The following is a 136,140-nucleotide window of genomic DNA, read 5'->3' as shown; positions in this document are numbered from 1 at the left end:
GGATGTGTTGCTGTTGGATACGGAAGTGCTTGCTTGTTCCTTTCCTTCACCACCGTATGCTCTCCATGCGATGATTATTGCCCTCGGGCACTGGATCCATCTTGGGCATCGGTGTGGTGTGAGTCAAAGAGCATCTTTTAGCTTGAATATATGCCAACCATTGTGCTTGTGCTTTTCACCACGTATGCCAGCCTTGTTCACGTGCAGATGTCGGCTGCATTATTGTTTCATTTCTCTCTCCCTCTTCCTCAGTTGTGGTTTCCCATAACAACAGTCACTGACTGACAATGACGCGTTACCAACTGCTAAAGTGGGCTCAGCCCATGCATTGGGTATAACCGGCATCTGCATGAGCCTATCTCCAGCGATATCCTTCAAATCCCATCCCTTTTTTTTCCTTCATATCAACTTCATTCTCTATACCAAACTTAACTCCAACAACATCCTCTATTTCCATCTTCTATACCCCACAATATTACTTTTCTATCCTTTCATCGGACCACCGTTTCCTCGCAACGCCGCCTGCCGCGCCCCGCCGCCCCGCAGCGCCGCGTGCCGCCTGCCGCGCCCCGCCGCCCCGCAGCGCCGCCAGCATGGGGGAGGTCCAGGCGTGCGAGGCGCACCTCGTGCGCACGTCGTTGAGGCGAGTGCGGGCCGACAGCGAGCTGACGCCATGCGGCGGCGCGAGCGCGTCCCGGCGGCGAACGCTCGCAGCTGACGCGAGCACGGGCATCACCGGGCTACGGGGACTCATTTCCCCCAGTTAATTGAAAGAAACGAGGATCAGGAGTGGGAGTTCCACGCCGGGCGGACCTTGGTGCCCATGGAGGGCCGGCGGCCGGGGAATCTTCGATTCCCGGCCGGCCGGTGGCCGGAGCTCGACATGGAGGCGTGGGGCGTGCGCGTGGGGCCGAGAGGGTGCGGTTTGGGGGCTTGGCTCGGGCGGAGGGTGGCCGGAGGAAAGGGCGCGACGTGCAGGGCTGGGCGGCGGCCATGGCGGGCGGTGGTGGCGCCTCTGCTCGTTACCGCGGGCGAGCGCGAGGAGGCGCGGAGCAGTTGGGGCGGTGGTGATCAAGCTCAGGCCGGCGACGGCCATGGCGGCGCCCGCATGCGTCGGAAGCCGCGTCGCTCGTCGTGCGCTGCTCGGGATGGAGGACGCCGCTCCTGCCTTCCTCTGTGCGGGACGCAGAGCTCCTTCTCCATTTTACCGCACGCGATAGCGGGTCGCGCTGGAGCGTTACGGGTGCTACAGTATCCCGTGTTTTAGAGAACAGATGCTTTTACCGCACACCGCTGGAGATAGCCTAAGGCAATGTTTGGTTATTCCCCTCTCCAAATGGATTGGAGGAGATTGAGGGATTGTTCATTTAATCCCATCATAGGGGGGTTTGGAGGGGACTGAGGGGGATTAAATCATCTACAAGTACCTTAGGGATTCTATTCCCTCCAAACTTCACCATTCCCTGCCAATTTTAAAAGAACCGAACATGCCCTGATGGGGATTAAATACCTATCATGTCACTACAGGATAATCCCCTCCAATCCTCTTCAATCTCCAGATTTAGGGGACTAACCGAACGCACCCTAAACAGGAACAACCAAAACAGAGATCGAGAGAATCACAAAACCAGAATGGATTTCAGCTTGCAACCCATGATAGGTGTAGATTTACTATTTTGTTATTTTTAGAGATAAACGAGGATAGTGTCGTGTGAAGTGCTGTCAAGACGCATGTACACAAACAAGCTAAAGTGAACTGAAACAATATCGTTTATACTGACATTGATTGTGTTTGCATTTGATATACTCACATTTATGGTCTGGACTTATGAAGGTTAAGGACAGATTCCTATGCTTTGGGACATAGGACATAGGAATTAAATTATCCAGTTAAAAGAGGGAAAGGGCGACGCGTGGAGTCTGCCCGAGCAGGAGGTGGCGCCGGGGAGGAGTTAGAGTGGCGGTGGGCGGCGCTAATAGTCGGCGGCAGAGGGGCAGAGCAGGGGCGCCAGAGGAAGAAGAAGAGAGGGGGGTCCGAGGGACTCGTTTGCAAGAATAGAAAGTCCAGGGACCTCATTGTAAAGTAAGATTTCCCACAGATCCAAAACCCTAATGAGAAAATGATCAAAATAGAAGTTGTAGAATTTTTCAAACCCTACAACATTGCTTTGAGGTTCAAATTCAAAAACCCAAAGTACAAAGGTTTAATTTTAAATTTTGAACTAAATTCAAACTTAATAAAGTTTTGTCCTTTTGAAGGCAAATTTTATGCAGTTTTGGATATAGTTGCAAGTTTTCATGCAATTTTATGCACCAATATCATTACCTTTGCTGTAAGTTCTTTCTTCTCCAATGGGTTGTCTCTCGCATCCTCGCTCTCAACATCCTGTATATAATCTGCGGAAGAAGTTGTAGGCTGCGGTAGACGAGTCGCCATCGTGTCTATCCATTCAATAAGTCATAAAACGCTCTTCAATTTTTCAGTGCCCATATTGAATGTGTGACAGTTCGTGTGTTTGTAATGCTAGGCATGTATTTTGTTAGAGTGAAATATGTGTTTGTTTGTATAAAGCTTATGTGTGTTTATGTGAAGCTTTTGAAAATTTAAAGTGCAAATAAAAAGGGTATTTTTGTAATTACAGAAAAACCTAGGGTTGTTTTTGTAAAATGTATTTGGATTAAGGTAATTTTAAAATAAGTAAAGGGTGGTTTTGCAAATATGTTTTTCTTACCTTATGTTTTGCAAAAATATATATATTTACTCAAAAAGTTGCATTGGAAATGCGTGTGTTGAAATATGTAAAATTTTGGGTAAAACGGTAAAAATTAAGGGTGTTTATGTAATTTTATAAAAGTACAAGTCCTTTTAAGCAAATATTTGATTTACAAAAGTAATTTCCAAGGTTACTCAGGACTAAAGTGTAAAAAGTGCAAGTCATCATGACATGTCTATCCAACCATTATGACGAGTCTATCCCGTCATTATGACGTGTCATAAATGCTTGCATTTAGGTCCTAGATTTTATAAAGTTTCATTCTTTTGGACAAAAGCAATTCAAATCCGATTTTTGTTCAAAAATTCCGTGTAAAAATATAAGTCTCAAGTTTTTGAACTTGAGCCCTAAAGCAATGTTGTAGAGTTTCAAAAACTCTCCAACTTTTGTTTTGGGCATTTCTTCATTTGGGTTTTAAATCAACGGGAAATTTTGTTTTACAAACAAATCCCTGTAGTTTTCTGTATTTACGCATAGGTCCTTGGGGAAAACTGTTCATCCTTCTCCTCCTCTGTTTCCTTATCCTGGCGTCTCCCTTCTTCTGTTTTTCTTCTCCATCGGCAGACCTATCCCCTTCTCTCTCTCATCCACCCTCTCCTCCACTAGCTCGGGCAACCACAGCAGCAGGCGACGGCGGCGGCCCCAGGCAGCGCGCGGCGCGTGGGCGCGGCCAGGCGCGAGCGCACGCGCGGGCAGGCAGGCGCCGGGCGGAGCGGGCCAGCGCGCGCGGAGGCTGGCAGGCGCTCAGGGCCGGCGCGGCGGCTTGCGGGCAGGAGCGGCGCGTGGCTAGGCGCGCGGGCTGGTGGGTCAGGCGGAGCAGCAGGCGCTCGGCGGCAGCAGCCCAGGCGCGCGGGGCCGGGCGGCTTGGGAGCGGAGGCCGCGCGCGTGGGAGCGGGCGAGCGGGCCCAGGCGCGGCAAGCGGCGGCTCGGCCCGAGCGCAGGAGAGAGGAGGCGCGTGCGCGGGGCCGGATCAGGCGCGTGGCAACGGGCGGCTGGCGGTGCCCAGTGGCTCAGGCGCGCGAACGCACAGGGGAGCACGCGAGCGGAAGCTGGAGCGCGACACAGGTGACGGCAGGAGCTGGGCGAGCGCGAGCGTGCGCAGGATGGCGGCAGGCCGGCGTTGGTGCGCGGCTCGGGAGCAGACGAGGCGTGAGCGGGAGCAGGTGATGTGGCTAGGGCGTGCACGACAGCAGGAGGCGTGGAGGTGCACGGGAGCGAGTGCATGCGCGCGGGCGAGTGAAGGCGCATGTCGCGCAGGAAGTGGACGCGAATTCGTGAGCGGCACGGCTGGCAGTGCAGGAGCGAATGTAAGCGACGCCGAGCGGGTGGCGCGAACATACGCGCGGTAACGCAGCGGAAGCCGGTGGCGTGTGCAGGTGTTGAGCGGAGCGCGCGCGGAGGGCGCTGGAGGCGCGGTGGGCGCGCGCGAGTGGCTCGGCCGGGGCAGGAGTAGGCCCAGGTGGCGCGAATACGCGTGTGTGAGCGCGGAAGTGACGCGGCAAGGCCGGGCGAACACGGGTTTGGCAGCTGGAAGCGGAGGAGCAACTGCACAGCGTGCAGGGCGACGATGTGCTGGGAGGTCGCGCGCGATGTGAGAGGAGTTGTAATGCGGCGGCTATAGGCGAACCCGCCCAGGGAGCAGTAGAGTCGCGCGTGGAGGACGTCGGAGACCGTTAAAGGGAAAGCAGCAAATGAGATCAAGCGGCACTGCGGACTACTCGCGGAAGATATGGAGATAGCCCCGGTGTGAACGGGCTTCGGTTCTCACGGAGGCAGAAGGGGCGAGTGTGGCACGGCTAAACAAGGCGGACGTCCGGACTGAATTGGACTAGCGCATCCGCGAGTATGGAGCAGAAGCATTCTACTGGTGGCCGACTCAGCTCGTGAGCAGGAAAACCCTAGGGTTCGCGGAAAAGTCGGTATAGCGAACCCGTTCGGCTCCATCGTCTCGTCCCATGATCCACGACATCCAGCAACTCCTTTCCCTCGTCGATCGTCCGAACAAGACCTCGACACCTCAAGATAGCTCATGAACCCCCTCATCGAGCACTTTTCATCGCCAATCTTGTTCACCACGGGGAATTACTTTCCGCCCATTCTTCTCCACAACCAAGGTTTGCCCTGACCTACTGAATCTTCTTAATGCCGACGATTCCTTTGCCGGAATATCGTCGTTATCTTCCTGTTATCTGTTTTCCCGGACCAGGGACTTAATTGCTATGTTTTAGAAGTTCTAGGGTGTTCTCTGTAAAGTTTCCAAAATCTTCTTTGTTTCAAATCAATGAACTTCTACATTTTATAGATTCTTGTAGGAAGTTCATAAAAATGTAAAATCAGTTTTGTTTGAAACCCTAAGTTAAACCCTACAAGTTTTATGTTGTAAACTTGAGTGAAAATCTTTGATGTGTGGTCTAGGTCAAATGTTAAAGAATGAATGTTTCATTGTGCTTTATATTGTATGCTTGTGTTATAGCTAGAAGATAAATTATAGGGTGTATGTTTTAAGTGGAGCAGTGTGACAGTTAGTTAATCCTATCACCCTAGAGCTCATATCCCTACCATCAAGACATTGTCCTCGTCTTGATTGCCGTTTCTTTAAGTTCTTTGTCGTAAAAGGATCCCTGTTAGTTTGTGTAGGTCTGCTGCTTAGCCAAAACATCTCTACGGTTATGCCTCAGCATCAGCTTTTGGTTCAGCCGCTAAGCATCAGTTTTCTTGAGTCTATGGTGTTTCTGTGTAACAGCTGTCAATCGATGCTTCTACCATCGGCTAGTTAGCTGATACGATTGTTACCTTTCTAGTATCGGCTACTGCCGATACAGTTCTTTTGTTCTGTTCTACATCGGCTGCACATAGTCGATGTATCGGAGAGACACCCACGATCTTAGGGTTCTTACCATCGGCCGACCCAAGCCGATTTTGGTTGCTTTTCCATATCGGTCAAACACGGCCGATCGATCCTTAGTTTCCCCATCCTTATCCACACACTTCTATCAGTCGATTTATCGACTGAGAGATCGGCTATATGTTTATCGGTCATATACCCTTAACCACACTCCATTCAGCTATACGTCACTCAATTGCTGTGCTGACGTAATCGGGTCGATACAACCACACTAGTTACCTAGAATAACACTTAAGCACATCTCAGTTAAGACAACTGCTTTAGGAATCATCCTTCTGCCAAGATAATCGATGCTTTCATCGATCATCTAGAAACCTAATGCATCTTTCCATCAGCTAAACCTCCGTTGTTTCCAAACGGCTCTGTTGTAACCATCAACAAGTAGCCAGTTCTAATTAGTTATCCTCCTAAAGCTCCACCAAAGTTAGTTTCCGATCTTTGTGTTTGTTATATGAATAGTGTGTTAAATGAGTGCTGGATTGCAGCTTTGCTGTGAAATAAAATAGTTTTGTGTGCACGCTTGAATGTAATGTTGCATTGCATGTAGACACGACTACTTCGGCAACGGTACCTACGAGATCTCCCCGGAGTCTGCGGAGGATGCCTCTAAAGACCAAATGAACGTCACCAAAGGATTATCTGAAGCCCCGAACCAAAGTTCGGAAGATGTTGACTTACTGACTTCAGACCCACCAGTAAAGGCAAGCCCCGGTGCATAACCCAGTATTTCAACTTACTACAATACGCAATCTTATACATTATATATCTTGCATTACGTCTAGGAGTTGCAATGACACTCTAGTTGCATGATATCTCAGGAACCCAGTGTACTGTACCCGAGTCCTTTTCGCATAGATGCTCTGCTAAATAGGACCGGTAAAAGTCAGGTGATTCCCTGTCACTCGCGCGATATAGGAGTTGCTTGTTTACAATTCTGCAACCACTATAAGGATGATGGACAGGGTCATGTGTTGTATCATGACCTAAAGTTTACCCTATCTGTTTTGATAAAAGCTTTAAGGTCGAAATGTGTGGTAGTGGTGGCTGAGCGTTTGAAAGTACTAGCCACATACCGCGAAATATGGTAAGCGGTAAGCCTAGTAACCAATCGGCCCGGCAAGTGGACATACTGACCACCACATGTATTTGTTCTTCTGGTTACTTGATTCGACGTGTGGGAATACGTGTTGCAAGGGCAACCAGGAGTACGGGTTTTGTAGTCGCGCTACAGACGTACGCCCTGCACATATAGGGTGTGCGTATGGTCCTGCAGTCGCTTGTGGTGGCCCTGTCCACGACCCGGAATGAAAGGCAAACGGTTGCTTCGGAACGATCTTTGGATGTTCCAGGCGTGTGTGTTAGGTTTACCTTGCAAGGTTGAATTTCGATTCAGGAATCGTCCGCCTCTCACGATGAATGAGACTGCTTATCCCTTCTACCACATCGAGTAAAAAAGTGTAAATGTTGAGGGAATAATCTTGATGGATGATAATCTATATCTTGCTTGTTTAGTATAGGTGCTTACCTAGATTGGCTAATCAAACTAGAATCTGAAAGCTAAACTTGAAAGTAAGTTATACTCTTTGTTGCTTTTCAGCTAAAAATAAACCCAGAACCCTTGAAATGCCTTCATGAGTCTAGTTATGGGCTAAAGTATACCCAATCCCGGGTAAGCCTTGCTGAGTATTAGTATACTCAGCCTTGCTAGTTATATGTTTTGCAGGAAATGTCTTGAAGACCCTACTCTTCCCTTGCCTTGACCCTGTGCTCTTTCAGAAGGTTGGTCCGTGAAATGGGATCCGTCCCCGACCAACATTGGTGGTACCGAGTGATGTCGTGCCTGGGCTTAGCATGACATCCGTCTTGACGACGTGCTGTAAATCATCGCGTATGATTTCCGCTGCCAAAAACCATGACTTTAGCAGTTTGTAATGTACTGCTTTTGAAAACTCTTATAATGTAATTCCTTGTGATGTAAAATATGATGGTGATTATATCTCTGGACTCACCTTCGTGTGAGGTAACCTTATTTAATCCTGTGTATCGGTGGTTTATCGGGACGTTACCCGACAGGCCAAGGGATTATACCGTTTGAAGGACGTTGGAGCCCTCGGGATTGGACTCACGTACTTGAGCCGGTATAATTCAGGTTGGTTCTGCCACAAAATGCATGACACAGAGCTCTCATCATGTCACGGAGCTCCAAACGGGATGTTCCTATCATTTTAGTGAAAATAAAAGAAGACAACAATGATATGACCCCTATGACTACTCAAGCGAGTGGATGTGAAATCACACAGTATGAAGCGTCTTATCCCGCTCTTACAAGGTTCTTACCAGCACTGCAAGTGGCAAACGGTGGCAGGAGTGATAACACGTAGAGCGTGGGTATGATTGCAAAGGAGTACCTGTTCTAGTCAAGAGAAGATTATATATGTGGATCTTTTCGAGGCCAAATATAGTGGTGAGGTGGAACACAATTTGATAACAGATAGCAAAGATGAATAAGTGCCCCAAATACTTGTCAAAGTTGCTGGCCTAAACGTATTTCTAAAATAGTTCAAGCTAGCAGATCATACACTGAATCACAAGGGACACAAAGGATGCAAGCACTTTTGATTTTAAGGTTAAAATTCAACAGACTATTTGACCTTCTTAACGGCCTCAAATGTCAAAAATCATAATACCAAAGTTGTAGATCTACTTTTTCTCTTCAAGTTCAGTATATGGAGCACCTATTTTGAAATAAGAAAGCTAGATATATGAGCCCCGAAATACATACTGCTCAACAATTTTTGGGTCACAAACAGATTCTGTTCCTATGCATATTACTCCCTGATATCGATTTTTCTGGACAATCTCACTATTTACAAAGTTATAGATAATTTCACAAGATTTCCATAGAGTATAAGAACACTCAAATCCGAGTTCGTATGATAGAGTTATGATCAAAATACCGAACTAGACAGAAACAAATCTAATCTGGACGCGACGACAAGATTGAAACGGACAAGATACGACCATGCAAAACGTAAACTAAACCAAAAACACAACTCAAACCAGCAAAAAAAACTATGACTAGGGCACAAATTCAACCATGCAGACTCTGGAAATGAAAGTGCAAAGGCTAATCGATGGTTGTAGGATCGGAAAACAAATCTTTTTAGGGTTTTTTTTGGACTTTAGCACGAGGAACAAAAATCAATCTAAAGGGCACACGATAATACCTCACGGGCAACCTGATAACTGATACCACTTGATACCACTTGATAGGAGGTTGAATCCCTATCTTCCAAGAGGTACGGTAAACTTGATTGGTAGAGAACTCGATGTGGATGCAAATTTTGACATGTTCTATTACTGTTTGAGTGCTACATCTGAAATGAACCTCCTGGAGACAAGTAGGAGTAGAAGATAAGGAATCGCAGCATACGACATCGGTGACCTTGGGAGCAAATAGGACGCGGGCCTGTAATAGAGGCCTAGCATGCGAAAATGGGCCAAACTCGGAGATATTTATTTGCTTCGGGTGGTGGGTTGGCGACTTTTTTAAAAATAAAAGGATAAAAAAATAAAATTGGGAAAAGGGGTGCCAGTTGAGAACATTTTGAAAAATGGGTACCTCCCGCCCGCTGATCGGGCGGGAGGCGGGGGGCCGGGGACCTCCCGCCCATCCAGCGGGCGGGAGGTTCCCCGAGGGCTTCTTCGCAAATAATAAAGTTATCTTATTCGCGAAGAGGTCCCTGCGGGGACCTCCCGCCCACTGGCCGGGCTGGAGGCCTCCCGCCCACTGGTCGGGCGGGATGCCTGCCTCAGGGACCTCTTCGCGAATAAGAAACTTTTCTTATTCACGAAGAGGCCCTCGAGAGGGGCCTGGAAATTTTTTTGGAAACCTCCCGCCCGTTGGATGGGCGGGAGGTCCCCGGCCCCACGCCTCCCACCCAATCAACGGGCGGGAGGTACCCATTTTCCGAATTTTTCCCATCCGGCTCCCCTTTTTCGAATTTTAATTTTTTTATCCTCTTTTTTAAAAAAAGTCGTGGGTTGGCCGCTGGACGGGCACGAGTTGACCCAGGCCCGTGCGGGAGCGCGGTTGGCCCACGCAAGCAAAGTTGGGTGGAAGAAATTGACAGAGGCCACGCGCCCCTCCTCTCGTGGAACCGCTTCGGCCGGCCGCTCTAGGACGAAAACTGTCGGAAAAACAATCGACCAAAAGCTTCATCGCTTTTACTTTCATATGTTTCCACTAAAAACAAAAATGATACAATATTATTAAAAAAGAAAACAGCATGGATATTACGTTCATTTCAAAAATGAAAACATACGATCGACAACATATCGATAAAATCAAAATCTATTAAAATAATATTTTAAAAAATAATAAATATGCTAAACTTTAGAGCACAACACTAACTATATAACTTGACATATTTCATACACAAATACTAATGGTTAAGATATTAATATAAGTATCCATCCATCCATTACATGTATCTTATTTTATAGTGCTAAAAAATTTAGACATCGTGTGGCAGAACCGCCTGAATTATTCTGGCTCAAGTGCGCTAAACATCGATATACAGCCGATATTAACTCAACGCACTTCAGACGGAACAACCCATTGGTCTGTCGGGTCTCCGCCCGATGCAACCACGGTTCAACAGGATCGAAGCAGGTTTATCTCGCACGAAGGCGAGTTTACAATCACAGCACAGCTCATCAACTTTTAATTTACAGAAACGCAAACATTATTACATACCTTTCTCAAACTTAATGTAAACTTATACGATCAGTGTTTAACACGACAAGCTACACAGCTTGTCCAAATTCACAGTGGAAGGATAAATAAACACGCGACTACGCAGGTCGCGAAGGATGACACCGTACTCAGCCCAAAGCTCGGTGTCACTCAGGAGGGTCATTGCCAGCCGGGGACGGATCCCATTCCACGGACCAGCCATACGGAACAGAAGTTGGCCAAGCAGGGCTATCCGTGGGGTTCTCGAAGGTCATACCTGAAAGACAGACTAGCAAGACTTACCCGCTTCGTGGTATATTTAGCCAGGTAACTAGACTCCTGAAGGCATTGAAAAGGTTTTGAGTTTAATTTCAGCTGAAAAGCAACAAAGAGTATGATCTACTTTCAAGTTTTAGCTTTCAAATTCTACTTGATTAGCCATTCTAGGTAAGCACCTACACTAGACAAGCAAGGTAGAGATTAACATTCATCAAGATTATTCCATCAATAGTTACACTTCTTACTCTATGTGGCAGAAGGAATAAGCAGTCTCGATCTTCCCGAGAAACGGATGATTCTGAATCGAATTTCCAAACCTTGCAAGGCAAACCTAACTCACACGCTTGGAACATCCAACGATAGTTCCGAAGCAACCGTTTGTCTTTCATTCCGACTCATGGAACAGGACCACCACAAGCGACTGTATGATCGTACGCACATCAATTGTGCAGGACATACGTCTGTAGCGCGACTACATGACCGTACTCCTGTCCGCTGCGCGGAACGTACTCCCGTACGTCGGTGCGTGAGAAAAACCAAATTACGAGTGGTGGGATGTATGTCCACTCCTTGAGCCGATTGGTTACTAGGCTTACCGTTTTACCATATTTCGCGGCATGTGGCTAGTACTTTCAAACGCTTAGCCACCACTACCACACATTGCGACCTTATCAACTTTTATCGACACAGACGGGGCAAACTTCCAGGCTATGTTATTGCACATGACCCCGTCCATGATCCTTATAGTGATTGTGAAGTGGTAAACATTCAACTCCTATATCGCGCGAGTGACAGGAAATCACTCGACTTCTGCCGGTCCTATTAGCAGAGCATCTATGCGATAAGGACTCGGGTACAATACATTGGGTTCCTAGGATTTATGCATCTAGGGTTCCATTTCAACTCCTAGACTTAAAGCAAGATATATTATATAAGTATAAGATTGTATAATGTAGTAATTTGAAATACTGGGTTATGCACCGGGGCTTGCCTTTTTGAGTGGGGTTGGGGGCAGGAGTGTCAAAGATTTCCGAACTTTGGTTCGGAGCTTCAGTTAGAGTCTCGATGATGTTCACCGGGTCTTTAGAAAACCCTTGGTCTTGTTCCAGGACTAGCTCGTAGTCTCCGTCGTCGAGCGTTGCTGATTCTACATGATATGCAATAATTTAAGTGAGATGGTTCTTAAGTTAAGAATTTCATTTCACGATAAATTTGCAATACAACAAATTAACCAATGTAAACTCATGAAGCAAAAGGGGTTTGATCCTAAGCTACCATTTAAACTTAAGTCATGAAATTATGTTGAAGTAATTGAAAAGTTTGATTTTTTATTTTAAAACCCATAAAGATTCTAACCTTGAATTTTTGTGGTTAAATTTATTTTCAATAAATAAGCTTATTGTGAATTTTTCATAATTTTCTGGAAACAAGAACTAAATCATTTGAATTTGAATTCAAATTTCAAGTTTAAATTCAAATCTTGGGTAAATAGAACAATAAAGTCCTGAAAATTTAATTATGAACTAATTATCAACATATTAGGTTATGGTAAAAAGATCTAAACATAGAAGTCTTAGGAACATGCTTAATTAAATTCAAACTATTTCAAATTTGATTTGCAAAAGTTTAGTAGAACTTAAACTACAAAATAGTGCTGAGCATGACATTTTTACACTAGCTCACACATGACCTAAAGAAGCCACATACCAAAATTCACAAGAAAATAAGCTAGTATGCAAAAGTTATGTATGAGATACCCCTTTACCTTAAGTTTAAATATATTCAAAAGTATTTAGTTTCAAACCAAATTTTATTAACAAAAGTTGTAGATTTACATTTCTAGATCCCAACAAAACTGGTTTGGTAATTTTTGGATTTTTCTACACATTCTTATGGATTTTACAAGTCAGCTGTTTTGCGCACATGAAATAATAAAGGAGTTTCGCAGAGAGGCCCCTAGTTTCTTGCATATGGGACCCTAACACATAGACTTAGATTACAATTGGGTCCTTGCCGAGGGAAGACGACGGCCGTGGCGTCTGGCCGGCGTGTTCTTGCCGGCGGCAAGGATTTGGCCGGGGAAGAACAGGTGCTACATGGCCTACAGGAGCTACTGGTCACGGTGGTGGGTGATGTGCTCGACAAGCCACGGCGGAGCAAGGCTGGCGATGAGAGATGGCGGTGGCCATGGAGGGGCGTCATCGTTCCCGGCGAGGGGCCGGCGAACATGGGCAGATAGGGCGCGCATGAGCACCGTGAGAGTGTAGTGATGCTATTGCAATGCTTAATTGGGCTGAGGATGGGGCAGAAGGAGGGGATCGACGGCGGGGCGGTTCGGGTTCTTACCGGCGGCGATGGCGGCACGGCGTTCTGCAGGCTGGGGTGCCGGAGGACGGCGGGAAAGTAGTCGAGGAGCTTCTACAGGTCGGTGTGGTGCTGTTGGTGCCTTTGGCGGAGGTGGGACGGCTCTGTGTTGGTGGGTCGATAGGAGGCCGAGCGGCGGCGGAGCGAGTAGCTCACCGGCGCTGTGGGGAACAACACTCGGTGCGAGAAAACGGAATTGGGTGGGTCAATGAGCTGCAGGGAGTCACGGTGGTGCTCTAGGAGCACTGGATCGGGGTCCGGGGGTGGTGTAGGCAGCTGACGACGGTGGCCAGGAGGCGCGGCGGAGGTCCGGTGAAGTGTGGCGGGCGGAGCAGTGAAAAGTGAGCAAAATGTGGGTGTGCCAAAGCAAGAGCAGGTGCTTAAGGAGCTCCAGGAGGTGTTCGGGGTCTAGAATAAGATGTGGTCGTGCGGGAGCGAGAGCTGACCGTCGGCGGCGTACATGGCGGCCACGGGCGAGGTTCGGGTAGAGGTGGAGGTGGCGTGGTGCGCGGAGAAGAAGGCAGCGAAGAGAGCTATGGCGGCGGCCGGCCGGAGTGCGGCACGTGGGGTTGCCGGGAAGCAGGAGGTAGTGCTGATCGGGTTGCAACGACGGCGAGCGGCGGTGAAAGGCGGCTCGGGCAGATGACACCGGTGTGGCACGACGGGGAGAGGCCAGCGCGGGGTCGGGGAAGGCGGAGCGAGGCAGGAGAGGACGCGTGGAAGGGCTCAGAGCGGCGCGGGGGTGGCGGGAGCGCTGCACATGGCCGGGACAGCGGCGGCGGGGCGGCGCAGAGAAGAAACAGAGGAGGTCGGGCTGGAGGAGGAAGAAGGGGACTAAACTGTAATATCCCAAAAACACAGGGACTCCACTGTAATGCTCAAGTAACTTTCAAAACAGAGCTCAAATGAAGATGGACCCAAAAGCAAAAATGTAGAGTTTTTCAAAATCGACAACTTTGCTTTAAGGTTCATTTACAGAAGAGTAAAGATTTGAAGTTAATATAAAACTTAGCAAAGTTTATAAACTTTATATAAATCATATTTAAAAACTACACTACATGTACATCCTAGGTGTAGTTTCACCTATATTTAGGATTTAAATGCAAATTTTTGACTTTTGCCAAAAACAACCTTTATGTATTTGGATTCCACTTCCCATTCTCATCTATTTAACACTAAAGGACCTTTATTAATTTATAATTATATAAAACCACCCCTTTTTCTTAGCATTTAAATTTTTAAACACACTTTCACCACATTTTGCACACAACATCATACTAAAATTTAGGGTGTGACGAAACTAAGTATCTGAGTGTCACACATCGATCCCACCATCCATAAAACTATTCATATTCCTATAAATTCATATCGCTAGGTTGTGATTTAGAATTAGGATAAATAAAACATGACTCTTTAAAATATTTAAAATATAGATATGATATTCTAAAAATTTAGATAGTTACAATATTTTTACATGACTAGTTTTATACCCGTGTGTTGCTACGGGTGAAACCAATTTCATATATGAGCATTAATATTTGTCATATAAAATATTTGCAACGGCATGTAACGATGAAGTATACATATTAACTTAAATAATATTATCATATATGCAACCAATTCAAACAATTTAGAATTTTGCAAACATTTTTAATGAACAAATGTGACCCTTCATAAATACTCCCTAGAATACGAACTACACCCTAACTTGTCTAATTCGTCTTGTGATGTATCCATCCCATTGTCCATTCTCCAACCTACTGGCAATATAATAGAAGCCTAAGTTTGCAACCCCAATATCAATTGGCACTGCATTCCTAATAAATTTCTAAACCTTAAAAACAAACTTTATATTTCAATGAACAAAACTTTTTTGCAGAATAAGAGATAGGGGTCCTCATGCACTCTGGAAGATAGAAGAAAAAGGCAAAATTTAACTCATGCTCTAGCTGTCGCCTTTCCTCAAGGGGCGCACTAAGGATATGTCCAGCAATGTCGCTTGAAGCTTGCTCGCCATATTTGCACAATCTGTTTCAAGAACCACGGGGATATCATGCCAGCGTTAGTCCAAACAAATACCCTTCCATCATGCAGTAGACTCAGGCTCCTTTGGTCCCTGCAGTGAAATAGAATCCTCTCCAAGCTATTAGTTTAAGTTTCCCCTCATGGTCCCTAATGATGATTCCCACAGCCGGCAATATTATTTCTGAAAGTATCCGTAGCTTGTGGAATCCATCTCTGAACATGGCTTTTCTGCTTTATCACAGTTGGCACTTCAGTCCTAATCAGATTGCACTACTTTTATGCTTAATCACACTTGGCTGATTTGATATAGTGATTCCATATAGCATGTTAGAAAGACAACAAAACCATCTATTGAAATTTTTGCACCCAACGGAGCAAGATATTATTTTTAACAATCCAAATTCTCCATATAAGCATGAGGAAATTAGCAGTTAGCTCAGCCTGATACTAATCAGTAAGACGCATCACTCACTCAAGACCAATATGAACCATATCCTTCTACTTGGTAATAACCAGTGTTCCTTGTAGCATAACAAAGGGCTGTGGCATGCAGGCAGCTAATGCAGGCATGAAAACAATCCTCTACTGGATAACCGCATAACCCGCACAAGCTGTGCTGCTAAATGTGACAGTAGCATTTGTTAGTATTTGTTGGTAAACTATTGTTCAACTTTCCAAGCAAAAATCTTGACCTGACCAATCATCCATTTGATTATCATCCTGAAAAAAATAGGATCTTGTAACTTGTAGAAAAAGTAATCTACTACATCTATCCTAAAGAATCATTTTATATAATCAATTTTGAAGTTAAAACATATTCATATAAGTTCATGTAGGCTAGTGTTGCCATGTAGTTTATTCATACCATGGTCCCATATTTCTCTGAAAAGCTAGTGCTCCGAAAGTTGAAGAATCAGGCTATAATCATTCCAATTTTGTTGACTTGTAGCAATTAGATCAAATTCGTTTCATGCACTTCTTTCTGACAAATAACTATATCATGTACACACAAGGGTAAAAAAGAATACATTGAAATGGAAGTGCTCCGAAGACGCATTGTACAGCTTTCCAGATGGTAGGAATATGAGACCATAAAATAATACTTTTAGTGAAATAATGGAGCATCGCTCTGCATATAAGCTCATATAGGACCAAATTACCTATGTGCACTTCATAGTACATTCTCAGTTAATTACCTATTATGAAAGCATGACTCTGCAGCTGGAAAACAGAAATAGCTAACAACAGTTATGGAATTTAAAGGAAAATCCTCAGCACTACATGTTAGAGAATTATGAGTACCAAATGCAACAGATTTCTCTTTACTTGCACGCGGCTGATCAATCTTGCAACCATTGATATAATTTAGGCACTGCTAAGTAATTGAGAAAGAAAGAATATATAAAAAATTAACCCTATATATTGTGTTTCGCAATATGTTGCGCCTTAATTGCAGTATAAATTATAGAATTTCAATTATCATGATAATCTGATAGAAATTCACAATTTGTACCTATAATTATTAAATGATTCATTAGCAAAATGGTTAATCAGATTAAAAGAGGAGACAAGAGAACTCCGAACCTGCTATCCTTTAGGCACAAGTCTGATGTGCTATTGGTATCTGCTTCACCTTCATCTCCTTATCCACCTGCAGAAGAATACATTCTAGCATGAGCTGGCCAGAAGCCATTTGCTTTGACAAATTACCAAAAAAAATTGATGAGTAATGAGTACTTCAGTTTTGCAGTTAAGAAAATATCAGCCCCAATTTGCCCTACTTCGTATCCAAACTAAATCCTTCTAAAAAAATAAAAACACATTCAAACATTTTATCGAACACAGAGGATGCACGGGCATAAGACAAAGAAATATTATCAATTTACAAATTCAAAAAGATGACCACGACTCACTTAAATTGAGCAAAAAATTTTTGAATGTCACTGGTCTTGCATGAAATCCATATCACAAAGCAGTACAACTGTGAGCAGGAAGCCAGGAACAAACATCAGTTAGTGAAGAACCTTAATGCTGCGTCTGTGTACGACGTTATTGCAATAGCTCTGCTTATGCTTGCAGGTTGCAGCTTGCTGCTGGACAGCTGCTTGTGCTTGCTATTGGGCGATGGCTCAGAGCCGCTGCTGCAGCTCCCCAGTGCAGCCTTGATGACAGCCCGGATCCACAGCGGTGACTGCTAAGCGCCGCCTTGATGATGGCCCCGCTCCAACGCTGCTATGTGCTGCCATGAGGATGGTCCTGCGCTGCTGAAACTGCTTCATGCCACTTTGACATCCTCATCTGTGTTAACTGATTGTTATATATTGCCACTACTATATATGGGCAGTACCAACGGCCATGCCTGCATCTACTTGTGATTGGGCGGAAGCGGAACATACCCTGCTTGCAATCTCGCCCACGGGAGCAAGCTCACAATTTGACCGAGCTCGAGGACCATGAAATCGAGTTCCGCTGTGCAGAGTACGCATAATTGAGCTCGGCGGTGGCCAAACTCTGCTCCTCCGATCTACTCATGAGGTCAGCGCTGCTCAAATCGAGTTCCCCCGCCTCACCTGCAATCCTAGTGTGTGCAACCTAGCGAGGTGAGCTAAGCACAGCAAGGCTAGCTCAGCTGCTTAGCCAAGGCTGCAAGCTTTGGAGCACAACAACTGTAGCTCTGAGGAGGAGGAGGAGGTGCAGCTCTTGAGGAGGAGGAGGAGGCAGAGCCGCACTTGTGAAGGCGATGAGGTCGGACCTCTCCGCCTCGATGACCTGGCGTAGAAACTAAGTGGTGTTGAGGTCCGAGCAGTGCGCACCGCCGCCGTCCGGCGCCACGTTGGCAGCATGTTGCGGCGCCGTTCCCCAAGAGCATTTCCGCCACCTAGCAGCAGCAACAGCCAGCAGCGAGTGAGATCGATCAGCATCGACATCGAGACGAGGGAGCGGAGAGTAAGGGCCTGAGTTGAGCTGAGCGATCGACTGACCTGGAGGATCTTGAATTTGCCGTCATGCCGGAAATAGAGGGGGAGCAGAGCGGCCGCCTCAGTCCGGGTCAAGCACGGTGCGGAGGAGCAGCAGGGCGAGCAGGCAGGGGAACAGGAGGGATTCACAGAACCAGGGCAGGGCGGCGGATTCACGGCGGGGTGGCGGGAGTCGGGATTCGCGGCGGGGGAGGCCGGAGGCGCCGCGCTGCCGCCTCTGCGCGCGGAGATTCTGCGGCCACAGCATCGCGCGTCGACGACGACGGGTGGGGGAGGCCGTGATCGGGAGAGGAAACGTCGGTCGGCGTGGGTCGGTGGGACAATGGTGTAGCGGTAGCGCGACAGGGTGGGGACGACTGGACATCACGACAGCGGCGGTGCGGGGGGACGGGCGTGCTAAGGCGACGGCGCGGCTGCGCGCAGTGGCGGCGTGATGGGGAGGGCGGCGTCGCGATGTCGGTGTTGCGGGGGCGAGCGGCTCGAGCGAACGGGGAGTTCGGTGCGACGACGGCGAGTAGGAGGACCGCCGCTGCCACGCGCCCGCCCTGCTCTGCTCCCCACTTGGCCAGGCGAGCCTAGAGGTTGGTGGCGGCGGTGGAGGGAGGCTTCGGATTGGGAGCTAAGGCGGTGGGGTGTTCTTCTGTGGGACCGCGGGCCGTCTCAGGAAGGCCGGCGCGAGGGGGAGGGCGGAGTGAGTTGTGTTAGGTTGATCTCCAAAATCCCCTCGGAGTCCCAACGGATCCGAGAGGGCCTTGCCCTCACGCGTCCTGATCGGGGGCGTACCAGCACGACCTAGCTGGTGGGCTCCCGTCGCAATACGCCATATAAAAGGAGGTGGGGGCCAGCGGCACACGGTACGAGATTCACCGGCGCCGCAACCACCCCACCGACACAACCCTAACCCTAGCCGATCTAGAGGAGAGGCGCAGCAGCGGCGGGATTGCTTCACCGAGCCGTTCACGCCGCCCCAACATTCGACATGGCAACCTCTACTTCCTCGGCCACGACGACACACGAAGGTGCCAATGCTAAACCTCTCTCTGTTTCTTGTCATCTATTTACCAAGATCCATCGTTGATCATGACTAGAAATAGAGACCCAATCTAATTAGCGCGGTAGCCGATCCTTTAGTTCTATCAATGGTATCAGTCGCCTCTACTCGCGTTTTTTTAGAAATCGGGATGAAATCAAACCCAAAGAAACCGAACAGAAATTGAAAATGCAAACCCTAGCAAAAGAAAACCGAACAAACAGAGGCCGACCGGGGGGAGGAGGTGCTTTACCTCGCCTTCTGCCGCGTTGTCCACCGCCGGTGAGCCCGCTGCGTGCGGCCCTCGGCCAGATCCGGCGCCACCACGCCGGAACCGAGCCCGACCCGAGCCTTGGCGCCATCGCCTCGTACGCGTCGCCCTCGGGCACCACAGAGAGACACCTCGACGGCGGCCCGTTCACCTTTCGGTGGACGCGCGCGCCGGCGAGGCGCCTCACGGTGGCGCCGCCACCGCAGCTGCCGCCGCAGCCGCCGCCCGCTCGTCTCGGGAGAGGAAGAAACGGAGGCGGGGGGAAGAAAGAATGAGCTAGGGTTACAACGGGGTGCAGCCCGAGCTGGTTTTGATCGGCCGAAACGCGCGGTGGACCGTCCGATCGTGTGCGGTGGATCTGCACCGTTCGATCGGGGGGCGGGCCGCCGCGCAGGCGCGCGCGCAGGCCGTGTGGCCGCCGCGTGCGGGCCGCGTGGGCCGCGGCGTGCGGGGCCGCCGCGCGCTGCGCGGGCCGCGTGGCCACAGAGTGCGGGGCTGTGATGGCGCCGCTATAGAATGGGCCGGGCCGGCGCACGCACACATGCGCTTAAACAGGCCAGCCCGAAGGTTTTTTTTTTTAGGCCGGTCTCAGGCTGCCACATAATTTGGCCCAAAACACAGATCTTGTTCATTTTACTTCCAGAAAAGATTCAAACCAAAGATTGATAGAAAACTTAATAGATTATAGTTCCCTGCAAAATTTTGCACCAACGTCAATTATTTGCATGGAATTTTTACCGACAGACTATTTAAGTAATCTTTTATTTATTTTCCGCTGCAAAGATTCATAAGTTTTATATGTTTTATTGCTTGTCTTGATTGTTTAAATTCGAACCAACGGGAGAATTTTAAATTTTCAAGACGAATCGTGAACTTATTACAGAATTGTTTTTAGTGGTTCTCCTATATATATTTTCTGCTGCATAGATTTATAGATAATTTTTCTTTTTGGGCATGTCTTGAATTTTAATTTGAACCAACGGGATAATTTAAATTTCAAGACAAATAGATTTATTTCTATGATGTTGCAATTTTGTTATTTTCTGATCAACGTTGATAATAACAATATTGTAATATTTTCAGCAGAATTTATAGATATCCTTTTATGTATTAATTCTATTTTCTGCCCAACGGTATTTTAGAATTAATACACAAATTACTGCATGTTTTAATTTTCAGCCAACGTTGTTTATTAAGGTATGCAGTGATATATTCTTGATTCATATTATTATTGTTCTCACTTGGCATGGCTAATTACAGGAGGGCATTCCATGATGTTTTCCATCAAGGATATCCCTATTCTAAAAGGAGAAAATTACCATGAATGGTATAAGAAGCTTGACCTGTTCTTCACACTGGCTAAGATAGATTGGGTCCTCACTGCACCGGTTCCAAAAGAGCCGGAGAAGCCAGTAAGGGAAACCGAAGATACAAATGCTAAATGGGCGGCAAAAGAGCTCTCCTACAAGGTGAGCAAACAGAAGTATGACAATGATCATGCTAAATGGGCCCCTGCCAACAAGAAATGTTTGGCAGTGGTAAAGAATAAAGAATACAATTGAGCCTGCCATCATGGGTTCAATTACAGATTGTACAACCGTCACAGAGTACCTTGAGAAAATCAGGAGTCAGTATACTGGCTCTTCAAAGACATATGCTACCCAGTTGATCAAACAACTGGTTTCAGAAAGGTACTCTGGAGGTGGTGTACGAGAGCATATTCATCGCATGGTGAACCAGAATAACAAGCTTAAGCCATTGGACCTTGCCTTCAAAGAGGATCACATCGTTCACTTGGTTTTTGCTTCACTGCCCAAAGAGTTTGACAGTTTTGTTGTTAACTACAACATGCAGCCAGATTCTTGGGATATAGAAAAGACCATTGCGATGTGTGTGCAAGAGGAGGAAAGGATAAAGTCCGCCAATGGTGGCTCTATCAATTATGTGCATAAGAAAAAGATTGCCAATAACAAAGGCAATAATTACTCCTCTAAGGGAAAAGCCCCTCAGCAGATTCAGCACAAGCCTGGGGAAGGACAGTATGTAGTGGAGAAGGATCAATGTCTCCACTGCAAAGAAAGGGGACATTACAAGAAAGATTGTTCCAAATACTTAAAGATGCTCATGAAAAGAAGAGGTGAGAACATTATATCTTTTGTGAATGAATCTCTGTATATAGATTATTCCAAGTCTACTTGGTGGATTGATTCAGGAGCAACTATTCATGTTCCGAATTCGTTACAGGGATTCCATTCGACGAGAACCACTCAAAGAAATGAAAGGCAAGTTAAAGTTGCAAATGGAGTCCAGGAAGATGTTGAAGCAGTTGGCGATGTTCATTTGGAGCTCGACACTGGCTTCACTTTAATTCTTAGAAATGTCTTTTATGTACCGACATTACAGAGAAACTTAATAAGTGTTTCATGCCTGGATAATGATGGTTACACTTGCTCTTTCGGTGATGGCAAATGTTTGATAGAATGTGATAATAATTTCGTTACTATTGCATTCCAAAGAAATGATCTTTACTTGTTATCTTTGCGTGAAAGTGTGAATTCCGTATATGATAACAACGCAAAGGCATCCTCGTCTACAGTCCCGAATAAGAAAAGAAAAAGAACTCATGATGCGTCATCGAAATTATGGCACTGTCGTTTGGGCCATATTTCGAGGGGGAGAATAGAGAGATTAGTCACACATGAGATTCTTCCTCCATTAGAGTTCTCAGACTTCGATCAGTGCATTGACTATATTAAAGGAAAATTTGTAAAGAAAATAAAGAAAAATGCTAAGAGAAGCACAGGTGTATTAGAAATAATTCACACAGATATCTGTGGTCCTTTCTCTGTAAAGAGTGTGGATGGTTACGATTCGTTCATAACATTCACAGACGATTATTCCCGTTATGGATACATTTATCCGATTAAAGAAAGGTCAGAGGCTTCGAATAAATTTAAAATATTCAAGGCTGAAGTAGAAAATCAACACAATTTAAAGATAAAAGTCGTAAGATCCGACCGTGGAGGGGAATACTACGGTCGACATACCCCATACGGTCAAGTTCCAGGTTCTTTTGCAAAGTACCTAATGGAACAAGGAATAGTCGCCCAATATTCAATGCCGGGCGAAACTCAGCAGAATGGGGTAGCTGAAAGACGTAACCGTACCCTTATGGATATGGTGCGAAGTATGATTAGCTACTCCACATTACCAGTAAGCTTGTGGATGGAGGCCTTAAAAACCGCCATTCACATTCTAAACAGAGTTCCTAGTAAATCAGTGCCGAAAACACCGTACGAGATGTGGACAAGAAGAGTACCCTCATTGAACCACCTACGGGTCTGGGGGAGCCCTGCTGAGGCAAAAGTGTTTAACCCGACAATTGGAAAACTCGATCCCAAAACAGTGACTTGCCATTTTATTGGCTACCCAGAAAGGTCAAAAGGTTTTCATTTCTACTGTCCAGATAAGTTCACAAAGTTTGTAGAAACGAGACACGCTGTCTTCCTTGAAGAAGAAATGATCCGGGGGAGCGTGACAGCTCGGAAAATTGATCTTGAGGAGAAGCGGGTGTACGCACCCAACCCTGTGATTCAAGAACCTTTTTTCGAGCTGCCCGCTTTTGCTATGCCGCCTGTGCAAGTCTTGGCAATGCCAGCATCTGTAGTAACTCCTCCTATGGTAACGCAGAATGAGAATGTGGAACCTGTCCCTCAGGAACCCGTAGAACCTGTTACCACAGATGAAGGGGAGCAACAACAACAGCCCCAAGCAGATGAAGGGGAACAAGAACAACCCCAAATAGATGAGGCAGCGCAGGCACAACCATCTGGAAGGCCTCAAAGAGCAAGAAAGTCCGCTATTCCAGACTATTATGAAGTCTATAATAGCGAAGAGGTTCAAATGGAGGATGATCCCACCTCATTTGAGGAAGCCATGAGAAGTGAACATTCATCCAAATGGCTTGAAGCTGTGGAAGACGAATTAAGATCGATGAGAACCAACCAGGTTTGGGACTTGGAAGAAATTCCTAAAGGAGCCAAAACAGTAGGCTGTAAATGGGTCTACAAAATAAAATATGACTCCCAAGGGAATATAGATAAATTTAAAGCACGACTCGTGGCGAAAGGATATACACAGAGAGAAGGAATTGATTACAATGAGACATTTTCTCCAGTCTCATGTAAATATTCTTTCAGAATTGTAATGGCCCTCGTGGCTTATTACGATTTAGAGTTACATCAGATGGACGTAAAGACTGCATTCCTAAATGGGGATCTGGAGGAAACAGTATACATGGCACAGCCGAAAGGTTTTGTCGTGGAAGGAAAAGAGAGGATGGGATGCCGTCTAAAGAAATCTATTTATGGATTAAAACAAGCTTCAAGATAATGGTACTTGAAGTTTGATAAAACGATTAAAGGTTTTGGGTTTAAAGAAAATGTAGAGGATAATTGCGTTTACGCAAAATTCAAGAATGGGAAGTATATCTTCCTAATCCTATACGTGGATGATATCTTACTTGCAAGCAATGACGTAAGTCTGCTGCAGGAAACGAAAAGATTCTTATCCTCGCATTTTGAAATGAAAGACCTCGGTGAAGCGAGATTCGTGTTGGGAATCGAAATTCATCGAGACAGAACAAAAGGGGTATTAGGACTATCGCAAAAGATATACATAGAGAAGGTCCTGAAGAAATACGGTATGCACAAATGCAGTGCTTCACCTGCTCCTATAGTTAAGGGCGATAGATATGGGGAATTTTAATGCCCCAAGAATCAATACGAAAAGGAACAGATGAAAACGGTACCATATGCTTCAGCTGTGGGAAGCTTACAATATGCAAAAGTGTGCACTCGCCCTGATCTAGCTTTTGTTACCGGGTTGCTTGGCAGATTCCAGAGTAATCCAGGACCAGAACATTGGAAATTGATAAAGAAAGTTCTGCGTTATTTGCAAGGAACAAAAAGCCTCATGCTAACATACAGAAAAACAGAATCTCTGGAAGTCGTGGGATACTCAGACTCCGACTATGCTGGAGATGACAGAAAATCCACGTCTGGGTATATGTTCACCCTCGCGGGGGGAGCAATATCGTGGAAAAGTTGCAAACAAACCGTCACTATATCGTCCACAATGTATGCCGAGTTTGTTGCATGTTATGAGGCTACAGGGCAGGTGAACTGGTTAAAGAAGTTCATACCCGGATTAAAAGTGGTTGACGACATCTCAAAACCACTAAAGTTATACTGCGACAATGAGCCCGCAGTGATGTATGCACACAACAACAAGTCAAGTGGTGCTGCCAAACATATTGACATAAAGTATTACGTTGTGAAAGACAAAGTCCGAGATCAAACCATAAGTCTCGAGCATATAAGCACAGTAAAGATGCTTGCGGATCCACTGACGAAAGGCTTACCACCCAACGTGTTCAAGGAACACGTAGCCGGCATGGGGTTAAGGGATAGCCTATGATCTCTGGACTAATAAGGCCCAAAGGATTATTGAATTGCTTTCTGAATAGAGGAGTATATTGTAGCTGTTGAATCTATCGGCGATTGACCGTGACGATGAAGCATGCTCTATGTACAAATCCATGAAGAAGCGAGAAAAGTAAAGGAAAGAAAAACACAGAGTGAGATCAAGGGGGAGACTGTTAGGTTGATCTCCAAAACCCCCTCGGAGTCCCAACGGATCCGAGAGGGCCTTGCCCTCACGCGCCCTGATCAGGGGCGTACCAGCACGACCTAGCTGGTGGGCCCCCGTCGCACTGCGCCATATAAAAGGAGGTGGGGGCAAGCGGCACACGGTACGAGATTCACCGGCGTCACAGCCACCCCACCGACACAACCCTAACCCTAGCCGATCTAGAGGAGAGGCGCAGCGGCGGCGGGATTGCTTCACCGAGCCGTTCACGCCGCCCCAACATTCGACATGGCAACCTCTACTTCCTCGGCCACGACGACACACGAAGGTGCCAATGCTAAATCTCTCTCTGTTTCTTGTCATCTATTTACCTAGATCCATCGTTGATCATGACTAGAAATAGAGATCCGATCTAATTAGCGCAGTAGCCGATCCTTTAGTTCTATCAAGTTGGAGTCCAGCGCGAGGGGAGGGCGGCGTGGCGGAGCAAGGGCGAGGTCGTCGGGGTGGGGAGAGAGGAACCATCGGGAGATGCGTGGGTGGGAAGCGCAGGGCGGGGCTGAGAGGCGGGCCGTGGTTCCGCCGGCAGAGGAAGGGATGAGACGTGGACAGTAAGTGTTTTTTTAGTAGTAGAGAATACGGTATTTTTATCGGTAAAATATAATAAAATACAGTAAAATTATGATATTTCTATAAAACGATGCTTAAATTATTTCTGTTTTCACTTCCATATTATTTAATATTTTTATTTTTATTTTTTTATAATTATTTTTATTTTTATTTAGCTTTAAAAATCAATATAATTTTAAAAACGATCCTCAAAAATCGAAAATTACCAATTTCGTTTTATCCCTGGCCGCCATGCCAAAACTCGCCGAACAAACTGCGGTTTTACGGGAGGCTTCAGGAAACGGTCAGGCCCAGTACGACACGACACGCCTCGCCTGGCAAAAGGATCTTTCGGCCTGCAACATCAGCAGTGATCAGCACACCTCGCCGATCCAGTGGGCAGTGGCATCATCGTCCTTATCCGGCGCGGCGGACCAGCTGCCTGCCACGCAGACCCTGAAACCGAAACCCACAGGCGAGCCCAGCAAAACCACCGGCAAAACGGCTCCGACGGCGAGCCAGCCGCAACTCCGCCTCCGGTTTCGCCCGCGCGCCGCGCCCTTCTCGTGCTCTCCTGTCTCCTCACCCCCTCGTCCTCTCCTTAAGTAGCCTGCTCTGCTTCTGTTCTGTTCACCTGGCGCAGCTCATCGTAGACCGACCTAGCTCACAATCACAAGTGTCCAGTGCAACCCATCTCGTTTCTTCTCGTTCTTTGGTGTACACATGGCGGAGGCCAAGACTGAGCCTGCTCCGGCGGCGGCGGCGGAGGGCGGTTCGGGGGAGAACCACCAGCAGCAGAAGACGGTGGTGGTGGTCGGGGTGGACGACAGCGACCACAGCTACCACGCGCTCGAGTGGACGGTGCGCCACGTCGCGGCCGGCATGGCGGGCGCCGCCGACCTCGTCATCGTCCACGCCAAGCCGTCGCCGTCCTCCGTCGTCAGCTTCGGCGGGCCCGGTATGTATGCATCGCCCACGAAGCCCCCCCCCCTCGGCCCCTCTTCTTGTTTGGTTCCGCCTTCAGAATCGCGTGCCCGAGCTAGCTGCAAGTCTGACTAGGGGGCCCCGTTGCCGTGTTCAGGAGCCGGCGAGGCCATGAGGTACGTGGAGGCCGACCTGCGCAAGATGGCCGAGGCCGTCGTCGACAGGGCGCGCCGCGTCTGCATCGCCAACTCGGTAAGGTTCTTCGACCTGAAATTGAGATCGCAGCAACGGACGACCACGGATTGCATCGCGTCGATTGATGAACAGGGGGCTGTTTAGATTGCAAATTTTTTGCAACATGATATTGTAGAGGTTTCGTTTGTATTTGATAAATTTTATCTAATTATGGACTAACTAGGGTTAAAAGATTCGTCTCGTGATGTACAATTAAACTGTGCAATTAGTTATTTTTTTTACATACATTTACTGCTCCATGCATATATTCTAAAATTGATGCGATGGAAAGAGAGTGTAAAAAGTTGGAATTTTGATGGGATAGTTTAATTTCTTGCCCAAATTCAATTGCATGCAATGCAGGTGCACGCTCTGATCGAGGTGGTCGAGGGGGAGCCCAGGTACGTGCTCTGCAACGCGGCCGAGAAGCACCACGCGGACCTGCTCGTCGTCGGCAGCCATGGCTACGGCGCCATCAAGAGGTCCGTACTTACGTTCTTGGCATGGGCGCCGCGCCCCTCCTGGTTTCAGTAAGGTTTCCTTCGCCTGCATTCCTGCTGTTCTGAACATTCGTGTGCGTCGCAGGGCTTTCCTGGGGAGCGTGAGCGACTACTGCGCGCACCACACGCACTGCTCCGTCATGATAGTGAAGAGCCCCAGGCCCAAGTGCTGAGCGTGTACTGCCGTGCTCTGCTCATCAGGTGCATACTGCTCTGCTCCGGTGCTGAACTGCTGACAGTGAACTAATGAAGCGACCTAGGTCCAAATCCTGAGAGGATGTACTTGCAACAGCCTCTTCAGCTGTGTTTCTGTCAACAGATGATACTTATTTGTGCAGTGACAGCTTTTTCTAAGTGGATGCAAGTGAAACAATGTTTGCGTTTTTTGTGGTGTTCGTGCATCATACCGTGTCGTGTTCTCTGCTGATCAACTAAGCTGATCAGCCGATCCGGTCACTCAATGTACTTATTGTCGCCTAACATGTGAAGAAATTACCCCTAAAAACAAGCATGTGTATTAATTAGAACAGAGAATGATTCCTATAGGAGATACTTTTATCATATCCTGCATGTTCCTATACCCCTAATCTTCCAATAAGAACTTCCAAAGTAAAACATCAGTACAAACACCTTTTTAAAACCTCACAGCATGCACGCATCAAAGCATCAAAATCGCATAAACAAAAAGCAACGGTGGTTTAACTCGAACTCCGTATCATAAATAAGTTCGAACATTCTCCAAAATAACACACAAGGATTTACCACTCGGTACATGATGGTACAGGGGGGAGACGTGCCTCCTAACGAACGAATGACCGATGATCAGGCCCGCTTGACGGGGTCGAAGTTGGAGACGGCGACGACGGCGCCGACGATGGCCACGAGCACGACCCCGCCGGACACGATGCTGAGCAGGAAGTTCTTGAGCGACGGCGTCAGCCCGGACTGCGCGGCCTCCGCGACGTCAGGCAGCACCAGCGCCGCCGCCGCGGCCGCGGCGGTCAGCCCGGCCGCGGCCTTCTCCTTCATGGACGCCGACGCCCGCACGGCCATCCTGGCTGCCGGCCTCGCCCTCGGCTGCAGGGGCTGGAACGATGCCGCCGCGGCTCCGAGCGGCTTCCTCAGCCCGGCGACGGGCAGCGGCGACGCGACGGCGGACAGAGACGCGGTGGCCATGGCGCAGGAGGGTCGACGCGATTAATTCGTGGCGCGGGGAAGGCGGCGTGGTGTGGGGATGGACATGGTTGGCACGGAGAAGGTTAAAGTAGCTTGGGTGGACAGGGAGGAGCCGGTGCGACGTGCCAGGTCAGCGCTGGAGTCCGACGTGGGATGCTGTGGTCGCGCCATTGCAGGATAAGCTTATCTCCAGAGGCCGCTCGTGGTTGTGCTGTGCTGGTGTATGAGGTTTAGATTTTGTTTCTGATTCTCATGCATGGTTAAGGTCTCAGCTCAGCTCAGGTCCCTCAGTTACTTAGTCTTTTAGATCAGGTAGTTTTAGTGAAAAATGTGAAGCGAAGGATTAGGGAAGACGCAGTTTGATGGTTTCATTCATACTAGAAACCTTTTTTTATGCGAGTGCAAAGACTTCACTTGGCTTAAAAAATGCGTACCAAGTACCAATGTACCATGTGCTCTAAAAAACGTTTTCAAGTGTATTTGTTGCGTAAAGTAGTATTGTATTGGTCAAAGCAAATCTCGCTAGGTTCCAAGAGTTCGCATGATAAAAGGATGCTAGTACAGGATCAACTCTGTTTCCTCTTAACAAAAATCATGTTCAGGTAAATTCTAAAAAAATATAAATATGAAGGGCTCAAAATTGGCTTACAGGCCCACCTGCATACTGGGCCAAAAATAATAGCCCACCTCGTCTAGTCAGTGCTCCGTCGACGTGACGACATCCCCCACTCACTCGGCAATCAGGCGCGCGCACATCCACACGCCTTCCTCCTCCACCACCGCCGCGTCGCCGCCGACGGCGAGCCATGTCCACCGAACTCACCTCCCCACCACAACCGCCGGAATTGATCCGCGGGAACCTCATCCCTGTGCTCCCCGACGACTTGGCCGTATACTGCATAGCCCTCCTGCCGCGCGCTGCGCACCCATCCCTCGCCCTCGTCTCCCGAGCTTTCCACGCCCTCCTGTGCCGCCACCCAGAGCCCCTCCTCGCCGCGCGCCGCGCCCTCCGTCTCTCCGACTCCCACATCCTCCTCTCCCTCCGGGCGCCCTCCTCCGCGTCCCTCCTCTTCTTCCTCTTGCTCCCGCATCCCGGGTGGCCCCCTCTTCCCCTTCCCTCCCCACCCGTCCCCGTCTCGTCCTCCTCGTCGGTCGCCACCGACGGGAGCCGGCTCTTCCTAGTCGGCGGATCCGTCGCCGGGGTCCCTGCTTCGTCTGTGCAAATATTGGACCCCCGGGCCAGATCCTGGTCCATCGGCCCGCGTCTGTCCTCTACGCGGGAGTTCGCCGCGGCCGTCGCGCACTCCGGTGTACTGTTCGTCGCCGGCGGGTGCGTTCCCTCGTCCCCCTTCTGGGCCGAGGCTCTCGACCTCTCCGCACCGAACGCGAAATGGAAAACTGTCGCCAGCCCGGTCCACCTCCGTGAGAAGTGGATGCACGGCTGCGCGTCTCTAGCCGGGAAGGTCCTTGCGGTGGGGGACCGCGGCGGCTTAGCCTACGATCCGGCGGCGCCACCTGCGGAGGCGTGGGCGCCGGTCTCGCCGGTGCTTGACATGGGGTGGAAGGGCCGTGCTGCCGTGGTTGGCGCAATCCTGTATTCTTACGATTACTTGGGGCAGGTCAAAGGCTATGATCCGGACACTGATTCGTGGAGCACAGTGGAGGGGTTGGAGAGGGAGCTGCCAAGGTTCTTGTGCGGCGCCACACTTGCCAATGTTGGAGGATTGCTATACTTGGTTTGGGAAGGGAAATGGAAAGAAAAAGGAAAAGGAAAAGGTAAGGAGGAAGTGAGTAGCATGGTGGTTTGGGAAGGGAAATCGAAAGAAAAAGGAAAAGGAAAAGTTAAGGAGGAAGTGAGTAGCATGGTGGTGATTGAATGGGCCGGCATTGAGGTTACAAGGGTGGAAGAGGGGCGGCTAAGAGGAAAAGTGGTCTCTAGGGACACTGCTCTATTCCCGGACATGCCAAGAGGGTCAACGATCACGCATTGTATTGCGTTGGAGTTGTGATACAGTAGCTGCAGGTGTAAAGCAGGTAATAGGCATACTTTGAGAAGTCTTAGCAATGGTTTTTCTTCGTGTTGTAAGCTCCTTGCTTGCGTAATTCAACAAATTAAGTAACTGGCAATTGTTATGTTCCACTAGTTTGTACTCCGAGGCATAGTAGGTGGTGTCACCTGTGATTAATGTTTCTAGTAGTGGTATGATATGAACTGTTCCTTTTTTACAAGGATTAGATTAGAGTTCAGTAGATTGCTAAGCGATAAGTTGTATAATATTTATATACTGGACTTATGATGTTTATGTTTGCAACTATGCTGTCATTGTTTATTCAGCATCATTGAGCAAGAAAAAACAATCAAACTATATTTCTGCTTGATTTCTTGGATGACTGGATCACAGAGCCATAGATGAACCTATTTATCTTCCCTTGCACTAAATTTGCAGAGTCTCCTGCAAAATTAGCATAGACCAGTACTTTTAAAGTTCTAATTTCTTCACTCAGCTGCACTGCAGCCTGCATGCTAGAAGTTAGCTAGTTCTTTGGCCACTGGCACGTCCTTCATGCATTTCTGAACCAGCTGATTCAGCCACTTGTATCTTGACTGACCCCCAGGACTCCACCCCAGCATCAGGAAGTAGCGCCCAAATCCAGTTTACTGCATTAGGTTCCACCAGTGATTCAGATGGTTTGGGCCATACTTCTATTGGCTTTTCAGACTTGCTGGGTAGCTCTACTTCAAAGCTACTTCTCCCCCAGGAACATAATCTTAAGTGATTGTTTTATTTGAACAAGTTTACTGCAATGCTCCTACAGTGTTTACATCCAAGTTGCTTTATGCTAATGAGTTTATATTGTTGGACCATTGCAACATTGTAAATGTTTCAGTTAGTTGGATTAGATAGATCTTCAGTTAATCAGTTGATGCTGGTTATGTTGGTACACTTGTGGCATGGTTATATTTGACCGATATCACCCCATAGAAGGTGGAATTCTAGCATGATTGTGAGACTAATTATAGTTGTATAGCATCAACTCTGTTACTGTTAGCGGCCACACTTCTTGTTAGTGGCTGTAGACAAAAGTAGTGTAGTGTATGAGGCCTTTTGGTCAGCACAGATAATGTTCCAAGGCCTGCCTATTTTGTGCCCCAATGTCAGTACTAGCTATGTCAGATTATTCTCTTCTCATGATTCATCCTTGCGCAGAAAATGACAGAATTATGAAAATATCACCAAATGACACATATTCCTGTAGCATTGAATTAGCTTATCTTAGCAACTCCTGGGGACCTGAATGATCATACTGAAGATGTAGGTATTGTATGTAAGTAGTTCAAAAGTGATCTCTGTATCAATTTTCTGCACATGTAAGACTTTCCGTTTTGATATTGCCATACTGGTGAATGGCGAAAACTTTTCGCTTGCAGGGAGTAAATAATGCCTGAACCTTGCTGAGAGAATGATGGCAGGTGGCAGCTGTTCATGACACACTCGAGATCGTGGACCTTGAGGGGGCTCTGCACACTGGGAGTCTCGGAGCGTTCTCTCTCTCTCAGGTCCTCGAAGTTTGATGGTGAAGAAACTGGCGGAAGATCACAAAACAAATGCTTCACCGCTGCTGTTTCCATGGTGCACTGTGAGCCTTCGACTGATGCCCATTGCCCTCCAATTGTTCATTGTTTTGCTTCATGTTTTTTCGCAATGCACATAAACTAAGGAAATTGTAACTTGAGATGAATCGAAATAAAGCGCACATTGTCAGGATGTGACTTTTGGTTTAAAAGGAGTGGCTAGGCTAGGTTTAAACTTTAAACTCACCGAGTTACTGAAGCTAGCCGTGGCGCGTGGCTGTTTCTCCTCCTTTTTGTTGGGACTGTCAATTCTGCAGGCAAACTGTGTTCTCGTGGGCCATTGATTCTGCACATGGGCCGCCAGCGCTAAATGCTAAACCCCTGCTCCGATCTCTGATCCGAAGCACAGAGCAGCTTCGCACGCATGTGCTGCGCTGCGCTGTGCTCTGCTCTGGGTAGCAGTTTAAAAAAAATGAGAACAAAACACGGCCAACTACTCAACTGGCAGTCTGGCACAGCAGAAGCTTCGCGTTTCCAAATCCGAACTCATCATTACATACAGATCCCAACGAAGCAGCACTTTATAGAATTAACATATGGGAGGAGTACTCTCATGATCACAGGCGTTGATCAAGAGGGCATGATGAACGAGAACGATTGATCGGTGCTGCCGCTACTCGTCGTCGCCACCGTCGCCGCCGAAGAGCGACGTCCTGTAGTAGAGCAGGACGACGATGAGCATGAGCGCGAGCGCGACCCCGACGGGCGACCCCCCGAGGCGGTGGACGGAGTCCGGCGAGCCCCCGAGGGCGAAGACATCGGCGAGCGCGGCGGCGCCTCGGTCGGAGGAGAGGACGCGGATGACGATGATGAGGCCGACGGGGAGCAGCAGGAGCCCCATGGGGCCGAGGAGCTCCGCGACGGCGCCCGTGATGGCCTCCCCGCCGTCGCCCATGAAGAGCGGCCCCGCCACCAGGAGCCCCAGAACCACCGCCATGAGCAGCCCGTGCGGCGCCCCGCGCGGGCCGTAGTACTGCTGCTGGTGGTACTCGTCGCCGCCGCCGCCCCTCATCATCTCTGGGAGGTGGGAGCGGATTGGCTGCGACTGAGAGGAGGGATGGACTGAGTGTGTCGAGGAGGCTAGGACTCGATCGGAGGAGGAGAAGAAGGCATGTTTTGGGTGGGGTGGGGGGGTGGGGGGGTGGCGGGGCGCGGTCACATGAGGGGAGGGCTGCGCGGGCTGGCGCCCGGGCGAGACCTTGGACTTTGTCGGCATCGCACGGCGAGGCAATGACTGCGCCGGGCGCGTGGTGGGGACGCACGCCACGAGCTGTGCGTGCATCACCTCCCTGCTTGTTTACCAGATGTCTCGTGCTCGCCGCCGTCACCGCGCGCGGCGTGGCTGTTCCCGGCACTGAGCGACCCGACCCCTACGGGTGGCAGTGGCACGCGCGCGAGGCCCCCGCCTGGATCTGCCCGTTGCCGGGTTCGGCGGGGAGCGTACGCGCTTGGTGGTTGCGTTGCGAGTCTCGTGAGCACGCCGCGCGATGTGATCGTCGAACCGCCTCGAGTGGCGGATTGGCACACAAGTTTCCCTTGGGCCGGTGTACAAGTTCGCTGGAGTGTCAAATCATTCGACACCACTGGGACTAGGTTTCTCACCCAACCTTCAACTTGCGAGTCAATTTCTGGGCGGGGCCTGCAAGGCCGAAAGCTCCGTCGCCATAGACAATTTCGTTCTGCTGACAAGGCAGGCATGGCCGCCCTTAAGATATGGTTACATGTACGCAGCAGTAAACATTTTACACAGCCGCATAGCTAGGTGACGTATGGCCAAGCTTACATCACAGAGAGCTTGGCAGTTTGCTGCTTACTAACGGCTCGAAATGTGTGGAACCTTACCGGCGACAACCTACATCAGCGAGCAGGATCGATGCTCTCCGTTTTGCAGTAACCGCGTGCACGGTTGCAAACTAGGACGAACAGATACTGTACCATTACCCTGGAGGATCGACCAGACGATGATGGCTAGTTGTTGTCGTGGAGGGGCTTGGTGATGGCCGGCTTGATCATGGTGGAGACGGGCGGCCTGGCCGCGAAGGAGAAGGCCACCTGGAAGGCGTCGCGGGAGGCCGACCGGAGCACCTCCAGGACCGCGCGCCTCGCCGCCGCCATTCTAATTTCCTTTCGTCGAGCTTTGGAAGCCGGAAGATGTGCAGCGCCGAGGGGGCATCCATGGCTTATAAAAGGGACTGGGCCCTAATTGGGGGAGGAAGAGCGGTGGTTATTCATGGAAGGCTGCTGCTGGCTCCAGGCGAAGGCCGGCCTAATTCTGGCTGGTGCTGAATGGCAGAGCGAGGCGTGGGCAAACGTAGAGCGCAGGCCATTGCCGCCGCACGTGGTTTGAGTTTTGTTGCGACGAGAATATAGCCGGCCTGCTTGCTATTCCCGACACACAGCGAAGTGGTTGGGCTTGCTTTTGACGGGTTGGGAGCCTGGCCTCTTGAGAATGTGGAAGCCCGTTTAGCTGTCCTGTCCGTTCAGAAGATTTGGGCAAGAAGAGGCCCGCCCGCCACGCCACCTCTTGCATAGCATAGTTGCATTTAATTTAGGGGACACCGGAGACTACTCCCTGCGATATTCTCCAAATCCTATCCCTTTAATTTTTCCTCCATATCAACTTCATTCTCTATACCAAACTTAACTCCAACAACATCCTCTATTTCCATCTTCTATACCCCACAATCTTACTTTTCTATCCTTTCTTCCAACAGCCACCCCGCGCGCCCCGCCGCCCCGCGCGCGGGAGCCTCCTCGCTCGTCGTGCGCTGCTCGGATGGAGGACACCGGTCGTGCCCGCCTTTGTGCGGGACGCAGAGCTCCTCCCCCATTTTACCGCACGCTACAGAGATCACCGCTGGAGTGTTACAGGAGCTACAGTATCCTCCATAATAGAGAACATACCGGTAGTATCCTCCATAATAGAGAACATACCGGTTTAGAGTATATCCAGTGTTTAAAATGTAAAGAAAAAATAGAGAAGATGAGAGAGAATCTCTATATATAGAGGAAACTTGTAGCATTCCCTATTTTAGAGGACCATTTAGAGAACGCTGCTGGAGCACATAGAGAACGGAATCTTCTCTATATATGGGGTAGAGAACGGTTTAGAGTCTCCCGTTGGAGACAGCCTTAGCCGCCGCAGTTTTTTATTTTTGACCACAGTTTCGCACGTGCAACGTACCTACTACCCTTTCCGATTGTTTACTCCCAGCCGGCAACCACCGTTCCGACCCACAGATCGCACTCCCCCTGTTTTCTGCCGCACCTGTGGTGGCCCGCGGGCTCGAGCTCGACGACGGCTCGTGGCTGGCTGGCTCCCTGGCTGGCCCCACCGGCCACCCGGGCAGCCTCCGTTGGGTGGGCGGGCGCGCGCGTGGCGAGCCGTGGCCATTGGCTAGCGTGAGCCAGCTCCGTACGGCTCTTCCCGTCTTCCGATTCCATTCCCCTCCGCGCCACCGCGCTTACTAAGATCCCAACCCCACCACCCCACCCCCCCCCCCATTCCCCTCCTCTTCCACCGTCGCAGTCTAGCAGAGATCGCCCACGCAAGCGCAAGCAGTTGGATTCGGGACCTCGGCTCGGTCCGTGAGGAAGCTTTCCGGCGAGATGGCGGAGGAGAAGAACGCGCTGCAGTCGGCGAGGGAGTGGGTCGTCGACCACAAGCTCCGGGCCGTCGGTAAGCTCCAAAGTCCCCTCCCCCGCGCTGCCTTCGTCTTCCTCGCTTCGTCTGAAACCAGGATTTTGCTCACCTCTGTTTCGTTCCCCTTCTCTCTCTTTCTTCTGCGCTGCGCCGCTCTGGGCGTGGAATCGCTTCGTTAATTGCTTGGCTTGTCTGTGCTTCAAGGGACGCTGTGGCTGAGCGGCATCGTGGGTTCCATCGCCTACAACTGGTCCAGGCCGGGCATGAAGACCAGCGTCAAGATCATCCATGCCAGGTCCCTTGCTTTCTCGACCTACATACACTGCTTGCTGCCTTCATTTTGTCTGCTACGGAGTAAAAAATCAACAAATTGGCAAAGGTTGTATGAGCAATGCTTGTCGAGGTAGCTGTATCGTGCTGCAGTTTTTTTTTACATGAAGCGTAGAATATGCTCGAGCCTTTCTGGGTCACAAGGCTGGTGGTTGTTTAGGTGCTAGCTAGATGGAGATAGCTTCTGGGGGGAAAACATTGATTGGTTCACCATTTTCAAGTGTTAATGGATAGCCGATTTCTTAATTAAAAGAATATTGGATATTCCCTTTATTGTTTAGGTTCTGTCCAGCTAAAATATAGCTGCAAAAATATCGATTGGTTTCAAATTGCTAGTTGAACAGCATATCTCCAAAGTGTTCAAGAAAAAAAAAAGGCATATCTTCTAAATCCAAAATGAGAAAATCACTGGATATGCAATTTGCCTCACCCTAGTATCTCTTATTTGTTCAACTTAATCACTGGATACATTAACTTATTTGGATCTGAGAAAACCGACTATTCTTTAGGTTGAATGCAAGTACAACAGCAGATACTACTACTTACTTTACAGATTTTGTATATTTTAACCACTTCAAATTTCTACTCGATACTCACACCAAGTATCCCATGAAGTGAGTAGGGTGTTTAAAGAAAATTAGGCCGAACATCTTGCCTCAGTTAAGTTGCTTCGGATGCAACCTCCATACCAAGCATATTGCATACCCATTAAGTTTTTCTTTCAGGAAACTGCAGATCCATTAAGTTGATAGTGCCGCATTTTATTAAATTCTACTTGCAAAAATAATGGTGTGGGGTTGGGCTTCAGTTAAAGGGAGAGAGAAACACACTTCTGCTTATCTGGTATGTTTTTGAGGGCATAATGCAAAGGAGCTAGTTCAGAAGGCCAAAAGGGTGTCAAAATGACCTTACTGGTTATGTTGCTGCCAATGTACAAGTTATCCATTATAATTCAGAATATAAAGCCAATGGAATCTTTTAAAACAAATAGTCTTTCTACATCTTAAGTAGATTGGTAGAACACGTGTTAAAATGAATTTAGTCAAGTCAACCTGTGCATACGCAAATTCATAACTTCCGAGGGATAGCAAATTCTGTTGCACAGAAAGCTTACTCTTTTCCATCACAGAGGATTAACTGGTCTCTTCATCATGGTTTGTATTGTTTTTTTTTTTTTACTTAATGCATATTGGACACCGATGTAGAATACACAAGAAGGCTGGTTGTAAAGATTAGTTAGTTCTATGCATAATGCCATGGATATGTACATTACAAATTCACAACACGACAAATTGCTTTACGATTTAAGAGATTCTGCGATAGTGAATCTTGATTATGATCCTTTTTGGATAATTTTTTCATTCACTACCTCTTGCCTATGGATTTGTGATTGCATTTTCTGAATTAATATACCAACTTCTCATCTTAGCAGCATCAACCATGTCCTCCTGTGCGTCAAGGTGTTCTGTCATCCAATTGCCTGGTGGTTATTATTTTAATTCTCTTATGATGTATATGCAGGTTCAGTTCCATTTAAATAAACTGCACTTAAATTAACTGCAGTGGATGCTAATTTAGATTCTTTTGGATATATTATATCTATACCATCTTGGCATTTTAGTGTCATCAACTAATGTCCTGTGCATCAGTAATTTGGTTTACTGCCTGTATCATATCATCTAAATAACGATGACATCTCCACTCGTTATGTGCGCTGATGACATTTACCTTACATGTCTTCACTCTTTAAGTCTTTAGTGCGCTAATAACACATCCTTTTTGTGCATTTATGTGTAATATATTAGTAGTCAAGCCAAGCTGGATCTTAATTCTCTTAATGTTTTAACTTTGGCAGGTTGCATGCTCAGGCTCTGACACTGGCTGCCTTGGCTGGGTCTGCACTGGTGGAGTACTATGATCATCAGCAAGGATCGGGATCAAAGGTTCACCAATATGCAAAGCAGTACCTATCATCTGACGGCAGCTCACAAAAAGAGTAGGCAGTGTGGGTGAGTTAGGCGTTGGTGACAAATTAGCAGCAGCAGCGAGACATGAAATGGATCGGATGTTATTTTCCGATCAAATAATTTGTCTGTGAAATTCTGTGGGAACTTCTGAAAGCTTTGCCTGCTGATGGCTGCCCACTTTTATGTGTAAGCTACTGAACCAGCATTTCGGATGTTGCAATATGCTGATAGCAGATGTTCCCCTGAATGTCTTGAATGGAATGCCCTTCATTTCATCTGCCGCTTGGTATGCATACAAGTCATCAGCCGTCAGACTAATTTGCTTCAAACTCGTGTTCTCTGTTTTTTAATGACCCTAATCGACAGTTTCCCGAGCCCTGACGCGAGGACGCCTCAGGTTTATTATTTCGATCGAAAGATTTGGTCTTTGGTCAACTGAAGGTGTAAGAAGCATTTTTTTTAAGTTGTAAGTAGAGCAAGTTGGAAAGAAATCAGTGCTCGTAGCCTAAGAGGGGGAGGAGGTGAATCGTCGGTACTTGTAGCCTAAAGCCTAAAAGTGGAAGAGGATGAATTAGGCAAACTTGAAAACCTTAACCTGAAGCTAAGCTAATTCGTATAGTTTTTTTTTTCTGTTTTCGAGTCCGGATCTGCTTAGCGAGCTACGGTTAGGTATTTGGAAGGGGGAATCTAGCCTTTCGAGGCAATATTTGCTTGCGGCAACAAAATTCTTGTGTCGATTCGACAAGGTATTCGGAGAGGTCAATCGGCTCGCTCTCAGCGGTAAGAATGTTCCGCTGAAACAAGAAGCGTTCGAATAGGCGCACGTTTTAGCTCATTTTCTAGTAAAGTTTGCCGCTAAGGTAATGTGTCTTGTGACGGCAAATCAGTATCGATCAGCTGTAGGAGCTCTCTAGATGCTGGGGTCAGCGGCGTACCAGGATTATCACCTCTACGCAGGATGGGAGACAATTCCGTCCGTCCCGGCTGGCATACAAGCTGCGCAACGATCATATCCAGAGGAGGAGTGGGAAGGGGTGCCAGTCGTCTCCATTGCTGGAAAATGAGTTGAGCATTTCTTTTGGAGATTATGTTGGCTCTGCGGATGAACCTGGAACGAAGGGGAATGCTGGAGATGGTCGCCCTGTTCATGGGCCACCAACCAAATGGAAATGTGTTGGCTCCACACGGCCTGTTGGCGGGTTGAATATTATGTTGGGTTGGGCTGGTTTAACCGGTTTTATGGGCTGACGGTTCAATATGCTGGTTCAATATTCGTTGCTTCAGAACTTGATTTGGCAATAAGAAAAGCTATGAATAAATACATGTTTGGCTGCTATGCTATAATCATCCACCACCAGATGCACCAAATTAAATAAATAAACTTATTACCTGGTAAAAAATTGATCAGGACAAAATATCTCTGCATTCCGTCATATGCAAGTTTAGCCAAATTAAAGAAATTCCATCATATGCATGAACATCTCTGCGCATAGTAACAAACCTGGTCAAAACCGGATTTAAAACATTAGCGAGTACTAGGCAAAACACACTGATTTAGTCAGAGATACCAATAGTTTAACTTAACAGATTTTGTCCTTGTGTGGAAAGAGAACTTCATGGCTAGGGAACGGTTCATGTTGCTACATCAGATGTCTGCCCTTGAATACATGATTTCTGGTAGCAAGGGCCCAACAAAGATTTAACTTGACCAAAACATAAACAAAATTGTTGTTGCCTTTGGACTAGCATAACTAGTACTACTCTCACACTTGCATCAAAAGGCTTTGTGTCCAGCTCAACGAAATCTGCATCATCACAAAGAAAAGAAGTTTTGTCAGTGATCAACATAACAAAGAATTCTGCAGCTCAATGAAATCTACATTATAACAAATAAATAATCTCTAATGCAACAGCCGTTACATAATGGTAATGGATATGCAAGCTGTGTTATTGCTCACTGAATAATTACTACTATCTAGCCCTGTAGCGAGTTGTGAGGAGTAGCAACAACTAACATGGCCATGTAGATATTTCATCACGATATCCTGTGATATATGATTGAGCTTGTAATGAGTGATAAGTTAATTCAACTCACTGGTCCATTTTTTTAATTTCAGATAACATAGTTTATCTTTCGCTAAATTATGCCACTGAATTTACTGAGAAAGAGAGATACCAATGTGGTGCTGCATACAATCTCTTTCTACTGTGATTCTAGAAGGGATTTCAAATCTTGGTTGCAGTACTTTGGAATATCTTTTGAATCCTTCACCCACAACAGATCTGAAAGGCATCTCATCAATTATTACCATCTCTGCAAGTGCTTTGCGACAATCTTCGATGCTGAAAGAATGTTTTGTTGTTCCTTGGTTCTTCCTTTGCAAGTCCTGACCCTTGAGTGGCTCTTGCGGGCACAAGAACCTTAGATGGTGCCATAGGATGCTGATGGCACTGGTTCCATGAGTTGATCTATCGCAAGCATATACTTGCCTGCAATATTTGCATGTTGAAATAGGATCTTGCCCCCCTCAATCCTGTATCAAAATGCTTCCAAACAAGTGATTTCTTTGCCCCAATTCTTTTGCTTCTCTTATGAACTGGAGAGGTCGGAGTGGGAGAGCTAGTGAACTGCTGAAGTTGATCTGTTTCACTTATATGTACAGTATTTGAAGCATTAACTGCTGAAGTTGACCTCTTTCGCTTCTGGACTTGAGATGGCAGTGATGCCTTATGTGCTTCTGATCACCTTTTTTGCATGGCAATTAACCTGTTGATTCTATCATTGCTATCTTATAAAGAGGCAGCAGGTACTTGTAAAGATTGTTCTCGACCATCTAGGGTATCCTAAAATAGAGAATGCCGCCATCATTTGCAAATGTTAAACAATGATAACTGCTTGGTATGCAATTACGACAAGCAAAAGGTTTAACCAACACAATAGGCAACTGCTAAATTAAATCAGATGCTGCAACTCCAGATAGAACAGTGATGTAAAGGAAATAAACTGTTGCTAGAAGTATTGAAAAATGAGAAAACTAGGACAACCAGGACAGAACGTCAACTTTCAACTATTTCAATTTCAGCAGAAGTAATGATGCTTCTGAGCCTTTTAGCATGTGCTACAGGGAGAGAGCACACTTCACCAATTTGACTAGGTAGTAAACGATCAAGATGAGCAATTCAATTTTTTTCCCAAGCAATGGCAATGTATATTCCAGTGTTGAAGCAACAGAACTGTATAATTATAGGAAAAGGAGCAACATCTACATCCCTAACATACCCATATTGCATGTATCTGACAGTGCTCTCTACTAATCCTTCTAATGAAGGTACTAGTACATCGTCCTAATCTGCTCGGAAACGGCAGTGCCTATAGTTTTAGTGCCTCTTCTTACCCTCCAAGAAACGAGACTGAAAATTAGTTGTACTAGTGTCTGTACTCTTCCACAGTGGATTAGGAAGCACTGCCGTTTCTAATCCCAATCCACATGTACACTGGAAACATCCCCTTCTTAGCAATCTAATCCTAATCCACAAGAACGAAATATTCATATCGATCTAAGCTAGGGTTTAAAGCTGCAACAATTCACAAAACTAAAGGAGCAGACGAATGGGAAACAAACGACAAAAGAAGGGATAGAAGGCAACCTTGTTCAGTGCGGACGAATCAGGAGTGGAGGTCGACCTATCGGCTCCTTGCTCCGAGAGAAGCTGTGGCGAGTCCAGGACCATGTCGAGGGATCCAGCCATCGAGGCAGCAGCGTCCCACTGCTCCCACGCTGCCTCGGCCGCCGGCACGGCCTCGACCTCGAGGCCTTGAGCGACACCATCGCACGGTATCCGCGCCGCCGCCGCCCGCCAGCACAGCATCTTTGTTTAGATGGAAGTCCAATTAGATGGAAGCATTGCGCACAAATCGTCACCATAAACGGGCCTAATTACAGCCCAAAACGCTATCCGCATATGCTCCTGCGGAGCATTATTCCGATGCTGGTTAGGCAACTATCACCTCAAGCAATAGGCAACCACTAAAGATGGCAACGGGTATAAAATATCCGCGTATCCGCGGATAGCAAATCCGACGGGCGTGAATATGGATTTGCATTTATGCCCATAGGCGCGGGCGCGGATACAACCTTAAATCCGATGGATATCCGCTAACGGGCTTGAAAATATAATATCCGCAAACCCCCAAACCCGATTTAGCGGCTGACATGTGGGTCCAAAACTAACTTCATTTAGGGTTTATGTTAATGGTTTATGTTAATGCGTGATATATCATGTATTCATGTATAAGAATAGTTCATTTATATGCTCATATTTATTTATTTTCTTAAATAAATATTATTTATTTGCTGTTGAAATGTAATGTGTGCTTAATTTTCTAAAGTTTGCGGGTACACGGGTGTGCCCGTGGGTATGCGGGTATCTGCAGATAGCGGTTACGGGCGTCGTTTCGTGCCCGTAGCGGGTTGCGAGCGCGGGTGCGGCACGGATTTTAATACGCGGGTACGGATTTACAAAGTTAGTATCCGCATGGATTTAAGGATTGCCGTCTATAAACCGCACCCACCGCTCCCTCTCCTCCTCCTCAAGTTCGCGGAGGTGGTTGGCTAACTCAGCGTCTTCTGAACACCGAAGAGAGATGCGATGTGCCTGCTCGGAGCTCCGTCACCTCCCGCCGACGTCGAGCTGTTCTCCGCCGTCGATATTACCGGCCACCGGATGCAGACGGTCTAATTAGAAATTAGGGGTCTTTCGGGGGAAAAAAAGCAGATCACGATCCCGTATTTGACAAATACCCCCCTAAATCGGATTACGGTTAATAATCGCGATCCGATTTAGAAGGTATTTAAAAACTTCTGGATCTAGATTAATATTTGTGATCCATTTAAGGGGAGTCAATACAAATATCCAGGGGTGCATATATATAATGTTTATCCCTGACTTCGCCGTCCGCCGCGATTGCCATGGCTGCCCCTTCCAGCCTCCAGCTCCGGCGGCTTCGACACCCCAATCTTTTACGCGGACAAGATCCTGGTATCTGAATGCCACACTCTCCATGCCCTCAGGCACTGCAGCCGCGGAGCTCGGCTCGGTTCGGGAGGAAAATTTCCGCCGAGATGGCGGAAGAGAAGAGCTCGTTGCAGTCGGCGAGGGAGTGGGCCACCGACCACAAGTTCCAGGACATCAGTACGCTGATAAATCCTTTCCCCCTGCTGCTTACCCGGGCTTTCTTCACCTCTGTTCCGTTCCCCTTCTCTGAGACTGTCTGCCTTGGCTGGGTTTGCACTGACAGAAAGAGATGGCAATGTGGGTGGTTAGGCGTGGGTGACGAACTAGCTGCAGTGAGACATGGAATGGATCGCGGCACGCTGTGGGAACTTCAGAAAACTGTGCCTGCAATAGCCGATATCAGATGTTGCCTGAATGTATTGAATGGAATGGCCTTCATCTGCCATCATCTGATGACTTGTTCCTTTTTTGTTGCTTTCCCAGCTCACCTCACACACAACTGTTGCTCTGTTGAACCGTCTTAAGCACTGAAAGAGTGTGTGTTATTTTGTAATAGGCATGTTACTGTGTGCACTGCTGACAGTTACTGTGATCTATTTAATATCCAATTTCACTTTTCACCCATGAAAATCTGATTTCCTTTTTCCCCTGACACCCCATTTTGTGGAAGACTGGAAGTAGTTTAGCGTGGAGGGCTCTCGCTCCTGTGACGAATCAAAAAATTCCTCGCTCCTCTCAGGTTCCCCAGATTGTCATGCACCTGCTCCGCTCTGCTGTGATGAACCGGCCAGTTCGTATCTGTCTGATCTGCGTCGATGATCATGGAGCATCGGTTAGTATGTTGCTTTAGCTCGTCTTACGTGCGCCTGTGCGGTGGCGGATTGCAGTTGTGTCTCCTGGTTGGAAAATCGAATTGGATCTTACACAACCGATGCAAGCCTGAAGAAACAAGAGGACAGTATGGCCTGCGTCGTCAGTTGCATCCTGTTGAGCTGAAAGGTTGATGCTTCAGTTTTCACAATGTAGCTGATGTTTCAGTCTCCTCACGGGCCCACGATCTCCAGCGAGAGGGTGCAGTGGCGGCCCACCATCCACATCTCATCTCGGCAGCCGCCGTCCCGTCCGGGTCCGGCCGACCTGCTGCTGTACTCCGACCCGATTTTAGCAGCGAACCGCACGCCGACGTGCTCGTCGACATGGAGCGCTTCTCGCGGCCCTCTCCCATCCACCGCAGCGCAGCCGGCTCCCTTTCTTCCTCCTCCTCCTCGTCGTCCTCTTCCTCGAGTTCGCGGAGGTATCTGGCCACATCAGCGTCGTCCGGGCACCGTAGGAGGCTGAAATGGGCATGCTCGGAGCGACGCCCCACTCCGCCAGCGTCGAGCTTTTCTCCGCCGTTCGACATTAGGGGGTCTTTTCAAAAAATCTGCTCCGATAGTTTACATGTACACCCCCGATTTAGGGGTTTTTATACAAATATCCAGGGGTGCATATGTAAAATATTCATTATCCCCGACTTCGCCGTCCGCCCGTCCCGACCCCGTTCCGCTGCGGTCGCCATGGCTGCCCCTTCCAGCTCCATTGCCGGCGGCTTCGGTGGAGATAGCCGAATCTTCGCCGCGGACTGGCCCCACGCACACCCCGTCCATGGCCCTCATCCTGGTACGGTACAGCCTTCCGCGTCGCGGGCTCATCATCGCCGCCGCCTCCACTCGTTCCTCTTCTCTCATCTGCTCATCTTCTCCCTCACAAGCCAATGACCGGAATGTTGGATTTTCCCTGTTCCGTGTAACTTGTGTGATAGATGTGAACTCAGATGTGCAATTTACTCTATTTCTGAAATTAATTGTCGTGATTAACACTGTCAGGCCTGCATCAGTAGCAAGCAGTTCATGTCGATGTAAAATGACTTAGATTGGCGTGATCATCAACATTGATGCAATGTTTCCACTTAATTAGTTGGACTGAGAAATATAATGCTGACAAAATGGCTTGCTAAATAAATGTTCATGATTGGTCTTGGTCTCCTTACGTTTTGTCCCTGGGCTTGCTGATCGGGCCATTCATTTTTTAGAGTACTGCATGCATCTGATCGCAGCCGATTGTAAATTTGTAATCATCTTCATCGTTGAACAATTCTCATATGGGCATACGAACCCAACGCAAAACTGAATTGGAGCTAGCTAGATGGCAGCATGCACTGTACACTGAGAAATTAAAAATAATAATAATAAAGCTCCATGTTTGGTGAAGATTGTGGCACTGTGCTCCTGATCTAACATGGATTTTTCACATGTACGTATGACCACATGTGTTATCGTGATCTTTTATTTTTGAACCAATGGTGAGATTGATCATGGATGGTGCGAGTACATAGGGTAGGTGAGATGAATCAGCAGTTGGATGGAGAGAAATCAACGGCTGAGATAGATCTTGTGATCACGTGTACATGTGGTGTGTGGTGTGACTACACGTGTTATCGTGGCAGAAGAAATATATCACCGTACCAGTGCTGTGATGTGACTCACTCCCCGACGAGGCACGGTCGATCACCGTTTGCTGCTTAATTTGGTTCCTTAGATTGATGCTGCAGCATGCTGGAAACCAAAAAAAAAACATTCAGTGGATCGAAGCTGCTCCAACGCGTCCGTTCGTATCGCTTACCGCGACGAGGAGAGGACAAACAGAACCCTAATCCTGAGGTGGATCAGATTTCCTCTACCGCGCAAGCCATGCACGCCGTGAACATCAAGGCCCACATCCCTTACACGCTCGACGTTAAAGGCAACTGTATACAATAGATGGCTGGAGGACCCCCCGGCCTCCTCCCCCTGCAGCGCTAGCTGCTGCCTCTACGCACGCCACCTATTGTAGCCGGCTGCCTTGAACATCAAGGGCGTAATTAAGCGATGCGGGCCTGATTCTCACAACGCGCGTGGCATGCGTCGTCGAGGAAATCCAAGCACACGCCATGGGTTGCCCGAAGAAGAAGAGGCGCAGCAGTGGTTTGGTGTCCAGAGATGGCTGATGAGCGATGCTTTAAATAGACCCTTGCAGCTCCAGACGGAGAGCAGAGGGAAGAGCGTTCGCGAGTAACAATAGGATCGGATCGCAGAACAGATCCTGTACCATGCATGCGGAGAAGATGATCGAGAGCCATAAGCCATGTCAAGCACACCGAGTCGCCCGCGAGGCCGGGTCAAGCAGAGAAGCCGAAGATCCATCGGAGCTCAGAGATTAAAAATGGCAGCACGCATCGTGTCTCTCAAGTCTGAACCGCATGAATCGACGTTGCACGGCGCATCTCTTCTTCCGTCTTTCTATGCGCTTACACAGCGCAACCGATGTACGCCTGGCGAAACAAGAGGAGAATAGGTTCGGTGAGATGTAGGACACCTCACCTTGTACTTACTAGACTGCATCGCTGTCAGACACTGACGCTGTCCCAAATAGCGCTGTTGGCTTGAGAGCTCATGTCTCGAGTCGATGGCTGCTCGCCCTGTTGAAGTGCAGTTTCAGGCAAAAATGATAGAAGGTGAACAGTCCCTTGCAATGAGGGGCTGGTAGGTTGGCATGCATCACCGGCAGATTCCTGAGGCCCCAAATTAAAGTCAAAACCGTCTGGCCCACATGACAATGAGCCATTATTACTGACGGGAGTACTAGTGCTCGCCAATACCAACTCTGAACTTTCTTAAACGAGGATTTTAAAACGCAAGTCAGTCATGATCCTTCCTCCGTGATCTTGTCTGCAAAGGGAAGCTTCTTCTCGATCCGACGATGCCCCTTGCAATTAGTATCAAATTAAACGCGCCCCACTTGATCCGATTCGTTTTGTTTCTCTTTACGGAATATAAAACTGCGAGAGATGATAGCTGGTAGTACGTTGGTGGCATCAACTAAAGCACATGCTAATACGCCAATAAGCTGTGGAGGTGACCGGTGACACATCAGTGTTGCTTCTAACATCAGGTGCTGACGGGTGAATGGAGCTACCCTCCACTCTCCTCTCCTAGACTCCTTGGTGGTGCTTCATCAGCTGGTTCTGACCATTCATTCATCGTTGCAGGAAAAAGGGGATCAAAAAGGGAAGATTCCTATTGGCAATTTGTGGTGTCATATTTAGAATCTTCCAATTGGACCAAACCGATAGCTTGCTTGCTAGCTTTGCTGCATGGTTTGTAGCATGTCGGTGTCTTCATGTACATCTTCAGTATGCTGGAAGATAGCAGCAGAAGCGGCTGGGTAGCTCCGTGGTTTGTTGCTGAATTGCATGAAGCAGGAGCCTTGCAAGAAATTTTCAGACCTTAAGGTGGAAATGCGCAATTCTGCACATGATAAGTGCAGCATCTATATGCATCAAAATTTTCAGACCTCAAGGTGGAGATGCGCAAGACAGAAAATGTCAGAGAAACTGGCTAAAAGCTCAGCTATGGGCTACAGTTTCAGGAACAAGTGAATTGCTCGTTTGAAGAAATAAGTAAAAGAAAACAAACAACTCGACGCTTTAAGAATGGACCTGACTAGCTCAACATTCAAAGAATTCAGGAGCAGAGACCGCGTTGTTTATTTACCTGAAGAAGATTTATCTACAGAAATCGAAGAATTTTGAGATCTCGGAGTAACCGAATCTCCATAAACACTACTACTATTAGAAATATTTGTCATGGCTCAAAGCATTGCAGGTTTCTGACAATCAGCTTAATATGATGTGGCCATCTCGGTCAAAAATAACAATAGTAATAAAAGCTTAATATATTGAGCTCACTGTCAGCATCTGTCCATAGGGAACATATGAAATTCAGGACGTGGGGTGTCGTTGTGAGACATGGTTATGACCTAGTGTGGTCTGCAGTCCCCTAGCTATGCTGATGAACCATGAGGAAGGAAATAATTGAGGGACGTGGCCCAGTTCAAGTCTCCATCACCGCTTCCACCAACTCATAACGGCCTAACACCCTTGTCTCTTTCTCAACTTGCGCTGCAATGAGAGGGAGGATGCTGGTCATACTTCACCACCAACAAAAGGAAGAACTGAGAGTTTTTTTTTCGTGCCTGCCATGTGGACGATTGAATAATACACTGCGGTGCTAAGCTATCATTGTTAATTTCAGGATTTCTCTGAAGACTTAAAAGGAACTCACAGCAGCTTTTGCTGAATTTCCCAGGTCGGTCAGGCAGTCCCTGCCTAACTGTACCGCCAAACTTAGATCCACAAAAAGTGCAAAACACATGAGCTCACGACGGATGTGCAATACAAAATTACTAAACTAGTATCTGGACTTTCCAGACTCAAGATCTGCAGTAGTTGTTCATGAACACAAGCACGCACCAACCGACCCTTTTACACCCTGGCTGGAGTGACCTGAGAACCGAGAGCTGTGCTTGTTGGTGCCACCTACCTGTACGTGTCTTTCTGAAAGCCTCATCTCACTTGCCATTTAAATGTGGGGGGTTTGGTCATAGTTTTCATGTTGAGGTAGCTCAGGCCTCAGGCCTAACCGCTGAAGCAAAGACGTACATCTTTTTCATCAGGCTACTGGAAAACCATCCCGTCCTACGTACTCATCGATCGTGTGATTTTTCAGGGGTGCTGATGCGCCGACAGACACTGCCGGCCCTAGTTTTCAGGCGATGGATCGGATGGCTCGCTTCTCGTCTCGACGTCCGACAGGCAAGTTTTCCGGCGATCGAGCTCGGACTCGACTCAATGGGGGACTTGCCTGCCCTTGCATTCCTGCAAGTTTGGACTTTGGCGTGTGGTGGCGGACGGGGTCGCCATCGTGGCAAGCCATTTTCTTTCTGGTGCCTAATTCGCCGTGGCAAAAGGGAGACGGAACTGGAAAAGGGCCGACGAGTTAATTAGGGCTCGTTTTCTTGCTGGTCGCCTTTGGTTTTCTCGATCACCGTCCACTAGTTTTCTTCTCCTGGAAATAAAGCAACGCTTAATTGCATATATGCTGAAAGGTGCCCACCATGTTTTCCTTTTCCTTTTCCTTTTCCTTTTCTTTTTCTTTTTTTTGAAACGGTTTTTGATGAAAAAATGTCCATCTTTTGACGTGTTGCGAGCTTCGCAAGCACTTGACTTGCAAAAGCTGGATGGATGGACTCGTGCATTGACTGACGTTGCCGACGCTTAATTATAAGGCCGTCCCCGCGCCAACCTCGGCGAGCTCACGTGCCCAAGCAACCAATGGGAAATCTGCACGTACAGACAGGTGGGCGACGGAGCTTTGGGGAGGATCGGTGCGCGGATCCACCGGAAAGAGCCGGGATAGATATACATGTATTGACGCGCCGAGCTCACGAGCGTGGTAGCACTCAGTAACCGAGATGATGTGGTTATCTAGTGAAGCTGCTGTGCCATCGTATCTTTGAGATCTCCGATCCGGTCGACTTTACTGACGTTTCGTTCTTTAGGGAAAAGAAGAAAAGTTTACTGACGTTTCAGGCAAAAAGAAACCGCATGCTTTTACCGTCTGAAAGTCAACTTTATGTTACTGTTGCTCATCCGAGGCGCAGAGTAGCCAGATAGAGAGCGATAACGACATGTGATTTTGCTATACTAAACTAGTCCTATAATAATTATTACATGCTACCGCTACTCATGCTGGATGATGATGTGCACCATGCATGTGCATATATCGCCAAAAGGCCATCCGAGTTCATACGACTGCACATTGAGCTGAAAGGTTTTGTCCATTTTGCTAAATCTCGGCATGCAGGCAGCTTCCAGCAGCACTCAATTCTTTTCTTTTCACAAGCATCTTGAAAGATCAATTGATGGCAAGCCCTGTCCTTGGTTATCGTAGGCTACAAGATACTTCGTTTGTTTTAAATTGTAGATAGTTTTTAGTTTTAATCTAATAAGTCAAATTTCTCTTGTTTAGACTAACTTTTTTTAAAAAAAATGCACAAATATCTACCACATATCAAACTAATTTCACTAGATCTCTCGAATAGCAAGTTAGACTTGTAACAACATTAAAACAATGTACAAATTCTGGAACATAGGGAGTACATGCGTAATACTACTGTTGCACATGTTGAGAGAATGATGTGGGCTACGGGAAGATATTCTGAACAAATTTTGACCTGAACCAGGATTTGAACCCTCTGGTCTGCCAGACCTTCCTCGATCCTAGCAAGTTGCACTATGGTAGCCTCTCGTAGACCGCCAATCGAACCGGTGGACCACCTGCAGATCGAGTGCAGGCGCGGCGGTTCAATGCTGCCAAGCTTCACAGAATCGTACTGCCATTCCATGGTACTTGTCAAACGCGTACGGTGCATACAGAGATATTTCTTTTGCCCCTCATCTCGTGTCCTGCCAAGATACATACGGATCCGGAGGGCGGACGAACTGGTCCTCCATCGATCCATGATTCCCTCCAAGGGCCAAGGCTCCAATCCATCTCCATCTACACACACACGTCGTTGTCCCCGTTTACCCTAGTGTACTCCAGATTAATGCAACCTCTCAGCTGCGGTAATACCAAGTCTCCGTTGGAAAAAGAAAAGGAACCTTGGCTTTACTCGGTGAAAAAGACGCCAAGCCCACACGATTGGTAAATTATCTATAGAAGGGGTCCTCGTGCATGGATAGGTTAACTAGTGTTAAAAAGTTTACTACTCGGTCACTCCCTCCATTACCAAAGCATTAGTTAGGACAACACAGCAGCAGCATGTCCTAGTCAAAGCAAGCAATTGCAACGACCGGTGGCAGGCTCCGCAAATTCGCCCACATCGAGGGTCGAGCTGCTGGGCCACCCGCCAATCACGGACGGGTCCACGTGGGCGGCCCGATGGCGCCGCACGGCCCACGCGTCCGCCCGCGAGCCCACCTAACCTCCCGCGCCCGCGCCTCCTCAAATAAGTAGTCTCTCCTCGCCTCTCCACGACTCGCTCTCCCCACGCAAAGCGAGCCGCGCGCCTCGGTCGCCACCGCATCGGATCGGGGGGAGCAGAGCATCCGCCACAGAGAGGAGAGGAGGGGGAGCCGCGGCCATGATGATGTCGTCGTCCATGGCCGGCGCGGGCTCCTCGGAGCTGATCTACCGCGGCCACGACGCGCAGGAGGCGGTGGCGGAGGAAGCAGCAGGCGCCGGGTACTCGTCGGCCAAGCCGCCGCCGCACGGCAGGGGGGCGCCGCTGCCGTGGCTGGCGCGGCCGCTCCGGTACGTGATGGGCGAGCAGCGCCTGGTGTTCGCGCTCCTCGGCATGGCGCTCGCCTCGCTCGTCTTCCTCCTCGCGCCCTCCGCCAGCTCCACCACGGGCGGCGGCAGCACCAGCAGCAGCGTGGCGCACCTCGCGGCGGCGGGCCTGGCGGCGCGGCAGTACAGCAGCGGCAGGTCCGGCGCCGCGGTGTCGTCGTCGCGCGTCGCCGTCCGCCCCGGGCGCGTGCCGCTGGGCCTGAAGCGCAAGGGCCTGCGCGTGGTGGTCACCGGCGGCGCCGGGTTCGTGGGCAGCCACCTGGTGGACCGCCTCCTGGCGCGCGGCGACAGCGTGATCGTGGTGGACAACCTGTTCACGGGGCGCAAGGAGAACGTGCTCCACCACGCCGGGAACCCCAACTTCGAGATGATCCGGCACGACGTGGTGGAGCCGATCCTGCTGGAGGTGGACCAGATCTACCACCTGGCGTGCCCGGCGTCGCCCGTGCACTACAAGCACAACCCCGTGAAGACGATCAAGACCAACGTGGTGGGCACGCTCAACATGCTGGGGCTCGCCAAGCGCGTCGGCGCCCGGTTCCTCCTCACCAGCACCAGCGAGGTCTACGGCGACCCGCTGCAGCACCCGCAGGTCGAGACATACTGGGGAAACGTCAACCCAATCGGTGCGTGCGTCCTCATCTTCTTCTATAGGTTTTCATTTTCTTGCCGCATTATTTGTCTAATTAGTTGATGATGATTGAGCTATAGATCAATCGCACGCATTATTTGTCTAATTAGTCTATAGATCAATCAATCGCATCGATTGTCTAAATTTCGAAAAAGAATTCTTTGTGTTTAGCTAGCTAGGAAACAGACAAATTAATAGAGCAGGTTGTGTTGTGGTTTGGGTTATTAGTTGATGATGATTGAGCTTGCATTTGCATTGCTGAGACGGAAGCGCTGACCGGTGGTTGTCCGGTTCATCGAGCATGCAGGTGTGCGGAGCTGCTACGACGAGGGGAAGCGGACGGCGGAGACGCTCACCATGGACTACCACCGCGGCGCCAACCTCGAGGTTCGTGCACGCCCCAAGGACGGACGCTTTATCCAGAGTTTTACTGTGCACTTAAAAATTACTACTACCGCTAGAGTCTAGTAACTCTGAGTTAAGAAAAGAGATTAAAAATTATAGAGAGACCCTGGGACGAGGTAGGTCTTGCTAGCTGTGATCGAGCATCATGCATGCAAGTTGCTAGGTTTGATTAATAATAAACTAAGCTAGTTAGAGCAAGCTACTAATGAGTCAACCTTTCGTTCGATCGGCACGCGCATGCAGGTTCGGATCGCTCGGATCTTCAACACCTACGGGCCGCGCATGTGCATCGACGACGGCCGCGTCGTCAGCAACTTCGTCGCTCAGGTAACAAAGAAACACCACCAGTTCCATGGATTGCGTTTCGTCACCGGCACGCTTCCACACGATGCACTGCCTCTCGATCTAACTACGGCTTTTGCATTGCCCGCCCACCCGGCCCCTGATGAGCTAGCTAGTCTTACTAGCAAAACCTTTGCTATTGTTCTAGCCAGCCACCACTATCAATCATTCCAGATCTAGATCCACAGCAATTGCTTTGTAGCACGCACATGATTAACAATTTGGTAAAGCCGTCGATCTAATTATATATTATTAAGCACACCAAGCTCTGTAGTTTGTGGGGTTCCCTAGCTAATTGCTAGCTAGGGAATTAACACAAAAGGAACCAACAAGAGGGTGGGCCAAGTGTTTGCTTTGCTAATTCAGTCTTTGCATCAGCACGTAGCCGTCAATGTCCATACACAAAACTTGCTTCCAGGCAAGATAGGAAACCAGAGGTGATAGATTAGCACAAGTCACATGGCTCAGCTCCATCCATGGACCATGGGGATGAGCAATAGCATTGGCTGATCGGCCTTTGTGTTAGTTGTTGCATTGCCTGCCTTGACACTGCAACCGCTGGCTGGTTCGTTTCTCTGATTGGTGCTGTTGTTGATGGCCACGTTGCAGGCGCTGAGGAAGGAGCCCCTGACGGTGTACGGCGACGGCAAGCAGACGAGGAGCTTCCAGTACGTCTCCGATCTGGTAAGCTCTCACTCTCAGCCTCATCAAACTACTAGCTAGCTAGTTGCATGCGCCAAGCAAGCGAGCCTATTGGCAGGCTCTCCGTTCCGTTCGTGTCTTTTCCTCCTGCAAGCAAACGCATCCAGCTCCATCGCCCACTGCATTGCCAATTTGCCATTGGCTCGGTCGATCGGCAGCTTCCGCTCACCGTACGTTGTCGGTAAGCTCGCATGTGCTGCGCCGTTGCTTGAGATGCAATTCTGCGAAGAGCCTTTTCCATTGTTTACTGCTTCGCGAGCATCAGCAATGGAATGGAACCATGCGACTGCAAGATACACAGCAGCAGCAGAGCCTTTCGCGTATTCAGAGACGCAGCAACCTCTGCGTGCACTGTAAATTAAACTGCTGCTAGCTAGGCATAGGCTGCGGTTGCTGTTGCGGATCCGTGCTCCCAACGGCACGTGAGTCTTTTTTTTTTTTATGAGATGGACTATGAACAATCTTTTCGTGCTGATCGATGGGTGTGTTCTGGACCACCCGGACGGACGGACACTAGGAAAGGAGGAGAAAAGGAAAGCCATGTCGATACGGACCCGTTCGGCTCTGTTAGCTGGGCCTCACTGCCACTAAATGCCGCAGCAGCCGTACAGCAGCAGCATCCTCTCCTACTCCTACAGTCTCCGGCCTACTAGCCTGGTCCATCGTATTGCTGCAATGCCGCATGCCTGTCTGCCGCTTCAGCGCAAAGCAACTACAAAGCTGCCTTACTCTTACAGAGTGTATGCACAATTATGTGAGTAGGAGTACTGCACAGTGAGCAGAAGATACATGCACGTACGGAGTAGTTCCCGTTGCAGAGAATTGGATACGTTTCCTCCTGTTGGCGCAGTACAGGTAGTCATGCAGGTTAGGCGTGCTACTGCTGCTGCTGCTGCTTCACTTGCTTTCCAGACTGTTTGGTGGTTGCTTGCTACCGACATGGCTGGCACTGTTGCACGTCCGATCCATGGCTTAACTCAACGCTGGGCCATCAGTAACCATGTCCATGTCCTCGATCGATCCTCCTTTACATGAGTCCATCGTCTCTGCTGCTTTTACTATACCTTCGTGTGATCCTGAGTTTCTGACAATTCACTCATATATCATCACTGGTTCTGGTTTACAGTTACTAGTTACTGTATGCGTGTAGTCCAGATTACTGACGATGCAAAATTATATGCGTTGCTATGCAGGTTGAGGGCCTGATGAAGCTGATGGAGGGCGAGCACGTGGGCCCCTTCAACCTGGGGAACCCCGGCGAGTTCACCATGCTGGAGCTGGCCAAGGTGGTGCAGGACACCATCGACCCCAACGCGCGCATCGAGTTCCGCCCCAACACCGCCGACGACCCGCACAAGCGCAAGCCCGACATCAGCCGCGCCAAGGAGCTGCTCGGCTGGGAGCCCAAGATCTCGCTCAAGAAGGGCCTGCCGCTCATGGTCCAGGACTTCCGCAACCGCATCTTCGGTGACCAGAAGGACGCCGGCGACAACTGATGATGATCGAGCTAGCTGCTGCATTGTTCGTGTTTCGTTTCAGTCGTACGTATAGCTAGAGGAATGATGATCAAGTTGATGAAGGCCGGGACAGATACTGGGAATCCGATCCGTGACCGGAATTGAAGCAACCAAGGATCGATGATGATCGATCGATACGTGTGTGTAGGATATATAGTTAACTAGGATCTGCTGCATAAGCATCATACAGATCGAGGATACATGTAGCTGCTGGTACGTGCTGCTGCTGCTGCTGCTAGAACCCATGATGAGCCATTGCCAGCACCAGGAGGTCGAGGCCCGGCCTCCTCGCGACGACTATGCCGCCGACCTTCATGTTCTTTAATTTTTAGTCACTTTTGTTAGTAGCCGCGAGTTGATTCTTTCTTGGTTTTTCATGTGTTTTTTTCTTGTTTCTTGGAAGAAATGTATCTTGTGATCTTCTTAGCCCTTGTCCTGTGTCTCTGACGATGACGATGATTCTGCAGTAACAAGTAACAACAACACCTGTGGATGCAAAATAGAGTACACATGCTCACTCACTCTTTCGTCCTGCTAATTTGTCTCTATCTCTCTATTTATTCCGTAGCCTGCATTTTTTTTCTGCTGTTAACTGCAGAATGTACACAAATGGAGAGAATTTCAGATGGTGGCATTTCTGATAAGAAAAGTGCTGTAAATTATGGACGTGTGCGTCAAACAGATGGTGCCAGAAACTGTAATCTGTTTTTCAGCTTCAGCAAAACAACATTAAACTGCTTCAGCTGCAAATTCAAATTTCTTTTGCACACACTGTCATTTTGCTTCAAGGTTCGCACACAAAAGCAGCCGTATACTCCAGAATTTGCTAAGCTAGCAGGGTAGCAGTACAGAAAAGTTCCAAAACTTGAAATGCAACCACTTGTTTTGAGAAATGAGCACTGGACAGCACATGTTTAGGCTCCTTAATACCTTCCCTGAAACCAAAATCCTTTTAAAAAAATTCTTCCTTGAGGACAAAAAAATGAGAAAAAGAGAGACAGAAATTTTAGTCCAGTGGGTCATTTCAATCCGTTTAAGTTTAAACTCAGCGGAACCTAGGAACCCACCCAACAGAATATGAGTAGTGCTCCATTACTACTGACAGATTGGGCCCAACCAACATGGGTCATCTGAACGCAACGGCCCAGCGGAAACATCCTGTAACAGAACCGTCCAGTTCAGCCCAACCAAATCACTCCGCTCAAATAACCGGCCCGCCAACTCGCCGCCGCACTCGAATGGCAGCCCACGTGGCCTATATATATGTCACCAGCCGCATCAGCCCCTTCTCTCGTCTCGAAAAACCCTAGCCGCCACACCTCACGACCCACCCGAGCACCAGCGGAGGGAAGGGGAGATGGCGCGCGGCGTGGTGGCGGCGAAGGGCGGCGCGGCCGGGGGCAAGAAGAAGGGGTCAGTCACCTTCACGATCGACTGCACCAAGCCCGTGGAGGACAAGATCATGGAGATCGCCTCGCTCGAGAAGTTCCTGCAGGAGCGCATCAAGGTTGCCGGCGGCAAGGCCGGGAGCCTCGGCGACTCCGTCACCGTCTCCCGCGAGAAGACCAAGGTCACCGTCACCTCCGACGGGCCCTTCTCCAAAAGGTTTGCTATGTCCTCCTGCTCCACGGTGCTTGCTTACTGTTACCATTTGTTCCTCAGGTCGTCATTATCCGTGTGTAGATCTGTGTAGTTTTGTTCTGCGTGTTCATGATGTTGCATGGTCGCTGCTATGTAGGAGCTTGGATTGGTCCATTTTCAGTTATGTGATTCAATTAACTCAGCTGTTATAAGTTGTGAATTTTTCGGTGTGGAGGATATACATATGTCAGTCACTAAGCTTACTGTATATCTGTATATGTGAATTCGTCAATGACCGCGGACATTCACTGGTTATAGTGTACTCTATTTTGATCCTGTGTAGTTTAAAATTCAAACAGCAATGACTTCGGTAGTTTTAGCATTTTTGTGCAGTGTTAGGTGGTTTTGTGCAGTATCAACAGCCATTGGAATTTGTAGCTTGGCGGTTGGCATGTGATTAACATGCTACCATTATTATTGTGGATGCTTGGAACATCATGCTCAGCCATATTTTCAATCATTTGGCCGACATGTAACATAGGTCGTTTTGTCTTGAATCTACTTAACCTGAACTCAAACAAACACTTGATGGTTAGATCAATTTAATTCTGTCATCAGTTTCGTGCTGTTATAAGCATCTATCATGATATTGTTAATGGCCGTAACTACTTTGGTTTAATCTGATTGAACCATTCGCCATTTTTATCAGGTACCTGAAGTACTTGACCAAGAAGTATTTGAAGAAGCACAACGTGCGGGATTGGCTACGTGTGATTGCAGCCAACAAGGACCGCAGCGTCTATGAGCTGCGATACTTCAACATTGCCGAGAATGAGGGCGAGGAGGAAGATTAGAGTGCATTCCACATATCTTAGTTTTGAACTCGTTGAATTTTGATACTTGTACCCGTAGTCATTTGCACCTATCTTCTCATGTTATTCTGTGGTGAACTTTGGATGGTTAATTTGAAGAATCCTTACATTTGGTCGCCTCAACTTCCGAGTTCCTACCCTTTGTCCATTCAAGTTGAAGTTGTCAGCGGAGAAATGTAGTGTGTAGGGTTTCTCTCACTTCTCGCCTGTACTCTGATTGACGCCTAAGGTGATATAATTTATATTAATATTGCTCTGGTGTGAAAATTATCAGCGGTACTTATTCTGCTTGCCTCCCCACTGCTTATCTGAATTCTGTTGTTAGTGGAAGGATAAAAACCAGTACTTTGTCCAATATTATTTGAAGGATAAAGCCCGGCTATAGATGCCATAATGCAAAAGTCTGGCAAAATATTTTGTATGCTCCATGCTTTCCAGTTGCGCAAATTCTTGGTACTTCTCACGGCATCTCAAAGGCAGGAGCAGCCGGTAATAGTGAAATACGACGAGTGCGTTGAAAGAGTTTCTGGAAATGGACGACAAAGGCAGAAACCGTGCATCAATAATAGATATATACTGACATATCACGTTACATCTGAAGACTAGAAAGAGCAAATCGGGCTGTACTAAAGGTACCTATGTTTCTGGAAATTTTAATTTCCAATGATACAAATTCTTCACGAACACAGAGAATTGTATGCCAACTTGCAGTTGTCAGCACAATCTAACCGAAGAGTTTCAGTTTGCTGAATTATTGCCCTCCAAACTAGTCTTCAGGGAGGACTAGAAGCAACACCTGTTCTACAGTATCCCAAACACCCTTTTGGCCACCCTAGAGAGTGGTTCTCTTATTAAAGGTTGTTTATCTTGCTTCTTAAGGCCATCTCCCCAAGTTATACCACCCTTGTCGATTGCTGTTCCCCTTGTTGGATCAGTATTATCTGGTGGTTCCTCCACAGTCATTTTTGTTGAGTATCCAATTTCCTCGGCCTCAGCTTTGTTATTATTAGCCATACCTGTTGAATAACCAACATCTTCGTCAGACTCATCAGTGCTATCATTATTCCTATTAACTTCATAGATGTTTATGGATGACGACAAAGGTGGAAGCAAAGGCATCTCTTTAGTCAAGACAAGAGGCTCCAATCTGTCATCTGCGGAACTTCCACCCGCATTAGCTGTCGGAAGCTGGTGCTCCTCTTGTTCGTCCTCTTCATAGTGATGCAATTTGCCTAGAATCCTCCAAGTTACAGCATCCGGTGCTAGGCCATTTCTTTTCATCTCCTTAACTAATTGATATGCTAGCTTCTTCAATCCCTGCTTGCAGGCAGCGTCTATGAGTATGTTGTAGCACATTATACTGGGAGCAACCCCACAATCAACCAATTCATATAAGAAATCGCATGCCTGTTCCAGTTTCCTCTGTTTGCAGAGACCTCTGAAGATTGAGCTGTACACATAATTATCATGTATACCTGATGGCCAGATGACGTTGTCCCAGAATTCCTTTGTCTTCTCGAGCTGCCCTGCATCACAGAGCCCTTTGATCACCACAGTATGAGTCACAGAATCAGCTGCAACGTTATTGGCATTCATTTCCTCAAGCACCTGCATTGCTGCATCAACTTGCCCGAGGCCAAACAGTCCCTTGAGGACACAATTGTAAGTGATAACAGTAGGGGAGCACCGGCGCCTAGGCATCAAAGTGTGCAGCACATTGAGGGCTTCTGCATGATCACCGGCATCAAGGTATCCAGATATGAGTATGGTGAAGGTAACAACATCAGGAGTACAAAACTTTCCGTTGAGCATGTCGTCCAGGATCCTCCTAGCCTCCTGGGCCCTCCCAGATTTGCAAAAGCCATGGATGACAGTGTTCATGGTGATCACATCCGGCTTGCATCCAGACTGCAGCATGGATACAAGCACGCCAAGTTGCTCACTTGGGTTGTCCACGGCACGCAGGGCTCCAAGAAACACATTGTATATCCTTGTCCTGGTCTCGTCGCCAGCATCTCCACCCTCATCCTGGCGACACTGACTGGTGGGCTGTAGCATCAGCTCCAGGACATCCTTGGCCTTGGCGAGCTCATTCTCTCGGCACAGCTCGTCCACAAGCACCTTGTATGTCACCTCCCTCGGGTGATACCCAAAAGACGTGCCTTCCATCACCAGCTGGTGCGCCCGCAGGCACGCCCCAGGCTTTGGGCTGGTGCACAGCCCGTGAACAATACAGTTGTAGGAGACTGCGCTTGGGCACAAACCCCTCTTTCTCATGATGTACACTATCCTGGATGCGCCATGGTGCTGCCCCGATCGGCATAACGAGTCGATCATCTGCGCGTAGGCGAACTCATCAGGCACGTAGCACCGCCTCTGCGGCATCTCCTCAGCGATCTGGAAGATGACATGGAAGAACCCCTCGGCGCACAGGCACTGCACGAGGTTGGCGAACGCTGCGTTCGTAACCACCTGGTCCTCTCGAAGTTGATGGCCATCCGTGGCAGCCATGGTCGGCCATAGATGGTTGTGGACGACGTCCATGGCGGCATCAACGTCGCGGGCGCGGAGGAGCGCCTTGACGAGGAACGAGCGCGCGAGGGAGCTGGGGACCAGCCCGCATTGGGGCATTTCGTCGAGCAGCTTCTGCGCGGCGCCGGGGTCGGGGACGCGGGCGTAGCCATCGAGGAGCGCGGCGTAGGAGGCAGCATTGGGAGCCACGCGCATGCGGAGGTGGAGACGGTGCGCGAGGAGGACGGGGATCGGCGGCAGATCGGCGGCGCGGCAGAGGAGGCCGAGGAGGCGGTTGTGGTTGGGGAGCGAAGGGACGATCGCGGCAGCCTGCACGAGGCGGAGCGTGAGGAGGGGCGTGCGCGCGCGGAGGAGGCGGCGCAGGAGGGCGTTGGCGGCGCGGCCGTCGAGGCGGGACGCGGTGGAGAGGAGGAGGAGGGAGGCGCGGTGGTGCGCCTCGGCGGCGCGGCCTGACGCGCAGAGCTCGTCCACCAGGCGGAGCAGGCCCGGCTGCTGGTGTTGCGGTTGGAGGGACAGCAGTGGAGGATTCGCCGCGGTACCCATCGCCGACACCCCCCTAGGCGGCCATAGCAAACGCGCTGTGAGGCCGTGACACGTTGCGTTGCCGGCTTGCCGCCGACGAGCAGGCTTTTGGTTGGCGGGGCTCCCTGCCAGCAGCTATCAGTCCTCACTTCAGAGAGTTCTGAGTACCGGGCCGTCGAACCAAACTGAAAATGGGGATGCGCACGGCCCAAAACGATTAATCTCTCGGCCTGGTCCATGCTGGTTACAGCCCAAGACGAAACGGTGAGCCCAGCCTGCTTGCTGCTTCTATGGTGTCAGGGAGTACGTGGCCCAGGTTGACCAGACTGACAGGATCAAGCGGCGGTGCTGCTCCGTGAGGTGAGGGAGGCAGTGTGGTGACGCCTAGGGACAGTGCGCTTGCGTAGTTGCGCTGCGGCGTCTGCTGCCCCACCCCAGCGATGCCCTAGGCCATTGCCGCAAGCTACATGTCATTCAGGAGCCTGCGTGTGAGAGCTGGGCGCTTTCGCAGACTCCGACGCGCGCGCGCGCGGTGACATGGTAGCATGGAGCGAGCGAGCGATGGAGTAGACCGACAGACTCGACGCAGCCATCAAGCTGCACTCACTCACTCAGCTGGCACTGGCAGTGGGACTGGCAGGCAGAGCGCTGTCTGTCAGAGTTGACGCCCTGCAGCCAGTCCCGATAGCTTCTTTTCTCCGCTCCACTGCAGCCTGCGACCTGCCTGCTGTCAGTATAGTTCGCTTGTTTGGTGTGGATGGAAATGGAGAGCAGTACGTTTCTGGAATCGTGAATTCTGGGTACTGTCGGTTTGGAGGATTAAATTTCAGCTCCAACACACCAGAAACATTATATCAAATTTATTTATAAAATCTTTTACACAGACGAGTGCTAATTCGAAAGATGAATTTAATAAAACTAATTAATTTATAATATATAGTAATTACCCGCTAATCATGAATTACTATATCTTATTATATTCATCTCGCGAATTAGCTCAGAGATTCTGCATTTAGTATTGCAATTAGATTTTATTTAATATGTACTGATTTTTTTCCACGAGTCTAAAATTTAGCCCTTCCGAACCGAATAACGCTCAAGCCCGACATCAGCGGTGCAGAAGTCAGCAGAGGTGAACAGTAGACGTATAGTTTCTCTCGCGAGTTTCGCAGCGGTGGCGGTGAATCCGGTGTGCGGCTCCTGTAAATCCCGTCAGATCGCCGCCCGCGAATCCCGGGCTTCCATGGCGCGTCCGTGGAGGCTTTACCCTGCTTGTGCTTGGCGCTTGCTTGCTTCCTCCTTCCTGCGTCGTCGTACGTCGTCTTCGTCCCCCGGGAGACACGCATGGAGATCAGTGCACGCAGTACCTGACCTGAGTGACGGGCTCTTTGATTCGATCGTGCCTTTGCGTGCGCGTTTCGCACTTGCTTTTCATCTTTAGCTACTGGAGTAGCTACACCGTACCTACGACGACGTTGTGCAGGAGGACTGGAGCTCCGACCTCCTCGTTGATCGGGAAACTGAATTGGACTGTGTGCGATCTGCCCGACAGCGGAAAGGAAGGTGGCCATGCTCGTGCAAGTACGTGCAGCACTCGCTTGTTCCTTTCACCTTTCTGTGCTTTGCACCATTGCCACAGCGAAAACGTTGCGTGCTCTCTGTGATACGGTGCCACCGTGGGCCAGGGCCGCGTCGAGCAGGTAGCTCGCAAAGAAAAGAGGAGAGAGAGCTCAACAACTACTAGCCGGCCGGATGCAAGTTTACAGTCTAGTAAATTAGAGGGAAACCGTTCCATAATAGGGAAATGTTTTTTTATATCCTGGTTTTCACCCCATAGAGAAATTCTTGCGTTCCAGTAGTGTAACCGTAGACGTGTATGTACGTTCTCCACATTATATATCCTCAGCGTGGCCCAACCAAGTACATGTCTATCATTTTGTCTCGGGAGATCAGTAGTATTTTTGCCTGTGTGATTTTAAGCTTTTTTTAGCTTACGAATGTATAAACACAAATGAGGTGTCGGTACATCTAAGCTATATATTTGAATTTCTCTAAAACTTATACCAACTGTAATGTGAAGACAAATCGAATTCTTTTTTACTCCATGCGTTGGCTTTTTTGTCTCTGCAAACTGAAAAGTCAGATTGGTTTCAAAATTGAACAACAAGTAAATGCCAACCTGGCTATATATCCGTAGCTGCATCCATTGTCTCTCCACCATGCTAGTGGACCGACCTAAGGATGAAGCAAACGTGTCACTTGAGTTGCAACACGTCCCTAGCCTCGTCCCAAAAGCCCATGACTCGTCGCCAACCAGCAGAAAAGATTACTCAAAGTTGGTTGTGATTTGTGAATGGGCATCGCAACTTCCACAAAGTTACTTGTGAAGACACCGTACCACTTGGTTCCCAATGTCCCTAGACTCATTCGAAAAGCCCATACATAGATGGGAATACATACACCAGTACACCACTAAAGACAACAAGTCACAACAAAAATAAATGGGTAGAACGAATTAGTTGCCACGGGTTAAGGCGTTACTATACAATTTCCTGCACGGTCATTTGTTAAACAGGTGTCAGCAGATGACTTGATGTCCAAGGACCGAATACCTTTAGCTCATGTCAAAAGTCCATTGATGATGCATCATCAACCAGTAGGAAATACATGAGTGGAACAAAGAGGGTCAACAACACAAATGGTTTATACAATTTCTTAGAAGGTTATTCCTGAACAAGCTACGGCTATATATATACATACTGAATTACTACTGATACTCTGTAGCAATTCTTTTTATAGTTTCACCGGTCTCTCTCTTTCTGGGCAACAGGAATAAATCAACGAAAGAGTAATTGCCGAAAAGAAATAGAAATGTGACCGTTGCTTAGCTTCGGCGTGGCACTTGATTCTAACCCTCCTCTGATGACTGATCTAATATAATCTCTTCCCTGATGAAAAGAAAATACCAACACGAAGATCACCCGTACAACTTCGCGGGTAAAAAAGTCTGCAATGTAATGCTGCATGCATATGGAAGGTGTGGTTTTTGCGTAGCTGATGATAAATTCGCAAAGATCGCATTAGAACGTGGACCATTAATTGGAGATCGAGTGAAAGTAATTGGCACAACGAATAAATCACGTTAGGCCACGCCACGATCCGGCAGATAATGACCGCCACTGAATGCTTGTAACTGACGCACCCATCCATCATGCAGTTACCAATCGTCTACTTGAAATAAACTAGGGTAAAAAGCATTGCGGAACCCTCATTTTTTACTTTGGCCGCGATGATGTAATCCTTTTGGGCGCGCACTTGCTCGTCACGTGCATTCTTTTGTAATTTCTTTTTCGGGAATTCGTTTATTAATTCAGTTCTGATAGCAACATTCCCCATTTGGAGTACAGTTAAACTCGAGTCTGACAGGGTCAAGGACAAGAATTCAACAAGCAAGGGTTTCAGATTTTTGTACCACTGCATCATATATAGTCGTACAATAAAAAAAAGGCGAAAAGGACACTTGTGATTTTATATATACTGCAGACAAGAAGAAGCTGCATTGTTCTGTCAAACAATAGTATATGCATTGTGAGGGGGCAAATAGCTTATTAAGAAAGTAAGAACACTCTTTGGCGCTTCATGAAGCTACGAGGAGACAAATGATGGCAGAGTTTCTTCTCGCAGCTTACGTGAAGCATGAAGCTAAGGGGAATCAATTAACAATTCCGCGAAGCATGGACAGTGCAGAGTGTCATCTTCATTGGACAGAACATGAGCATGAACATCAACTGGTTTCGGGCATACCTTTGGTTGCGGATGGCGAGGGGTTCACCGTACCGCGATTCCATAGCAAAGTGAGAAGGACCTTGATGGAGAAGGAGAACACGTGCAATATACTAGCTTCTCCGGTCATGGAGAGGAAGAGGAGAGCGTATGCATGCACGTGCCCTGCTTCTCCAGCGCGGTCTCTCTCACTGATCTCATCCTCTCGACCTCGATGGAATGGTGAGAAGTGCTGATCGAGGAGGAGGAGGAGGAGGAGGAGCTAGCCCTCCCTATTTATACACCAGGAGCGGAGAGAGAGAGATGGCGGTGGTGTGGAGTGTTGTAGCAGGCAACCAGTAATCAGCTTGGGAGCTGGAGGGAGACGATGGGCTAGCTGTAGGGGGGAGAGAGAGATGGGTATGGCCATGCGCGCAGCAGGTGGTGTTAGCTTAGATGAGAAAGCTGCAGGCGCAGCAGGGTCCGCCGTCCCCGTCGTCCGAAATCATATTAGCAGAATCGAAGCATGAGAAGGGCCGGGCGTCGTCGGCGAGGCTGTATGTGTAACATTCCGTGTTAAAAACTTATGGGAATTACTTAACAAAATTCGTGGATTTCAAAAACTTTCGTGTGTAAACATGATTTGGATGGTTATTACATTTTACTTGAACTGGATTTTCAAATTTGTTTGATTCTTTCGAGTGAGATTTGAATTTGAAAGTGCCATTCAAATTCAAATCGATTTGCTAACCCCTCACACCCTAGTGGGCCGCCTGTCCACCAGCCCGCGCAACCAAGCCCAGCCGCTCCTCCCTTCTTTCCTCTCTTCTTTCCCACGCGAGCCGGCCCAACACCCCGGCCCAGTCCAGCCTCGCGAACCCCCGCGACGCCCCGTCTCCTTTCACCCGGGGCAGCTGACAAGCGGGTCCCGCTTGCCAGCTTTCCCCTTCCTCCCGACGCCCACGCCCCCGGTCCTCTCCCGCTCGCCCGCGTCGCCGTTCGCCGCCGCTCCGCGACAAGGCGCCGTAACCGCCTGCCTCTCCCTTTTCCCCTTTCTTCCCCGGCCGCGGCCCCGCTCCCCTTGCGTCACCCGACAGCCGCGCGCCTCCCTGTCCCCGCTCCGCGACAGCCGCTGCGACCGCCCGCGCGCGCTCCACCTTTCCCCCGCCTCGGCCGCCCGCGCTGCCGAGCCCTAGCCCCCGCTACAGCCGCTCGATGGCCGCCGCGTGGCCGTGGCACGGACGCCGGGCATCACCGCCCTCGGCGCCCGAGCCCGCGCCACAAACCCTAGACCGCCCCATAAGAAGCCTCGGCCGCCACCCCAAAAACCCTAGCCGCCCGAGCCTTGCCCTCTTCCACCGCCGCCGTAGCCCGAGGAGAAGAGAGAGGAGCAGAGGGAGGAGGAGAAGTGCTGCGCGAGGAGGAGCCGTGGACGACTACACCGCCGCCGCCCGGAGCTGCTCGAGGAGGAAGACGCCGTCCCACGCCGGAGCTTCACCGAGCCGGCGCCCCCGATCGTCTACGTCGACGTTGCAGCGCACCCCGCACGGCACCGACCCGCCTGCGTCGCCTCACCGCAGCCCCAAGTTCCCCCTTCCTCGGCCCCTCCGGTGAGCACCTCGGCCGCCGTATCCCCTTTTCCTTCCCCCACTGCTGCCGGCTAAGCCGAGGAACCCTCTGTAGAGGCCGTAGGAATTCCCGTCCCTCCGGCCGCCGTGCCGCTTTTCCCTGCAGGAGCCCGTCGCGCCGCTTCTTCTCCCGCAACCGCCGTCGCCTTTCCGCCGCCGCCGTCGTGCTGCGGGCCCGGAGCGCCGGTGCCCCGCGCACGGCACGGCCGCGCCGCGGTCCTGGGCAGCCAGGCACCGCGCGCGCGTGAGCACACCCCGACCGAGCCCGAGCCGTGCTGCTGCCCCGCTCCGCGACCGCCCGCGCCACGGCTCCGCCGTGCGCGTCCACCCGCGACGTGAACGCGACGTCGCGTTCGCGTCGCGACACGGCCTTTGGGACTTTTCCCCGAGCACCTCTCGGGCGCCCTCTCACACGCACACACGCGCACACACACACGCGTCTGCCACACCGGACCCGAGCCCCGCCACACCGGATCCCCACCGTCGCCGACGCCTGGGCCCGCCTTGTCAGAGAGGAGAAGGACGCGACGCCGCCGGCCCGCGAGGAGCGGAAGATGAAGCGCCGGCCCAGCCAGAAGAGAGGAGGAGGAGGGGAAGAGAAGGCCCAGCCCACGAAGGGAGGAAGCCAGCCCGCGGAGGGAGCCGAGCCAAGACGAGCCGAGCCGAGCTTAGCGCTCGCGTAGCCCACCTGCCGAGCCGGCCTGCTGAGCCGCAGGCCGAGCTGAACCCCGAGCCGCACCACGCACTTAGCCGGGCCTCGAGCCGGCCCACTACCTTTCGGCCCATTTAAAAACCGAACCCTTTTCCGTTTTACCACCCCCGGCCTGAACCGTGGGGCCCGTCTGTCAGCCTCGGGCTGAGGCTGACCGGTGGGGCCCCTTGACCGCTGACCTAGCCCTGACCGTTGACCGTTGACCGGTCAACGTTGACCGGTCAACGCTGACGTCAGCAGGGCCCACTGCTGACGTCATCTTTCCGGGACCCCTCTGCTGACGTCATGCTGACGTCATGCTGACGTCAGCATGCCACGTGGCACATCCAGGTGCTGCCACGTGTCCCTGTTTTTCTGGTTTTCTTTTCTGAAAATCCTTTATTAATTTCAGAAATAGGTTTTTCCGTAGAAAATTCATAATAAATTATCCGGACCTCCGAAAATTATGAAACCAGTTTCATAATTCTTCTAAAAACATGAGCTACCTGTTAGAGTAGGTTTTGTGATGATTTGGATCTTATTTGCAACCTTTTGTGCACTTTTGCACTTTGGACCCTACTCTTACTCGTATTTACGAATAGGACCCGTCCGCGAGGAGCTGACCGACGACCAGGACTACCCGGAGACTCAGGAGGACTTCGAGGAGACGCCAGGTTCACGCCCATCTACGAATTGAACTCCTATTAGACATTTGCTTGTAGACATGCTATTGCTGTATGTGTATATGTATGTATATATCGAGATAAACCTGCATGGCCTCTTTACGACCCATATTCCTTGACAACCCATCTTGGATTGTTTATTATATAATATACCTTGTAAATCCTTGGAAGTGTATGTGTGGGTTATGGTTGGATAGTCTTGGCGTGCGTGAAGTGGTTTTCTTCAGGAGTTGGTGATTAGGGCATAGCCGGGAGTGGGCGACCTAACTCGATCGTGGATCGAGGGCTTGGGGTGTGTATCTTGGCACACCCTACGGAGTACCTGTGGCGGGTACAATTTTGTTACGTATTGAGGTGTTTGGGGCACCCGTTAAGGGTGCAGTTGCGGACCACCGTGGTGGATACGCGTGTGACGAAGATGCCCGCTCCGGCAGATAAGGACCGAGTGAGAGTAACCATGACTTGTGGGACTTTGTAAGCGTGCACACCACTTACCCATTATGAGGGTGGGCCCGGTCCGGACTTAGCAAGCGCGGTACCAAGCCGGTAGGAGGATCGAGTATCGGTGCAGGGGAAGGAGGTGCTGACCTCACGTTCCCCGAGACGCATGGGAGGCTTCACAGTCCCGGGGCGACCTCTCGCGAGGGGATGCGCCCAAGACCCGGGAAAGCCGGATGGTGCCGTGGCTCCTATTTCCGTTTCGTAGACCGGTGTATCGTATACTAGTCGGCTGATCTCCGGCTAGTGTCGATTCGAGTGGGACCAGGTGTACAACCCCTGCAGGGTGAAAACTATACGTATAGCCGCGTCCTCGGTTATGGACATCCCTACTCCTCTGTTGCTCTTATTAGATAGTGTTACTCATGATTTCTACCTCCCTCTAGAATGTTGTCCTGCCAGGGGGCAGTTGAGATGCGAGGAGAGGGAGTTCTCGCATCGACTTGGTGGTGTTGGAAGGTGTGTGTGACCGGGAGTCCGGAATGCCGGAAGAGCCCGAGTCGGGAATGAAAGGAGATGTGTATTCTTATATTGCATTATATTGCATGCATAGGGAACCCCCAGCTTTACCCTTGAACTCTGTTATATCCGTAGTATAGACCACATAAAGCTTGCATACGGATGGTGACGTGAACCTATCCCATTCCTTGGGGATAGCCTGGTACGATGCAGGATCCGACCCGGAATTCGACCCCAACGACGACGGATGGTACGACTGAGGCCCGAGCTACGCTCAAGTCGCCTGTGGAGGTGGAACCCGAAGACGGAGGACGGCCGAAGACCTAGCTACCGCTATGCGTTTCCTGCTTGTTCGAATTAGCCGAAAGGCTTGTAATAAATTCCGTACTACAGATCCTCTGGATTTATGTAATAATTAAACCCGTGATTGACCTTTTTATGAGCATGACTGTGATATTATGCCTGAAATGAGTTCTGTATGTGATAGCACTTGATCCAGGGACTATCACGACGATACAGGGAGTCGGATTTCTCGATACGGGAATCCGGTTCGTTTCAGTTGGTATCAGAGCCATGCTTGACCGTAGCACGAGCCTTAGACATGGTCGGTAGATCTAGGGAAATCTATACGGTTCCATCCACTTATTATAATACCTTGGACTATTCCCCGCCGATACCTTGACTCAGTCTCCTCCACTCTTGAGTTACTCTCTTACCTACGCTGACTCAATTCTCGCGTTCCTACGCAGGGTAGCAACCGCGATGGCAACTACGATGGAGAACGTGACCCACGACCTCGCGCTGTACGAGGAGTACCACCAGCGAGGCGTCTTCAGGTGGTTCGAGCGTGTGGTGGAGCACATCGGCATCGACCTATCCTACATCAAGCTATCCCTGAAGTCGACCACTGCTCCCCCATACTACTCCAAGATGGCCACGCTCGTCGTCTTGCCCGACCCTGCAGTGCCCGCCTTCGAGGGCAAGATGATCCACAGCTTCGGCGTACTCACCGAGACCGCTGTCCAGTCAGCCGCTCGGAAGATGACGATGGAGCTGCTCGCCCAGTTCTGGCAGACCAAGTTCGCCAACTCTTCCTTCCGCCTGCTACCTCGGTCCGTCCTACCCAATGAGGATCCCGAGGCCGTCTACCTGGAGATGTACTCTGCCCCGGTTCAGGAGACCGGAGGGGACCAGCCCATGATCCACACCACCGGCTCTTACCTCTACGACCTGGACCACCTAGCTGTGAACCTCTCCTCGGAGAGCGATCAGCTACACCTGGGTTTCTACGACAGTGTGAGGCACATCCACGTCCTGCAGCACGAGATTCAGGGGTGGAACCAGCTCTACACCACGGCTCAGAGAGAGGCCCGTCGCAACCAAAGGAACTACATGGAGGCGCAAATGATGCGTCAGACAGAGACCCAGCTGAGGACGGCCGCCGAAGCCAAGCTACTCCAGGCCGAGACCGAGCTCCAGAAGCTCCGGGAGGAGAAGGCCGAGTGGAAGCTCAAGGAGAAGGACTACCTCGACACCATCAGCAAGCTCAAGGACCGAGCCACCGACAGTGAGGCCGAGTGCCGCCAGCTGCAGACTCAGGTGGACGACCAGCAGGACTTCATGACTCTACACGGCTACTTCGAGGCCAAGACCGAGGACCGGGTGAAGGAGCTGGAGACCCGGCTGGAAAGGAACAAGAAGAACATCGCTTTGCTGACCCGCACCGCCGTGTACCTCCGCGACAAGGCCGCACGCGCCTTGCAGACGTGGGAGATATCCGACTCCATCCGCGTCGACGAGATCCACGAGCTGAGGAATCAGCTACCCGAGGAGAGTCAGCCCCTGGTGAGGAAGGAGGACTTCAAGCTCATCCCCACGGAGCTTCGCCTACACCTGTGCCCCCACGAGGAGATGCCGCCCGCGATCGAGACCGAGGAGGTGGTGGAGGCCGTCGCCGCCATCGACGCCATCTTCCCGGAGGACTACCCAGAAGCATACAAGCGCGTGTTGTCCTACAAGAAGCCACGCGTCACCTTCTACTAGGGCGTGAGTTGGTGTCTTAGGTAGGAGTAGGTGTAGGTAGGTAGCCGCCGATGGTCCATTCCGGCGAGAGGTTCTCATGAGTCGTGTTTTGAGCCGATGACATGTTTCCGGCTAGCGTCCTATGATGTCACGAGTCTAGGTAGACACGATAGGAGTCACCAATCTTTTGTAAACATTCACGATGTATTCTTAGAGTGTGAGTTGGGGGTGTTATCTTGAAGGCTTTTGTGTTGACCTCGAGATAACACCGGTGATTCCTTGTACTGCCTGATTGATGTCTATGGATGTTATGACTCTTCATTCTCGTATTATTTTGTTCGATCATTATTTTCATTTTAAAACATTATCGTCTTTATTTTTGCATTTTTCTTGGGTAATTGGCATGTTTGCCTATGTGTGTATCCTTTTATTTTGGGTGGTGAGTGCCGGCGTTTACGCATGAGAACTTCCCCCTTCACTCTATACAGGAAATGTCGATCCGGAGATCTGATCGCTTGATGGCTCGTTTCGAGCAAGCCGCCCAGGAGGAAGCCGCAGCTGAGGCACGCGGACGAGGTCGCCCGTTTGGCCGTGGGCGCGGACGTGCTGCCCCAGCACGTGCCCCGGCAGCAGGGCGTGGAAGAGGCAGAGGACCTGCCCCGGGTGCCGCACCCCGCGCCTTTGGGGAGGCACGCCGTGGAGACGAAGCCGACGAGGAGGAGGTCGATGAGGAAATCGACGCTGAGCCAGCACAGCAGCCACCGCCACCACCGCCGACACTCGCAGAGATCATGGACAGGCAGACGCAGCTACTACAGCGTCTGGCCGAGTCAGTCGACCAGAGGAACCATGGGGCCAACCGCCATGGCCCGCCCGAAGAGGACCTCCAGCGCAAGATCGAGAGGTTCATCCGCCTGAAGGCCCCGACTTTCAGCTACGCCGAGGACCCCTTGGAAGCCGATGACTGGCTAAGGGTGATCGAGACCAAGTTGGACCTCACCAACTGCACCGACGAGGAGTGCGTCGCGCTCGCCGTCCACCAGCTTGAGGGTACCGCCAAGTCGTGGTGGGACAGCTACTGCGACTCCCACCATGACCCAGCACACATCTCGTGGGAGGAGTTTGCCAGGGCATTCCGTGAGCAGCACGTGCCCCGGCAAGTGATGATCCAGAAGGCTCAGGAGTTTCGTACCATGACCCAGGGTACGATGAGGGTGGAGGAGTACGAGCGTCACTTCACCAAGATGATGAGGTACGCTGCAGATGACACCAACACCGAGGAGAAGAAGCAGTTCTGGTTCCTTCGAGGACTACATCACGGCATCCGTCAGATCGTGACGGGATGCGAGTACCCATCCCTTCGCAGCTTGGTCAACCGTGCCATTGCTGTGGAGAGGGAGAGACTAGGATGGGAAGACCGTCAGCGCAGCAAGAAGCGCCAGACCGACCACCAGGTTCGAGACCGACCCTTCCAGAAGACTCGGAACGCGCCACCTCTACCACCGAGGAGCGGTTTCCGATCCGGCTCCAGTCAGCCGGGCAGGAACTTCAGTGGAGGAGGCAACCACTACTCCGGCAACAGGACCCACGGAGGACAGAACCAGGGAGGAGGCAACTACCACCGCCAGCAGCCGGCACAGAGGACCAACAGTGGCTCGACGCCGTTTGTTTGCTTCACCTGCAACAAACCGGGCCACAAGTCCTATGAGTGCCCCGAGAAGAAGACCCCGACTCCAGCTCGCGCGCCTGGCTCCACCGGCAGGCCCGCTCAAGCTCCGCGCTCTGCAGACCGTGGCCGCCTCACTCACCTAACTGAGGAGGAAGCCCGGGATGCCCCCGACGTCGTGACAGGTGAGTATCTTATCAACGGCTCTAAGGCCTTGGTGTTGTTTGACTCTGGAGCCACTTGCTCCTACATCTCTTCAAAGTGTGTTGCACAAAAATCCCTACCGATGACCCCGAGAAGCCACCCTATCATCACTAGCTCCCCGCTGGGGGATCATAGGTGCACACTAGCATGTAAAGGAGTGAAGATCATGATTCAGGGACTGCCGTTCACAGCCGATCTGACAGTACTGCCGTCAGAAGGGATAGATGTTATTTTGGGAATGGATTGGTTGACAGCACATAAGGGTGTCATATCTTGCTCGCCCAGGTTGGTGACCCTGGAGCACCCCAGTGGGAAGAAGGTCGAAGTGGAACCGTTGAAGTCCCGAGATGTACCTCAGGTGTACAATCTGAACAGCCTGGAGAAGAGGACACTTGAAGATGTGCCAGTAATTTGCGAGTATCCTGATGTGTTTCCCGAGGAGCTACCGGGACTACCACCGGACAGGGATGTCGAGTTCGTGATTGACCTTGTGCCAGGGACGGCACCGATCGCGAAGCGACCCTACCGCATGTCCGCGGAAGAACTCACCGAGTTGAAGAATCAGTTGAAGGATCTGCTGGATAAACAGTATATCAGGCCTAGTGCATCGCCATGGGGATCACCCGTGTTGTTCGTAAGAAAGAAGGACGGAACCATGAGGCTATGCATCGACTACCGATCGCTGAACGCCGTGACCATCAAGAACAAGTACCCGTTACCCAGAATCGATGATCTGCTTGACCAGTTGAGAAAGGCCAAATTCTTCAGCAAGATCGATCTGAGATCCGGATACCATCAGATGAAAATCCGGGAGAACGATATCCCAAAGACAGCATTCGTGACCAGATACGGCCAGTACGAGTTCACTGTAGTATCTTTCGGACTGACCAACGCACCCGCCTACTTCATGAATATGATGGACAAGGTGTTCATGGAAGAACTGGACAAGTTCGTCGTAGTCTTCATCGACGACATCTTGATCTACTCCGAGACAGCCGAAGAACACGCTGAGCATCTGAGGGTAGTACTCGAGAGGTTAAGACAGAACCAGCTGTATGCTAAGTTCAGCAAGTGCGAGTTTTGGCTAGAGAAGGTTGCCTTCCTAGGCCACGTGTTGACTGCCGAAGGGGTTGCCGTAGATCCCGAGAAGATCGAAGCAGTGTCCGAGTGGCAACAGCCGAAGAGCGTTACCGACATTCGAAGCTTCCTGGGTTTGGCAGGTTACTACCGACGATTCATCGAGAACTTTTCCAAGATTGCCAAGCCTATGACCGAGCTACTCAAGAACAACGTACCGTTCGTATGGTCATCCAAGTGCGAAGCTAGCTTCCAAGAGCTCAAGTCCCGACTTACTACCACTCCAGTCCTCACCCTTCCGGACATCCGTAAGGGCTTCGTCGTCTATTGTGACGCTTCTCGTCAAGGCCTGGGTTGTGTGCTGATGCAAGATGGCAAAGTTGTGGCGTATGCCTCCCGACAGTTGCGGAAACACGAAGAAAACTACCCTACCCACGACCTTGAACTCGCAGCTGTAGTACACGCCTTGAAGATTTGGAGGCACTACCTCATTGGCAACAAGTGCGATATCTATACCGACCACAAGAGCCTAAAGTATTTCTTTACTCAGGCAGAGCTGAATATGAGACAGAGGAGATGGTTAGAACTGATCAAGGACTACGACCTAAACATCCAGTATCACCCCGGCAAAGCTAACGTCGTAGCGGACGCCTTGAGTAGGAAACACTATTGCAGCAATCTGCTAGTTCGAGAGGAACAGCCTACTCTGTGCGATGAACTCGAGAGACTGAAGCTGGAAATAGTAGAACAAGGGCACCTGAACACAATGTCAGTCAAGTACGATCTGGAAGATCGAATCAGGCAAGCACAGCGACGATGCCCGGAACTTCAGAAGCTCAAGCGAGCAATGCGAGACGGGAAAGCGACCGACTACCGGGTCGACGACCAAGGGACCATATGGCTGAAAGATCGCATATGTGTACCTCAGGATCAAGGGATCCGTGCCGAGATTCTGGATGAAGCGCATAACTCCAAGTACACCATACACCCGGGATGTACAAAGATGTACCAAGACCTAAGGAACCGTTTCTGGTGGAATGACATGAGAACGGACATAGCCGAGTTCGTGGCTAAATGCGATATTTGTAGAAGAATCAAGGCAGAGCACCAGCGCCCTGCCGGTCTGCTGAAACCACTTGACATTCCCGTATGGAAGTGGGACGACATTTGCATGGACTTCATAACAGGGTTACCCCGGACTCTGAAGGGCAATGACTCCATTTGGGTAATCGTCGATCGCCTAACCAAAGTGGCGCATTTCATCCCCGTCAAGACCACGTACCCCGTGAGCCGGCTATCCGAGTTGTACATAGAGAACATTCTGAAACTCCACGGAGCACCACGAAGCATAGTATCAGATCGAGGCCCTCAGTTCACCGCAAAGTTCTGGCAGAGTTTGCACAAGTCCCTAGGGACCCAGCTAGATTACAGCACCGCCTTTCATCCCCAAACCGACGGGCAGACCGAGAGAGTGAACCAGATACTCGAGGACTTGCTTAGAGCATGTGTGCTAGCCTACGGCAGTGATTGGGAGAAGAGTTTGTCTTATGCTGAGTTCACGTACAACAACAGCCATCAGGCCAGTTTGCGAATGTCACCTTTCGAGGCACTTTACGGCAGAAAATGCAGAACCCCGCTGATGTGGTCAGAAACCGGAGAGAGATCGTATTTTGGTCCCGACTCTATATTAGAGGCCGAAGAGAATGTCGCCAAGATCAGGGAGAACCTGAAGATAGCGCAGAGCAGACAGAAGAGCTACGCCGATAAGAGGAGGAGAGACCTCTCGTTCGAGGTCGGAGACCATGTATACCTGAAGGTGTCACCACTCCGAGGCACCAAGAGGTTTCACGTCAACGGGAAGCTAGCCCCGAGGTTCGTTGGACCGTATCCGATCATCCAAAGGATCGGAGGGTTAGCGTACAAACTGGAGCTACCAGAAGAGCTTGCTGGAGTACACCCGGTTTTTCACGTATCCCAGCTACGCAAATGCTTACGAGTACCGGATGAGACAATACCCCCAGAAGCAGTGGACTTGCAAGAAACGCTCGAGTATGTTGAGTACCCCGTGAAGATTCTAGCCCGGGCAGATAAGGAGACTAGAAGGACCTCCATTCCTTATTGTAAGGTTCTCTGGAGTAATCACACTGAACGGGAAGCCACTTGGGAGAAGGAGTCCGATTTGAAAGAGAAATACCCACACCTTTTCGAGGACCAGGTAAACCTTTAATCTCGGGGACGAGATTCTTGTGAGGGGGGGAGTCTGTAACATTCCGTGTTAAAAACTTATGGGAATTACTTAACAAAATTCGTGGATTTCAAAAACTTTCGTGTGTAAACATGATTTGGATGGTTATTACATTTTACTTGAACTGGATTTTCAAATTTGTTTGATTCTTTCGAGTGAGATTTGAATTTGAAAGTGCCATTCAAATTCAAATCGATTTGCTAACCCCTCACACCCTAGTGGGCCGCCTGTCCACCAGCCCGCGCAACCAAGCCCAGCCGCTCCTCCCTTCTTTCCTCTCTTCTTTCCCACGCGAGCCGGCCCAACACCCCGGCCCAGTCCAGCCTCGCGAACCCCCGCGACGCCCCGTCTCCTTTCACCCGGGGCAGCTGACAAGCGGGTCCCGCTTGCCAGCTTTCCCCTTCCTCCCGACGCCCACGCCCCCGGTCCTCTCCCGCTCGCCCGCGTCGCCGTTCGCCGCCGCTCCGCGACAAGGCGCCGTAACCGCCTGCCTCTCCCTTTTCCCCTTTCTTCCCCGGCCGCGGCCCCGCTCCCCTTGCGTCACCCGACAGCCGCGCGCCTCCCTGTCCCCGCTCCGCGACAGCCGCTGCGACCGCCCGCGCGCGCTCCACCTTTCCCCCGCCTCGGCCGCCCGCGCTGCCGAGCCCTAGCCCCCGCTACAGCCGCTCGATGGCCGCCGCGTGGCCGTGGCACGGACGCCGGGCATCACCGCCCTCGGCGCCCGAGCCCGCGCCACAAACCCTAGACCGCCCCATAAGAAGCCTCGGCCGCCACCCCAAAAACCCTAGCCGCCCGAGCCTTGCCCTCTTCCACCGCCGCCGTAGCCCGAGGAGAAGAGAGAGGAGCAGAGGGAGGAGGAGAAGTGCTGCGCGAGGAGGAGCCGTGGACGACTACACCGCCGCCGCCCGGAGCTGCTCGAGGAGGAAGACGCCGTCCCACGCCGGAGCTTCACCGAGCCGGCGCCCCCGATCGTCTACGTCGACGTTGCAGCGCACCCCGCACGGCACCGACCCGCCTGCGTCGCCTCACCGCAGCCCCAAGTTCCCCCTTCCTCGGCCCCTCCGGTGAGCACCTCGGCCGCCGTATCCCCTTTTCCTTCCCCCACTGCTGCCGGCTAAGCCGAGGAACCCTCTGTAGAGGCCGTAGGAATTCCCGTCCCTCCGGCCGCCGTGCCGCTTTTCCCTGCAGGAGCCCGTCGCGCCGCTTCTTCTCCCGCAACCGCCGTCGCCTTTCCGCCGCCGCCGTCGTGCTGCGGGCCCGGAGCGCCGGTGCCCCGCGCACGGCACGGCCGCGCCGCGGTCCTGGGCAGCCAGGCACCGCGCGCGCGTGAGCACACCCCGACCGAGCCCGAGCCGTGCTGCTGCCCCGCTCCGCGACCGCCCGCGCCACGGCTCCGCCGTGCGCGTCCACCCGCGACGTGAACGCGACGTCGCGTTCGCGTCGCGACACGGCCTTTGGGACTTTTCCCCGAGCACCTCTCGGGCGCCCTCTCACACGCACACACGCGCACACACACACGCGTCTGCCACACCGGACCCGAGCCCCGCCACACCGGATCCCCACCGTCGCCGACGCCTGGGCCCGCCTTGTCAGAGAGGAGAAGGACGCGACGCCGCCGGCCCGCGAGGAGCGGAAGATGAAGCGCCGGCCCAGCCAGAAGAGAGGAGGAGGAGGGGAAGAGAAGGCCCAGCCCACGAAGGGAGGAAGCCAGCCCGCGGAGGGAGCCGAGCCAAGACGAGCCGAGCCGAGCTTAGCGCTCGCGTAGCCCACCTGCCGAGCCGGCCTGCTGAGCCGCAGGCCGAGCTGAACCCCGAGCCGCACCACGCACTTAGCCGGGCCTCGAGCCGGCCCACTACCTTTCGGCCCATTTAAAAACCGAACCCTTTTCCGTTTTACCACCCCCGGCCTGAACCGTGGGGCCCGTCTGTCAGCCTCGGGCTGAGGCTGACCGGTGGGGCCCCTTGACCGCTGACCTAGCCCTGACCGTTGACCGTTGACCGGTCAACGTTGACCGGTCAACGCTGACGTCAGCAGGGCCCACTGCTGACGTCATCTTTCCGGGACCCCTCTGCTGACGTCATGCTGACGTCATGCTGACGTCAGCATGCCACGTGGCACATCCAGGTGCTGCCACGTGTCCCTGTTTTTCTGGTTTTCTTTTCTGAAAATCCTTTATTAATTTCAGAAATAGGTTTTTCCGTAGAAAATTCATAATAAATTATCCGGACCTCCGAAAATTATGAAACCAGTTTCATAATTCTTCTAAAAACATGAGCTACCTGTTAGAGTAGGTTTTGTGATGATTTGGATCTTATTTGCAACCTTTTGTGCACTTTTGCACTTTGGACCCTACTCTTACTCGTATTTACGAATAGGACCCGTCCGCGAGGAGCTGACCGACGACCAGGACTACCCGGAGACTCAGGAGGACTTCGAGGAGACGCCAGGTTCACGCCCATCTACGAATTGAACTCCTATTAGACATTTGCTTGTAGACATGCTATTGCTGTATGTGTATATGTATGTATATATCGAGATAAACCTGCATGGCCTCTTTACGACCCATATTCCTTGACAACCCATCTTGGATTGTTTATTATATAATATACCTTGTAAATCCTTGGAAGTGTATGTGTGGGTTATGGTTGGATAGTCTTGGCGTGCGTGAAGTGGTTTTCTTCAGGAGTTGGTGATTAGGGCATAGCCGGGAGTGGGCGACCTAACTCGATCGTGGATCGAGGGCTTGGGGTGTGTATCTTGGCACACCCTACGGAGTACCTGTGGCGGGTACAATTTTGTTACGTATTGAGGTGTTTGGGGCACCCGTTAAGGGTGCAGTTGCGGACCACCGTGGTGGATACGCGTGTGACGAAGATGCCCGCTCCGGCAGATAAGGACCGAGTGAGAGTAACCATGACTTGTGGGACTTTGTAAGCGTGCACACCACTTACCCATTATGAGGGTGGGCCCGGTCCGGACTTAGCAAGCGCGGTACCAAGCCGGTAGGAGGATCGAGTATCGGTGCAGGGGAAGGAGGTGCTGACCTCACGTTCCCCGAGACGCATGGGAGGCTTCACAGTCCCGGGGCGACCTCTCGCGAGGGGATGCGCCCAAGACCCGGGAAAGCCGGATGGTGCCGTGGCTCCTATTTCCGTTTCGTAGACCGGTGTATCGTATACTAGTCGGCTGATCTCCGGCTAGTGTCGATTCGAGTGGGACCAGGTGTACAACCCCTGCAGGGTGAAAACTATACGTATAGCCGCGTCCTCGGTTATGGACATCCCTACTCCTCTGTTGCTCTTATTAGATAGTGTTACTCATGATTTCTACCTCCCTCTAGAATGTTGTCCTGCCAGGGGGCAGTTGAGATGCGAGGAGAGGGAGTTCTCGCATCGACTTGGTGGTGTTGGAAGGTGTGTGTGACCGGGAGTCCGGAATGCCGGAAGAGCCCGAGTCGGGAATGAAAGGAGATGTGTATTCTTATATTGCATTATATTGCATGCATAGGGAACCCCCAGCTTTACCCTTGAACTCTGTTATATCCGTAGTATAGACCACATAAAGCTTGCATACGGATGGTGACGTGAACCTATCCCATTCCTTGGGGATAGCCTGGTACGATGCAGGATCCGACCCGGAATTCGACCCCAACGACGACGGATGGTACGACTGAGGCCCGAGCTACGCTCAAGTCGCCTGTGGAGGTGGAACCCGAAGACGGAGGACGGCCGAAGACCTAGCTACCGCTATGCGTTTCCTGCTTGTTCGAATTAGCCGAAAGGCTTGTAATAAATTCCGTACTACAGATCCTCTGGATTTATGTAATAATTAAACCCGTGATTGACCTTTTTATGAGCATGACTGTGATATTATGCCTGAAATGAGTTCTGTATGTGATAGCACTTGATCCAGGGACTATCACGACGATACAGGGAGTCGGATTTCTCGATACGGGAATCCGGTTCGTTTCAGTATGCGTGGGAAGCACTAGCAGGAGAAGTTTTGCTTGCCTGCAACCTCTGTCGGGCCACTTATGCATACGCGAGAGGAAGGCGACCCCCCAAATCCCTCTACCTGATGACACGCAAGCATATATCATGGCCCCCTGCATACGTGGCCTCCTCCCTGTCTGCTAGCTAGCTGCTGCTGTTCCTGGTCAGTTTGTTTCCCCCTCCGATCCCCTGCCAACATAATTGCCAAATCGATCGACCGCCCATGGAGATCGATGGCGAGCTCGATCGATCGTCGATCGCTGACAAAGCAGTTAGCACTTAGCAGTGCCCGGCTGTTGCGCGGTCGATGAGCTCGCAGGCCACGGCCCAACAAACTAGCTGTAGCCGTCCCCGTACGTCCTGGCTGCCGGCCGGCGAGACGTACGCATGCACGTACTGCTAGCATTTGGCAGGCAGCAGTAGTTACGTCGCCGGCTCTTTGCTTTGTCAGTTGATTAATGATTAGGGGCAGAGAATCCCCTGAGGAGTTGTTTTAAGAAGGAAGATGCTAGCTGCGTCTCCAAGGAGAGGCCGCACTATGCATATGCAAATATGCAACACGCCAAGATGACCTAACACGCACGGCTAGATAGCACTATAGATGACCTAGCACGCACGACTAACCAAGCAATCAAGCAAGCACGCCCGTTCCAATTCCAATATAATGCATGCCTTTGACACAGCTGAGCCCTGATCGATCGGCGTGCGTGCGCGGCGGACGGCGACCACACCGCCGCCGGCCACGGAAGAAGAGGAGGAAGAAGCCCGGCGAACTTTTCGGCCGGGCACGGCGCGATTAGCCAGGAGGAGAGCGGCGCTGAAACCCTGGTGGATCTCACGGGATACACACGCAAACGCTTGAATGGGTTGCGTATCGGCAGCGGACGCGGGGAATTGGATGGATGGATGGATGGATGGACAGCGAGAGTGGGAGATCGATCGCGACGACGGGCGGCGGAGCCGGATCGGGAGTGTTTCGCTTTGCGCTTGAGTGCGGAGGCCTCGCTCCCATACCCATCATCTGTGATCGATCGTGCGATCTCATCCAGCAAATTTCTGACCGTTTACCCGACGACGCCACCACCTGCTGCCGTCAAATCAATTTATTGGGATAGGATCAGAGTAGGAGTACTTGCGTTGCGTGATGGGTACCGGCTGATGACACGACAACGTACGTGGATTATTACCGATTTCTTCGTTCCTTGGTCGATGTCCACGGATGGGAATGTTTTATACGTCAGCTAAATAATTAATTACGTACAATATTATTCTAATTTATTTTATTAATTTTTTGGCTCGATCCAATAACTTAAAGCAAATATAGCTTGCATTCCTTTTATTTTTTAAAAAGAAAGAAATCTTGGAGTTGCCACGCGGCCCACTTTAGTTTAGCTTGTCCTGATTTAAAAAATAGGGATTTTCATTTGAAACCGTGCTTACATCCGGATGCCGTTCGAAACTGTGCAGAATGCATCCCGGTTTTGTCGGGAAAAATAAAAGAAAAGAAAAGGGAGCAGCTGCTGCCGTGGGCTGCTTTTTCCGTGGAACATTTGTTTGTTTTTGGGTTTTACTGAAAACCATCATCTCTCGGTGCGGCTGCCGAACTCAATTCGGGCCGCGCCTGACAAGCAACTGTGATGCCCTTTGGGCCCAACTTACTAGCTGGTTTGAGCCCACTGTCAGGCTTCCCTTGCCGCCCGTTTCCCAGTTCAACTCAGACATCGATGGCCCATCTTTACGGAAAGCCCGTGAACTGGCCCCCGAGTTGAAGGCAGTGGCCACTGCGACGGCGACACCCCTGACTGAATTGAGCGAGCATCATGACCTCCATTGGTCGCGCTGGGAAAAGCACCCCCACGCCACGCGCACCATGATACGCCCCGCCGCCGCCGGGCAGGCCACGCCTGAAAAGCTCACGAATCCAATTCCCCGACAGGAGCGACGCTCGATGGACGCTCACAGCTCACACAGTAGCTCCAATGGAGAAGAGCGTCACGAGTCGGCATCCGCGCACAAAGCACCAGTGGAGGGTACACCCAGCCGGCCAGTCGCTCCCTGCCTCCCTGGTGGTGGTGGAGCACTCGTTCCTGATCTGATCCGTGACGGCTTCGCTCGACTCGGATGCTGCTAGTGCCGACAAAATGCCAGCTTCAACTGAGCCTCGTCAGTCGTCTGAGCACGCCAACCGATAACTGTTTTCCTAATAGCGTAGCGGCATCCCCAGATCGCCCAGCTGGCCGTGCTGTTCTTCTTGATGCTCTTGTCTGGAGTAAACAACTGCCGACATCCATGGCATCTCTCTTTACAATCCCACGAGCAGCTGAGCACTGAGCCCGTGAGCATGCACTGACCTCTGCGGCACCACCAACCACAGGCACAGAGCATCCTCCATGTCTGCTTCCGAAAAGCAGAGCGATCGAATTTATCCCAAACAAAGTTAGCTCCTCAGCAGCAATCATCACGCCTGCATTTTCATGCTCCTCCTTTTAGTTTGAACGATGACTCTGTTTTTGCGCTACGCGGCACACATCTAGTAGTTCCTCTCCAACTACCGATCGTGGTCAAAGTAGTTAAAAATTGCAAATTAGTAACCCAGCGTTATCATGATGAGCAGTAAAACCGGTAGTAAAGCAAGTGCCTTTCACTACCTTTCCGGGACTATAAATACCTAGGCGCCTTCCTTAAACTAGCAAGAATCCAGGCCAGCAAAGTTGCGTCGAACTTTAGCCTCCCCCGGCCGGCCGGTTGCGCTCCGACAGATGGCATCGAAGGCCGTCCTCCTCTTGGCGGCCGCCGCGGTCGCGGCGGCGTGCGTGCTCGCCACCTCGGAGGCCAGGCTCGGCAAGCTGGGCCGGCTCGTCATCACCGGCGTCGTGCCCTGCAACACCGGCAGCCTCATCGACATCGCCACCTCGCCCGCGTTCCCGAGTACGTGATCACCAGTTCAGTCGTCAGCTCTGCTCACTCCTGGAGCTAGTACGTACGTAGTAGCTTCTCGGCTCACGCCAAGGTCTTGTTGGTTGTTTCTTCCTGTTGTTCTGCAGACGCGGACGTGGAGCTGCGGTGCGCGGGCAAGGTGGTGGCCGGCGCGACCACCAACACCAACGGGTCCTTCGCCATGGAGCTGGACATGACGAGCGCGCTGGCGGCATTCATCGGCGGGTGCACGCTGGTGGTGGACACGCCGCTCGTCAAGTGCAACGCCGACCTCGCCGACGTCGGGAGCCTCGTCTCCTACCTGCAGGGCCCGCTCACGCGCCTGCTCGGCGGCATCTTCCACCTCTTCCCCGCCGGCTTCTCCTTCCACGCCCGGCGAAATTAGTGGGGATTATCGTCTCAGCGTGCGTGATGATCTCACATGCATGTCGTTCTCTCGTCTACTGTCTCTCTAGTTCTCTACCCAACCTGCCTGGGAATAGTTGCTGTGCTTGTACTCTACACTGCAGTGGATATGGTGGTGATCTCCGTAAGTCAAAAGGTTGTTCGTTGTTGTGGGAGATACAAACGTTTCTAGGTACATATGCTACGCAAGATTGCCGGTATTAAGTAACAAGCAAACTAAATAGTCGGGACAATTCTCATACTTATATATAATTTAAGAACCTTATTGGCAGCAGTAGTCCTGCTACCTGCTATTTTTTTTTGTGATCGTGTCTGATCACGTTTTTCATTAAGAGGGTCCTGCTACCTGCTATTAACCGCATGTTTTTGGACATTCTCTCTGGATACTACATATGCACTTCCTCTGTTAATCTCCTTTTCGCAAACGGTAGGCTACTAGCTCCATGTTAATTCCCGGGATCAACTAGATAGAGGGCCGTCCTTAATTCGTAGGAAGATTCATCCAAGTTCTGAAGTTTTTTGTACCATCTTCTGCATGACTAGGATCAATACTGTTTGGCCAACATTCTTTTCTGAAGATAAACCTGCCCACAGCATGTATCGTCGTTCTGAATGATCCCTTTTTCTCCAACCTTCCCATTCTTCATTTGAATAATCTCATCTACCATAGTAAAGAAGGATGTTTTACTGATGATGATTGTTGCTTTGCTTGGAAGAGAATCTCTTGTTATGCATTTAGTAAAGCGGCACTCGCTAGTGGTTTAAGCACCAACATGTCTTGAGTTAGCCTTTTAGCTGACACTAGAATTTTTTTTTTTCGTGAACGACTCGTGAAAGGTGCACTGTAAACAAAGGGATCCTTTCGTTCTTGCTTTGCATAAAAGACTAGAAAGAACGTAAAGGCAAAAGAAGAAGAAGAAAGAAAGAAATAGCACCCCCAAAAGTTCAGTCTGGCATGCGCCCATACCTAACTGCAGCACTGCTTTTTAGCAATTCACTTTCAACCTCACTTTGCTGACTGACTAAAACCTCTGAAGCTAACTTCTGAATTCAGTTACCATGATGCCAGAAGATACGATTTGTCAAAATAAAAGAGAGGAGAAAGGGGGCAGAAACAAAAGCAAGGGCGATTCGCATTGGTTCAGTATAATCACAGTGGTTAGCTATTCATCCTGCACATTTGCAGTCAGCCAGTCACTCCCCAGCACCACCCTTTTGCCGTCAGAAATGCAGAAAGACGATACAAGTTCATGGATATCCGCACTAATCGGGCCGATAACATTAAAATCAGGAGATCTGATCAAACTAGATCTGCCTTCAGGTTAACATATAAACACGCATGCACACTCTTAACTGAAGACTAGTCCCAGCTACGCGCAGTGAGACTGAACAGCTAGCGCACAACCGCTTCTCCAGTCGTACCCATGGCCATGGCGTCCAAAAGGTGTAGGGGCCTCCTGTTGGTGATCGGGGTCGCCGTAGCGAGCGTGCTCGCGTCTGGCGCGCCGCCTGTCCAGCCGCCGCGTATCCAGGCCGACGTCGTCGTGATGGGCTTCGTGCCCTGCAACGATGGCACTTCCATGAGAACGGGCTCTGCTCCAGGGTTCGCAGGTAACCGTTCACTTGCTTTTAGATTGGTGCCCGATTTTTTCATGAGCTGTCGTATATATAGACAGACGTGCGCTGATCCCAAGCAAAGCTTTCTTCTCTGCGCGTGAAGCGAAGTGAATGTGTTGCCATGGCGTGTGCAGGCGCGGTGGTGCAGCTGCGGTGCACGGACGGCGCCGACCTGTCGGCGAACGCGACGACGGACGGCAAGGGTAGGTTCCGCATGGCGGTGAACACGACGGTGGCGCCGTCGAGCGTGGCAGGCCACTGCGAGCTCGTGGTGGGCACCCCGCTTGCCTCCTGCAACGCGACGCTCCCAGCGTCCGGGACGCTCCGCTCCGGCCTCCGGCTCCTCGTCAGCATGGTCTTCTTCCCCCGGGGCTTCTCCTACGTCGCGCCGTCAGCTTAGTTTAAACGAAATGGGTTCACCTGCCTTCGTTCGCACTACAAGAAGCCCCATGAATTCGATCCGGAGGTGATTTGGAGCTACTTGTGCCCGACTTAACTGATAAAAGTGACGGAAATATCAAATAGTAAATAAAATTTAGAACTTATTAGTGTCCAATAAAGCGGGGAAATTAAAAAATTTCTACATGGCGTGTGTGCGATGTATGTTGTCGCAGAAGGCAGCTCCACGAAATGATTCCGGGACGACACATTAAGCAGCATTTATTTTTCTAAAAAACTTTCCTCGGCATGCTAACGTCTCTAGACTCTAGGGCATGTTTACTTCACCTCAAACTCTGCCCCACCTGAAAATAAGCAGATCGTGGTGCACAGTAGAAAATGTGCGGCACAGTTTAATCAGTGTTTGGCAAGATGCTGGGCCATTTCTCTTGCAAAGGCAGATCTTGCCAGGCCTTGGCAAGAGAAATGGCCCAGCCCACCCACGATGCACTTCTAACCCATCGTATTTAACCTCCGCGCTCCCATCCCGCACTAGAACCCTAGCTCCCGTCTCTGCCGCCGCCGCAACCGCCGTCGTCTCCACCGCCGCCGCGGTCACACAACAATGGTAACCTCGCCTCTTCGTCATCTTCTTCAGAATTCCGAGACTAACGTCACGACAACCCCATCCTGTCGCCGTAGGGTATCGACCTCGTCGCCGGCGGCCGCAACAAGAAGACCAAGCGCACAGCGCCCAAGTCCGACGATGTCTACCTCAAGCTCCTCGTCAAGGTCAGCCCCTCTCCCGACCCTGCGCTCTAACCCCATCGCCACTTAATTACTGATCCGGGGTTCCGATTTGACGCGATTCGCTCCTCGCACGCAGCTCTACCGCTTCCTGGTTCGAAGGGCAAAGAGCAACTTCAACGCCGTGATCCTCAAGCGGTTGTTCATGAGCAAGACCAACCGCCCGCCGCTCTCGATGCGCCGCCTAGTAAAGTTCATGGAGGGCAAGGTAGATATCTACCTTGTCGTGCCGTTTTGGTCCGCACCTGTGATGTGAGACGAGCTTTTCTTACTTACTGAGGTCTGACTGTGCCTCGTGGGATTGTAGGGTGACCAGATCGCTGTGATCGTGGGCACCGTGACCGACGACAAGAGGATCATTGAGGTTCCGGCGATGAAGGTAACCGCGCTCAGGTTCACCGAGACGGCGAGGGCCAGGATCATCAATGCCGGTGGCGAGTGCCTCACCTTCGACCAACTTGCACTCCGTGCACCGCTCGGACAAAACACGGTACAGCTTTTTAAGTCCGCAATTCACCTGCAGCTTGCTATCAATGATGCTTTATATTCTTCAGTGTTTCATTTAAGCATCAATGCCTGAGAATTTGTTTTATTTCTTTTACAAGTTAGGCTGACATCTAGATTGCAGAAGACAATTCTGTTTAGTCAGACTAGTAACTGTGTTATGCGCCCCTAGATGAATGATTCTAAATCTGATCAGTGGGTGGGTTTCAACCGAGCAATTATTTTGTGTTAGATCACATTCGATTCATGGATAGTTCATGTAGTTATCGAGTAGTTTTGCTAATTGATAAGAGATTGCACCCGTTACCCTCTTCTTGGTGTGTTTCCACAAGCCAAGGAGATAAAACAGGTGCATACAACTACATGGTTGGCTTACCAGCCCATTGCATTTGCTTATTGTTGCCCTGGTGTCAAATGGTCCAACTGAAATTAGTTTGTTTGCTGAAATGAAAGTATCCTAATGTGAACAGGGACACATACATGCATGTTTGATTTTGAGATCTCTAATTTGATTCAAGGCTATCCCGTCATTAGTTCATGTAGTTAGTCAATAGTTATGCCAATTGACAAGAGATTGCATCCGTTACCCTCTTCTTGGCGTGTTTCCACAAGCCAAGGAGATAAAACAGGTGCATACAACTACATGGTTGGCTTACCAGCCCATTGCATTTTCTTATGGTTGCCCTGGTGTCAAATGGTCCAACCGAAATTGGTTTGTTGAATGAAATGAAATTATCCTAGTGTGAATAGGAACACGTACATGATTGTTTAATTTGTAAATTTCTTATTCAAATGTTACTGCCTCACTAGTTGTTACTTTCGAAGTGCTGCCCACTACATTAGACCTGTGATGGAAACTTGGCAGGAAAATCCTTATCTTTCTGAAGAGAGATTTCCAAATTTTCACATGAGATAGCTCTTTAAAGTGCATATATTTATATGGTTGGCATACCAACCAGGTTGCCCTGGTGTCCAATGCTTGGACCAAGATGTGTTTTCTTTTGTCTGTAACTTATCCCTACGATTGAATAGAAATATTAAGTTATTATTCCAAATTTTCTCATGAGATAGCTCTTTTAAGTTATGATTTCAACTGTTGCTGGCTGTTTCACGTAGTATCATTTGTGCAATGAAAGTGAACGTGCAACCAACTACATTATGTTTCCTGAACAGTGCCACTCAATTTAGATATGTACTGTTCACATTGGAATGGTAGTATGCTGTGTACTGATGCAAACGGAATCAACGCAATGCATGCCAAATCATGCTACGACTCCGTGTGTATTGACTGGAAATGTATTTCTACTTATTATTATGAATACAAGATTGGTTGTTGTCTGTCATTTATTCTTCTTGAACCTGTCCAGAGTTCGATTTTATCTAGCTGTCCTCATAAGTTACTACTTGTCAATAGGTTCTCCTGAGGGGTCCTAAGAATGCCAGGGAGGCTGTTAAGCACTTTGGCCCCGCACCTGGAGTCCCACACAGCCACACCAAGCCTTATGTTCGCTCAAAGGGAAGGAAATTTGAGAAGGCTAGAGGAAGGAGGAACAGCAGGGGCTTCAAGGTCTAAGTGGCTGATATCAGCTAAATCCATGTCATATTGCTCTTATCAGCTACAAATCACTGTTTTGGTGCTAGACTTGCACTGCTTTAGATGTCAGAATCATATGTTATTACCGGATTGCAGACCCAATCAAATTTTGCTCTTTCTTTTTGGACCATATGACTTGTGTTTGTCAGCCAGTTACGAATGTACTTTCTCATATCATTACGAGTGATAACCATTTGGAAGTCTAGCAGTTAGGGCTTCATGAAGTAACCTTTCGCATTATTCATTGGTGATCTCAAAACCTTTAGCTGTCTTCTCAGAGGTTGTTAATATGAACTCAGCGTGTGTAGACAAACATCTTATTTGCACACTCCAGATACCGACTTGGAATCATGTTTGTACGTAGCTACTTGCAAAACAAAAGGTGTGAAAATCCATGGCAATTTATTATTCGTGGAGAATTCATTTTTACACAAAGAACTCGGTGCTGCTAGAGGGAGAAGGGCACGAGTGGCAGTACTAGAGTGTTCTACCCCTAGCTAGTTGCATCGGCAGATAAATTTCTCCTACAGTAAGTATAACATAAAACCCCTATGGAGATACTAGTTGCATCGGCAGGTACGTATTGGGAATTAAACAAGCGAATGCGACATGTCCACGCAGCAGTACGTAATACAGCAAGCAGGACGCATCAACTTCTTGTTTGTGGTCACAGTGGCACGCCCGTGTTGATGCCATCGAACGTCCACATCTCCATCCCGGCGTCCTGCTGCAGCTGGTGGTGGTGCACGTACGCCACCGCATCCTCCGGCGGCGCCGCCATCACCGGCACGGCGTTCGGCACGTACGGGTGTTGCTGGTGGAAGTAGCCGATGACGGCGGCGTCGTAGTCCGTGACGAGGGAGACGGGCAGCATGGTCCCCTGCGCCTGGTCGTCGTCGGGCGGCGGGTCCTCGTTGGGGAAGTTGACCTTGGCCTTGGACCCCCTGATGCGGCGCGCGGCGCGGTCGTAGGCCCGTGCGGCGGCCTCGGCGGTGGCGAAGGTGCCGAGCCAGACGCGCGCGCCCTTGGCAGGGTCGCGGATCTCCGCCGCCCACTTGCCCCACGGCCGCCGACGGATGCCGCGGTACATCGTCTTGCGCTCCCGCTTCCTCGCCGGCTCTGCAGCCATGACGTGCGTGGTGTTAGCTACTACGAAGTAGTAGTAGTTGCTGGCTAACGCTGCATGCTCTGGATTACCTTGCTATGAGCTGAACGTGCTAGAAAGTAGACGACGTTGTTACCTTGGTCGTGCGGGAACGAGGCGGCGCCGGTGAGCTCGTAGCCGTCTGCAGCAGGGACGTCGTCGAAGCCGACGCCCGGCTGCGGCCACAAGTCCTCGGCGCAGAGGCCCCGCTTGCCGGCGCGGCCGCGGGCGTCGCGCTGCGGAATGAACTCGGAGATGATCGCGCCGCCACACATGGTTCCTGTCGGTTTGCGCTTGGGATTTGGGTGCGTGGGAGATCGAGGCTTTTGCTGCGCTGCTAGCTTGCTATGGCTGCTGCTGACGGTGCTGGTGCTGCGCGGGCCCCGGATGGATGGCAAGGCAAAGGCCAAGGCGGTGGTGGGGAGCGGAGCCGTGTGCCGCACCGTGTTTTTATAGGCGCGGGCGGCGCGCTGGATGAATTCCAAGCATGGAACGTGACGCGTCGTGGCAGCTCTCCTCGGGCGGGCATGCGAGGGAGAGAATCCGTGGATCCCAAATCCGGAGCCGTCGCTTTCGGTATAGCGCCGCCATCCCGATCCGCCGCTGCTTTCGTTTGCTTGGCGTTGCGCCACCTTGGCACACTCTGCTGTCCTTCCGCAGAGATGGTCGAGCAGGAACGCAGCATGCATTTCCACCTGATCAGAATCAGATCGCCATGGTTCAACGGTTTGACGACCAGCAGTAGAAGCGATGTATCCTCCCATCATCATAAGATTATTTGTGTCTTTCTTCAAAAATAAAATAAGATTATTCTGTGGAAATAAAATAAAAGGGAGCTATATGCAGCTAGACGATGTGCGGACCACGGTTTGGGATCGGCCGGCGGCCTCTGTGGCCTGGGCTGTGTTTTCGATGGATGGATCGTCTCGGTAGGCGGGGCGTTGCTTCTCGCGAAGCCACCGCCATCCTGCGCCGTGCTAATACTGTAGCACGTGCTGATGACGCACAATGGCAGTACGCTACCACGACCATTATCATGGTGTTAAAAATAACCGTCAAAATTACAGGTAGGGCGAACTTTTGATAGGTACTAGGTTCCATTTTCCCTGAAAAAGGACCCGCACTTGCTCGAACGATAGGGATAACACGGTGGTCAGAGTCGCCTCTTGCTTTATGTCGCGTGTCCTTGGACTTCGCTGGCAAAGGCAGGAGCTAGCACTTCGACCTAACCGCCAACCAGCTGAGCTGATCGTGGTCTACGTTCAACAGATGCATGTAATCTTTTTCTTTGTGGGTCCATATCTCTGGTCCAGCATGATATGCAGATATATTATTATAGAGATTACGAAATGCAAAGGGAAAAGAAGGTAAAATAAAAAAGGAAGGTTATATATTAATATATAAGCTAAAAAAGGTCCCTAGAAAAAGGAAAAGGAATCAAAGAGTGAGTCCGCCGCCTGACCAAATTGAAATTGGTCAGCTCACGGAAGAAACTGGAAGGATGATGATGCGTTGCCCACCGGATGCTTCGGCCTTCAATCTGTTGGCCCATCGGGCTTGTGTAGGCCTGGCCGTCGGTTTGACGCAACTTGCAAGCTAGCGTGCGTGCGCACTTGCTCGAGTACTCAGCAGGTGATTAATCGCCCCTTTTATTATTATAATAATAACAGCGTACATATGATACTGTTAAATTGTTGCTGGTATCCTATGGTACCACTGCAAGCCAGCCAGAGCTAACAATGCTTATTACCTTGCCACGGTCCAGAACTGGAATTCTGTGGACAGCGACGAACAAAGCACGACGAGAAATGAAAACGCTTTGACAAATCCACCTCAGGGTGGGGTCGTCCGTCCGTAGCCTTATTAGATCTGAAGAACAGCTTCAGCCGGTCAATTTCCTCGGACGTCGAGGTCGTTCGCAATCAACGTACAGAAAATCACCTACCGCATTTTAAGATGTCAACAAATACGTTCAACTACGGGCACTAATAAATAACCTACGTGGCTACATGCATTGTGCCATATATATAATAATAATAATAATGCCTTCTGCAGTTCTGCCAAATAAAGCAGGGACTACATCTACATTCAGCAGCTAGCAGTAGTTTTTTTCTTTTTTTTTTTTTGAGGGGAGCAGCTAGCAGTAGTAGACAGGGAAGATCACCAAGCGGGCGTAAACTAAGCTGCTAATAGGCCTCATCAATGGGCCTTCCAGTTGTCCAGCGGCCCTCCAAAAGAAAAACAAAGGAAAAACGGCAAAGCCCACACGCAACAGAAGCCGCACGGGGGCGTCACGTCCCATCTGACCTCCCATCCATCCCTCGTTTCCATCGCGGCATCGCCGTCCGTCCCAGTCGCACGCCTTCCTGACTTGGAACAGCTTCCTACCCAAATCTCCCCACTTCTGCTGACGTCGTCTCGTCTCTCGCGGGCCTCGCTGTCTCCGCTTCCTCGGTTCTCCCCCGCTACTGCTGCAGCCGGCGACCATGGCGAAGCTCACCTCGGGGCTGCTGCGTCCGGTGGACCCGGCGCACGCGCTGGACGAGGCCGCGCTGCTGCGCTACGCGGCCGCCAACGTCCCGGGCTTCCCGGGCCCCGCGCCGGCGCTGGCGCTCACCCAGTTCGGCCACGGCCAGTCCAACCCCACCTACTGCATCCAGGCCTCCGCGCCCGGGGCAGGGACCAGGCGCTACGTCCTGCGGAAGAAGCCGCCCGGGGCCATCCTCCAGTCCGCGCACGCCGTCGAGCGCGAGTACCAGGTCCGGTTTCGGATTCCATTCCCCTCCCCCCGCTCTTATGCTACTTACTCGGTCCCAATTCCGTACGCGGGGTGCCCATGAAATGAAGCGGCGATCCGTTTAGTTCAACATCTCAGCGAAAAGGTTGCGAATCTGATATGGTACTAGCCACTAGGCGGATGGAAGCTTGAATTTCGGGAATCAGAATCCAGAAGCGTGGTCAATCGCGGAGATTAGAATAGTGGATGAGGCGATGGGCTGTTTTCCGTACACTGCATAACAGTAAGAAAAAAAACTGCAGGTTCAGTACGAATTCTGCTTTTCGTTTTCTCATTTTTGCACGTGATGTTTGATCGCATTTCCTTGTTTTATTTATGCAGCGCGTTTCACATTTCACTGCTCTAGATATGTATTGATCAATCAGTGGATTGGCAAGTGACCATTCTCAGCCATCTCCCACCCTGGAACCCTGTAAACTCAGTTGATTATAGTTGAAAGAAATATGCGGGGAATGTTAGTTCCTGCTAACTAGACAGTTATTCTTTTGGGCCTATTGAAAACCATTTGAATTGTCTAGATGCTGTGATTTGGCATGTACCTTAATATAGGTAACGAATTGCTTCATTGTTTGTTGGCATGAAAAGCATATGAGCTTACTCCATGATTCTCTCTCTGGAAGCAGGTTCTCAAAGCTCTGGGTGCCCACACAGATGTCCCCGTCCCAAAGGTTTATTGTCTTTGCACAGATGCAAGTGTAATTGGAACTCCTTTCTACATAATGGAGTATCTGGAAGGAATTATATATCCTGACAACACGTTGCCGGTATGCTTCTTGTTTCGTTCTTAGTCTTTTCCGTCGATCACATTTATTTATTGACCAGAATGCAATGTGCGTACACATTTGTGGTAGTTTTAATTTTGTGATTTTTGTTCCTTTTTTTTACAGGGGGTAACTCCATCTAAAAGGCGGGCTATATATTTTTCTACTGCCAAAACTTTGGCTGCCATACACAAAGTTGATGTTAATGCCATTGGATTGCAAAAGTATGGGAGAAGATATAACTATTGCAAAAGACAAGTAGGTTCTAAGTACTCATATATCTTGCATGTTGATTTACTCTTTTCCTCTTCCCACCTGGCCTCCTCTCTATCTGTTTCTGTAAGTGCAGTTTAGTAACTTTTACTGAACAAAGATTTTACAAACAAATATGTCCTCTCTCCTTTTGTGTCTAAATGAACATACTCTCAAGCAGCAATCATCTGTTTGTTCTTAGTCGATAAGTCGATAAGCGGTACTGGCATCACTCAGGTTAAAAAAAGATTCCTTGTACTGTTTTGTATGATATTTAGCTGTGATACTCCATTGCATTTCAAGATAGCCTGTTTCATGTTTAGATAGTTCCTGTTTCATATTTCAGGTGGAAAGATGGGAGAAGCAATATCTTGCATCCACTGGTGAAGGGAAGCCTTCACGTTATCAAAGGATGCTCGATCTAGCTCGTTGGTTGAAAGAAAATGTACCAGAAGAAGATTCCTCTGCAGGAGCAGGAACAGGCCTTGTTCATGGTGATTTCCGCGCTGATAACCTAGTTTTTCATCCAACAGAGGTCTGTATTTTTGTATTGCAACTTGCATGATCTGCCTAGGCTATGTAATTTGACTTGTTGGGTAAGATAGTTATATCTGTTCCTTTACAGGATCGAGTAATTGGTGTTATTGACTGGGAACTATCCACCTTGGGGAATCAGATGTGTGATGTTGCTTATAGTTGCTTGGTATGAAGTACTTTCTTATTTTAATGTTGTTATAGGTGTCAGTCACCTATATTTAGTGTAGCACATTCCTGTGCACCTTGTTTTCTTCTGCTAGATTTCTGCAATGGTGGCTATTTGAATTTGTATGCTAAAGTCTTAAAAATGTTTTTGTGTAGCAGTTACCATGCTTAACCTACATTCGTTTTTATTGCATAGTGGTGATTATCAACATAAAATTTCACTATCCTGGTATGGAAATAACAAATAGTTTAGATGTTTTGTTTTATACCTCTTTAGGGCATGGAGAAACAGAGGCAGTGGATCTGATCTCTCTGCTATTGTATGCACTGCTTAATCTCACTGTTTTTCATTCTACATATGGTTTTTCAGTATCACTGTGTCTGCGTAACTTTGTAACTAATTACTGACATGTCTTGATCAATATGTAAATATCATTTCGTTTCCTTCAAAAAAAATAAAAAATAAATATCATGGCGTTCACGTTTTCCTTATTTTTTTTGTTATATTGGTAGGTTACTTTTTTGTGTTGACTATAATGACTTTCTCTTTCAGCCATATATTTTTGATGCAACACCCAGTGAAAGGACTTCTTACGGAGGGTTCCAACATACTGGTATTCCAGATGGGATTCCTCAACTGGAAGAGTACCTTTCTGTATACTGTTCTTTCTCTGTAAGCATCAAATACCCATATTCCAGACTTGCTGAATGGATAAGACACATTACATTGGTTGTTTTCTTCCCACCCTTATTCTAAAATGTTTTGCAGGCAAGACCCTGGCCTGCTGAAAATTGGAAGTTCTATATTGCTTTTTCTCTGTTTCGTGGAGCATCTATCTACGCTGGAGTGTATCACAGATGGACTATGGTATGCATCTTTAACTTCTGAAATCTGGAATCCAAGACTGCTGATCTATTCTCATTTACTTGAATCGGCATACAGGGTAATGCTTCAGGTGGTGAGCGTGCTAAATTTGCTGGCAGGATTGCTAATACAATGGTTGACTGTGCCTGTGACTTCATAAATAGAGAAAATGTGTTGCAAGAACAGCCTTCTATGGGTAATTTGTTCAATAACCTCGTCTCAACAACCTCATGCCATAGAGTGGAGTCTGGTTTCTGGACAGACTATTTGTGTTTTGACTATCCTTTTCCCTTCAACGCTAGGTTTTCAAGTCTCAGCAGCTCCATGGAAAGAATTTGGCAGAGAGCAGGAAGGTTCAATTCCCACAAAGGATCAAGGCAAATTTGTTCCTAGCGAAAAGGTTATGCACCTTCGAAAGAAATTGATGAAGTTTATTGAAGATCACATATACCCAATGGAGGGTGAGTTCTACAAACACGCACAATCAACCTCAAGATGGACAATTCATCCAGAAGAAGAAACTCTTAAAGCATTGGCAAAGAAGGAGGGCCTATGGAACTTGTTTATTCCGGTATATATTCTTCCTTTGAAACCCTACGTATTTACATACTCCAGAAGTTCCGCACATTATGCTTCTTTCATTAGTATTGGAGGGTTCATTTATTTTGTTATTGCTTTGTTCATGCTAATTAGAATTATTAATCTGCAGCTAGACAGTGCAGCTAGAGCTAGGAAGCTTCTATTTGAGGACGGCTCTCTTGTTTCCCCTGGAAGTTCAAATGACCTTCTGCTGGGTGCGGGTCTCACTAATCTTGAATATGGATATCTGTGTGAGATTATGGGACGTTCAGTTTGGGCTCCACAAATTTTTAACTGTGGTGCACCAGATACGGGTAACATGGAGGTAAGACAGAAGGATCTCCTTTCTTTTATACAGAATATTAGTTATTTAATTATAATCACTGAAATAATTTATTATCTGACAGTTTTATATGGATGTCATTACAGGTCCTGTTGAGGTATGGCACCAAGGAGCAACAGAAGCAATGGCTAGTTCCTCTGTTGGAGGGGAAAATTCGTTCTGGGTTTGCGATGACAGAACCACAAGTTGCATCTTCAGATGCTACTAATATAGAATGTTCAATATCCAGGTAATAAATGGGGCCAAATTGTTGGCTGGCATGTCAACGGTGTTCTTTATTTAATTGCATGGCACAACTATTTCATACCCTGTGGTTGCTTCCTCTTTTTGCTCATCAATACAAGTTTTTGTTTGGTTAATTAAGCTACTATAGAGATGAGAAATGAGAATTTATTTATATTCCTACTGTTACCTACCTTCTGTTATGCCTGCTTTTGTCCAGAAAAAATAAAATAAAAAGCTATAGGTCTTGTTTAGATTTGCATGATCTGCTGTCCTTTCTTCTGAAAGTTTAAATAGATAGCATCAGCTACTTTTGTTTGAACATTGTGCATTATGCATACTTATGATTTTTTTTTTATCTTCTCAACAGACAGGGAGATTTCTATGTGATAAATGGAAGGAAATGGTGGACCAGTGGGGCTATGGACCCTAGATGCAAAATACTGATATTAATGGTAATCTACATCTATTGATTATAGTTGTGTCATGCAATAAATATTTCTGTTTTGATGTTGGAAGTTTTTATTTCATACAGGGAAAAACAAATTTTTCTGCACCTAAGCATAAGCAACAGTCGATGATCTTAGTGGACATCAACACTCCTGGGGTGCAAATAAAGCGACCGTTATTAGTCTTCGGTTTTGATGACGCGCCTCATGGGCATGCGGAGATTGTTTTTGAGAATGTGCGTGTCCCAGTAACAAATATCCTGCTTGGGGAAGGACGGGGTTTTGAGATTGCTCAAGTAAGCAGAGTTTTGCTGTTATTACCCATAGTACAACTATGGCTTGTACCTTTTGTCATATTAAGATGCTTTTCAGGGAAGGCTCGGTCCTGGAAGACTACATCATTGCATGAGGCTAATAGGGGCAGCAGAACGTGGAATGGATCTGATGGTCGAGAGGGCCTTAAGTAGGACTGCATTTGGAAAGAGGATTGCACAGCATGGTTCCTTTTTATCAGACCTTGCAAAGGTATGTCCTCTTTGTAATTGTTTGCATGGTTTGCTTCTAAAGTATTGAACTGATCAGTCGATTAGTTTACTAACATGCATATGCACATGAAATCCAGTGTCGGATTGAACTGGAGCAGGCTAGACTTTTGGTTCTAGAAGCGGCCGATCAACTTGACAGACATGGGAACAAGAGAGCCCGTGGTATCCTCGCAATGGCAAAGGTAAAACCAATATTCACCACCACCACCTTTTTTTAACCGTTGTAGCAACAAGATTAAACCAAGTCTGCCCCCCACCCCCTGCAGGTAGCAGCTCCAAATATGGCCCTGAAGGTGCTTGACATGGCAATGCAAGTTCACGGCGCGGCTGGTCTCTCTACTGATACAGTCTTATCGCACCTATGGGCAACTGCCAGGACACTGCGGATTGCAGACGGCCCTGATGAAGTCCATCTCGGGACAATTGCGAAGCTGGAGCTGCAAAGAGCAAGGTTGTAAGGACAGAGTGAAGTAAAATTTCGAGAATAAAGGAACAGCAATCTGCTCACGAGACTAGGGAATGGCAGCATCACTGGTAGATAGACAATGAGTAAATAATGGCGTTATATCCATCAATATGTGTTGTACAATTGTACTGTTAGTGGCATTGTATCGATATATCTGTCCACGAAACTGAAGGGCTGTTTTGGATCATCCCGACTTAACTCGAGTCGTATCACATCGGATGTTTAGAGTACGAAATATAGACTAATTATAAAATTAATTGTACAGATGGAGGCTAATTCACGAGATAAATTTATTAAATCTAATTAATCTATGATTTAATCATGTTGGGCTACGGTAAACATATATGATGTGCTAATGATGGATTAATTAGGTTTAATGGATTTGTTTCGTAAATTAGTCTCCATTTATAAAATTTATTTTATAATTAATCTATATTTAATATATCTAATCGGTGTCCAGACGGGACTGAACCTCGGCCCTCGGTCCGGCGTGACCTTTCCAATCTTCACGCTGCCGTACAGTGATCAGCAGTGGATTAGAACATCGGCTGCAAACAGTGCAACGATTGTGCTCTTTTCTTTGTACAGTAGAGCGAATCAGAAGCAATGAGAGGTCATCTCCGTCCATGACTAGCCTTCGGCTTTTACAGACATTAACCAAGAATCATATGGAAACACATGTAGTAGCAGAGGTCCAGCTTTCAGGACTACTAGGAACTACGGAACCTGAGCTGAGCCCCAACCACCTTCCCTTATTATTCTTCTAAAGAAGAGAGAACCAAAAAAAGATGGGCTAAAAAAAATCCCCATATATATTGGATCGATCGAACCAGCAGGCAGCAGCTCATGCATTGGGTTGTGCAACTAACTCAAGCCCAGTGTGTAGGGGAAGGTAGTGGAGTTGAGCCAGAGGTCGCCCTGAATGAAGTTGAGCACGGTGAAGTTGGCGGCGACGGTGGCGTTGGTGAGCACGTGGTAGCCGGGCCAGGCCACCCTCGCCGACGTGTTTGCGCCGGGCCCACGGTTCATGTACTCGGCGTAGTAGAGCGTGTCGAGCGCGAAGCTCCCGTTCCACTCGAGCCATCCCCTCGGGTGGATGAGGCCCTCGATCTTGGTCTGCACGAACACCGCCCGCGAGTAGAGCTTCCATGGCCGGCCGAGGTAGGACGAGAAGTTGGCGAGGACGGGGATGAGGTCGGCGGCGGCGGCGACCTTGCCGCCCTGCACGACGATGCCCGTGTTCTGGTTGGGGTCCTCGCGGCCCTGCGCGGTGACGACGTTCTTCTGGCCGGGTTCCGGGCGGCGCGCGTAGAGGCTGCAGCCCTGGAGCACGACGGCGGCGTCCCCGAAGACGAAGTCGACGGTGCCGTAGACGTCGCAGTCGCGGTAGAACTGGCGGAGGGAGTGGGCGTAGAGCGTGTCCTGGTAGCCCGCGAAGCTGCAGCGGTAGAAGGCGGCGAGGTCGGCGTTGACGCGCAGCGCCACGGCCTGGTGCTTGCTCGGCCCCGCCGCGTTCTCCACCGTCAGGTCGCGCGCCAGGAACCCCGTGCCGACCACCGCTGCAATGCAATGGCAATGGCATCATCAGTTCTGCTATAATGTGACCGATCGAGGCATCATGGTGTGCAGTGGTACATGTCCGGCCTGTGCCGTCCTCGCTAGACGCTAGCTACGGCGTGCAGTTGCGTGGTGCGGCGCTGGCGATGGGTTGCAGTGGAGGCAGCACTAGCTAGGTGTCCGCAAGTGCAGGCGAAGGACGCGCGCGTACGTACGCACGGGTACATCATTACCTCCGGCTCCACCCGACACGTACCAGCAGGCGAAAGTGGCGTGCCAACTACACAAGCTAGAATTGCATCGCATCGTCTGGAGAGGATGGCCTGATCTTCTCCCCTGACCTCAGCTACTACCAGCAATGGCGACGTACACCGCCGTCCCGTCCCTAAAGCAGGCGCGCGCGACAAAGGCACGGAGCCACGGAGGAGGCCGCGCGGCGCGGCAGACGAGGCACGCCGGAGTCCGTCAGCTCATGCTCATGGGACCGGGCACGCACGGCCCGCTGCACTGCACGCGGCTCCGCTGATACGGGCGGTGTCGGCTTGCCGTTGGTTCCTTTGCTGCGGCGGCATCTTGCATTGTCCGTTTCCGTTCGGCCACGGAGATTGAAAAGAGATCATTCAGATTCAGTTCAGGAATGAAGAGGAGTCCTGGGCCTGGGCGCACCACGGCAGCTGCTGCTGCTGCTGCAGTATTTTGAGAGTATATATAATCTGTCGGTGCCTACATGGTAGATAGAGGTGGGTGGTTTAGGGATCCCCCCATGGCACATTGGGACCAGAGGACAGACGGGAGGCCAATCGCCGCCATGCAGCCACAACAGAACGGAGAGAAAAAGAGGATCGGCGACAAGGACGCGACGCGGGAGACCACGTAGACAGTACAGCAACACGATGCCGTCGTCTCGTCTGCGCACAAAGAAGGCGGCGGCAGGGCACTCGCAAGCAAGTCCCATCCATGGACGGATGGACCATGAGGTTGTAGGTTGGCTGCGTGGCTGAAGCCACTCCGGATCGTCACAGAGCTGGCTGCTTCGTCCCTCAAGAGGCCTGAGTTAATGGGCCTCAGTTAGTGGTCCCGTGCAACATAACTCCAAATGCCAAACAGCAAGGAGCGTGTCCCTCCCCTCCCTATATATATATATATATATGTATATGTATTTGTATTGTATAAATATAAATTCTATATCCTGCGCTCCCACTCCCCCTTTGGATGAACACACTAAGGCGCTGTTTGGATGCCTGCCTAACACGCCACGCCACGCCACGCCACACATTTCGCGCCACAGGTGGGGCGGCCAAATCGGCCGCCGCACCTTAGGCGCGGTGTGGCGCCTAAGGCAGGCATCCAAACGGCCCCTAAGCTACTAAACACACACAATTTTTCTTGTCAGAAACGCATGCATGTGATGGTGGTCGACCTAGCACTGGCAGTCCAGGAACTACAAGAGCAGCATTCAGCCAAGCCTAGCTGTCTTCCCCGGCCAGTCGCCGGAAGAGCTAGGCAAGGACGGCAGCTGCTCGTCGTGAACAGCATGCAATCATCGATTTACACTGTTGTGTGCTGCTTCAATTCAATTCATGGGCCGGGGTACAGTAACTTGACTCTGCAACCTGCTTCTGCCATTCATTTCTACCGGATCGATCGGAGATAATGTTGAGGTACTGGTTGTATTAAAGAAGAGCAGGAATCGCCAATGCTTGATCTTGCTCGTGCTGCTCAGCTGTGCTCCGAGCTCCTCCGACTCGTCCAAATTTATCAACTGACATCCCGCGCCGCCCAACCACCCCTGCCGGAAGCTATACAGCAGCAGTAAAAAACTATGGAGTGGCGGTGGCTGCTGTAGTCTCCGGCGCGTGGTGGCCGGGCCCACTAGAAAAGGATCACGATGATCTACCGCCGCCGCATTGCTCCTCCTCTGCTCGTGTTTTCACTCACCTCGTCATCTCCTATTGACTATTGCTAGATCGTCAGGTCAAAATTAGAGGAAGAAATGCATGCCATCGCGTACTGACCTAGCGTTGCGGAGCGGAAGGTGGTGGAGTTGTCGGCGACGTTGCGGCTGGCCTTGATCACCGTCTTCCACATGCCGTCGCCGAGGAACATCAGGTTCGTCTTCTCGGCCCCGACCTCCACGTTCTCGAAGTACCCGCCCGCCTTGATGTAGATCACGAAGCGCGCCTCGCTGTTGTTGGGCGCCGCCGCCACCGCCTCGCCCACCGTCGTGAAGTTGCCGCTCCCGTCCTTGGCCACCACCAGGTCCGCCGGCGCCGCGCCCGCCTGCTGCTGCAGCAGCCGCCTCCGGTCCCCCGCCGACACCCACGACGGGAACCCGCGCCGCACCCGCCCGTACCCCTCCAGCGCCTCGCGCCGGCGGCGGCGCTGCGGGAGGCGGCGCAGCATGGCGAGGGAGTTGGACACCAGGTGGGCCACGTGGTAGATGCGGCCCTGGATGTAGGGCCGGACGCGCCCATCCTCCGACGCCGACGGGCCCGCGAACCCCTCCAGGCAGGTGTACTGGTTCGTCAGGGCGGCCGAGAGCACGGTCTGGACGCCCGCGATGGACCCCTCCGCCGTGCGGTTCCCCGCCGACAGCTCGTCCGCCGCCGTGCCCAGCTGCCCCAGCGTGCGCCCGAACAGCTCCAGGCAGTCGGACAGCGCCAGGCGGTCGCGCACGCGCAGGCCCTGGGGGCGACGGAGGTAGGACGAGCAGTTGGACGAGGACGCGCGCACCGCCGCCGCCGCGCGCGCCACCACGTCGGAGATCACGTCCCGCAGCGGCTTCTGTGCGAGGTTCGGGATGGTGGCGAGCGTCGACGCGCACACGTCGCGGTGCAGCGTGCCGGCGCAGTGCCGGTCCACGGCGGCCGCGTGCTCCGCGGCGGCGGCAGCGGCGTCCGCGTCGGCATTGCCGCCGTCCTTACCCGCAAGAAGCACCCGTTCTTCGCGGTGGCGCTCGTCGGCGGTGGCGAACGTGGACACGGCGACGCCACCGGAGAATGCCGTGTGGGTGGCGACGAAGCCGAGCGGCAGGAGGAGAAGGGCGAGGGATAGGAAGGTGGCGGTGAGGGGGAGCTTGGCCGCGGCTGCTCTGAGCTTAGGCCGAGGCGGCATTTTTGCGGTACGGTGGTGGGATCACTGTGCGGTGAGAGTGGCCGGCGTGACAATGACAGTGTGTCCGATTGGAGGAGCCGAGCTTTTATAGCAGCGTTAGCTGCTGCATGCTGCCTCAAGTCTGAAACGTCCAATTGGAAATGGAATTTGGGGATCGAATCTTTTTCAGCTATATTTTCTACATTGACCCAAGATGTTAGTTGGCACGACACCGACATTTCACTATCTGCGTTAATTGGTTTTTAATCTTTGTTTCCGTTTGTAGCAGAAGCAGCATGCAGTACGAACAAGAAGGAATCGATTTGATCAGTCTATTGCTTTTCTGAATGATGCTGACATCAGATTAGATACCTTACTATTTCAACGGGGATCGGAGCAACCTGCTTGCTCGAGATCGACGAACCGGTCCAGTATTCGAATCTTGTTAGACTTCTTGTAGTGGAAAAGCAGATCCAATCAAGCTCAATATTGTCTCAATAATACTACCTGCTAGCTAGCTTTGTGTGAGAGAGAAAAAACATTTGGAAAGCTAGGTCGTCTGGTCCTGATCAGCATTGCAAGTACAGATTCTGATCGAACGTTTGAGCAAATGGTTGGCCTGTGGAGAAGTAAAGCTCATGTTCGTTTGGAGAAGAGGAAGGGAAGAAAGAACTCTTGTTCAGTTGTTCTGCACTGGCTGAGCATCACCATTTAAGTACAGTTCGAGCTAACTGCAACTCGAGATTAAGTTGCAGCCACTTATGGCATCATCATAGACAGAACTGTGCATGTTTCTGCCAGATGGAAATGAGCAGCAATAATGGCTGCTAATCTTACAATATGGCCCTCAACTCTCAGACGTTAGATGATACTGCATGATGCCTCATCTGGAACTTCCAATTGGAAATGGAACTTGGGTAATCTTTTAGCTAGATTTTCGTGTTCTCCAACAAATTGACTCTCTAGCGGCCAGCTTATTACTCTGCTTCCGTTTGGTTAACTACTACTAGTCCATCTAACTGAATGGCATTGACAAATAGGCCAGGGTCGGAGGTACATGCATGACACTAGTGCATTAAGCTCTTCGTGTCGTTATCTGCTGGACTTTTGATGGTGTAAAAGCAAGGATCCAATGAACCTAAGGACTGCCCTCAATGCTGTATGTAGCTTTCTCAAAGAAAATGGCGAAAAGCTAGGTCACTCGCCACTAGCATTCCAATGTCTCCCCTGCTCAGCTTCTGCAACTACCAAAAAGACCACCAACACAGCACAGAAGAACTGCCTGTCCTGCTCCCGCAGCAGCAGCAGCTGCAGGAGTGCCAACCATTCCAGGACGGGCAGGAACACAAGTAGATTCAGAGGCTCAAGGTGCCGGACTAGCGCCCCGTGTGTGTCACGAGCCTTTGTACGTGCAGAGATGCCCAAATACAGCAGTACAAACGTCTCGCCTTCCGAATCCTACCCCATGACCATGAGGCCATGAGCGAGTGATCTGTGCAGTGCTCTATCGGGTCTTTGACGGCCACGTGAAGGGAGTCCTGTCCTGACTCGATCCACGATGGCATGTTCTGACAAAGCTCCGCAAGGTTAGATGGACCTGTGAGTAATTTTCTATAGTACTCGGGCATGTCGTATCTACGACCAGCAGAATTGTTCACCGCAGTGACTGAATCCGCTGCAAGTCCGGCGCACACAGGACGACAGCAGGATCTAGGCCATGCATTATGCATCATCGTCCAGAAGATGAAACAAACAAGACGAGCATGCATGTTTGTATACAGCAACGAAAGATTCTCTCCTGCCCCCATTTTCCCTTCCCTTTGGGTCCAGTCGATGGGCTCTCATGCATGTTTCCAGATCGAGCGAGGCTATAGCATTACTCATTGCAAAAACCACGCGGAAACGTGTTGAGCTCTCCACGTCGGTGCCCACAGGGCTAAGATCAGACAGCGGCCGGGCTGTCTGAATATGTACTGGCATGCACCCGGCCTGCTGCATTTTCCTCCAAGATCGTCATTGATTTGCCGTTGGACACTGAGAAATACACCAACCGCAGACACAATGCAAGTGGCTCCAGCAACACAAGCACCGGCGGGCGACCAGCGCTCACATGCAAATGTATCTGCAGCCGCGCCCGCAGTGCTGCAGGTGAGCTGCGTCGCCTGTCCATACTTGAAGCACAAAGGACCTGCAGCTTTTCTCGACGCTGCTGAGCCCATCGCTCGGCTACTGTCTGTCTAGCTGATGGCAGATTCGTTTCGGGCATGCTAACCTCGTCGTCCGGTGCCGGTCACAAGAAAATAAATGCGACGGGGAGCTCGTAGGCACGCGGCTGCACGGAAAGCGACGGCACTTGGGTTGCCACACTACTTGAAGTGCTCCGCGCATCGGTGGATGCGACGACGGGCAGTGGTGGCGCGCCGTCGTCGCTGCGATGAGTAGCGTGCGACTGCGAGCATGTGCCGGCCCATGTTGCGAGTTGGCAGTCGATCACGCTCACACCCCGGCGTCGCGGTGCGGTGGGTCATGGGTGTAGGGGTTCCGCGCACCAGGGAAAGCGGAGGGGATGCATGGCAGGCGGCGGTGCAGAGGAGAGGTGCGCGAGAGAAGGCGCAGGGAGAGGGGGCGTAGGGAGAGGGGCGTCGGGTGAGGAGCGTCGAGGAGACTGGTTGGCGAGGGCAGGCGAGGAAAACGCCTCCGCTTACCTGGTACGCGGGCTGCAGAAGGCATTCGAGAGAATCGGGCTTCAAGTTGTATGCTACGCGGCTTCCCAAATAAGCGAAAATTAACCGAGGTGTTTGGGTGGGATTCTTGATTATTTTTGTCTGAGAATTGGCAAACAGGACCACAGTAGCCTTGTTCAATTGTGGTGGCCGCCAGCGTCACCGGGCCGTTCTGTGCTGGTCTCTAGTATACACCACGCGCGTGGTTGGAAGTAACCACGGGCACGTTCGAAGAAGCTAAAGTCGGATGCTAAATTTTTGCACATATTAGCACTTATACACGTGCTAAATTTTTTTCTAAAATTTAGACCACCTCATTAACACTTCCGTAATGTTAAAGTTTAGCACTTTTGACCTACGTCACGTGACGTCAATCTTCTCCGTCTTTTGTTGCCAACTTGCCATGGTTAAGGATTTGATGGCTGCTGAGGTTACAAGGACAGCGAGCGGTTTGCAGCGAATGTCCAAACACACAAGCTCCCGACAACTACCGCAGCTTAAATGATAGTGCAGTGCTCCTGCAAAGACTGCCGCAGCTGTGCGCCTGCCTGTCCATACTCCATCCTCCACTAGTTAGGGCCGTCGTACTACACCTGCACAAAACCTTCAAACGGGCTCAATTTGAGGCAAGTTCAACAGGCCTAAATTTGCACCTAAGAGGCGTATTTGGAAAAGGCTTTGGGTGGTGCCGTAGTCGTTCCGTTGGGCCGTATTTAAAAAAGTCTTTGGTGTTGATGGGCCGCGAAAAGGGTGCGTTGGCTGTGTTTTTCTTTTGAAGTTGAACAATGTTTTCTCTGTCTTGTTTTCTGTAATCATCATTTTCAAGTTAGCAGCTGGTCATACCGAAGGCCATAATAGCACATGATTATTTTGAAACCATCAGGTAGGATTAAAGCGTGAAAATTTTCTGAGCGAAATGCGGTCAATTGGATATGTGTTTTTTGTAAGTGTATGTAAACAGAAGCAGAGGTGCTTTAAAAAAAGAGGTAAAATAAATGGATTGGGTAACTGCGTACGAAAAGACAAGCAATAAGCAACAGCTGGAACATAGTACCTCTGGAAGAAAGGAAGCAGCAGTCTTGAAGTTTTGGCTGCAGTGATACATCAAATTAACTAAGAAATTCATTATGGTAGGAAACTGAAGATAAGAAACCAGCAGTCTTGAAGTTTTTAGCTGCAGTGATACATCAAATTAGCTAAGAAGTTCATTATGGTAGGAAACCGAACATAGACCCAGGCAGCATTAGGCCTGTAGGTGAAGACGCAGTAGCACAGTATTCTAATAAAATATTTCATTCTGTCAGATTGGGCTGGAATTCTGACGATTGGCTTCAACATGCTCATTTCGTCTTCAGGGAAGTGCAGCAATTCTACAGCTGTAGGTTATGCAAAGGTTAGTTAGGTTTGAAGCACTTTATTGAGGCGCTGAAAATGATTCAAAAAAAATCTAGAGAGGTTACCTAATAGCAAGAGGTGGTATAAGATCTTTAAGCGATCAACTGTGCCACTAATTCTGCTGACCGAAGTAGTTGGAGAGTTTCTGCGCAAATGCAATCAAACGAGGCTCGAATTTGAGCCATGTGCTTTCCATGGCATTGGCACAGTTTATCATAAAAGAGATGACCACTTGAAGGAGGAGAGATGTGGCAATCTTGAACTGCATGGTACTCTCTGTACTTGGTAAGCATCTCCAGAAGACTAGTGTCCAAACTAAACTGCCTGATGTGATGGCTGTGCAAATGTTTTCATATAGGAACTGGAGGAAGTATCTCAGGTTGGCCATGTTTGGGTGTAGAGCCTGGTTGATAATGGTAGGGAAAGATGCTATGCAGCTTGGCACTTTCCTAGGCTTCAGTTTGTAGCATCTAATGAGCCACTACAGGACCTTTTTCCAAAATATAGCAATTGTTGAGGCCACAAAGAAGGCAATAGCAAATCTAACGGGTTTTGTAAGGAGGTCCTCTAATGGTAGAGTAATAATGAGGCTTAGAGAGGAACCTAACAACGGCGCTGCTACCTCAACTGAGAAAAGTCTTAATTTAGTACCAGCTACCAGTCCGATAGCAATTTCTCCTGACCATCCCTTGTTTGCTCGATGATACACCTGACCTGTAAGAGCCAAAGAAGAAGTGGCATGTGCCTTTCAATTGGAATGTGGCTTACTATTGTACCTAACTGCTAACCTTATATCAGATTGATTGTAATGTAATGAAGCCATCCGATTACAACAGAGATGGTGGCACATAAATTGGTTTAGCTCTGACCTTTGCATTCGTTGAAGGAAATTTAATATTCTTCCTTTGTTGGCAGTAGCAGATCAAGGATAAGATTCCTTAATAAATTAGCGTCTGATCCTGGATAAATTAACAGATCCAGTTAGTCAGCTAGGTTTTCCAAGGCAGAATGGTTGTAGACAATCCTTGTAGTCCTGAAAAAAAAGAGTACAATTGGAGTCCCTAGAGAGAGGAGAAGCTCGGATTTTATTGCAGAGAGAGGGAAGAAATGTGAACAAAGGTCATAGGTGAAAGGAGGCGGCTTGTAGGAACCTGGAAGGAGGAACAATGTTTTTTCATGTTCATAATGAAGGAGCAGGTGACAGGGTACGGTTGTTAAAGAAATGAGCAGGCGGCGGGTGGAGGTCTGGTGCATTCAGATCCTGTTTACCTGGTTGTAGCTGGTGTTACCGTCGAAGAACAGTGGTAGTAGAATGTAGCTGAAAGTCTTGCTGATGTGCAGGTGATGGAAGGAGATGGATTGGACGGCTTGAACTGACGGGGGTGAGCAGGCTTCAGCAGGTACTTTACCTTTTCCACATCTGTGTTCAAACACTGTTAGGTAATTATGCGCTAGATAAGGTAAAGCTTGGAATCAAATGTGCAGAAGCGTTGGTAGTATCTACTCTAGCAAAATAACATAACCTGGCGAAGTTGACATATCTTACCTTGTCCGCAATTAAAGAATCAAGATTGACGCCTAAATGTCAATTGAGAAAGGAAGCCTTAAAACTGTATGAGTCTGTTCTGTTCCATTATGCAACCATTTCACCATATCTGAAAATGAACATGCAAGCCACAACCTTTAACCTACAAGGGTATTCAGAATTTAAATACTAATGAGAAAAATAAAAATTCATTGCCTCAACCAAATAACTGGCTGACCAAGTGCAAAGAAGTAACTTTCTACTTTTAATTCCAAAAAAAGTCAAGCATAAATCCAATAGTACCATGAATACAGAACCAGAAATCCTCTACAGCCAAAATTTACATCTAACATCCAAGGCATGCTCATTACAATTGCACCAAACTAAGAAAGTGCCAACAATTAAGCAGATTCGATATATTTTTCTAATCAAATAGTAGTCTAAACCAAACCATTACCCAACCATAGGAACGTTTCAGTGCTACAACCTTTCAACTCAGCTGAACCTAGCAGAGGTGTGGGTTCTACAGGCTGCTAAAAGACAACCAATAATAATCAGCACAGCAAAGGCACATGCTAATATTAAGAAAATGTAGTAGTAATTTCGTCATCATAGTTCATACCACTGGTATCCAGTACTTTCTGAAATTAGAGGCCGCATAGTTGTACTTGTTCCTGCAAAGCACATTAAATTCAAATAAAAATCAATACCCTGCACGCCACATATGCGCAAGTCTCTGTGAACAAATTACATATTCAAAGTGGATGCATTAGGCAAAGACATCACCATCTTGCTACCTTGGGCTAGATTTCTATTGCAATACAACTATCTGTATGACATTCAAGGAAGCAAGAAACAAGACAAATAAACATGAGGGACAAATAAATCGAAACCATGAACGCTAAGAAGCACATATATCAATGCACCTCTGCTGAATCATAAACTGAGCAAGGAATCAAGCTACAACCTCGACGTTCTCCTCACACGTCAGGCTGTTACTGCCCCGATTCGGTGTCACAAAGTACAGAATTTAAGTGATGTAGAAAAGCATCTATTCAACTGCTCATTTGCAACAATCTACCATTCTCTCAGATCTTAGGTATGAATATTTACTTTTCTGAGATGACAACAATATTTATTCAGAACATATTGCACAAATACACACACACACACACACACACATCATTCAATCAGAGATTAGCGAATAGGGATTACGGAATGACCGAATGGGATTCACCTCTGACTATCGTCGTACCGCAAAGCCAGTGGCCGCTGCTCTCTGCAGTGCACTTGTGTTGCGCACTTGCGCCACCTCTGGCTCTCGCCCTGAGTGCCTGGTGGCCGTTGCTCTGCTATGAACTTGCACCACCATGGCCGGACACCTCCTGCCTTCCTTAGCTTCAAATGTTGCCATGTCGGCATTAGAGCATTCTGTCCAACATCTTGCAGGCAGCAGTTATGGCGTGGGGAAAACTGCAGGTTGCAACAGAAAACGGATAGTGAGGCGGCGAAGGAAATCAAGGGAGCATGAAGCAGCCTGGCTGGGCACAGTCGCGGCTGCCTGGTGCTCCGTCCATAAGCTTGCCAAAGCCATGGCGGAGGGAAGGAGATGACCGGTCCAACGCGCCATGGGAAGGGAATCCAGCGTAGCACACAGAAGAAGGCAGCAAGGTAGGAAGGGAGGTGGTGGTGATTGCTGGAGAAGAACCGAAAAGGACCAAACAGTAAGAAAGGCTTTACCAGCTTCCTCGGCTTCTCCAATGAGGTATGCCTCGCCGGCGACGTGCAGCGTGCGTGACCCGGCGGGTGAGCGAGATGCCTCGCTGGAGGCGTTCTTGGCTTCCTGCGGCGATCAAATCAACGCATCAGAGATACACGGAAGCAAAGAAACGGCCGTGAGCAGAGAAATCAAGAAGTGCAAGATGCACGGCCGTACCTGCTTGGCCGGCGGCCTCTCGCGTAACCCCAGCGCCGCCGACCTTGGTTCTGGACTTTAGCCCTCATGGCCGCGTGCCACAGCCGCCTGAGCTCGGTGGCGGGGAGCGTCAGCTCCGACATCGATGTCAGCAACCGCGCCAGCCGCCGCACGACATCGAGCGCTCCCACGGGAACCGCGTCCCGAGCGCCCGCTCCTCTTACCCCTCCTCGAACCCGTGAACACTTTGAGGTGCACGCCGTCGTCCGCGCGGAACACGTCCTCGACCGACCCCCGCAGCGGGTGCGACGGTGGGGACGCCATGACCTGCTGGGGTCCCTCCGGGGAGGAGCCCGCGTGCTGGAGGTGGTGGAGGATGAGGGACATGGTGCAGGCGTGCAGCTGCTGGTGCCGACGACATTCGTCATTAGGGTCCCATGACTAAGAGGGCTTCGGGCGAAGGTCGCGCGCGGAGGCGGCCGCGCTGGCCGAGGGCGGGACAAGACGGAGAGGCATGGGTAGGGGGAGGAGGGGGAGGTGGAGGTACAGAGGGGGTGTTAGGAGAGGAGGAGGCGGCGGCGAAGGCGAGGGGACGGGTCCTGCGCCGCCGAGGGGCATCACATAGAGAGGAGGAAAAGGCGTCGAGTGTTGGCGCCGCTCTCGTCGGCAGGCGGAGAAGTTCCGCGCGGCGAGGATGAGCTCGGCGTCTAGCCTGGCGGCGAGAGCGGGGTAGACGGAGACGAGGAGGCCATGGCGGCGCGGCACGCCCGCCGCCGTGTCGGGATGGTTGCGCCACTTAGCTGTGAAGGCGAGGGAGGGCGGCGAGATGATATTTTCCTGGACGCGTAATCGGGGTCACTCTAGAGACTCACGTCAACCAAAAAGCACAACCGTTCACACGCAAGTCTGCACAGTACAACGAGCTATTGGTGAAACTGGACCGTAAAAACTGGATCGAACGGTAGAAATTTTTTTTTCTATCGTGGCCTACCTAGTCTTGCGCCGATCTCCACGCGTTTCATGCTCATTTGATCATTTTGCCTTGAGCAATTAAATTTCAAGCTATATTAGAAATTTTTCAATTGCTCAAATATATATAATTCGATGATATTTTTACTACAGCTCAAACATATAATAGTTAGCCCACTATAAAATTTTCACCATAATTGGACCATAAAAAATATACTTATAAATTAATTACCAAAGAGTATGTACCTAAAAGTACAATAATTTTTTACTAAATTATATCATATAATTTTTTACTTATATGGAGTCCAATAAAATTAAAATTTTCATTTTATAATTTTTTATTTACTATAATTTTTGAAGATTCAACCAAAATAAAAATAAAAGGAAAAGAGCGAAATCACTGAGAGAAACCAGGTAGGGAGGTCATGTGTCCGATATCGCGACTTAGATCATGTGTCCGGTATCGCGAATTTAAGAAATCTAGACGGAGGATAATATTATCTAGGGTGGAAATATGAATTCGTCTTGAAGTTTAGAAAAAAGTTTAGAAAGGTAAAAAGGAATTTTTTTTTTCGTCACGTGAACGGATACCAAAGCAAGACCCGGTAGAAATGCTAGCCCAAGATCACCCTGCATTGCAGGCCCAACCTAGTCATGAAATGCAGCCCGACTTCTCTTCGCCGCCGCCGACCGACCGCCTCGTGTTCTTCCGGCTGGTTCCAGCGAGAGACGATGCGTCTTTCTCCGCAGCGGCAGCGCAGCCGACTCGTGTCTTCCACATCGTTCCCGACCCTCCAGAACCCGCCACGCGTCCACCGCTCTCCCACCTGTCCGCGCACGGCGCACCGCCGATTATATAAGCTCGAGCGCCGTCCTCGCTGCCGCTGGCAAGGGAGTGACACCGATCGAGCTGACGACCAAAGGCGTCAAGCTAACATCCAAAGCAACTATTCTTTTTTTTTTCCTTTTTTTGTGGAAAGAACTATCCAGTACTAGGATGGCAACAGCGCGAGCTCTCCGGCTAGTGGCCTCGAGGCCGTCCGCCACCCACCGCAGCCTCCTGGCCGTGCACCGCCGTCTCCTGTCCGCCTCGACGGAAGCCGGTGGCGCGGGTGACGCCGCCGTGCATTCCGGCGACGCGAGGAGTGAAGACTACACGGAACGTCCCCCGAGGTTCTCCGGCGCCGAGGATGCCACCAAAGGAGGCGGCCACGGCAAGCACGCGCCGACGCCACCGGCGCCCGGCGTCAAGGAGCGCGTCCCGCCGTTCGCGTCCTCGGGGAAGCTGGGGTCCCGTCAGGAGCTCGCTGACCCAGCAGGAGCCTCGTCGTTCACGCAGAAGCGTCGACTGTCCGCCGGCGCGGGGCTGGCGCGCGACTCGCGCGAGGAGGCGACGCCCGGCGGCGAGGAGTCCGCGGCGCGGAAGGTGAGGGAGGAGGACCGGGTGTACTACCGGACGCACAAGCCGTCGCCGCTGGCGGAGGTGGAGTTCGCCGACACGAGGAAGCCCATCACGCGCGCCACGGACGGCGGCGCCGCGGACCGGTACGCGGATGTGCCGGCCCGGGTGGTGGAGGACACGGCGGACGACTCGCTGGCGCGCGCCGAGGCCATGTTCCGGGAGGCCGCGTCGCGCGGGAACCCCGAGTGGCCGCACTCCCGCGCGCTCGCCGAGATGCTGGCCCGGCACGAACAAGCAGGGGACGACGCGGGGAGCAGGGCGGCCTGGGGAAGCTGAGGAGAGACTTGTAGCGTGCACGTCCTACGTAATGTTCCTCCTGTAGTCCTGTACTAGACTAACTAGTACTGTATGAGCCGCTGCCTTGGTTTTGTAGGGTTAGATAGACTTATAAAAACTGCTACTGTTGTTGGGCATCTGGACTCTGTAAATTGAACGCAATAAAGAAGCAGTTTAGCTTTCACAGTGCTGAATGATTGTTGGTCAAGACAGGATTTGGATTGCATTGATTGATCTGTTAAATCTATGTGATTGCATTGATTGATCTGTTAAATCTATATTTATATATTTATACATGTATAAAATAAGATTCTGCCTATCCCCTGGTCTAGCGGTTAGCGGTGAACGGGCCGGCGTCAGTTGTCAGTTTGCAGTCGATTTCCAACACGCCTCTTAGTCTCCGTGGTAGCGACGCAGACTGTTACGCTTACGGAAGTTGATGAACAGTGGTGATGACAATCTTTGGTGAATATGTCTGTGAACTGCTTGGCGCTGGCAGAACGCGGAGCTCGTCAAGGACTACCTTTACATGCACGAAGTGGATATCAAGCTCCATGTGCTTAGTTCTTCGATGATGCACTGGGTTCTTGATCATGTACACGCTCGACACATTGTCACAGTAGGTAACCGTGGCACGCTCGACACGTTGTCACAGTAGGTAATGGTGGCCTTCTCGATGATGCAGTGGAGCTCGCGGAGCAGCTGCCGAAGCCATGAGCATTCTGCCACTGCGTTGGCCACTCCGCAGAACTCCGCTTCGGCGCTTGATCGGGAGACGGTGGTTTGTCTCTTGGTGAGACCAAGGACTCACCGAGGAACACACAGAAGCCTGGACACCCGGCCCAGTCGGCATCGGTGTAGGCGGTGATCGTCGGAGGCCGAGTTCAGTGGTGCCCTTGAATTAGCGCAGAATTCTCTTGAGCAAGGCGCCGTGGGAGTCCCGTGGAGCATGCATATGAAGGCATACTTGTTGCACAGCATAAGCAATATCAGGTCGTGTCAGTGTTAGATATTGGAGTGCGCCGGCCATGCTCCTGTACCAAGTTGCATCCTTCAGCAGCTCGCCTTCACTGTTGGAGAGTTTCGGCTTGACGTCAGCCGGAGTGTTCACTGTCTTGCAGTTGGTCATCCCGGAGCGTTCAAGGACATCTTCAGCATACTTGGATTGTGAGAGGAAGAACCCGGATGTGGTGCGGCGCATGTCGACTCCCAGGAAGTAGCTGACCGGTCCGAGGTCCTTTACAGCAAATGCCGATCGAAGCCGGGCGACGATTTGCCGAAGGAGTGCGCTGGGTGAGGCAGATAGTATCATGTCATCAACGTACAAGAGTAGATACGCCATGGACGTTCCTTGACGTAGCATGAACAGCGAGGTGTCGACGTGGAATTGCACGAAGCCGATGTTGGTGACGTGATTCACAAATCTTGTGAACCAAGCGCGTGGTGCTTGACGGAGGCCGTAGAGAGATTGCGTTAGGAGGCACACGTCGTCGGGTCGTTGTGGATCCTCGAATCCGGTTGGCTGCTGGCAGAAGACGCGTTCTGCATGTCGCCGTGGAGGAACGCGTTGGTGAGCACGGTGCGCTGGCCAGTTCTTGGAGGCGATGAGGGTGAGCATGGTGCGGATCGTAGCCGGCTTGACTACTGGCGAGAACGTCTCGGTGAAGTCGATCCCGGGTCGTTGGTGGAAGCCACGCACGACCCATCGGGCCTTGTAGCGGTCCAATGATCCGTCGGACTTGAGCTTGACGTGGAATATCCACTTGCTAGTGATGACGCGAGCTCCGGGCAGGCATGGCACAAGAGTCCAGGTGTTGTTGGATTGGAGAGCGCTGAACTCTTGTTGCATGGCGTCACACCAGTTTGGGTCCTTCAGCGTGGCATGTACCGACATCGGAACTGGCGCTATCTCAGTTGAGAACGTGTACTTAGGATTGGGCTTGCTGATGCCATCCCTAGCTCGCATGGTCATGTGATGGCGCGTCGGTTCGGAGGGCTTGGAGTTGTCGTGCCGTGGCGCTGCTGAGGATGATGGAGGCGGCGAAGTTGGCGAGGTGGCATTCGTAGCGGGCGCTGGTGCGGTTGGTGCTGGTGGCGCTTGTGCTAGTGGACCCTGGTGTTGTCATTGTTCCCGAGCAGCTAGAAGCCGCAGGATGATCGTGTTGTTGACCGGTGTCGGTTGCGGTGCGCCAGTTTGCTGTTGGCGAGGTGAGTTGCGGAACGGGAAGTGATGCTCATCGAAGATCACGTGGTGTGAGGTGATGACACGCCGTGAAGCGATGTCGTAGCAGCGGTAGCCACGGTGATCGTTTGGGTAGCTGATGAAGACGCACGCCAGCGATCGTAGACTGAATTTGTGTGTAGTTGTCGCCGTGATGTTGGGGCAGCTGAGACACCCGAAGACACGCAGCTGGTCGTAGTTGGGCGGGATGCTGAGAAGAAGCTCGTGAGACGTGGTGATGCCGGTGGTCCGGCAAGGACGCCTATTTAGCAAGTAAGTTGCTGTTTGAAGCGCTTCTGCCCAAAACGTTAGTGGAGCACCGTTGTGGATGAGCATGGTGCGTACACAATCATTTAGCGTGCGTAGAACACGCTCCGCCTTACCATTTTGCTGCGACGTGTTAGGACAAGAGAGCCGTAGAACAACACCACGGTTAGACAGAAAATGATGCAGAGCATAGGTATCATATTCTTTGCCATTGTTTGTTTGAAGAGCTAGAATGGGAAGGCCAAATTGAGTTTGGACATAAGAGAAGAAGCCCCCGATGATTGGAAAAACGTCTGATTTTTGCAGGGAAAGTCCAAACATAGTGTGTATAAGCGTCAAGCAACACAACATAATATTTATATCCTGAATTGCTGTAAACTGGTGACGTCCAAACATCAGAGTGCACTAGTTGAAACGGGAAATAAGAAGGGGTTTCTAATAATTTAAAGGGCTGACGCACATGTTTTCCAAGCTTGCAAGCGTGACAGAGGTGCGGAGCAGATTTATTATATTGAAAGGGAATGGAATCTAAAACCTGTGACAATGCTGGAGAGCCCGAGTGACCCAGCCGTTGGTGCCACAGTTCAACCGACGCTGGTGTTGATGCAGAGAAGGCTTGATGCTGTGGCAGCCGAAGGGGGTAGAGGTCGCACGTGCTCTCACATTGGAGCTTCACCGTTTGTGTTGGTAGATCCTTGATTGAAAAACCGACATGGTCAAACTCGATGGAAATATTGTTATCACGAGTTAGTTGTCGAACAGATATTAGATTCTTAATGAGTGGTGGAGAAACAAGAATGTTACGGAGATGCAAAGGAGATGAAGCTGTAGGAACGAAGGTACTGGATGCATGTGTGACAGGCAGCTTGGCACCGTTTCCAACTGTGATGTAGATCGGAAAGGGAAGGGAGTGGAGAGAGCTTAGGGTACCAGGCGTGAGGACATGTGTGTGGAGGCTCCGGTGTCGAGGTACCACTCGTTGGAGCTTGGTGGAGCAGAGATGTTGACGTCGGCAGTCTGCAGTGCCGTGTAGAGGGCGCTCGGATCCCAGCCGGAGGCGCCGGAGTTTGAAGGCTTGGCGGGCACGGGAAGCTGGGACTGATGTTGGGCCATCAAGGCCTGTTGGGCTTGGAACGGGGGTCGAGGGCCCAGGGGACCAGGGGCGCGGAAAGGCATGGGCCAGGCCTGAACAAGGCCGGTCCATGGATTGTATCCGGCAGCCCAAGGGGAGGGTTGGCCGCGCTGCTGGGAGCCGCTGCCGTCGGGAGTCAGTGTAGAGCCGCCACCGGTGGTGCCCCCGTAGCGGCCGCGCTTCTTGTTCTTGCCCTTGGAGCGCGGGGAGGAGGCATCGGAGGTGGTGGTGGAGCCGCCATGTCCGGCGTAGAGGGCATGGCCGGATTCAACCTTGTTGTCATGGTTCAGCTGGATCTCCTCCAGGAGCAGGTACGATCTCGCGCTCATGAAGGTATGAGGCGGGAATTTGGAGGTGATCACTGGCTTGATGTGGCGGTACTTGGGGTGAAGCCCGCGTAGGCAGTTGAGGACTTGGCTTGGCTCGAACACTTGGTTGATGCTGCGGAATTCAGCTTTAATGTAGACGGCGCGTTGCAGCTCGTTGTCGCGGAACAGACCCTCGATGTCGTTCCAGACGGTGAAGGCCGAGGCACGCGGCTTGTGGATGATGTCGAAGACATTCTTGGTGACAGTGGTGTGGATCCAGTTGACGACGCAGTGGTCGATCATACGCCACTCGGTGTCGCGCTACGCCATTGGCAGTGGAGCGGTGACGTGCGCTTCGAGTCCGAACTTGCCGGGGACGGAGTCGGAACATGGGCGCGGATGTTCACCGTCTGCACCATGGCCGCCGTCGCGGACTGAGCAGCGGGGAAGGAGGCAGAGTTGGAGGAGCCGGAGGAGTTCGACGAGTGTGCCAAAGATGAGGCCATCGAGTCGTCGCAGGGAGCAGAGAGTAGGGGGCGCAGGTGGAGCGGAAGCTTAGGATCTGAGGGTAACTGATACCATGAGAGAGAGGATTTGGATCAACCGTGATTGCATTGATCTATTAAACTCGTATTTATACATGTACAGAGATAAGGTTCTGCCTATCAGAACAGCTAATCCCCTAGTCTAGCGGCGAACGGGCCGGCTGGCCGCAGAGCGTGGGCAAGGCATGAAGCGCGGGCGTCGTGCGTGTGTGGCGAGGTCGTGGCAAGTGTGGCATGCGCCGGGTTTTGTGGTGGCGTCAGTTGATGTTGCAGTGGATTTCCGACAAAGACTCAAGAGCACTCTGCTGAACAGTAGAATTTCAAGTCGATAGGCGCCCAAGAAGTGAAGTGCCATTTAAGAAAGTTGGTCGCTGTTATATGCAACCAATCTGGATATAACTTCTTTATCAACATCAATATGATTCCTTATCGATATCAACATAATAGGCAACCCTACCTGTTCTATTTCAAGAGAATACGTGCTGTACAAACAGTAGTGAGACGAAAACTCCAGACATGACTGGATTATGTATTGATTAGGCGAGTGGTACTGTGTTGTTGCTGTTTTTTTAGAGAAAAAAAGGAATAGTTCCGGCTACCTGCTATATATATATATATGCATGCTAGATGCCTCGTTGGCATGGTGTCACTTGGTATCCACGGGTGTCCGGCAGAGTGGACACGTCGTGTTGACCTGAAGCCACGTCACGATGCACTCCTCGTGGAAGCCGTGTCCGCAACGCGGCAGCAACCGCCCGGCCTCCCGCTCCCTGAACACCAGGCACACCGCGCAGTCCGCCGTCTCCTCACCGGGTGATGACGCCACGTACACAAACACCGGGAGCAGCGACATCGGCACAGTGTGGCGAGGCTGAGGGATTGGCAGCGACGCCGATGGAGCCCGTGGGGAGGATGAGGGGGAGGTTGCCGCTACCTCGGCGATGGTGGCATCTTCGTTGTAGAGGCAGAAGATGCGACTGCTAATGTAGTGCAAGAGGAGGAGGACGCCGATAAGCATCAAGCCCCACGCGACGAGAGCGAGCTTGTATGATCCTGCTGGTGGCGGGCCGTCGACGGCGGGGACCGGGGCAGGAGCAGCATCGATGCCGTCCATGGCTTCCAGCAAGGAACAAGAATAGTCCACAAGAACTCCAAATGATGGAAATATTTCGATAGAGATATGACAATACATGTGTAGAAGATGCGGATTTAAATATAGCATGACTGCCCATGTGTTGCATGTTTTCAGGCAAGTGTGCTCTTATCATTAACACGGCGTGTCCTGATGGGTCTGCGCCCGCCGTTTATATATACATCCTTCACAAGACCTGCAACTATTGCGAACGAGCACTTGACATGTGTCCTAACACATGTCCTGATTGTCCTCAATTGCCGAGCGCCGACTAAGGAAAAATACTGAGGAGGTAGGCAGCTTCCAACGACTGCGACTATACATCCATCGCACACGAGAAATTGCGCCCACATCATCTCAAGAAGTTTGAGCCCAACTCGAAGGATTTTGCCCAGTTCGAGTCTATCCCATCGTCTCCTTCCTTTCCTTGTGCTGCTGCTCATCACCAACGGACATCTCCGCACTTAGGGTTTGGAGCTTCGGGGGATCGGGGTTGTTGCCGGCAATATCCCGGCTATAGAGGGAGGGCCTTTGGGTGGCAGTAAACTGACGGTGGCCACGGGTTGTGAGCTGGACGGTAAGGCAGCGGGATGCCGCTGGTCGTGGGTTGCGGAGGAGAATTAGTTGGTGGTTGAAGAGGCGGAGGGTGTGACGATGAGATCTTCAACAAAGTCGGATTAGAATGAGGACGATGTCCGGTGGTGGCTAATTGGGCAGCAGGAGCCGCCAGAGATGGTGGAGGAAGATGGCATGGGGAGCGCGGAATGAGGAGGAGCGGTGGGTGGCGGCAACGGATCCGGCAGCTTCAACTATTGGAGACAAAAGACACCTCCCCATGGGCCGCCCTACTCTCCTTCAAGCGTCATCGGGTGGCCCAATCAGATATATAACCGCATCCGCGTCCAACATGCTTTCCTATAGGCTTCAATGCCACAGGATGGGCAGAATTGTAGCTCAGCTAGCACCGAAACAAGCCCAACTCACCCTTGGCAATTGGAAAAAAAATTCTATGCGGCGGTGCCGCAAACCGCTCCTGTGCGACACCGCCTCCGATTGCTGCCGCGTGGACCTGTATTCTCATCTAACGGACGGAGAAACTAATCTTCCGATTTCCCGGCTCCGGCTCGCACGGCATCGGCTTGCATCAGGATTTCCGGCCACAGCTCCTCAGCCTCGTACGCCTCCTCATAAGCTCGGCTGGAAACCGAAATCAGACTCGCCTTCGGTCCTGCACGCACCTCTTACCGGACTCTTCGCCATTTTACACCGCTGCCAGGTTAGGCCTCCCCACCTTCACCCCAGCCCCAAGTGTGTTCCCTGCCATCATGTGTACCTGATTTAGCCGTTGCTGCCGTGAAATAGTTTCAGCTTTCCATCAGCTCTGCAGTGGCTTGTTCTCAGACCCGTAAGTGTTCGATGAAATGCCAAGTAAGAGAAACATTAGTATGACGCGGTATTTAGTTCAATAAATTGGATCATCATTTTTGCACAAATTGATGTGTAAATTTTTTATGTTCTCTGTGACTTTAACGAGTTGATGGTGCTTGCAGCTTCAATATATAGAAACTCTCAGGAGGAATTGCTTAGATGATGGACCTCGGAGCGTTGATTTCAAGTCCTGCTGTGAGTCTGATGTGAGGATGGAGCAAGATGTGTTGATTAAAAGTCCTTGTGTGAGTCTTGTCTAGCTGAAGTAGCAAGCTGTGGCCGTAGAAGCATTGTTTTTTTTGGTTCGGATCAGATTTGATTCGTGTGTTCCTGAGACAACAAGCAAGAAACAAATATATTGCTTCCTCTGCGCTTCCTGAAAGTGAAGTGAATGTAGATAGGTTTTGGCCGCATATATAAGAAGCGAACTAGCAGAGATCTGTGTGAAAACTCATGGAGAGCATGTACATTTGGATACTGCAACAGAAATAAATATTGAGTTTTGAAATCAATTATCCTGGTTGTTCTAGTTTGCAAGATTGTTGTGATCTGTAATACATGTCAGACTTATTGTGGTCAGCAAGATTATTGTGGACTGAAACAACTCAACTTATTGAACTAATAATAAATAGCATTAGCTGATACAGAATCAGCAGCCCCAATCTGTCATCTTACAATGAAAATGGTTGCATCATATTACAAATAACCAAAATAGCAACTATCAAATATTTTCATTATTTGGCACACTATCAAAATGTAATTTCCTAACAGCTGACGCAGCATCTTGATCAACTCCAAGTAGAAGACTTGCGTATCCTCCTTTTACAGCAGAAGCATCAATTCCTGAAGAACTCACATACATATTAAAGTCTGGCATTGTGACATTAGTATAACCGCCCTGGAATGATGGAATTACCACAGCTGAAGGATGGCCACACATATAAGTGGCTTCATAAATGTTTTCATTTGTGCCATTTTCATGTTCTCCTGTAACCAGCAATACAAGTTAAAACAGCCAATGAATTGAATAAAGCACTACATATTGGGAAAACTGCTATAATTGGTAGAATCATTACCTTTGTTGTTGCTACTTTTCTTTTTCTTCCCTTTTCTCTTTTCAAGTGATATGGTAGACCGTTTATTCTTTGGACCTTTCACCACACGGGACACTCTAAACGATATTTTACCTGCTAATGTATTTGTAGAACAGTCCGGCAAAACTGGAGGAACCTTATTGTTTTTTTCTTACACCTTGCTTATAGAATTATCTGCTTCCAAGTCCAACCTATCTATGGCTTTCTCCAAATAATCAAGAAGCTCTTTTGACAGCGAACACTTCAATGCAACAAATGTTGCTTTTCGTGAGATACGTGCAGCTTGAGTTGTCAAATTTTTCTTCTTTGTTCCTTGGCTCTCAACAAAAAATTCTCGTTTTGCATATTTTGTCCATCTATTAAGTATATATTGTGATGGCAAAATAAAAATATCTTTTATGTTGAGGAGGGCGTGCTTGCATAATATACCTGAAATATATGGAAGCCGTTATGCATCAATTTTGATTATCAAAATAAATTAAAATTCAAAATTAGTATACACACCTACGGATTCATACTTTCTGCAAGAACATTTGATGGTCATATCTGCAGTGTTGAATACAACTGTTGCTCCATGAGAAGATTGCATATGTATGACCATGTATGTGAAAACTGACCCCTCTGTTTGCAACAATTGCCCGGTTAATAGAAATTGATCCTTAAATTCTGTCTCAAACTCCAAGAAAATTCTCCTTGTATATGATTCAGCTGCAGTCTTCAACATAGGTAAATTAGGGCTGTAAGTAACTGGAATCTTTTGACGTGAATGAAAATCTGCATTCACCTCATTTTCACGGAGACTAGCAGATACCTTCTCACATTCTACAAGAAGCTCCGAAAGACCGAGTTTCCTACAAAATCTTTTCTTGAAAACATTATTCATTCCTTTACTCCTTTGAGTGGAGGTCATATCAGCTGTAAATGAGTCACGGTAGATAATTGCCCATTTTCTTCTCAAAGCATATAGGTTTGACATCCATTCATTATCCTCAAGATTGTATTCCTACAACCAGTCATGCCACTTCTTATTGAAGTAAAATTCAGATCTATCTTCATACACACAACCCTTAAAAGCAGGTAGAAACTTCTCAGAGTATTTCTGAATTACATGCCCAAGATGTTTAGCTGCATTTAGATAAATATGCCATATACAAAGATGATGACTTGTGTTTGGTAATACATAAGCAATTGCACCTGCCATAGCCGCATCTTGATCTGTGGAAATTGTGCTCGGATGCTTGCAAGATATTGCTTCCAAAAAGGTTTCAAACAGCCATATAAATGATGGAATTGATTCATCAAATATCAATGCAGCTCCAAAAATTATTGTTTGTTTGTGGTGGTGGGTGCGGAGGATTGGAGCAAAAGGCATTTCAAAATTATTAGTTTGAAACATGGTGTCAAATGATACAGCATCACCAAAGCATGCATAATCCATTAGACTGGCCTTCTGCCCAAAAGATATTAGCTATTGAAAGCATCTAGGCCCCTAAATTGTGTTTTGGTAATTAATGACAACTATAAATGGACTAACTGCTTTATTGAGATTTATGAGAGTAGGATTGTCCATAGATGAGTTGTTGAAAAGAAGCAAATAGCGCAATGATCTAAGAAGAGACTCAAAATGGATAGCTCAAGGCAAAGGTATAACATAGGGATTTTGTTTTTGCCGGTTCAAAGAAGAGTAGAGAAGAACTCGACCGGGTTTTTAGGCTAGATAGCCGTTCTATTAAGAGGGCCGATGTTTGTTTGCTCGGAAATTTGCTAAGTGCCTTATGATCGAGTCTTTGCATTGCATACCTTGAGAAACATGGCACATGAGAGAAAAGATGCACACATAACGAGGTTTCCTGCACTTCACGCCTGAACCGGACAGTCCGGTTCGTTAGTCCAGACAGTCCGGCACCCCGGACAGTTCGGTTTCTTACATCGGACAGTCCGGTTTATCTCCAGCTTCTGAGACAGAAAGTTTCATCCAACCGGACTATCCGGTTCTGTATGGCGGACTGTCCGGTTAGGCTGTAACGGCTAGTACTTACCACGCCGTTTTTGCAACAGTTGACCATTGGGGAGCTGGCGGACTGTCCGCCAGTAGCTGGCAGACTGTCCGCAAATATCGCAGAAATCCTACCAACTCCTCCAAACTGCTAGTTTGTGTTGGTAGGCTATATATACTCACCCCTTGACTGCATGAGAGCTCTCTTGGCACTTGAGAAAGACACTAGAATATCCTTGAGCTCTCATTCACTCATCTCTTGTCGGTGTTTAACCGGCTGCCCACCGAGGGATATACCCAAGGTGGTAACTTTTGGGTGAGGAGATGCCGAGATCAGGAACTTGAAGGTGCAAGGAACATAGAACTTAGACAGGTTCGGGCTGCAAGATGCGTAACACCCTATGTCCTATATGGTGGTTTGTATTGCCTTTTGTGTAGAATGACCTAGAGATCGTCGTTTTGAGAGGGGTCCCCGTCCTCCCTTATATATCCGAGAGGCCAGGGTTACAAAGATACCAACCAACACCAGCCAAGGAATCTTACCAAAACATGTCTCGAGTAGATTCCCCCTGTATCGGTTAGTCTTATCTCCTATTTAAACAGAATAAATAAGAGATAAACAAGATGAATAAGAGATAAGACAGACTTAATCTCTTAAACCCCTTTAAACTACGTTATGTACCCAGCCCGGTGGCCCCGGGTCTGACAAGCCCCCGAGCTCTTCGTAGCTGAGTACTGCAGGCTTATCGAGTACTTTCGAAGCAGTTTTCGACTTCTTTTGAAGCTTCGTCTTGAAGTCCTTCTTCGAGTACTTGCTTGGCTGCATCGAAGCTATGAGGTGCTCATGCCCCGAATTTTATTTCTGCTATGGTGTGCGATTTGAAAAATCGCACTCCGTATGGAGTAGCCCCCGAGCCTTAGGTTGCATCGGAGAATCAGGCTGAGGGTCCCATTAATCTGTAATCATGCTTATCCTTCAAAGAAATTTAAAAAATAAGCAGTCGATGCCATGTATCCCGCAGCCCCCGAGCCTTGAATCCAAATCCCACAAAATTGGAGATAAGGGTCCAAAAACCGTGGCATTGGTGTTTGAAAGGACCTCAAGATGACTAGAGGGGGGGTGAATAGGCTAATCTGCAACTTAAAAAACACTTTGAACGCGGTTAGCAACACAGGTATCCGGATACTCCGGATATATGTCCGGATACTCCTGATATAGAGTCCGGAGTTTCCGGATATATTGTCCGGACTATCCGGGTATGAGAGAACGTGCTACTAATCACTGATTTAGATGCTGTAAATTGAGTTCAGTAAATTTAGAGGGACTAGTGGTACCTTTGAGGTGTTTCTCACCAGTTGTCTTACTCGTGAGACTTATACAAAAGTAGATCGGTCTCAAACCCTAAAAGGTTAGTCTCACAAGCAAATAATCCCAAATGTGAAGTAGAAATATGAGAATGACACAGAATTTGTTTCCCGAAGTTCACTCCCAAAGGAGCTACGTCTCCGTTGAGGAAGAATTCAAGAGACGGTACTCAAGAACTCCTATGCTCCTCTCCCAACGGTGAGACCAACGCTCAAACCCTAGGGTTACTTACTATGAATTCCTCGGGGAGGAATGAAGGTTACAAACCAGCTGTGATGCTCACAAAACAATCACGCAATCACAAGCGACGCCTAGCCGTCTAGGAGCTTGAAACTCCAAGAGTAATAAACTAGAATCCACGGGCTAGACTCGGATTGATGTGCTCAAGAGATGAAATCAAGGCTTACTTGCACAATCTTAGATCTTGCACAATCTCACTTCAAACCCCAACGAAAATCACTCAAGAATGGAGCAAATGGGGAGTGAGAGAGCTCTCTTTTGGTTTTCTGCAGTTCTGGTCGAAAAAGAGCAAGAGAGGGGAGAGTGGGAGGGGGTATGGGGGTATTTATACCACCTCTCCCAGAAACTAGCCGTTGGGAGAACGGTATCCGGAAACTCCGGGTATACGTCCGGATACTCCGGACGTAGGGGTCCGGACACTCCGGACCAGACAGGTTTTGCAGATCGGTAACAGTAACCCGGATACTCCGGGTATACGTCCGGATACTCCGGACGCTCTGTCTGGACATTACGGACGTGTCCCGGACATTCCGGGTTGGACACTGAATTTCACATTTAAGTCCTTTTTGAGTGTTGAGATGGTTTCTTATGATTTTTGTGGGTTCTCTTGAGCACACCTACCATGTCTACACTAGTGGATCACAGTTCCCCTTGATAGTACGGTGTTCCTATACTCAATGTTAAAAATAAAATCTAATCTTCACGAACACTTGAGGACGCCGCTTTTCATATCCTTTTTGAGGGTTCACACTTCTCTAAAAGGTTTGCTTCGTCACCATTACCACCTGCACACATGCTTAATAACACGATTAAATATACATGTGCTTTGTCATTTATCACCAAAACCCACTTAGGGGCCTAGATATCTTTCAGTGTTACTCTGGAATTCTGAGAAAAACTCTTCGCCTCTGCATAGTGAAATTAAGCCTCCCGCTGGTTTATTTAACCGCGCGGTGGCTTAGAGTTTCTTCTGCACTCTCAGTCTTCATATGAGTCGTCTTCGAGTAGTTTTGCGGCGTCCAGCCCCCGAGCTTACAAGCCAGGAGAGCCAAAGGAGCCATGTCGAGTAGTGCGCATCGCCCAGCCCCCGAGCCTGCGAACTAGCGGAATTGCGATGGCACGCCGTGGTGCCTGGAGGGTTATTGCCGAAGTTTGACCTGAAAAAAGACAATGCACAAATTTTGTAGCATAATGCGAAGATACCGAGTAGTACTCAGTAATAATGTGAAGTCACCAAAATTTATTTGGTGTAAAAATTGCTGTGTCGAGCTCTTTTTTAGGCCATTTAAATCTCCCGAGCAGTCCACCTATTACGTTTAAGCACCTGGTCCTATTTTAGCCGTTGCTCATAGCGTGTATGAGATCTTTGTCTCATGTACACGTAGAGGCGTTAGGCATGACAGAAGAGCCGAGGTTTCATGGATTAAGGCATGTGCTACCCGAGTAGATCAGCGACCGTTAAGAGGAGACACGCGCAGAAAGTAGTCGTCATGCGACAAAGAGGATGCGCAGTGCGCAAAGGTAGTCGGCGAAGTGTAGCTCTGGAGGGTTTCATGCCCATCGAGAGTCGTACCCAAAAAGGTAGCCGATCCTGTGAAGAACAAGTCGGAAAAGGTATAAGTCACTTAGCTTGATTCATGGACAAATGTCGACGAAGCCATGGAGCTCATTGATGGAGCTGGGACAGTTTGTTGATGAAGCTCGACTAGTCGGAGTCGATTCCGACTAGTTTTTAAGTCGAGACGAGTAGTTGAAGTAGTCGTCGGCGAGTTGCCGATCGTCCTCGGGAAGTCGAAGTAGTTAAACTCGTCGCTGCTGCGCGCGGATATTGCGGCACAAGCCGAAGTTGAACCGGGTCGTCGAGGTCGACGGCCGCGGTGCATTGACGTTGCAGCACGAGATGAAGTCGAGCCGAGTAGTCGAGATCGATGTAGCCGTTCGCCGAAGGATCCGATCTCGAACTCGATGAATCGATCCGTCGATGCTCATGCGTGAAGGTAGCAATCCGCCACCTGGTGAACTAGAAAGATGCCATCGAGTTCGCCGGTGGATCTTCGATGCGCTCCCCTACCTGGCGCGCCAGCTGTCGGTGTTTAACCGGCTGCCCACCGAGGGATATACCCAAGGTGGTAAGTTTTGGGTGAGGAGACGCCGAGATCAGGAACTCAAAGGTGCAAGAAACACAGAACTTAGACTGGTTCGGGCCGCAAGATGTGTAACACCCTACGTCCTGTATGGTGGTTTGTATTGCCTTTTGTGTAGAATGACCTAGAGATCGTGTTTTGAGAGGAGTCCCTGTCCTCCCTTATATATCCGAGAGGCCAGGGTTACAAAGATGCTAACCAACACCAGCCAAGGAATCGTACCAAAACATGTCTCGAGTAGATTCCCCTTGTATCGGTTTGCCTTATCTCCTATTTAAACAGAATAAATAAGAGATAAACAAGATGAATAAGAGATAAGACGGACTTAATCTCTTAAACTCCTTTAAACTATGTTATGTACCCAGCCCGGTGGCCCCGGGTCTGACATCTCTCACTCACCATTGCTTAGTGATTGCATTCTTGTGAGTTAGAGAGTGTTTAGTGCATTGCATCAAAGAGGTTGATCATTGAGGCACTAGTGAGATTCCAAGCAAGCGTCGTTGGCTTGTTACTCTTGGAGGTTGCCGCCTCCTAGACGGCTTGGAGATCGTGTGAGCCACCGAGCACTTAAAAGGAGATTGTGAAGGTGCCGTGGCCAAGTTTGTGAGAGGTTGAGCTCGCCTCGCCGGAGCGGTGAAGAGCATCCTAGTGGAACCGAGGTTTGGAGAGGTTCTTTGATCGATTGGCTCAAAGACTAAGTGAAGACTTGGTAGAGGAGCAATCGAGTTCATTGAATCCACCTCAACGTGGATTAAGGGTGACCGGCAAGTCATCGACACCACGGGATAAATTCTTGTGTCTTGAGTATTGGTTCTTACCTTGCAATTCTTTACCGCATCTACTCTTGTGCAAGTTTACATTCCTAGATTCTAGCTTTGCTTGATCACACTAGGTTGCAAACCCAACTTAGCTCAACTTAGGGTAGAAATTTAATTCTCTTCTTGTACTAATTAAATTTTCTCTAAGTGCTTTGTTTTTAGTTAAAATCGTCTATTCACCCCCCTCTAGCCGGTGTTCTTGATCCTACAAGTGGTATCAGAGCCATGGACTCCAATTTGTAAGGATTTAATCATCCCGGAGTAGGACAAATGGCTCTAGAGGGAAATAATTATGTGGGGAAACCTCCATTCTTTGAAGGGAACAATTATGATTATTGGAGGATTAGGATGAAAGCTCATTTTAAGGAAATGGGAAGGAAAATTTGGAAAATTGTGATTGAAGGTTATGTGATCTTAGATGATAAGAATATGACTAGGCAAGATGATGAGAATGAGCTATTAAATGATCAAGCCATAAATATGTTGTACGGTGCTCTTGATATTGGGGATTTAACCGAGTCAAAGGACTTGAAAGTGCTCATGGGATATGGGAGAAACTCAAGGAAATTCATGAAGGCTCAAACACCGTCAAAGAGGCAAAATTATACATCTTCAAGGGCAAATTTAGTGAGTTTGCTATGAATAAGGATGAAGATGTGCCTACAATGTTCAACCGGTTAAATGATATCGTGAATGGGCTCAAGTGCCTTGGGTTCATTGTTCCGGATGAAGAATTCTCTCAAAAATTCCTAAGATCTCTCCCGGAGAAGTATGACACAATCGTCACATTGCTTGTGAGATCCGGGTTGAAGACCATGACACCCACACAAATATTTGGGGAAGTGATCACTCTTGACTTATTCAAGAAGTCCCAAGTTGAAGCTCAAGCCAACGAACCGGATAACAAAAGCATTGCACTAAAGGCCAAAGCTTCAAAGGAAGAAAGTGATGATGAAGATGATGAAGAATCGGATGAAGAGATGGCACTCTTTGTAAGGAGGTTTAGAAGAATGATGTCAAAGAGAAAATTCAACAACAAGGGCCAATCTTCAAAGAAAAACCCCTTTGAAGATAGAAAGTGCTATGAGTGTGGAGAACCCGGATATATTGCAATTAATTGCCCAAGCAAGAAGAACAAAAAATATAGCAAGAAGAAGATTGAGGACAAGAAGAAGAAATACTTCAAGAAAGAGAAGAATGGACAGGCCTACTTTGTGGAGTGGGATTTCGATGAGAGCTCCGATGATGAAGATGACAAGCCATCAAGTGCTCTTGCTGGGATTGCTATCAAAGAAGCTCCATCTCTCTTCTCCAAACATCATTGCCTCATGGCCAAGGGTGAATCTAAGGTAACTAATGATGAGGCTAGTGATGATGAAGAAGACTCACTTTCTTATGACGATCTTGTTAGGATGATTAGTGAGTCCGACAATGTCTTGCGCAAAAAAAGTGACAAAATTGCGGAATGAAAGAGAAAATACCCCTCTCTTCTAAATTCGTATGAAGAGCTAAAGACTTCTCATGAAAACCTTAAGAAGTCCCATGAGGAGCTCCAAGCTTCGAATGAGCTTCTTAAGGAAAGTAATAAGAAGCTTAAGGAAGCTCATGTCACTCTAGTTGCGCTTGAGATCGTCAAGGACAAAATAGTTTATTGTGCAAAATGTGATGAATTAAAATGTGCTTCATGTTGTCCTAGTACATCTAACTTCTCTTGTAGCACAAGTATTAGTTCTTGCACAAGTGATGCATCTCTTATCTTCGAGAATGAATCTTTGAAGAAGGAAGTTGATTGTTTGTCCAAGGATCTAGCTAAATGGTTTGGTAGCCATGCAAAATTCCACCATTGTTGGACAAGTCAAAAATTCACTCTTAACCGCAATGGTATTGATTATGAGCCCAAGAAAGGGAAATCGGCTTTCATCCCTAATAAAACCATCTTTGAGAAATCTCAAGTCAAATATAATGAGGAAGACAAAATGAAGACTTGCTTTATTTGCAAGAAGAAGGTGGAAGCCCATCACATGTGGAAGAACAAGAAGACCATATCCTTTGATGCATCCTATGTTCTTAGAAAGAATGCTAATGGGAATATTTGTGCTAAATTTGTTGGTCTACCTATTAATGGCACTAAAAGAAAATCAATTTGGGTGCCCAAAGCTTTGGTAACTAACATTCGTGGACCCAAGCAAGTTTGGGTACCTAAACAAAAGTAATTCATCTTTGTAGGTGGATTATAAAGCCGGTGGAAGACATTGGGTGATTGATAGTGGTTGCACTAATCACATGACCGGTGACAAGAAAATATTCTCTTATATCGACTATGGTATTTCCGGCTTTGACAACATCACCTTTGGAGATGATAGCAATGGAGAGGTAAAAGATTTGGGTAACATAACTCTCTCTAATGATCTGTCTTTTTCTAATGTGCTACTTGTTGATTCTCTTAATTTCAATTTACTTTCAATTGCTCAATTATGTGATAATGGATATAGATATTCTTTTACTAGTAATGAATTTGAGGTTACTTCTCTAGATGGTAAAACCAACATCTTTAAAGATTTTAGGCATGAAAGCTTATATCTTGTTGATTTTGCTTCTAAGAAAGCTAGCCTAACCATATGTTTATTTTCTAAGTCATCTATGGGTTGGTTATGGCATAGAAGACTAGGATATGTTGGCATGAAACAATTAAACAGGATTATCAAGCATGATCTTGTTGTTGGCTTGAAAGATGTCAAGTTTGATAAGGATAAATTGTGTAGCGCTTGTCAAGCCGGCAAACAAGTCTCAAATTCACATCCATCCAAAAGTAGCATGTCAACCACAAGACCTCTTGAGTTGCTTCATATGGACTTATTTGGACCTACAACTTATAGAAGCATTGGTGGAAATAGTTATTATCTTGTGGTAGTGGATAACTATTCTAGATATACTTTGGTATTCTTTCTTCATGACAAGGCCGATGTTAGTGATATTTTCAAGAGATTTTTTACAAGGGTGGAGAATGAATTTGAGAACAAATTGAAGAAAGTGAGAAGTGACAATGGAAGTGAATTTAAGAATTCAAGAATTGAAAACTTTTGTGATGAGAAGGGTATTAAATATGAATTTTCAACCACATATACACCGGAGCAAAATGGATTGGTTGAGAGGAAGAATAGGACCCTAATTGATATGGCAAGATCAATGCTCTCGAAATATGATGTATCTCATTCTTTTTGAGCCGAGGCAATCAATACCGCTTGTCATGCTTCAAATAGACTCTATTGTCATAGGTTCTTCAACAAGACACCTTATGAGCTTCTTATTGGAAGAAAACCCAATATTTCTTATTTTCGGGTTTTCGGTTGCAAGTGTTATATATTAAGGAAAGATATCCGGTTATCAAAATTCCAAGGCAAGTGTGATGAAGGATTCCTTCTTGGGTACTCATCTTGTAGCAAAGCTTATGGAGTATATAACAAGACTAAGGGTATTGTTGAAGAAACTTATGATATTGAGTTTGATGAAACGAATGGCTCTCAAGATGAAAAAGATAATCTTGAAGATGTTAGAGATGAAGGCTTGGCTAATGCCATGAAGACTATGTCGATTGGAGACATTAGACCAAGACAAGAAGAAGATGAAGACGTTGGTCCATCATGCTCTCTAAGGGGGAATCCACCCTCTTCAACAGATAATAATGATCAAGACCAACCCTCTAATGATATCATTCAAGAAAATGTTCCTCAAGATGATACTCAATTATTGTCACCATCTCCTCCCTCTTCATCAACCCAAGAACCAAGTGCACAACCTAGGATTCATCATAATGTTGCAAAAGATCACCCCATTGATCAAATTATGGGTGATATTAGTAAGGGAGTTCAAACTCGATCTCGCATTGCTTCCTTTTGTCAACATTATTCTTTTGTTTCTTCTATTGAACCTAACCGTATAGATGAAGCATTACAAGATCCGGATTGGGTGAATGATATGCATGAAGAACTAAATAACTTTACCCGCAATAAGGTTTGGGAATTGGTTGAGAGGCCCAAGAATTACAACGTTATTGGTACCAAATGGGTTTTTCGTAACAAGCAAAATGAAGATGGAATTGTTGTAAGGAACAAGGCAAGACTAGTGGCTCAAGGCTACACTCAAGTTGAAGGTTTGGATTTCGGTGAAATGTTTGCTCCCGTATCTAGATTAGAAGCTATTAGAATTTTGCTTGCTTATGCTTGTTCTCATAACATTAAATTATATCAAATGGATGTCAAAAGTGCTTTCTTAAATGGTAAAATAAATGAGCTAGCTTTTGTAGAACAACCCCCCGGTTTTGAGGATTCTATGAAGCCAAACCATGTGTTTAAACTTTCTAAGGCTCTCCATGGGTTGAAACAAACACCTCGTGCTTGGTACGAAAGGCTTAGAGATTTTCTCACTTCTAGGGGCTTCAAAATTGGGAAAGTTGATACAACCTTATTTACTAAGAAGATTGGCCATGATATCTTTATTTGTCAAATATATATTGATGACATTATCTTTGGTTCTACTAATGAAAGTTTTTGTGAAGAATTTGGAAAGATGATGTCTAGGGAGTTTGAAATGTCAATGATCGGTGAATTGATCTTCTTCCTTGGTCTTTAAATCAAACAATTGGAAGAAGGTACATTTGTTTGCCAATCTAAATATGTCAAGGATATATTAAAGAAATTTGGTATGGAAGAGGCTAAACCAATTAAAACAACTATGGCAACAAATGGTCATCTTGATCTTGATGAGGGAGGTAAATCGGTAGATCTCAAACTTTATAGATCAATAATTGGTAGTTTGCTTTACCTTACCGCATCTAGTCCTGACATTATGTTTAGTGTTTGCATGTGTGCACGGTTTCAAGCCGCACCTAAAGAATGTCACTTGACGGCCGTAAAGCAAATTATGAGATACTTGAAGTATACTCCAAATATTGGTCTTTGGTATCCGAAGGGAGTTCAATTTGAATTGGTTGGTTATTCGGATTCCGATTATGCCGGTTGCAAGATTGATAGAAAGAGCACTTCCGGTGGATGCCAACTTCTTGGTTGTTCTCTTGTTTTATGGTCTTCTAAGAAACAAAACTCCATGGCTTTCTCTACCGCCGAAGCGGAATATATTTCAGCGGGGAGCTGCTGCGCTCAATTGTTATGGATGAAACAAACTCTTCTTGACTATGGATTGATTTTAAGGATATTCTTTTATTATGTGATAATGAAAGTGCTATCAAGATTGCCAACAATCCTGTACGACACTCAAGAACCAAGCATATTGATATTCGGCATCATTTTCTTAGGGATCATGTTAGCAAGGGAGATATCAAGATTGACGGAATTGGCACTAATGATCAATTGGCCAATATCTTTACCAAGCCATTGGATGAATCACGTTTTTGCAAGCTTCGCAGTGAACTCAATGTCATTGACTTCTCTAATGTGGCTTGAGACATGATACATATTTCACATTCATGCTTTTTACCTTTATGAGTAAACTCATCTTAATGCATTTCATACATGTCCCATATTTCATGCATGAGGTCTCTAAATTCTCAAGTTCAAGCAATCTCCTTCTAGCCAAATCTTCAACAAATTGGTTATTGATATCATGGATTCATCATGAACTTTGAATTTTGAGGTAGTGGAAGATTTTGGATTAACATCAGCAAGTTGGACAAGTAATTTGGACTCTGACTACTCAAACCGGACTGTCCGCGAGATCGGATTTTTTACACAGAAAATATTCTTCAAACCGGACTGTCCGCCATTGGTAAATCAGACTGTCCGCCTGTTGTTGACCGGACTGTCTGTGAAATTGGAACTTTTCACACAGAAACTTTCTTCAAACCGGACTGTCCGCCGGTAGTTGCCGGACTGTCCGGTCGGGCCAATTTTGGCCCTGTAACCCTAGCGCCGGGCACATAATACCTCCTCACCTCTTCATTTGTTCCCATCCGCCCAAACTAACCTCTCCTCTCTCTTTTCCTCACCTCACACCACAAAATCCCCTCCTCCAAAAGTTGATTTTTGGCCGGATTCACGGACCCTCCGCTTCAATCCCCGGACACTCCACGATCCCCTCATGTCTTCTTGGTATCCCCTAATCATGTCCTCTCGGTATTGAATCAAATCTCCTCTATTTCTTCCGGATTTCTCTCTCTTTTTGCCTAGGGTTTGAGTTGGGGGATTTCTCATTCTATCAAACGTTTGGATGTATGCTTTGGGGCACTTGTTAGTTATGTTGAGAGGATCATTTGCTTATGATTTGAGGATTTTCTCATGGTTAAATTTAGAGATCGGGATAAGTGATTTGAAGAACCCTAAATGGTGTATCATAGGGTTATGGATGCTCATATTTGTTATCTATGGTCTCTAATTTGTGAAAACTTATTTTGTGACTGTAGTGGAAGGGTCAATAAAAGTGCAACAAAAAGGGACAATACTCCCAAGAGGCAACGCGTTCGTGATCCTTCTTCTTCCTCCGAGTCTGAGGATGAGGAATATGTTCCTCCTAGCAATACTCCTGTAGTTGACCCTTTTGAAGACTATGAAGATGAGGGTGAGGATGATGTCCTGATCAATGAGAAAGCTAACACTGCCCCTAGAGTTTGGACTGCTGCAGCTTATTCATCAGAAAGACATCCGTATCAATATGGTCTTGAGCGAAACACTAACAATCTTTATTTCCACATAAAAGTGCAAGAAGAGGCATTCTTTGGTCATCTTGTAAACAAGACAGTCTTTGCACATCAGACCATTGATCTTAATTATATATCTTCTCAGCCAGTCATGCGTGACTTGATCCCGATGCTTCAACACATTGGATTAAGAGAGTTTCTTACTCACAGGTGTGATTGGAACAATACCATCATCCGACAGTTCTATGCCACAGTTGAACAATACCATCATCCGACAGTTCTATGCCACAGGTGTGACCCCTCTGTTTGCAACAATTGCCCGGTTAATAGAAATTGATTCTTAAATTCTGTCTCAAACTCTAAGAAAATTCTCCTTGTATATGATTCAGCTGTAGTCTTCAATATAGGTAAATTAGGGCTGTAAGTAACTGGAATCTTTTGACGTGAATGAAAATCTGCATTCACCTCATTTTCACGGAGACTAGCAGATACCTTCTCACATTCTACAAGAAGCTCTGAAAGATCGAGTTTCCTACGAAATCTTTTCTTGAAAACATTATTCATTCCTTCACTCCTTTGAGTGGAGGTCATATCAGCTGTAAATGAGTCACGGTAGATAATTGCCCATTTTCTTCTCAAAGCATATAGGTTTGACATCCATTCATTATCCTCAAGATTGTATTCCTGCAACAAGTCATACCACTTCTTATTGAAGTAAAATTCAGATCTATCTTCATACACACAACTCTTAAAAGCAGGTAGAAACTTCTCAGGGTGTTTCTGAATTACATGCCCAAGATGTTTAGCTGCATTTAGATAAATATGCCATATACAAAGATGATGACTTGTGTTTGGTAATACATAAGCAACTGCACCTGCCGTAGCCGCACCTTGATCTGTGAAAATTGTGCTCAGATGCTTGCCAGACATTGCTTCCAAAAAGGTTTCAAACAGCCATATAAATGATGGAATTGATTCATCAAATATCAATGCAGCTCCAAAAATTATTGTTTGTTTGTGGTGGTTGGTGCTGAGGACTGGAGCAAAAGGCATTTCAAACTTATTAGTTTAAAACATGGTGTCAAATGATACAGCATCACCAAAGCATGCATAATCCATTATAGACTGGCCATCTGCCCAAAAGAAATTAGCTATTGAAAGCATCTAGGCCCCTAAATTGTGTTTTGGTAATTAATGACAACTATAAGTGGACTAACTGCTTCATTGAGATTTATGAGAGTAGGATTGTCCATAGATGAGTAGTTGAAAAGAAGCAAATGGCGCAACGATCTAAGAAGAGACTCAAAATGGACAACTCAAGGCAAAGGTATAATATAGGGATTTTGTTTTTGCCAGTCCAAAGAAGAGTAGAGAAGAACTCGACCGGGTTTTTAGGCTAGATAGCCGTTCTATTAAGAGGGGCCGATGTTCGTTTGCTCGGAAATTTGCTAAGTGGCTTATGATCGAGTCTTTGCATTGCATACCTTGAGAAACATGGCACATGAAAGAAAAGATGCACACATAACGAGGTTTCCTGCACTTCACGCCTGAACCGGACAGTCCGGTTTATCTCCAGCTTCTGAGACAGAAAGTTTCGTCCAACCGGACTGTCCGGTCCTGTATGGCGGACTGTTCAGTTAGGCTGTAACGGCTAGTTTTTACCACGCCATTTTTGCAACAGTTGACCGTTGGGGGAGCTGGCGGACTGTCCGCCAGTAGCTGGCGGACTGTCCGCAAATGTCACAAAAATCCCACCAACTTCTCCAAACGGCTAGTTTGTGTTGGTAGGCTATATATACTCACCCCTTGACTACATGAGAGCTCTCTTGGCGCTTGAGAAAGACACTAGAACATCCTTGAGCTCTCATTCACTCATCTCTCACTCACCATTGCTTAGTGATTGCATTCTTATGAGTTAGAGAGTGTTTAGTGCATTGCATCAAAGAGATTGATCATTGAGGCACTAGTGGGATTCCAAGCAAGCGTCGTTGGCTTGTTACTCTTGGAGGTTGCCGCCTCCTAGACGGCTTGGAGATCGTGTGAGCCGCCGAGCACTTAAAAGGAGATTGTGAAGGTGCCGTGGCCAAGTTTGCGAGAGGTTGAGCTCGCCTCGCCGGAGCGGTGAAGAGCATCCTAATGGAATCGAGGTTTGGAGAGGTTTTTTGATCGATTGGCTCAAAGACTAAGTGAAGACTTGGTAGAGGAGCAATCGAGTTCATTGAATCCACCTCAATGTGGATTAGGGGTGACCGGCAAGTCATCGACACCACGGGATAAATTCTTGTGTCTTGAGTATTAGTTCTTACCTTGCAATTCTTTACCGCATCTACTCTTGTGCAAGTTTACATTTCTAGATTCTAGCTTTGCTTGATCACCCTAGGTTGCAAACCCAACTTAGCTCAACTTAGGGTAGAATTTTAATTCTCTTCTTGTACTAATTAAATTTCCTCTAAGTGCTTTGTTTTTAGTTAAAACCGTCTATTCACCCCCCTCTAGCCGGTGTCCTTGATCCTACAGCTATACGACCAGATTCCTCATCAATATCAACTGCATAAAAAAAATGTGGGATCCTCTATTTGCTTATTCCTCAAATAGTTGCATAGTATTTGTGTATCATTGGATTCTAAATACTTCTTCCATTCACGACCAATCTCATTATTGCAATCTATCTTAGTAAATGGCACATTACCAGCTCCTCCATAAAACTCCTTCATGAACTCAAACACCTGGGCAGGCTTCATCCCAGCCTCTCTAATCGCTTCCTATCTGCTTCTGTGACACGTCGTTGGGATCTTAGATTTTTCATCTTATTGGACTAGCAAGATAATGATTGTGCTCAAATATAACCTTTTGCACCATCCAAACCCCTTCCTTACTAACACTGAATTGAATACGAGCACCGCACCCTGTCCTTGTCATGCCTTTCGATGATGAATCATCTTTTGCATGTCCTTCACTACTGCAAACAAGATGTTTCTGATATATGGTACCATCTGATCGGTGCCTCGTCGTGCTCTTTCTAATACTAAATCCAATTTTACCAGCATAATTATTGTATATGTTATAAGCATTGTCCTCTGAATCGAAAGCCATTCCAACTTCAGGAACAATCAAAGTTTCCTTGATTTTATCATTGATCTGTGGTAGATGGGTTAAGAAGATGTAAGTACGTTCATGCATGATCAGACAACATCAATGAAAAATAATGAATGATCAAACAACTGGGTAGTC

At 49.1% G+C, this 136,140-nt stretch overlaps 19 protein-coding genes and 3 long non-coding RNA genes across 46 annotated transcripts in view; 12 read left to right on the top strand and 10 right to left on the bottom strand.

The window, feature by feature from the left end:
* The window catches only part of LOC112879464 (ankyrin repeat-containing protein At5g02620-like), a 5,541-nt gene extending 5,361 nt beyond the window's left edge, over positions 1-180 (bottom strand). For both annotated transcript variants that reach the window (XM_025943717.1, XM_025943718.1), the window contains exon 1: positions 1-180. This exon is cut by the window's left edge and continues 43 nt beyond it. The gene's annotated coding sequence lies outside the window, so the exon portion shown is untranslated.
* A 14,491-nt stretch (positions 181-14,671) lies between these two features.
* On the bottom strand, positions 14,672-18,756 carry LOC112879504. Of its 2 annotated transcripts, XR_003226089.1 has the most exons (5): positions 18,067-18,756; positions 17,482-17,963; positions 17,110-17,383; positions 16,670-16,736; positions 14,672-15,805 (listed from the first exon to the last, which is right to left on the bottom strand). It is a non-coding gene; the product is annotated as an uncharacterized LOC112879504 (long non-coding RNA). The 2 variants fall into 2 exon arrangements; XR_003226088.1 differs by having other exon boundaries at positions 14,672-16,736.
* Positions 18,757-26,065: 7,309 nt separating this feature from the next.
* LOC112882771 (universal stress protein PHOS34-like) lies at positions 26,066-27,666 on the top strand. The gene is made up of 4 exons (XM_025947919.1): positions 26,066-26,580; positions 26,704-26,798; positions 27,144-27,262; positions 27,366-27,666. The coding sequence occupies exons 1-4, from the start codon at positions 26,346-26,348 to the stop codon at positions 27,451-27,453; spliced, it is 537 nt and encodes a 178-aa protein (XP_025803704.1). The 5' UTR covers positions 26,066-26,345; the 3' UTR covers positions 27,454-27,666.
* A 203-nt stretch (positions 27,667-27,869) lies between these two features.
* On the bottom strand, positions 27,870-28,534 carry LOC112882772. Its single transcript, XM_025947920.1, has one exon. It carries the CDS (start codon positions 28,454-28,456, stop codon positions 28,103-28,105), a length of 354 nt encoding a protein of 117 aa, XP_025803705.1. The 5' UTR covers positions 28,457-28,534; the 3' UTR covers positions 27,870-28,102.
* A 645-nt stretch (positions 28,535-29,179) lies between these two features.
* LOC112881607 (F-box/kelch-repeat protein SKIP6-like) lies at positions 29,180-32,242 on the top strand. Of its 6 annotated transcripts, XR_003226496.1 has the most exons (3): positions 29,180-30,490; positions 31,666-31,783; positions 31,887-32,242. XR_003226496.1 is itself a non-coding variant. In XM_025946389.1 (2 exons), exons 1-2 carry the CDS (start codon positions 29,263-29,265, stop codon positions 30,463-30,465), a joined length of 1,137 nt encoding a protein of 378 aa, XP_025802174.1. In that variant the 5' UTR covers positions 29,180-29,262; the 3' UTR covers positions 30,466-32,242. The 6 variants fall into 6 exon arrangements, 4 of the variants coding, with proteins under 4 accessions (XP_025802174.1, XP_025802173.1, XP_025802172.1 ...); XR_003226495.1 differs by having other exon boundaries at positions 29,180-31,783; XM_025946389.1 differs by having other exon boundaries at positions 29,180-30,232; positions 30,299-32,242.
* Positions 32,243-32,503: 261 nt separating this feature from the next.
* On the bottom strand, positions 32,504-33,230 carry LOC112881609. Its single transcript, XM_025946390.1, has one exon. It carries the CDS (start codon positions 33,103-33,105, stop codon positions 32,704-32,706), a length of 402 nt encoding a protein of 133 aa, XP_025802175.1. The 5' UTR covers positions 33,106-33,230; the 3' UTR covers positions 32,504-32,703.
* Positions 33,231-35,569: 2,339 nt separating this feature from the next.
* Positions 35,570-38,305, top strand: LOC112879357. The gene is made up of 3 exons (XM_025943593.1): positions 35,570-35,769; positions 35,938-36,028; positions 37,919-38,305. The coding sequence occupies exons 1-3, from the start codon at positions 35,700-35,702 to the stop codon at positions 38,061-38,063; spliced, it is 306 nt and encodes a 101-aa protein (XP_025799378.1). The 5' UTR covers positions 35,570-35,699; the 3' UTR covers positions 38,064-38,305.
* Positions 38,306-39,618: 1,313 nt separating this feature from the next.
* Positions 39,619-41,891, bottom strand: LOC112883184. The gene is made up of 3 exons (XR_003226766.1): positions 41,679-41,891; positions 40,207-40,874; positions 39,619-39,835 (listed from the first exon to the last, which is right to left on the bottom strand). It is a non-coding gene; the product is annotated as an uncharacterized LOC112883184 (long non-coding RNA).
* Positions 41,892-50,958: 9,067 nt separating this feature from the next.
* LOC112880249 (UDP-glucuronic acid decarboxylase 2-like) lies at positions 50,959-55,284 on the top strand. Its single transcript, XM_025944771.1, has 5 exons — positions 50,959-51,882; positions 52,195-52,274; positions 52,536-52,619; positions 53,244-53,318; positions 54,530-55,284. Exons 1-5 carry the CDS (start codon positions 51,051-51,053, stop codon positions 54,830-54,832), a joined length of 1,374 nt encoding a protein of 457 aa, XP_025800556.1. The 5' UTR covers positions 50,959-51,050; the 3' UTR covers positions 54,833-55,284.
* An 845-nt stretch (positions 55,285-56,129) lies between these two features.
* LOC112880250 (60S ribosomal protein L22-2-like) lies at positions 56,130-57,573 on the top strand. The gene is made up of 2 exons (XM_025944772.1): positions 56,130-56,458; positions 57,144-57,573. The coding sequence occupies exons 1-2, from the start codon at positions 56,211-56,213 to the stop codon at positions 57,286-57,288; spliced, it is 393 nt and encodes a 130-aa protein (XP_025800557.1). The 5' UTR covers positions 56,130-56,210; the 3' UTR covers positions 57,289-57,573.
* Positions 57,574-57,691: 118 nt separating this feature from the next.
* Positions 57,692-60,482, bottom strand: LOC112880248 (pentatricopeptide repeat-containing protein At3g18020-like). Of its 7 annotated transcripts, none has more exons than XM_025944768.1 (3): positions 58,915-60,482; positions 58,782-58,847; positions 57,859-58,623 (listed from the first exon to the last, which is right to left on the bottom strand). In XM_025944768.1, exons 1-3 carry the CDS (start codon positions 60,379-60,381, stop codon positions 58,108-58,110), a joined length of 2,049 nt encoding a protein of 682 aa, XP_025800553.1. In that variant the 5' UTR covers positions 60,382-60,482; the 3' UTR covers positions 57,859-58,107. The 7 variants fall into 7 exon arrangements, with proteins under 7 accessions (XP_025800548.1, XP_025800553.1, XP_025800555.1 ...); XM_025944770.1 differs by having other exon boundaries at positions 58,782-58,832; XM_025944763.1 differs by adding an exon at positions 57,692-57,832 and having other exon boundaries at positions 57,943-60,482.
* A 4,585-nt stretch (positions 60,483-65,067) lies between these two features.
* On the top strand, positions 65,068-67,294 carry LOC112883048. The gene is made up of 2 exons (XR_003226751.1): positions 65,068-65,732; positions 67,044-67,294. It is a non-coding gene; the product is annotated as an uncharacterized LOC112883048 (long non-coding RNA).
* A 3,466-nt stretch (positions 67,295-70,760) lies between these two features.
* LOC112879864 lies at positions 70,761-77,921 on the top strand. 2 transcript variants are annotated; one of them, XM_025944280.1, is made up of 2 exons: positions 70,761-71,954; positions 77,671-77,921. In XM_025944280.1, the coding sequence occupies exons 1-2, from the start codon at positions 70,895-70,897 to the stop codon at positions 77,763-77,765; spliced, it is 1,155 nt and encodes a 384-aa protein (XP_025800065.1). In that variant the 5' UTR covers positions 70,761-70,894; the 3' UTR covers positions 77,766-77,921. The 2 variants fall into 2 exon arrangements, 1 of the variants encoding a protein (XP_025800065.1); XR_003226202.1 differs by lacking the exon at positions 70,761-71,954 and adding an exon at positions 75,695-76,359.
* A 4,050-nt stretch (positions 77,922-81,971) lies between these two features.
* Positions 81,972-83,000, top strand: LOC112882106 (phylloplanin-like). The gene is made up of 2 exons (XM_025947098.1): positions 81,972-82,215; positions 82,332-83,000. Exons 1-2 carry the CDS (start codon positions 82,047-82,049, stop codon positions 82,607-82,609), a joined length of 447 nt encoding a protein of 148 aa, XP_025802883.1. The 5' UTR covers positions 81,972-82,046; the 3' UTR covers positions 82,610-83,000.
* A 968-nt stretch (positions 83,001-83,968) lies between these two features.
* LOC112882824 (phylloplanin-like) lies at positions 83,969-84,847 on the top strand. Its single transcript, XM_025947973.1, has 2 exons — positions 83,969-84,240; positions 84,381-84,847. The coding sequence occupies exons 1-2, from the start codon at positions 84,054-84,056 to the stop codon at positions 84,644-84,646; spliced, it is 453 nt and encodes a 150-aa protein (XP_025803758.1). The 5' UTR covers positions 83,969-84,053; the 3' UTR covers positions 84,647-84,847.
* Positions 84,848-85,102: 255 nt separating this feature from the next.
* On the top strand, positions 85,103-87,757 carry LOC112882823 (60S ribosomal protein L18-3). Its single transcript, XM_025947972.1, has 5 exons — positions 85,103-85,252; positions 85,327-85,416; positions 85,511-85,639; positions 85,739-85,921; positions 87,350-87,757. Exons 1-5 carry the CDS (start codon positions 85,250-85,252, stop codon positions 87,506-87,508), a joined length of 564 nt encoding a protein of 187 aa, XP_025803757.1. The 5' UTR covers positions 85,103-85,249; the 3' UTR covers positions 87,509-87,757.
* A 155-nt stretch (positions 87,758-87,912) lies between these two features.
* On the bottom strand, positions 87,913-89,080 carry LOC112882822 (ethylene-responsive transcription factor RAP2-3-like). The gene is made up of 2 exons (XM_025947971.1): positions 88,771-89,080; positions 87,913-88,648 (listed from the first exon to the last, which is right to left on the bottom strand). The coding sequence occupies exons 1-2, from the start codon at positions 88,946-88,948 to the stop codon at positions 88,197-88,199; spliced, it is 630 nt and encodes a 209-aa protein (XP_025803756.1). The 5' UTR covers positions 88,949-89,080; the 3' UTR covers positions 87,913-88,196.
* A 1,985-nt stretch (positions 89,081-91,065) lies between these two features.
* On the top strand, positions 91,066-96,889 carry LOC112881815 (probable acyl-CoA dehydrogenase IBR3). The gene is made up of 16 exons (XM_025946688.1): positions 91,066-91,432; positions 92,094-92,234; positions 92,358-92,489; positions 92,830-93,018; positions 93,109-93,186; positions 93,739-93,858; positions 93,955-94,053; positions 94,129-94,246; positions 94,353-94,621; positions 94,760-94,954; positions 95,059-95,201; positions 95,565-95,649; positions 95,730-95,939; positions 96,016-96,168; positions 96,266-96,370; positions 96,455-96,889. Exons 1-16 carry the CDS (start codon positions 91,160-91,162, stop codon positions 96,644-96,646), a joined length of 2,502 nt encoding a protein of 833 aa, XP_025802473.1. The 5' UTR covers positions 91,066-91,159; the 3' UTR covers positions 96,647-96,889.
* Positions 96,890-97,261: 372 nt separating this feature from the next.
* Positions 97,262-101,325, bottom strand: LOC112881354 (pectinesterase-like). The gene is made up of 2 exons (XM_025946016.1): positions 100,227-101,325; positions 97,262-98,213 (listed from the first exon to the last, which is right to left on the bottom strand). The coding sequence occupies exons 1-2, from the start codon at positions 101,323-101,325 to the stop codon at positions 97,519-97,521; spliced, it is 1,794 nt and encodes a 597-aa protein (XP_025801801.1). The 3' UTR covers positions 97,262-97,518.
* Positions 101,326-105,057: 3,732 nt separating this feature from the next.
* On the bottom strand, positions 105,058-109,725 carry LOC112881764. Of its 11 annotated transcripts, none has more exons than XR_003226510.1 (10): positions 108,884-109,724; positions 108,688-108,790; positions 108,185-108,420; positions 107,570-107,621; positions 107,435-107,480; positions 106,969-107,110; positions 106,692-106,842; positions 106,292-106,381; positions 105,488-106,136; positions 105,058-105,403 (listed from the first exon to the last, which is right to left on the bottom strand). XR_003226510.1 is itself a non-coding variant. In XM_025946621.1 (10 exons), exons 1-6 carry the CDS (start codon positions 109,288-109,290, stop codon positions 107,001-107,003), a joined length of 921 nt encoding a protein of 306 aa, XP_025802406.1. In that variant the 5' UTR covers positions 109,291-109,725; the 3' UTR covers positions 105,058-105,403; positions 105,488-106,136; positions 106,292-106,381; positions 106,692-106,855; positions 106,969-107,000. The 11 variants fall into 11 exon arrangements, 6 of the variants coding, with proteins under 6 accessions (XP_025802406.1, XP_025802405.1, XP_025802402.1 ...); XR_003226509.1 differs by having other exon boundaries at positions 107,435-107,477; XM_025946621.1 differs by having other exon boundaries at positions 106,692-106,855; positions 106,969-107,077; positions 108,884-109,725.
* Positions 109,726-110,706: 981 nt separating this feature from the next.
* Positions 110,707-111,753, top strand: LOC112882730. Its single transcript, XM_025947857.1, has one exon. It carries the CDS (start codon positions 110,829-110,831, stop codon positions 111,567-111,569), a length of 741 nt encoding a protein of 246 aa, XP_025803642.1. The 5' UTR covers positions 110,707-110,828; the 3' UTR covers positions 111,570-111,753.
* A 4,935-nt stretch (positions 111,754-116,688) lies between these two features.
* Positions 116,689-117,156, bottom strand: LOC112881353 (RING-H2 finger protein ATL64-like). Its single transcript, XM_025946015.1, has one exon. The coding sequence runs from the start codon at positions 117,154-117,156 to the stop codon at positions 116,689-116,691; it is 468 nt and encodes a 155-aa protein (XP_025801800.1).
* Between the last annotated feature and the right edge of the window lie 18,984 nt (positions 117,157-136,140).

The sequence above is a fragment of the Panicum hallii genome, chromosome 2 (genome assembly GCF_002211085.1).
Source record: "Panicum hallii strain FIL2 chromosome 2, PHallii_v3.1, whole genome shotgun sequence".
NCBI lineage: Eukaryota > Viridiplantae > Streptophyta > Magnoliopsida > Poales > Poaceae > Panicum > Panicum hallii.
This window is presented reverse-complemented; position numbering and strand designations above follow the sequence as displayed.

Coding starts and splice junctions, on each gene's coding strand:
- LOC112882771 (XM_025947919.1), top strand. CDS start 26,346: ATGGCGGAGGCCAAGACTGAGCCTGCTCCGGCGGCGGCGGCGGAGGGC. Junction 26,581..26,703: donor CGTCAGCTTCGGCGGGCCCG/GTATGTATGCAT, acceptor TGCCGTGTTCAG/GAGCCGGCGAGGCCATGAGG. Junction 26,799..27,143: donor GCGTCTGCATCGCCAACTCG/GTAAGGTTCTTC, acceptor CATGCAATGCAG/GTGCACGCTCTGATCGAGGT.
- LOC112882772 (XM_025947920.1), bottom strand. CDS start 28,456: ATGGCCACCGCGTCTCTGTCCGCCGTCGCGTCGCCGCTGCCCGTCGCC.
- LOC112881607 (XM_025946388.1), top strand. CDS start 29,263: ATGTCCACCGAACTCACCTCCCCACCACAACCGCCGGAATTGATCCGC.
- LOC112881609 (XM_025946390.1), bottom strand. CDS start 33,105: ATGATGAGGGGCGGCGGCGGCGACGAGTACCACCAGCAGCAGTACTAC.
- LOC112879357 (XM_025943593.1), top strand. CDS start 35,700: ATGGCGGAGGAGAAGAACGCGCTGCAGTCGGCGAGGGAGTGGGTCGTC. Junction 35,770..35,937: donor CCACAAGCTCCGGGCCGTCG/GTAAGCTCCAAA, acceptor CTGTGCTTCAAG/GGACGCTGTGGCTGAGCGGC. Junction 36,029..37,918: donor GTCAAGATCATCCATGCCAG/GTCCCTTGCTTT, acceptor TAACTTTGGCAG/GTTGCATGCTCAGGCTCTGA.
- LOC112880249 (XM_025944771.1), top strand. CDS start 51,051: ATGATGATGTCGTCGTCCATGGCCGGCGCGGGCTCCTCGGAGCTGATC. Junction 51,883..52,194: donor GGGAAACGTCAACCCAATCG/GTGCGTGCGTCC, acceptor TCGAGCATGCAG/GTGTGCGGAGCTGCTACGAC. Junction 52,275..52,535: donor ACCGCGGCGCCAACCTCGAG/GTTCGTGCACGC, acceptor ACGCGCATGCAG/GTTCGGATCGCTCGGATCTT.
- LOC112880250 (XM_025944772.1), top strand. CDS start 56,211: ATGGCGCGCGGCGTGGTGGCGGCGAAGGGCGGCGCGGCCGGGGGCAAG. Junction 56,459..57,143: donor GACGGGCCCTTCTCCAAAAG/GTTTGCTATGTC, acceptor CATTTTTATCAG/GTACCTGAAGTACTTGACCA.
- LOC112880248 (XM_025944763.1), bottom strand. CDS start 60,381: ATGGGTACCGCGGCGAATCCTCCACTGCTGTCCCTCCAACCGCAACAC.
- LOC112879864 (XM_025944280.1), top strand. CDS start 70,895: ATGGACAGGCAGACGCAGCTACTACAGCGTCTGGCCGAGTCAGTCGAC. Junction 71,955..77,670: donor TGCCCCCGACGTCGTGACAG/GTGAGTATCTTA, acceptor ATTTACGAATAG/GACCCGTCCGCGAGGAGCTG.
- LOC112882106 (XM_025947098.1), top strand. CDS start 82,047: ATGGCATCGAAGGCCGTCCTCCTCTTGGCGGCCGCCGCGGTCGCGGCG. Junction 82,216..82,331: donor CACCTCGCCCGCGTTCCCGA/GTACGTGATCAC, acceptor GTTGTTCTGCAG/ACGCGGACGTGGAGCTGCGG.
- LOC112882824 (XM_025947973.1), top strand. CDS start 84,054: ATGGCCATGGCGTCCAAAAGGTGTAGGGGCCTCCTGTTGGTGATCGGG. Junction 84,241..84,380: donor CTCTGCTCCAGGGTTCGCAG/GTAACCGTTCAC, acceptor TGGCGTGTGCAG/GCGCGGTGGTGCAGCTGCGG.
- LOC112882823 (XM_025947972.1), top strand. Junction 85,417..85,510: donor ACCTCAAGCTCCTCGTCAAG/GTCAGCCCCTCT, acceptor CCTCGCACGCAG/CTCTACCGCTTCCTGGTTCG. Junction 85,922..87,349: donor CACCGCTCGGACAAAACACG/GTACAGCTTTTT, acceptor ACTTGTCAATAG/GTTCTCCTGAGGGGTCCTAA.
- LOC112882822 (XM_025947971.1), bottom strand. CDS start 88,948: ATGTGTGGCGGCGCGATCATCTCCGAGTTCATTCCGCAGCGCGACGCC. Junction 88,649..88,770: donor CTCGTTCCCGCACGACCAAG/GTAACAACGTCG, acceptor TCATGGCTGCAG/AGCCGGCGAGGAAGCGGGAG.
- LOC112881815 (XM_025946688.1), top strand. CDS start 91,160: ATGGCGAAGCTCACCTCGGGGCTGCTGCGTCCGGTGGACCCGGCGCAC. Junction 93,019..93,108: donor TAGTTTTTCATCCAACAGAG/GTCTGTATTTTT, acceptor GTTCCTTTACAG/GATCGAGTAATTGGTGTTAT. Junction 96,169..96,265: donor TTTTATCAGACCTTGCAAAG/GTATGTCCTCTT, acceptor CATGAAATCCAG/TGTCGGATTGAACTGGAGCA.
- LOC112881354 (XM_025946016.1), bottom strand. CDS start 101,325: ATGCCGCCTCGGCCTAAGCTCAGAGCAGCCGCGGCCAAGCTCCCCCTC. Junction 98,214..100,226: donor CTTCCGCTCCGCAACGCTAG/GTCAGTACGCGA, acceptor ATTGCATTGCAG/CGGTGGTCGGCACGGGGTTC.
- LOC112881764 (XM_025946621.1), bottom strand. CDS start 109,290: ATGACGAATGTCGTCGGCACCAGCAGCTGCACGCCTGCACCATGTCCC. Junction 108,421..108,687: donor TGGAGAAGCCGAGGAAGCTG/GTAAAGCCTTTC, acceptor TGCAACCTGCAG/TTTTCCCCACGCCATAACTG. Junction 107,622..108,184: donor CGGTACGACGATAGTCAGAG/GTGAATCCCATT, acceptor TGTGCTTTGCAG/GAACAAGTACAACTATGCGG.
- LOC112882730 (XM_025947857.1), top strand. CDS start 110,829: ATGGCAACAGCGCGAGCTCTCCGGCTAGTGGCCTCGAGGCCGTCCGCC.
- LOC112881353 (XM_025946015.1), bottom strand. CDS start 117,156: ATGGACGGCATCGATGCTGCTCCTGCCCCGGTCCCCGCCGTCGACGGC.